Genomic DNA, 128,904 nt, shown 5'->3' with positions numbered 1-128,904 from the left:
CTGCAGTCATATTTAAAGCCAAAGTCCCTTTGCTTAACACATTAGATAAGGGGTGTTGTGAACCGGCAAACATGAAAATCTATATGACCACCTTGTTCAAATAAAACTATGGAAAGAGCAGGATATTTACCATAAATTCTGCACACATAAAGTGTATGTTGAAATAGCCTACATTATGAATTCTTCAAGCAGCCCAGAAAAGTCCAATACATATGCTGCAAGAACAGCTGAAATTACTATTCCATGCTGTTATTATCCATCGCCAGGACTGTTTATGAGTATGAAAGGATGTCATTTTTTTTCTCAGTCAAATGTATTGAAACACTGGTGTGAATTTAAAGGAAGTTGCGCCATCTAGTGGTCTTTTTTCTGCTCTGACATTTTTTAGACAAGCATGAACGGTAAACAATATTCGTATCGGATCTCGAATAAGATACAATAACATAAGGACAAAGTAGAATAAACACATTGGACCTAAAAATATATACAGTGGGGCAAAAAAGTATTTAGTCAGCCACCAATTGTGCAAGTTCTCCCACTTAAAAAGATGAGAGGCCTGTAATTTTCATCATAGGTACACTGCAACTATGTGAAACTGAGGGAAAAAAATCCAGAGAAGCCCATTGTCTGATTTTTAAAGACTTTATTTGCAAATTATGGTGGGAAATAAGTATTTGGTCAATAACAAAAGTTCATCTCAATACTTTGTTGGCGATGACAGAGGTCAAACGTTTTCTGTAAGTCTCCACAAGGTTTTTACACGCTGTTGCTGGTAGTTTGGCCCATGTTTTGGGGCTCTCGCTGGGCAACACAGATTTTCAACTCCCTCCAAAGATTTTCTATGGGGTTGAGATCTGAAGACTGGCTAGGCCACTCCAGGACCTTGAAATGCTTCTTACGAAGCCACTCCTTCATTGCCCGGGCGGTGTGTTTGGGATCATTGTCATGCTGAAAGACCCAGCCACGTTTCATCTTCAATGCCCTTGCTGATGGAAGGAGGTTTTTACTCAATCTCACGATACATGGCCCCATTCATTTTTTCCTTTACACGGATCAGTCGTCCTGGTCCCTTTGCAGAAAAGCCCCAAAGCATGATGTTTCCATCCCCATGCTTCACAGTGTGTTCTTTGGATGCAACTCAGCATTCTATCTCCTCCAAATACAACAAGTTGAGTTTTTACCAAAAAGTTCTATTTTGGTTTCATCTGACCATATGACATTCTCCCAATCCTCTTCTGGATCATCCAAATGCTCTCTAGCAAACTTCAGACAGGCCCGGACATGTACTGGCTTAAGCAGGGGGACACGTCTGGCACTGCAGGATTTGAGACCCTGATGGTAGCCTTTGTAACTTTGGTCCCAGCTCTCTGCAGGTCATTCACTAGCTCCCCCCGTGTGGTTCTGGGATTTTCGCTCACCGTTCTTGTGATCATTTTGACCCCACGGGGTGAGATCTTGCGTGGAGCCCCAGATCGAGGGAGATTATCAGTGGTATTGAATGTCTTCCATTTTCTAATAATTGCTCCCACAGTTGATTTCTTCGCACCAAGCTGCTTACCTATTGCAGATTCAGTCTTCCCAGCCTGGTGCAGGTCTACAATTTTGTTTCTGGTGTCCTTTGACAGCTCTTTGGTCTTGGCCTTAGTGGAGTTTGGAGTCTGACTGTTTGAGGTTGTGGACAGGTGTCTTTTATACTGATAACGAGTTCAAACAGGTGCCATTAATACAGGTAACGAGTGGAGGATAGAGGAGCCTCTTAAAGAAGAAGTTACGGGTCTGTGAGAGCCAGAAATCTTGCTTTTTTTGTAGGTGACCAAATAATTATTTTCTACCATAATTTGCAAATAAATCCTTTAAAAATCAGACAATGTGATTTTCTGGATTTTTTTTTTCTCATTCTGTCTCTCATAGTTGAAGTGTACCTATGATGAAAATTACAGGCCTCTCTCATCTTTTTAAGAGGGAGAACTTGCACAACTGGTGGCCGACTAAATACTTTTTTGCCCCACTGTAGCCTATAAGAAAAGCACAGTATTTAAGTTAAAACGCATCTAACTCTCATAAAGCACTTACTTTTATTATTATTATTATTTTTGTCTCTGAATTAAAAAAAATAGTGTACAATATAATAAGGTTGGCAACATATTCAAGAGATAAATTATCAAAAAAAATTATAATAAAAACTAAATTGACAACAATTCTGCTGTCTGACATATAGTCAAATAGTCATTTGTTTCGGGTTTACTTTCTGAAAAATGATATCATTTGTGTTTTTGTCCTTAATAATTATTAATCATAACAAAAGTATCATAAAAAAGAAATACAATCTATCACAAACTATTTCAAATGTTTTATTGAAGGATATTTTCTGAAGTGGAAACAAATCTTTTGCAAACATTTTAGAAGTGAGTTTGAATTTAAAGCCTTGTGAATGTGCTATATAAAAACATTTAAATGATTAACCCTTTAAACAGTGAATTTTGAACATTTTGAAACATAACTGTAAAGGAATAATTCAGGTAACTGCTAGAAGCTAGTGACTTTTATTTTGGCGCTACAGGAAGTGATTAACGGCTCCTCTATACGCGTAGTTCATTGGTCTTTCAGCAGACGCTGCGTTTGACACAGTAGTGTTGCGTGCGCTGATTGGCTAGTTGTGTATGTACGTGTCAGTGGAAATGTAAACTTGAGTTGCATGAGCATCTCATCGGTTTGATTTATAAACATGGAGTCGTTTTAGTTATTCTTTTAGCAAAATAACGACAGTCACGGTTGCAATGGAGGTAAAAAGAAGAAAATTCTCTGGTTAAAATTGAGTCTCACAGTTTTTTCTTTGTATATTGTACTCCTTGTGTAAAGAATAGTCCACATGCTTGTAGACACTGGCAAGCTGTCAAAATCATTTTAAACAATATTATTGTGTATCATTGCATAGTTCTGTTCATTTGTTAATATAAAGACTGCATTATTTACTTGCCTTACACCTGTATTTTTCTTAGTTTTTCCAGTAAGATTATAAGATCATAATAACGTGCAAAAAGTTGATGTGACTCTTATTGCAATGTGTATCATTTACCTTTGTTATTAAAATCCATTTTAGCAGAACATCCAGAATCTCCCTATTGACATCCAAACCAATAAACTCTTGGGTAAGCCATACTTGCATTTTATGCATACTTACACGTTCTTATGCATATGGTCTGTAGTAATATTTCTTGTATTTACAAATGCACAGTAGTTTAGACTTTGCACAAAGATGTATTTAATATTTTGCCTTTGTCTCCATCGTTCAGACTGGTTGGTGGATCGGAGGCACTGCACGCTGAAATGGCAAAGTGCGGTTATGACCATTAGAGAGAAAATCAATGCTGCCATTCAGGATATGCCAGAAAATGAAGAGATCAAACAACTGCTCTCCGGCTCATGTAAAACTTAATAATAATACAATCATATTTCATGGTGTTTGTATGACTGTTATCTGTCTTTTATTTATTTTTGGATATGTTCATACTCATTTATTGTTGCTTTTGCAGATATTCACTATTTCCATTGCTTACAAATAATTGAAATATTGAAAGGAACAGAAGCGTCCACCAAAAATATTTTTGGCAGATATTCATCACAAAGGATGAAGGTGATGATGCATCTCTCCGCTGTTTGGTTTATTTTAATGTGCTGTTTATCTCTCTTAATATTGTATAAAATAATTATAAAAAATAATATAGCAGTTATTTTAATTTAAAAATAGTTTTATTCATATTTTGAATTAGTTTTTAGCTTTAGTATTTAATATTAATAATATAGAATTAACTTTTTAGTTTTTATGCTAATTTTAGTCAAAATTGTAGTTATTTTGCTATGTGCTTTTGTCATTTTATCAGTATTTTTGTTTTAAATATTGCTATTCTGGTTCAATTTATATAAATACGCACACGTGTATTTATAACATTATATTTAAGTAAAATGTGTTATATTTTTATAAAAAAAAAATATTTTAAAAAATGTATTAAATATATACATACGTGTGTGTGTGTGTGTGTGTGTGTTTATATATACATAATAATTATACACAGTATACACACATATTATGTAAACACACATTTTTATGTTGGATGCGATTAATTTTTCCCCAGCACTATATATATATATATATATATATAAAAAAAAATTTTTTTACATCAACAGGACTGGCAAGAGATAGTGTCCATGTATGAAAAAGACAATGTCTATTTAGGTAAGAAATCATCACAATTATTTAAGACAAAATGTATCAATTGTTTTATTTTTAAGTTACACAGACATTGCCGTGATTGTGTGCATGTGTGTTTTTAACCCCAGCTGAAGTGGCCAGTATATTGATTCGTAGTGTAAGTTATGAAGGTCCTGCTCTAAGGAAGCAGGTGTCTAAAGCTCAGCAGCTGCAGCAGGAACTGAGCCGAAGAGAACTGGAGTGTCAGAGTGGTGCCGCTGACATGAGGGAACGCTATTATGCTGCCTGTAAACAGTATGGGATAAGGGTGGGTCAACAATTAATTCTATTTTAATTTATTCCAACATGGTTCAATAGTATTTACACATACTAACACGTCATATTTCACAGGGGGAAAATGTGGCAAGGGAGATACAATCACTGGTTAAAGATCTGCCTGTAGTTTTAGAAGAAACTGGTAAAAAAGCATCCTGTCTGAAGGATACTATAGAGTTTTACGCAGTCTTCACAAGCTTTGTCAGTGACTGGTGAGTGTCACTTCCTGTCATTTCTAACATTGAATAAGTAAAGGCCCATTCACACCAAGGACAATAAATATAATGATAAAGATATAGTTCTAAAAATCCACACCATAACTATAAGGATAACGGCACAGAAAAGGGATATAGTTGGAATCACTTCCAGGACGATTTTTTTCCAACTGATGAATGATAAAAACATTGACAGCCAATCATAATCCATCCTGCTTTAAAGAGAATATAGGATGTTATTATGCGTTGTTGTGGATGCTAATATAGTTATCTTTATAGTTGTTGTTCTTGGTGCGTGTGAATGGGCATTCGTATATGAATATACGTGCATTCATGCTTTTGATAGAAGTGAGCTTGTAATATTTTACTTCTTTTTTCAGGTCTGAGGTTGTACTGCCCATGCTGACGTTTGTCCAGAACAAAGGAAACACAACTTTATATGAGTGGAAGACAGGAAATGTGCCCACAGTTGTAGAGAGACCTGAAATGGAGGAAGCCCCACCTGATGTTGTCACTGAGGAGACAGTAAGTCTGACAACATGACTCAAAGTTTGGGTTTTACAGTCGGCATGAAACAAAAGTTGCGATAGTCTTTTCCTCCCAATTGTGATGTACTATATCCGAGTGAAGCTTCTCAAACAGGAAAAAATCTAGGGCAAGACTTGATTTTGTCCACTGGGAAATGGTTGCATCTTTGTATGTTTGTGGTTTGCTACAAATGTGATGTGAGTGACAGGTTGTTCCGCCCTCAGAGAAGAGAGGTTTTTGCAAGAGGGAGGGGAAGTTATTTTGATTAAAGATTTCGAGTGCACATTAATTAAAATAATAATAATAATTTAATAAATACTGCAATATTCCTTAAAAAATAGAATTGTCAGTTTTGATTTCATGGTGACTAAGTGTTTGTAGGATTCCTGTAAATTAAAGCAAATAAGGGATAAATGTTTTAACAAAACATCTCTCCCTAAAATGTATCTGTCATTCTTGCTCTGCGCAGATTGACTGGGGTGACCTAGGTGGCGATGCTGTTACCGAGGAGGTTAATTTTGGGATCTCTGTTGAGGATGGTGTGGACTGGGGTATTAGTCTCGATTCTGGCACCAAGGTAAGTATTTAGTACATATATTATAACATTTTCAAACCTCTCATGATATAGAATTAAAACATTCTACCAATCAACTTTAGGAAACCGTTGCGGGTGATATTGATTGGGGAGAAGTTGAATCTGCTCCTGTGGAAATTGAAGTTGTGGATGTGGGCACAGACTGTAAGTGTGTTGGGATTCACTGAAATTAACTATTGAATTTGATGTGTCTACATGAACATTTTTATGAGAATTTATGTTATAAATTTACACCACTGTTCAAAAGTTTGGGGTCAGAAGGATTTTAAATATAAAGAAAAGAAATTAATACTTTTACTAAGCAAAGATTACATTAATGAATCAAGTAAAATGTCAGTAAAGACATTTATAATATTATGATTTCTATTTAAATTAAATGCTGTTTCTTTGAACTTTCTATTCATCAAAGACATTTTTAAGGTTTCCACAAAAATATTTAGCTTCACAACTGTTTTCAACATAGATAATAATGATAATAATATGAAATGTTGCTTGAGCAGCAAATCAGCATATTAGAGTGATTTCTTTTAGATCATGTGACACTGAAGGCTGGCGTAATGGCTGTTGAAAATTACATTTTACAATATGTTGAAATAGAGAACAGTTGTTTTAAATAGCAATATTTCACAATTTGCACTATTTTTAAACAAATAATTGCTTGCTTGGCAAACAAGACTTAAAAAAAAAAATCATAATAATAATATTGACCCCGAATGTTAGAATGGTAGTGTAAATTAGAATAATTTTGACATCTTTATATTATATTATATTATATTATAAACAGCTTTATATTAAAAAAAAAAACATCACAAAGAGCTAATTATTTGAATGTGAGATCTGCATTTGGGTAAAATGAGAGAGTCCGTTAAAAGCAGGCGCGGTGAAACATATTCATTACTTGTGCAGAATACAACATTCCAAGGTCTGCAGATTTGATCTGGGTCTGGTTATAGGTCTCAGTACTTTTACTTTTTGCAGGCCCTGACGGTGTTGCCAGAGGTGAAGATGCTCTTTCTCTTCTGGAAAACTCAGAAACACGTGGCCAGTTCATAAATGAGCTGATGGAGGTACAGTTTCTCACTCTAACAAGTATTAGACATAATGTTTACTTTTTACCAAACTGATTTTTTTGTTCGTTTCTATGGGTTAGTTGGAAATGTTCCTGTGTCAGCGGCTAAGTGAGATGCACGATGAAGGTGATTTAGTGGCCATGAGTCAGTTCCAGCTCGCTCCCTCAGTGATCCAGGCCCAGACTCCTGAGCGTGTGCAGGGCATGCTGGCAGAGGTGCGTGACCTGCTGAATGGGCTCACCTCAGTACGAATGCAGCATCTCTTCATGATCCAAGCGTCTCCACGGTAATTACACCCTCTCAATCCTTTCACATGCAGAAATGCACTTCATATCTGTCCTCGCCAATATTACCAGTCAGGTTTAAAGGTGTCAAGAGCTGGCTTTTTTAAAATATGTATACTGTTGTCTGAGGTCAACTTATGACGTTTGCGTGGTTTTTACATTCAAAAACATCATACAACATCAGGCTATTTTCTACCCTGGTTTTGAGGCTCTCTCCTGCACGCTCGGATTTTAGGGGCGTGCCGCACTGAAGACTTGGAAGTAAATGCCCACGGCTAGGATTGCATAAGATTTGCATATTTAATGAGCTTTGGCTCCGTTACCCCTTTCCCACCAAGGCAGTGCTGGTGCTAGTTCGGAGCCAGAGCCTAGTTTCCAATCGGTTCTTTGTCTTTCCATACCCAAAGCACCAGCTCCGAACCAGGAAAAGTGGTTCTTAAGTAGCACCAAAACATTGCAGGTCTAGAAGTAAGAACCGCTTGCATCAGGGGCTGGGGGCGGGGTTACCGTGACCAACAAGACGAACACAAACTTGAGATCCGCCATTTTTGAAATAGCAGCTAATGGAGCTAATAGCTGCTGCTTGTTTGTAATCTCCGTCTATACAAATAAACGCAAGCTGCACGAATGTGTTGGATTCGCTGTGTTTTGATGCCGATGTAGGATCGTAAAGCCATGTGCATCAATAATAACGCAACGTTCGCCATTGTTGTTGAAGCGAGGCTTGTTCGAGATACATCAGTGCTGTGCAGACCGATCGCCGTATGACAACGAGTACAACGAGAGCAGACCACTCCTTATGCTTTTGAATCGCTCATGCTGTGTTTTGATATCATACGCTGATCGTCTGCGCAGCGCCGAAGCATCTCGAACAAGCCTGGTGTGTTTGTGTTTTCCACTGCCTCGCTAGCATTGCTGAGAAAGATTAGACATATACAGTGACGTAAGACCTGGCTTTGTGGTGGCTCTCTAGCATGTGGAAAGGCAAACTGGTTCTTAGAAGGCACGTCAGTCGAACCAACTAAGAACTGGCACTAGCTCTGAACTAGCACCCGGTTCATTCTGGTGGAAAAGGGGTACGTGAGGGATTGTTTTGAAGCATGTGGGAAAAGGGCAACCGGAATAATTCGTCCCACAGGGCTCGCAAAACGTCTTTATCAAACAAACACAATGATTTATCTCTCATCCACCCGTGATTGATTGGAATGGGGTTTTTTTTTTTATTACTTGGCCCGCCCGATCCGTGAATATAAGCGCAAACCGTGCATCACACGCGCGCCAAGTACGTTGCAGACTGCATGATCAAAACTTCCGCGATTGTATTTTTCCTTCAAATATAAAGTCATGAGAGTGAACAACCCGCATCAAGAACCACAAATAAAGGATTCTTCAGCCTTTGACAGCGTGCTAAGGTATGTTAGACACGTACACAATCAATAGATCTATATCAAACAATCTGTAATAATGCAATACTATCAAATATAAAAAACATGTTGTACTCACATTGGTGTGTTGCTTCATTCATTCATGTAATCTCATCCTGTCTGCAAATCCAGTCTCTTGTTTACAAACAAATCCGTGATCAGAAATGAAGGAACAAACGCAACTCTTCCCCACGTGAGCTGGATATTCATTAAAAATAAAGTTCATTCATGCATTCATAATATTTGAATCTGAATTAAGCTTATGTGGTATGTTTTGAAATTCGATGCGGTTTAGCTCCATGTGGGCTTGTGTCATGTTAGTGGCACGAGTCGGTGGGCGGGGCTACAGAATCAGGCGTTGTTCTTCTTCTGTTGAGGCAGTGTTTCACTACACTCTAATGTCATAGCCTGGCACATACTGAGATCGATCATTTGCTGGGCCGGGTGTCTATAAAAGCTTTTCTTTGACTAACAAGGAAGTTTTCAGCTCTGAAACTTATTATTATTACCATGGCCTTTTATATATCAAAATCTCAAGGGAAAGTTGATTTCTCAATTCATCACTCCTTTCAAAAAAAAAAAAATACTAAATGTAGCTGAAATCTTGTAGGCAGATAATGATAAATCTGGTATTGTGTGTGTTTGTGTCTCAGCTACGTGGAGCGTGTATCTGAGTTACTGCGGCAGAAACTCAAGCAGTCTGATATCTTGGTGTTAAAGCGTGGCACGCTGGCTGAAAAGAGACAGGAGGCTCTGGAAGAACAGGCCAAGCTGGAGCCACGCATTGATCTGCTGGCTGCGCGCACCAAGGAGCTCCAGAAACTGGTACAGTAACTTGTTATAATGATGTGTGTGGATTTGTTTCAGTACAGGTTTATCATAATACATTTGTTGTATTACAGAAGCATGCAGTATGATCCTGCTACTTCCTCTTTTACTTTAATATCTCTGCAAAAGTGAAAATAGCACCTCACATGTTTACACTCCTTCCTACTATGTAAAAGGAGCCGATGCTTGACAAATGTTATTAAATAAATGTTGAATGCAAAGAGAAATGAGGTTAATAGAGCACAAAAGCGTCATGGTGGACATAACATTTACTGAAGACGAATTCCTGGACTGGCTAAGAATACAAAGAAAGCCTCTTCTTTGTCTGTCTCTCTCTCACACACAGATTGAAGCTGATATCTCAAAAAGATACAACAACCGGCCTGTCAACCTCATGGGAGTTCATGTGTGACCAAAAGGAGTATTTACATGCTGCACAGATGTATCATTTCATAAATAAATTTCTCTTTTAAATCAGGTGGGTAATTGTTTTGTGGCGATTCCTTTTATGGTGGAATAAAATTGTTGCAATCACCGCGCCTTGAATATTCAAAGGCGGCTGTAAATAACTTGCGCTTGCACAGCTGGCCTCATTTGTTTGAAGTGCTGATTTCAGTAAATGAACTGTCTTGAGAAGCCAACATTTAAATATATAATTGCAAACCCTATATTTTGTAAAGAACAAACACACAGCGCCTTCCATGAATAGGGTACGGAAGGTCATCAAATCTCAAATGTTTTTTTTTTATACAAAAATAATTGCAAATGAACAATACCGTGATAAACGTTATTTAAAGGGGTGCTTCAGCGCTGGGAAGATGTATGTGTATTTAAACTGGGTCATTTATGTAGTAGAAATGTAACATTATTTTTGAATTTGGTGTCTTCTAGACTGAGAAAAGACAGAACATTTATTTTTGTCTCATGTAGGTGAAAGACAACAACTCCCAGAATGCACTTGCTTCGCTGCCCAACGAGGCCACTCCCAAAGCCACGGCCACTGGTTAGCACTGGTTTCTTGCCCACCCTGACACCGCCCCCACCGTCTTTTTGATTTTCATAATAATAAAATAATTTCATTCAGTTAGAGCATTGGTTCTCAAACTTTTTATACCAAGTACCACCTCAGAAAATATTTGGCTCTCCAAGTACCACCATAATGACCAACATTAAAATACAGTAGCGTAGTCGGCCTAACTATTCAGCTACATCTCTGCACAGTTCAAAAACAAGGCAGTTTATTCCTAATAGGAATATTTATTGTTGTCAGCCACTTTAACATTGTAAATACACAGTTTGTACATTAACACCAAAATATAAAATAATTAAATAATGATTAAATTAAAATGTGTTGTAAAGTTAAATTAAAACTGTGCTGTACTTAAATATAAAAAAACTTTGCTCAAATAAAGATGAAATTAAAATGTATTGTTTTAACATTAATTTAAATTTAAAGTCCCTGTAAAGTTAAAATTAAATATTTGTTCTGAGTTTGTCACACCACAGAAAAATGTGTTATTAAATGTGTGCCAAATTTAAATGATAAAAAAAAGCACTGAAACCATGCCCACTAGCGGGAAAGCTGCAGTAAGCACACAAAACAACTGGGCAGTGGCACGTACCGCAACAATGGCACCAGATGTTGGCGGGATGGGCAGATGAAGTCCTGTGTCGGTTCGGCCCCATTCGGCAGTGGATTACTGTGAATCCCAGTTGTCTCCGATGAACGTTTGTAAAACTATCCGGTGTGAAACGATCACTGGCGGAAGGCAGGTGTTGGTGGTGATCAGGGTAGCTGTTCACAAAATTAATCCACCTCTTCTTGATATCGGCGATTTTGTTTTATAAGCTTTTTATATGTTTTACAATTAGGGAATATGCATTTACGTGATGAAGGCATAAATAGCAAGCTAACTGTAGGCTGTAGTAACTATTGGTAGTGACAGCAACGTGGGACCTGATGCGAATGACGTTAGTAGTTATAATGTTAGGGGAGGGGCCAGGCTCAGTGGCTCCAGTGCGTCATCAAGCTACTGTTTTAGTATAACACAGTTCACAGTCTTTGTAACGTGTTTCAGCAATACATTTCTAACATTTATAATGTGTTTAGAATAGAAACAAATTTTAGAATCGCGTTTACAGCGACTTTAATTTAGTGATTCCTCTGCGTACCACTAGAGGGAGCCTGAGTACCACTAGTGGTACGCGTACCACACTTTGAGAACCACTGCGTTAGAGAACAGACATTACAATTAAAAACTGAACGCGTCTTTTCAAAAAAGTGTGACCGAGCCGAACGAAAGTCACGGCACAAATGCAGCTGGAGTCCGATTTCATTCATCACGAAAGCGCAGAGCGGTTCCAGTCTGCCACGTTTTCAGTTCATGCCTATGGAAGCTTATCTTTCATAGGAATTAATTGAAAAGTTGAAACACTCACTTTGCTCCGCACCACTCCGTTATTAATGCCCGAGCCGAGTGGCAGCGGCCGTGCGCATTTATATTCTGTGAGTGAGATCCCACCCCTATGGGCGGGTTGATAACATGCGGAACTAGCTCCTTCTACTATCTGTAGTCTCTAGCCTCTGGCCAAAAAAATGACGCAAAATCATGATATTTGCGTCATCTGAGGATTTTTTTTCAGAAATAAAATGCATAATTCTCTCATCTCAGGGTGACATGAGGGGGGAAAGTACGATAATTTGAATATAATACTGGGTTTCTACTGATACAAAGCTTAATGCTAATCGCTGAAGTAACCCTTTAAATGGATAATTGAAATATTAAATTGCTGCATTTAACAGGAGAGTTGTAAACAGGACAGGAGTCCAAATTTAGCTGTCACTCAAGCAGGGGTGACTTAAAAGTTTGAAAAAAATACTGGTTTGTAAATGCTGATTAACATATTTACCTTGAAATGTGCTAGATCATTTTCAAACAGTAACTCGTGTTACAAGGTTGAGCTTGATAAAAGCAGTTTATATTTGTAAAACCTGTAGAAAACATGTTTTGACTATCTGGTGGAATTCAGTAAAAGGGTTGCATGCAAAATATGGGGCACATCTAAAAATTTTATTCGATTTTTTAAAAGATTGTTTATTACAATAAACAATGTCATGTAAACAGATGATGATTAACCTATGATGATTTTATTCAAGATATATATCTATATGGTCAAACCTCAGAATAGGAATAGGCCAAAATCACTATTTTAAGGGGGAGATGCAGACAGCTGATACAGTTTACCCTTATTTGTGGTGTTATTTTAAGCAAGCATACCATTTAAAAGTTTGGGATCAGTAAGATTTATTTTAAAGAAATAAATACTTTTCACATTACATGTATAAAAGGTGTTCTTTTGAATGTTCTATTCATTAAATAAATCTAACCTTTTCCACAAAAAATATTAACAGCACAACCGTTTTCAGCACTGATAAGAAGAAATCTGGAGCACCAAATCATATTAGAATTATTTCTGAAGGATCATGTGACAATGAAGTTACGAGTAATGGATGCTGGAATAAATCGCATCATCCTTGGTAAGCATAATAGACTTCTTTCAAAAACATAACCAAGAATGTTTTGAAGGAATTTGAAAGAATTCCATTTGTAGTATTCTTCTAACAGAAATATAGTGAAATATTACAGCATATAGGAATTGCACCACAACTCATACATTTCTCCCGATGCTTTATCACCATATTGTCTGTTTTGCCCTGGGGCAACTGGTTAAATCACATGGCAAAAACACATTATGCTCACACGATTGAGGACCTAATGGACATCTTTGCACACCCCCTACATCTAAGGCAAGGAACAGTGAAGCATTGCAGCTCAATTTCAGACAAGTTTTAAAACACATTGGTATTGTAGACTTTGCGTCATTGATCATGGCGACATTTAACCAAGATAATATCTGTGGCACATTCTCACTTCAGTGGTTTGCAAAACGCACATGCTTTCATTCTTTTGTCTGTCTCCGCCTATCTCCTCCACCGTCTCTGATGAAGCTATGATAAGTAGAGGGTGGCGCTCGGCCCGATCATTGCCTGTGCTATCAATCAGGCCAGACAGACCCCTGTTTACTGACACAGAAGCTTCAAAGAGCAGCCATTACAAAACACTTTGTTTTCCGCCCAGTCGACGAGAGCAGAATAACAAGACAAAGGTCTGAGCATTTATCAAAAATTCCACCGAAACGTCATACTGATGATGAAACGAAGACTAAAACTGTTACCGGGTGACAGACCTAATCTCTTTTTTTTGGGGCCCTAAAAGCTTTTTGCCTTTCATTTATTTGTCAAAAAGTCCCCTCTTCCCTGCAGCGGCCAGATGCTCAGAGGCGATGGCCAGGGTGAGACCCAGACTGCTGTGGCCCAGAAGACTGAGGTTGCCAAGACAACTGGCCCAGCACCCCTGCTGTTGTCACTCTGCCTGTGTCGCTCAGTCATTGATTCTCTCCATCTCACCAGCTCTCCACATGCAGCTTGTATTGTTCTCAATGGCCCTCATTGAGAAGGCATTGTACACGATAATACACCTACCAATTCTCCCACGTCCATTTCATAGTGTCACACATTACTCACCAAAAACCATATTGAGCAAAACCTCTTTTTTAAAACAAAAAACTGTGAAAAGCTAGTATGAATAATCATACCTCACCCGTTTGCGTTTTTGCCATTTAATAACAAAAAACTACATACATAAAGCGGTTGCCGTATAGACAAAAAGGACATCATCAAATAAGAAATACATTGAAAATACAATGTAAATAATGGTCACACTCTATGACTCTCCTTGCACACTGGTACATCCTGAAATCCTACATCTGTTAAATACAAAGTATTAAAAAAAAACAGACGTTCACAGAGACACATCATTAATATCTAAACATCTCGATATCGAAGCGTCAACTGTGCTCGTAGCAGCCAGAGGCCTTTGTGAATGCAACATTTGGATTTATCTGGAATCTCTGATTTGCATTTTCACATCAGTAACGACACAACCACCAGCAGCCGAACGAAGATCATTGTGACTTTCTTTAGAAGACTATTGTCAATGCACATCAATTTCACTGGAGTGCAGGACTTTTAATAGTAAGTAACACCGAATAAGGCTAATTTAATGGAGAACACACAACTGATATCCACTAACTGTATGCTTCAATTCTGCTCGATCATATCTAAGTGGGACTTGGGGCTCGGTAGATTGAGACATCTAGACTCGTATTGGCCTGAGAGCGAAGGTTTCTTCCTCAACCGCTTGGCTTCGTTTTGCAGTTTCTGTCGGATGTAGCCCTTGATCTCTGCGTCGGTCTTAAGAGGAAAGAAATACTGAACAGTTCCTATAAGAGAATTATTTAAGGGAATTAGGTATAATACATTCATATAAGTTAACATTTGAACACCGATCAAAATGACAGAAGAGCATCTTACTCAGGATTGCCTGGACCTCTTCGGTGGGAAGAGCAGGCTTTGGTTGGCCCTTTTTGTTGTAGATGACTCCAGATATGGAGTGAGAAGCCAGGCAATCTCTCTCATAGAGTCCACGGAGCAGGTCGTTGGTCAGTTTTTGGGCAGTGGTGATTGTGTTACACCTCTCCAAAAGATCAGGAGTGATAAACTGAGATGAACATAAAAACAACAACAACTCTATTTTCTGTTCAAATACGGTTGCTGTGCATGTAAACAAAGTAAATTATATTATATTATATATGTACACATACATGCATATTATATATATATATATATATATGATAAAACATGAAAAACACTTATAGTGTGCCTTAATGAACTAAATTATATTAAAGATCAAATCAACTTCAGTATACACACCTTATTGATGATGCATACTATATAGAGGCAAGCAGATGAGCCCAGAATTTGAATACAAACATGCTAAATGTTTAAGCGTTTTCTGTATAATTGTTTTCTATGGAAAAAAAAACATAATGAGAAACCGAGTTGTTAGAAACTGTGTATTCTGGGTTCATCTGCTAGCCTGTACATCATCAATAAGGTGCTTATTGAATTTGGTCTTTTAATATCACTGTCTTAATACATTAGAAAAAAAAAAAAAAAAAATTTACGGACTGCAGCTTTAATGCAAACCTGGTAAAAATAACTGATGGGCAATGGAGGAAATGGAAGTCTCAATGTGTGTGTATGTGTATTTTTATATATATAATATAATTATATATATATATATATATTATATATATATATATATATATATATATATATATATATATATATATATATATATAATATAATATATATATATATATATATATATATATATATATATAAAAAAATAATATATATATATATAAATACACACACCAAATTAAATGGTTGTTTACTGTTAATGTTTATTTGTTGCCCAACACGATCTGACTAACTCATATAGCCTACCTCTGTGAAGAGTCCATCCCTCGGAGCATGATTCTGAGTGGTCTCATGAGGTTTCTGTGGTCCTGGGCCCTGATTCAGCCATTGTCCATTCACAACAGCTGGAGGAGACCGCACATCTGGTATCACGGCATCCGCCTCGACAGGTTCCTCCACCGTGCCTTGAGAAACTGGGGTCCCGAGAGAGGTCCCGTTGTTCCCGTTTGACCACATCTGGGTCTTCTCGATCAGCGTTTCCAGGTTTCTTGCTAGTTTTCCACATGCTGTAGTGAGTAAATTGAATGTAAATATTTGATTTGTGCAATTCAATACATCAAAATACCTAAAAGAAAAACAATATTGACCTGTAAGGCACCTAATTTGCTCCTTCAAGTCCTCCATTTCCCTCTGCATGCATAAGACCATGGCAATGAGCTCCTTCTTCGAATAGGACTGTAAATAATGAGCCTCCTGCCGTCATAAAAGTACACAAGCTCAGGTCTAGAAGCAAAGGTCTCGCAAGCAAACAAGCAAATGTCTTGAATACTGAACACAAGTGACTCTCATCCTACCTCAGACACAGAAGCAGGAGGACTGTCAGTGTAGAGGTCTGCGGAAGAACAATCCAGCTCATTAACCTGTCATGACAAGAAAGAGTCCTAATATTTTCTATTTACTCAGTCAGTTGTCGTTGATAATTATACAACGGTTCATTTCAGTCCTCAAATCTGATTGCATTTGACAACAAGGAACAGGTTTTAAATGTCAGTGTGGATGTTCTCTCATTCCATGACAATTTAGACTGAAGTTACTCTCACACTTCCACTCTAAACAATCCCAGCCCAGCTTTCATACTGTGTTGCGTTGAACTATCAAGTATTAGAACCATTTATGTTGCCGATTGGCGAAGCAGAAATATACAAACTGGCTAATTTTCCGAACGTCAGTTACTGAGGAATCAGTTCACAAGTTCATGCTGATATTTCAGAACAAAAGCAGCTTTAATATTCCTTACCTATTCACGGGCATGGTTAATATCTTGTTACCCTTACAAAAATGTACCATGGTAAGCAGTTTCCACTTAAATGTGAGTCAACGTTATAAATAAAACTGTGGTGACCTACCTGTTGAAAAAACACATCCTAACCTGGTTCAGCTGACCTCCAAGCCGGACTAGCTGAAAAGCGCCCAAAACTCCACTAAAACCATCAAGCCGCCCCACATGGGAGACTAAAGGACCAGCAAACAAAAACTTGGGCTGATTTAAGGCTGTCAGCAAAGTTAGTCACTATTGTATAAAAAATTAAAACAAAGACATTAAAGCTTATATTATTCAAATGAGAAACCATTGTGGTTTCACAACAGACAAGGCTGGAGCAAAGTACCATGGTAAATTTGTTTAAGGGTACCAATAAAATAATTTGAAAAGAAGATGGTTTTAAACTTTGTAAAGTTTCACATTTCAAAACTTTTAACTAGCTGACGTTGTACTTGTAAAATTAAACGGAGTACAGGGCTTCAGTTGTGCAGAGCGCCTGATGAGGTTTCGATCAAATGGTGTATTGTACCATGCTTTACCCCATTGTTCTTCATTAGCGGCCAGGCATGGCCGCCTGCCCTGCCTCACACCACTGCTGCAGGATAGGAAAGCGTTCAATCTATCGCTTTACGGTGCGAAAAGTACAGCAGTAAACCAACAACAGCAAATTATGGGTTGTATTGCGTATAACGCTTTTAACAGCCGACGTGGAGCAACTGTGAGAATCATAAGAGAAATGTTTTGCTGTCCGTCTCCTCAGTCAAAATGCATCAAAAACAACGATTAAACACTAATAATGACGAAAAAGCCCAAACCTTAATGTCTAACTTCTGAAGCCCGGCGTCGGATGAGCTATTTTCTTCTGCTTTCTCTTTGGAGGGATACATTTTTCTTCGTTTCTGTGAACCGTTCTGTAGGACAGTCGGGTTGACATACTAATTATTCTTTTGGGATCAAACATATGCCATTAACAGTTGCAAACAAACAATGAGCCATTAAACACTTAAAACACGTTTCCATCGATCATCTTACACTGAAGCAGTCCGGTTTTTGTTCCTCTTCCTCATCCTCTTCGTTTTCGTAGTCAAGAATTCGCTGCGCTTTTGTTTTCCTTCTCATTTCTCTCCCATTATTTTATTTGCGAGCGAGAAAAAGAGGCTCCACTCTGCATAATGCAGTTGCGCTGGATTAGACTAAAACAACACTATCGCTCTTTCTGAGATTTAGACGCTGCAGGTCTACTACAGATACCGACAACTATGTTCCTAGCGATTATTCTACTTCAGCTCAAATACTTGAGTGAACCCGTGGAAGGACAGCACTTTACCGAGAAATGACAGGGAACACATTTGAGGCAAACGCACCGTAGCGTAACGTGGCACGAGCTTGAGTCCCGTTTAGATTCAATCTAACGGCAGATCCTCACAACAACAGGAAATCCCTTGCATTTTTTTTTTACCATGGTAACCCTAGTTTCCGCCAAAATACCATAGTTACTGCGCTAAAATCGTAATAAATAAACGAGATTCTCTTTCAAACTGTTCAAGAAGCTTTCAACTCTTCATTTATTTTATTAATGAGACTGGTGCCAAACATTAAGTTTGTTACCACAGTGTTATTGTAGTAACAGTAATTATGTTGGCGGAAACTATGGTAACCAAGGTAAATATTTATAAGCGGTGCTCTTATAATAACTCATGTTTCCCCTCGATAATTTACAATATTGTGCGCGGCGCCTATAAACAAAGGGTATTTCCATCGACGGTCTTCTTTACACGTTTACAGAGTATTTAGCCTGATAATTGAGAAAGCTAGATTCGTCATGCAGTTTTAAGAAGTGTTTCCCGAGGCGTCAACAAAATAATTAGTAGGCTACAAAAAGTCTTTGACGTGAGGAAGATCAGTTAGACTTTTTGTGAGAGAGACATTGTAGCTTTAAATAAAAAATATACTAAAAATACCATAATTATAAAGATGTGGTAGTCACACTTTCTTATCATAAATAAAATACATTAAACATGACTAAGGTTCTTGCTCTGTTTAAAGGATGTTGCTTGTTTATGTCTTTCAGTGCCGACACTCTCAGTCGTTTCAGTCAGCTGTGGGAAAGGAATGAACTCAGACAATATTAAGTTCAAGCTTCTTCAAAATGTATGTCCAAGCACGAAAATAGCATGCATTGTAGCTGGCTAATAATCGTCCAATGAGAATAAACATTGCCTCATATAGAGATAAATATGAGAACAACTTTTGAAAATGTTCAATCTTACACACACAGGCTACATATGGTGATTTACTGAATAACTAAAATAAAATAAAAAAACATAAGAGAATAAGGGAGGGAGGATTCCCACACTAGCTCATCCTGTACAATCTTGAAATTCCTTCATGAGAGCCTTTTTTTTTTTTTTTTTTTTTTTACAGAGATCCTGTATTCATTTATGATGTATTTATTTCAGGAAGGAGCTTGTTTCTTGTTTCTGAACATGATTTTAAAGTCCCCTTTGTTCATTTAGAGCTTTATGTATTTTGTAATTATTATAGCCTATATACATTCACATTTCTTAAAGGGATGGTTCACCAAATTTTTTTAATTCTGACATGTCATCCTTTACATTTCTTTGTTCTGCTGTACACAAAGGAAGATATTTGGAAGAATGTGTGTAACCAAGCAGATCTCGTTGACTACCATAGTAGGGGGGAAATACTCAGTGACTGCCGAGATCTGCTTGGTTACAAACATTATTCCAAATATCTTCCTTTGGCTTCAGCAGAACAAATACATTTATACAGGTTTGGAACAACTTGAGTGAATGATGACAGAATTTTCATTTTTTTTGGGTGAACTATCCCTTTAAAATGAGTTTTCAAAGTCGCAAAGAGTCTTAGGCCCGAAATAAACATACATAGATTGATAAGGTGTTGGAAGAACTGCAGTCACACAAACTAATTTCCAAGTATCAGTGTTTCCTATAACAAAGACATCTTTGAAATGTTGTCTGGCTGATCCAGATAACCAAATGAGAGCTTGACGTCTGTCTCCAAATGACATGTCTATTTCCAAGATTTTTCTTCAGTAATCAATTGTAATACTTTCCGCTTTTTCATCAGCAACTCCTGACTATGCAGCATAGCAATATGATGTTTATGAACAACAGTTTTGTTATAAGGCAATGAGCTATGGACAAACTTAAGTTAATTAACCCTCTACGGCAGGCAACAGAAAGTTTTCTTAAGCCCCATGTTCAGTATATGTTTCTTTAAATGATTGGAACCAATTAGAATGGTCAAAAAAGTATCAAAGAAATGTCACTATCAAGCACCATTTGAAGGTGGGACATCCTTTTGTGACGCATGGTCACAGGAGCACATGGTGTGAAAAGAAGGAAAGATTATTTGCTTTAGTAATCCTATTTAAAATGGCATGAACTTTACATAAAAATATGTGTGTGTGTGAAGTTGTAGAAGCCTTTGAAGGTATATTTTGCATGTTCAGAAATTCATTTTGGTTGCCCTGTGCGATAAGGGGTACTTTTCAAGGATGTTTTTGCTGTCAGTTTGTTTGGATGTTATCACATATTATCACATATTAGTGCACAATATAAGCTCTAAATATAGTTGTATTTTTTTATTTTTTTGACACTTTTGTAAAAGATTTGTGATTTTGTATTGCTCTCTGACCCTTGTCTTATGATATGTGAATTAATAATTTTCTCTATGATTTTGTACCATTGTTGCAAAAAAAAAATCACTTTTATCAGTGATAAAAGAGAAAAACTGGAGGCAATTCAATTCTCTTTCCAACAGCCTCTCTCAAGGCTGACTGACGCAAGCATTTGACACATAGAAGCATGTTTTATAGATATCTATTGAAGAACACTTAAGGGTCAAAATAGCTGTATTTCAAAACCCTTCAAGCAAAAAAAAAAAAAAAAAAAAGACAGAGAGAGAGAGAGAGAGAGAGAGAGAGAGAGAGAGAGAGATAGAGAGAGAGAGATAGAGAGAGAGAGAGAGAGAGAGAGAGAGAGAGAGAGAGAGAGAGAGAGAGAATGTTGCGATATTGAGTTGTCTGCCCTATATGGCCTGTCAAACAAATTCAATGAGCGCCATCCAGTGGCTAAAAGTAAATAAATTTTTTTATAGTAAATTACCTAATTAAGTCAAGTTGTTTAAAGTTTTATCATTTAATGAACAATAAATAACACTATTTATTACACTGTCATTTTTTTATGGTTGCTGATTTGTGTGCTTAATAATAGTTGTAATGTTGAAATGTTGATGAAAAGCCTATAATATATTTATATAATTGCAGGTGCCATTAACATTTATATAGTCACTAGTGCACAGAGTGTATAGAGAGTCAACGATGTCAATAATTGTCAATGCCGTAGCCAGGCTATATAGCCTACACACAGAGAAAAAGTGTGTAAAAAAGATGTCATACTGCCCCAGCAACATAAGACATAAGTTACAATTTTGACACCCTTTTTCTCTGTGCATTGTTTTTTTTCTAAACATCGGCAGAAATGTTTAAAAGCTTTGTAGCCAAGACTTTTAAGGTATGTGCCCATAAAGAAATAAACTTTCAAAGATAAGCATACACTGATTCAATGGTGTAAAACGTGACAACTACGTGATAATACTTTTTTGGTATAAAACATGAACCATTCATTATTTTCAACATCATATTTTGTGGGGGCCAGTGTTTTAGTGATTGTCAATAATTTTGTTGTTTTGGGAAGGGAGCCACTTTAGAACATTGCAAATATTACAAAATTAGCATTCCCACGCCACGTTCTGAGCTGATCAAAACAATGGTGGAAAAAACAAAGTGAGGCTAAATAATAGAAGTTAAATAGCCAGCTACACCTCTTAAATTATGTTAGAAAAAAATATATGTGTGCTGTCTTGTTTATTATAGGTTTTGAATACAACGGGGAATTTTGATGAATGATCTCATCCCGTATGTGCACTAGAATATTCTACGCGTGCGCAGTGGCAGCATGTTTCAGCGCCTCAGTTTCAGCCAAGTTGTCGGCAAGAGGAAATTCTGCAAGTCATGGTGGGCCATTCAAAGCGAGAGGGGAGTGACAACCATAGAGACATCTGAGGGAATAAGTGCGTAGTTAGTTAGAAGTGATTAATGACAGTGGCTGTTTATGCATGTGGAGACGTTTTGAGTCATTTGTCAGTAAACTCTTTCTGAGTAAGTATGAAAAAATGACTATTTTGATGCTATGCTAGCGGGCTAAGTTAGCTATAGCTTTCGAAATTGCGAATGTGGGGGTGTGTGTCAGCGTGGCTGCTGCAAATGCACAAGACAGCTTTGCATGACCGAAGGAACTATTTCGAATGGTTAAGTTTAACCATTAGACAGAACTGGGTATTTAATAAAAGTTGTTATTAGTAATTCAATGTCCCGGTAGAACCCCGCCAGGGCCCGCCTCCTTATTGGCTGTTGCTTGGAGAGAAAATGAGTGACAGGCATCTTAGCCAATCAGAGGCTGTTGCGCCACTTGTTGCTAACGTTCTACTGGGCTCTGATAGCGGAAGTGTAAGAGGTCAATACTTCACAGTGCCTGGACAACATTATTTTTAGATGAGGATTTAGAATGGTTAGATGAAAGTAGACAGTGAATACCATTTGGCCGAAGCTCAGTTACCGATCTGCAATTTATTGTTGACAATCATGGGGGATCTCTTTGCGTACTTCTTGTTATTTGAGGTGTTACAGGGATGGATGGATGGATTGATGTAAATGTGGGTGTGATTTTGAGGTGGGTGTATTTGGTGGGAGGTCATGAATGCATTTATGTTTTATGATAAGTTTCATTGTAAGACTGTTAACTGTCACTGTCAAATTGTATTTAGGTTGTGTTTAAAGCAATTCGTTGTGATATTAGATGAGCTTTTGTCAATCCTGATGTGTGTTAACATTAAAATAAAAGTTCATTTACATATCAAGCTAGGCTATGATGCAAGCCTTTCATTGTGATGTTAGATGTTCTTTTAAATTTAATTAAGCTGTAAATGTAATTTTGAAAAGCATCTTTTGTTAATAATTTTAATTGTAAAATAAAATGCTGGAATGATTTTGTATAATTTTTTCTTCTCTTTCTATGCAGGCTGGTCAAACGCTCGAAAATACATGCTTCTAGATATATAAGCTGGATATCATTTGGGAGAAAAAACTTACATCAACGGCAAAAAAGAAGAGGATTTTCTATCGAATACAAGGCTGATCATAACCTAATTGGGTTTGACATTTCTTTGTGTGTGTCATTTTTTTGTTTTTGCTTTTTAGTTCCTTTTTGAGTTTTTTTCTTTTTTGTTCCTTTGCAAAGAAATGCTTTACTTGAAAAAGTACTTCACAGAGGGTCTTATTCAGTTCACTATCCTCCTGAGTCTAATTGGGGTACGGGTGGACTTAGACACTTATTTTAACAGTCAGCTCCCCCCACTCCGTGAGATCATCCTGGGCCCCAGCTCGGCCTACACCCAGACGCAGTTCCACAATCTCCGTAACACCCTGGACGGCTATGGCATCCATCCTAAAAGTGTGGACCTGGACCATTTTTTTGCTACTCGTCGGCTACTGAACCAGGTGCGCTCCCTGGATCATCTGCGTGTGCCCAGCACCGAGCTGAGTGCCTGGCTGGTGCATCGTGACCCTGAGACTGTGGTTTCGGCAACCAGTCAGTCCGGCCCCAGCATTGCCCTGGACAATGGGGGCAGCCTGGAGGACGTGAACAACTCAGAAGCCTCGGCCATGAGAGGGTCTGGCGGTGCTTCTGAGAACACTTACAGCCTCAGCGGAGAGGACAGCCTGGGAGCCGTGGCCCCTGAGGACAGTCAGGAGCAAGGGGAGAGAGAGACCAGCGACGACCTCTCCAAAGAGGTACAGTAGCTGTGTTTTTAGCTTAGCATACTGTAATTAGATTGACATTGGTTTGTATTTGATTTCTTCAAAAAGAGATCAGTGTTATGCTATTAGCTCTAGCTATTAGATTAAGTGCATTGTATAGTGGCTATTATGAGTGTTATATGTGAGCTAGAAGTATTCTTACTCTACATTATGAGTCGTACAATAGTGGCTGGACAGGGTGTGGTCTCATCGGTAGGGCTGTCTATCTCGTAAAGCTGTTTATGTTTTTAGGCTATTAGTAATGTTAACACTACGTGTTCTAGTGATATCACTGCTTTGACATGTCAAACAAACAGTGGACTGAATTAAAAATAGAGATTAGTAGTAGTGTTTTCAGTAGACTCACCCTTTAAATAGAGGTCATCTACTCTTGTGGTTGTCAGGATCTTACAGGATATGTAGCATTTGATTTTTTTGAGAGAGAGAGAAGAGGTTCCTTTGTTATAATTTAATGGACAATTAGACAAAATAATTAGAATAATAGCTGATGTAATCTGCATCATGTCCCTCATTAAATGTAATGATCTGATTATGTTCTGTAATCTTAGCCCTTTAATGACCCTCCCCTTCAATGAATATATTTCTAGGACATTGACCTCATAGACATCCTTTGGAGGCAGGATATTGACCTTGGTGCTGGCCGAGAAGTATTTAACTATAGCAGTCGGCAGAAGGAGAGTGAGGCTGATAAACCTAATGAAGAGAACGAGGAGGCAGGTGGAAGAGAGGAAAGCTGGAGAAATGGACTTAATCTCCAGGCAGTGCAGAGCCAAGCTCATGTTGATGGAGAGACAGGAGAGAGCATACCTGAAGAGGTATGTGCTGGAATATGCTAGGATTACAGGAAGGTGTGAGGAGCACAGCAAGGTTTTGGTTATTAATGCTTGTAGATTATTCAAAAAGGCTAGTAAAGTCAGCTGTAGATGCAAGTGAATTCCTGTCAGCCTTGTAATTACATACATTTTTCTTCGTATTTTCTAGCTTACCAGTCTCGGTGCTCAGACTTCATTATCCCTGCAGGAATGCCTGAGGCTTCTGGAGGCCACCTTTCCATTTGGAGAAGATTCAGAGGTAGTTAAAATTTGCATATTAAAACATGGCATTTTTTTATGTGATTGTCATTTTACATTTCTAAAGTTTAACCATTAGACAGAACTGGGTATTTAATAAAAGTTGTTATTAGTAATTCAATGTCCCGGTAGAACCCCGCCAGGGCCCGCCTCCTTAATGGCTGTTGCGTGGAGAGAAAATGAGTGACAGGCATCTTAGCCAATCAGAGGCTGTTGCGCCACTTGTTGCTAACGTTCTACTGGGCTCTGATAGCGGAAGTGTAAGAGGTCAATACTTCACAGTGCCTGGACAACATTATTTTTAGATGAGGATTTAGAATGGTTAGATGAAAGTAGACAGTGAATAAGGGAGTAGACAGTGATTGTCATTTTACATTTCTACTCTTTTTAGTTCCAGGCCACAGGATCCACCTCACAGCTGAGAGCTCCAACTGAGGAAGCTCCTTCAACATCACAAGGAGTTCCCCTACAAAGCTCTCTGTCGCAGTCTGATACACCACTAGACCTGGAGCAGCAGTGGCAGGACATAATGTCCATTATGGAACTGCAGGTTTGTACATTTATTGCAAGTCGATAGAGGGAATATAAAGTCTTAATTTATGTGTCAGAGACAATGATTACAAGGAGTTTCTATGGTAAAGTTTTTTTAAAAGAAAAAAATCATTTCAATAAAATGAAATTGAGTAAAAATTATTAATGTTTTTCTTAGGTCTTGAATATGTGTACATATCATGAATTATAAATTCACAAATGTCTATCTTTTAAGCTTTTGGGGCATCACATTACACTTTTAAACCTGAATTAACCGTACCTTGTTATAGACAAGTTTAAATGTCTTTTTACTTTTTTTTTTTTTTACTTTGACACAGTGTTATGAGGGTCTGTAGGGTCCTACATGATATGATATAATTTCCTGTTTAATGTTGTTTTTACACATGTTGGTCTTACTGCATGACTTTGTTTTGGCGGTTTTTAAATGTTAATAAGCAGTAACTAAAAATTAATAATACAATATGATGCCTAATCACTAAATAAAGTTGTTTTTCCAGGTATTCCATTTTTTAAATCAGGCATTTTTGTATACTTTTTAGTAAATTAACAGATAGGACAACAACAACAATGAGCAAACCGCATCTAACATTTATTACTTCTTTTTTAGGACATGGAGGTGAACAATACTGCAGTAAACGTCACCATTAATAATGACCCCAATAACAACAATGCCAGCACCACAGAATCGGTCACAATAGAAAGTTTTGGACTCCCACGGTCCACTCTCATTAACCAGGATGTTAGTCTCCACCAGGCTTCGCTTCCCAGCTGCAGCCAGGACTTTCCCACACTCTTCAACCCCGAGTTGGATTCCACTGGTGGACAGCGGCCTACCTTAGTCAGGCTCTCTTCCAGCAACTCCTCCAACATCAATTCAACATTTGGAGCTACTAATTTGACCGGACTCTTTCTTCCACCACCTCTAAACAGTACAACCAACCTAACCACCACTCCAGTACTGCCAGATCCGTTTGCCAGCCTGCTGGAAGAATCTATGCTGGATGAAATTAGCCTGCTAGACCTTGCGATGGAAGAGGGCTTCAGCCAAGCCCAGGCTTCTCAGCTCGAGGATGAGCTCGATTCAGACTCGGGTCTTTCACTGGACTCCAGCCATAGCCCGGCCTCTCCTAGCAACTCCGAGACATCCTGCTCGTCAGCTGCATCATCTTCATCCACCTCTGCTACATTCTCAGAGGAAGGGGCTGTGGGCTATAGTACCGATTCGGAGGCAGCCGCAGCAGAAGCGGAGGAAGGAGCCGTCGGAGGCTACCAACCAGAGTATAGCAAGCTGTGCCGCATGAGCTACCAAGATCCATCACAATTCCATGGCATACCGCAGTTGGAAAGTGTCAATCACAACCACACCTACAATCTACCACTGGCATCACCCTACTCTGAGCGCTCTCAGCTGTCCGCATCCTCCAGCAAGAAAGGCAGAGACAAGCAAATTCAGCAGACGAAGCTCCAGCCACCACAAGACTATATTGACAGGCAGTCGAGCCGTGATGAACGTAGGGCAAGGGCCATGGACATCCCATTCTCCAATGAAAAGATCATCAACCTCCCCGTTGAGGAGTTCAACGAGCTTCTGGCCAAGCACCATCTCAACGAGGACCAGCTCTCCCTCATTCGCGACATCCGCCGCCGCGGAAAGAACAAAATGGCAGCGCAGAACTGCCGCAAACGCAAGCTAGACACCATCCTCAACCTCGAGCAGGGTGTGCAAGACCTGCAACGTGAAAAGGCTCAGCTGCTGAAGGAGAAGATGGAGTACGATAAGTGCATCAGACAGACGAAGCAGAAGGTTCAGAGCCTATCCCGGGAATTGTTTGCACAGCTGCGGGACGAGGAAGGCAGACCCTACTCGGCCAGCGAGTACTGTCTGCAGTACGGCCCAGATGGTGTTCTCCTCATGCATCGTAACATGACCACAGAACAAAGCACCAAGCCTGAAAAAAAGCAGAAGGACAAAAAGAAGTGAGGAGCTCGAACTGCTGCCCTTTTATTTTTTCGCAAAGGCACTACCATACAAAGTATTTTGAAAGGCTAAGGAAGCCTTTTTCTTTGAAACGATTCTATGGAGGCGAAGAAAATTGCATCATTGATTACTCTTCCTGCATTGGGTTTTCTTTGTTCCTTTTCGGTTCAGAAGTTTTCTCTTGAAAGCAGCATTAAAGCAGACGTGCTTTATGTAGTACTGATATCTCATTGATTTACGGAAAGATATGAGCGAAGGGATACTTTCAGATGCCAACTGAAGGAACTGTCAAGGAACGTGAAGTCATGGAGGACACCAACAAGATGTTCTTAATTGAAAGAACTGTTCGGTAATGCTCCCAAAAATGTAGTCGATGACAAAAATACACCATATTAAGATGATGTTGACTGTGAGGATGCAAAAGTTGTTACATTTTCAGCATTAGCCCATGCTGTATTTGTGAAATTGTGATTTCATTGGTCATGGTGGGTGAGGAAGAACCCCTTGATCCTGAGAGATGGTTAAAAAAGAGTCTACTGAATGCTAGAAGTGAAGCCAAAAGAAACTCCAGGCATGCCAATACTAACCAAAGGTTGTGTTGTGCAGTTCTCTTGTTCCCATTACGAATCATACAGGTCACTCCGTGGATCTAAATTCCCGTTTTCACCTGAAAGAACAAAATAAGTCTGTCTTATTGGACAACAAACTCACCTGAAATTTATCTGGAGGGTCAATGCCATTTGCCAAGGAACTTGGACAGCGAAACAAATAGTGCTAAAGAGTGAGTATGAATTTAGCTTTGGCTTTAGGAAAAGCATTGGAGGTACAGATAGAGGATGGATTCACACTGCATTACTAATAAATCCGCTTCTGTACCCCTTTCAGCACTGTAAATCAACACTGTAGTTTGCCTATAAGCTTTTTTCCTCTTCTGCTGGGGAAAGGGTCGCCCAGGCCCTCTTGTCAGCTTTTAATGTTACTCTCTCCCATGTGCATAAACTTTTTAATAAGCCATCAGACATGGACATCGGTGCAGTTTGAATCATGTGTTAGGTCTGGTGTGTGTATACAGGATTAATTGAAACGAACGGATTCATTTGCTTTTAAAGTTCTTGTTTAGCCTTTGTTGCAAGTCATATGCTCTGTTGCTATTGCAACTCATGCCAGTGATTTTTTTTTCCTGTTGTAGTGGAGGAACGTAATGAGGTGATTTTGTTTCAGTTCTACTGTCACCTAAAAAAGGAACAAAATACACAAATAGTAGCAGGCACAGGTCATTCTTACATTCAAACAACAAATTGTAATTTGCTGGGTCAGCTTTAATGTGACGTGAACCTGATTTTTCTTTATTTTACCCAATACACTACTTTTAGTTAAAGTACCTTCTACGAATGGTCTCCTGGCAAATTGAAAAGGTTAAGCTTGTGCCAATAACCAAATGGATCGTGCTTTACTTCAGCCTGAGGACACAGCTGACCTTATACACTGACATATCAGTGAATGGGTAGGAAAAAATACAACTGCTCCAATTTATTGCAAATTTATTCGCCTGACAAAGACCTGTTGGTCGAAACGTTGTAATAAAATGGAGCAGTTATATCAGTGTGCGGACATCACATTGGTTTTTGCTTTAGTTATTTCTTTTGTCCTGCACCTTAGCCCTGTTTGGGTTTGACGATGTGCACACCTTCTTTGTATTTTTGACTTTTAGGAAAAAATACAGTAATTCTGATGTGAATGTCTAATTTATATAATGTTCAACTTCATTCTATTCTGTCAGTCTCTGTCGTTTCCATCTACACTGTTCATAAGGCACCATGAGACACGGTCAGTGTCCGTTTTGGTGCGACATGAATAAATATGCAAGAAAAAGTCATTTTTTTGTCTCGGAAATGGAAAAGAGACTATCTTTATGTTACTGTTACAAATACTTAGCATAGTTCGGGTAGAGACAGTGAAAAAAGATGTGACTCGTTCAATTAGATCAGTGTGTTCTCAAACCTACCCTGTGGACCACAAACACTGCGCATTTTGGATGTCTTCCCTCATCGGACATACCCATTTCAAGTCTAGAAGTCTCTACTAATGAGCTGGTGAGTTAAATCAGGTGTGTTAGATGAGGGAGACATCCTAAATGTGCAGTGGTGGGCATCCCGAGGACAGGTTTTAGAAGTGCTGACTTGAGAATCCCTGTTACAATGTCATAACTACTTGCCATTAAGCACTGTTGTTTTTGTTCGTCTTGTTCGGTTTGTAAATATTTTTGTGTTCTGTATGTCTCGCGTCCTAATTGCTTGGTTTAGCCAGGCCTTTTTGCACTTTCTTTGAATTTGCCTGTTGAGTATTCCTATATGATTTATGTTGAGAGATTTGCTGGCAATCTGGAATTGTTCTTTTATTAATTATAATAAACCTTTGTTTCATTTCCTTGGTTTTCCTTTAAAAAAAAGGCAGAGGATTTGTGATTATAAATGAATGGCAAAAAATAAAATAAAATGGCTAGATTTGGTAATCCCGCAAAAACTCTCATGATAGCTATATAAAAAGTCATTTTGTCTTTTTTGCTGGTGAAGCTAAATTTTACCTTATATCGCTTCTAAGGTTAATACATTTTTTTAAAAATGTAAAATCACAGTTCTTACAGCAATCAATAATCTTGGTTAATATAAATAAATATACTATTATGTAATATAATTATACCATGGTCTGTCTGAATACTCAATTCTGATAGGCACAGGTAGTTCCTGAGCCATTGAAAAACAGTAGTTCCAAGTCAGTTTAATCACTGTTCTATATTAATGTGCTGCTTTCATTGAAGTGCACAGTCACGTCACTCGTACACAGAGATTGGAGATCGCACTGCACACACAGAAACAAGAGCTCAGAAACTTCTTGTCAATGCTGCCAATAAATACATGAATAATTATTTTATAAACAAGAAAATGATTGACAATGTAAAAAACAAACAAACATGTACATACTTTCAGACATGTCCAGATGTAAGAACATTTCTGACTTTAATTTGTCCACTGGCCGACTCTTATTTTGTGGCAGGCTGCTACATATTTTGCTGCTGTTGTGATCAAGCTGGAGTTTTCAAAGTCAAAAAAATTTGGTGCTATTTGTTGAACTTTTGTGAAGTAGGCAGATCGAATGTTGTGATAGTGAATGCAGCAGGAAGTGTTTTTCTGTCAACACCTATCTCTGAGAGCACATTGAACACAGTCTCTCTCTCTCTCTCTCTCTCTCTCTCTCTCTCTCTCTCTCTCTCTCTCTCTCTGTCTCTCTCTCTGTCGATAGGCAAATTCATTCAAATAAATGTTATAAATCAACCATATACATGGAATCTCACCACACTACTTTATCTCTGTGTCTGATTTAAAGTGGATATTGCATACAGCTTTAGCTGACACTTTGGGGAAACGCCTTTCTCCTAGATATGTGAAGCCTGATCCGTAATGGCTCAAGCGGGTGAAATAGGGGCAGGAATGCAACCTAAATAGGACATTCCTCAGAATCTTTCTTCTTCAAAAAAAACCTCAAGCAAGAAACCTCTCCTTCGCCATTGAGTCTTCGCTAAAAGTGGATTACATCTACCCTAATCTTAAGCGTTCCGGCGAGAACAAGAGCATGGCTTTCAAGTTCTGTAACAAGTCTGCGTGGGGCCTGTAGAACTCCCCGATGACCACGACAGGTGCATCTTCTGCCAGGGATGTGCCCACGCTGAAGTTGCCATTGAATCCGTCTCGAATTCCTCGCTGAGAGCTTCATCGAGACACAAAAAAAATGGTAGAAGGCCATACAGCACTTTCATGCCTAAGCGCAATGGTACTCACGCTCATTATCTGCCTAGCACTCCACCTTTGGAGTGAGGCTGGTGCCTATTTCAAAGCCTGGAATCCAGCCAGAGATTTCGGTAAAGCCCAAGGACCCTTGGTCTTAATGTCATTTGCTCCTGAGGAATCCGGGACCCGCCCATCAGACACACCGGCTCAAGTCATTGCTGCTTTCCTGACTGGCCCAGAAGGAAGAGGAGTCTACAGCTCGACACCAGCGACAGTCTGTCAGGAAAGTCTGCCCGCTCAGAGATTGCTTCATCTGTTTTTGCTCGTTCCCCAGCCAGTTGTGGACGACAAGAACAGAAAATGTTGGTGGATTGTTCCACGCTCGCACTCATGACACACGCAGCTTCCTGGCCTTCAGCAGCGAGCTGTCAGATCAAGCCACGCTGAGAACTCCCGCGCAATTCGCAGATGCATGGTGAGCGCTTCCGTGTGCATCAGCATCATGATAAGCGGTTACATGCTTCAGTTTTCCCGAAAACCACCCTGTTCCAATGGCGTGGCGACGTCTGAAGTTCAAGCTCATAACGCCCCAGATTTGAGGGCAGAGATTCACTCACAACCTCCTCGCCAAAGGTGCCGTGGAGGTAGTGTCTCCAGAGGGCCGCAAGACTTGGTTTTACTGCCGCTATTTTCTGGTCCCCAAGAAAGACAGCGGACTTCGCCCTATTCTAGACCTACATCAGCTAAACGCACACTTGAAAAGAGGGCAACGCTGAAACAGATCCTCTCGCTCATTCGACCGAGAGACTGGATCATATCTGTGGATCTAATGAATGCCTATTTCCACATCCAGATAGCCCCTCGACACAGGCACTTTCTGAGATTTGCCTTCGAAGGCATGGGTTACCAGTTTATGGTTGTCCCCTTCAGTCTGTCCTTAGCTCTGTGCACATTCACCAAGTGCATGAACATCTCTTCCCTCTTCTTTCTGGAATACGCGTTGAGATTTATTTGGACAATTGGTTGCTTGTAGCTCCTTCAGCGAACAAGCTTTGCAGCCACAGAGATTTGCCAATCCACCACCTTCAGTTTTGGTGATTACAGTCAATTTACAGAGAAGCCGGCTCCAGCCCACGCTGTGTATTCCATTCCTGGGCGTGAGTCTAGTCTCTCTCTTCATGCGAGGCCACCGGCTACCAACTTTATGAACTCACTCGCAATGTTCAAGGATGGGAGATCACTTCTCCTGAAGAACCTTTTTTTTAAAAAAGCTCTTGGTTGATGGCAGCTGCCTTCGCGGGATGTCGCTTGGGACTGCTTCACAAGCAGCCACTTCAGCTCTGGATGAAAACACACATTCTTACACGCACTTAGTGACTCGCACCTGATCGGGGTGCTCTGATGGGACAGGTGCTAAGACATAAAATAGTCACGACGGACTCATCGGGCACAGGATGGGGAGCCAGTTGCTATGGTTGTTTGGCCTTTGGTGTCTGGACAGACACAGAGAGAATGTGGCACATAAACTGTCTGGAGCTCAGAGCAGTTCACCTGTCTCTTGAGTGTTTTTACGCTCAAGTCTATCACAAGCATGTTCTCGTTCGCATGGAAACCATGGCAGTGGTGGCGTACATAATTGCCTAGGCGGCATCCGCTCTCGCTCTCTCCTCAGGCTCGTGATGAGCCTGTTGATGTGGGCGAATTAACATCTCCAATCTATTCGAGCTGTCCATGTCCCCAGCCATCTGAACTGGGGGGCGGACATGCTGCTGAGACACGGGGAAGCCCAGGGAGAATGGCTACACCCTCAGACTGTGAATGTGATTTCTGAAACAGGAGCCTTGTCTCCTAGGCGCCTCTACGCTCATAAATGGAACGTTTTTGCAAACTTGTGCAGCTCAAAAGATGAGTTGCCCGATTCCAGTCGTTTGTCCTTTTTGCTTGTATAACGGCAGTACTTTCTGCACTCAAATTGTATGCAGCTGCTGTATCAGACTTTCATTATCAGATTGATAAAAAGTCAGTGGGAAAAATAATCTTTTGATTAGATTTCTATGGAGTGCGAGATGGTTATACTCTACTCTACAATCCCCACTTGGGATTTGGCTTTAGTTTGAAAGTCATGGCATGCTCTCCTTTTGAGCCGCTTCAATCAGCTACCTTAAAAGTGCTCTCTTTCCAGACAGCGTTTTTACTCGCATTCGCTTCTGTTAAACAAGTCAGCGACATGCATGCTTTCTCAGTCAGCAAGTCCTGCATGGACTTTGGCCTAGCGACTGTAAAGTTGTGCTTAACAGGTGCTCTCAATGCTGTTCAGAGCCCAGGTGAGAACCCTCTCAGCCTTCACCCCGAGCGAGCCAGCGGCCGGGGAAAACGCCCTGCCTTGTACACGCTTTGCGTATTTATGTCGAACGTACCAGAGAGTTTAGGCTTTCTGAACAGCTCTTCGTGTTTTGGTGATCGCACTAAAGGCCTACCAGCATCGAAACAAAGACTATCCTATTGGATTGTGGGTGCTATAAAATTGGCTTAAGTTTTCACAAAATGTGACTTGCCCCATAGGTGTGCAAGCCCACTCTACAAGGAGTATGGCTTCCTCATAGCCATAGGCGAGGGTGTCTATCGAGGACATCTGCTCAGCAGCAGGATGGGCTTCACAGAACACTTTTGCCTGGTTCTATAACTTGGATGCTTCTTCGCTAGCTTGTCGGGTCCTGTCAGTGCAAGAAAGCTGCTTAAGGTAAGCCCGTTTTCAGGTTTAATGTTAATTTAGAATTATTATACACTACCTTTCAAATGTTTGGGGTTGATAAGAATCGTTTTTTGAAAGTCTCAACATAATATGCAGTATTATTCTAATTTTAAATAGCTTCTATTTTAATATAACATTATAAAATGTAACATTTATTGTCAATGTTGAAAATGGTTGTGCTGCTTAATATTAAGAAATCTTTTGTACCAAATGTCTTTACTGTCACTTTTGACAAATGTAATGTATCCTAGCTGAATAAAAGTATACATTTTTCTAATATTCTAATATTTAAATTATAAAAATGCACAATAAAAAATAAATAATTAAAAAAACAAAACACTAACAAAGTTTAATATTGTATTTCTTTACCTGCCATGTCATGTAACTGTTAAACCACATCAGGACCATAACATGCAAATGTTTTATTAAATTATTACCTTCAAATCTTAGTGGGTACTAAAGAAAATATTTTGTCCGAGGGGTTTGGCTGGCAAAAAAAAAAGGAAATGCCTGTATATGTAGAAAATATGAACCAAGATTAAAAGTATTGACCATTGTTATTTCATAAAACTAATGCTATTAAATTGATTTTATTGAGAGAGTATAAGCATAAGTATGACCAGTTTTGACAGAATTACAACAAAGATTTTTATTTCTGAAAATGGAAATTCAATGGTAAATGCTCTGATAATATGCAATAATAACATGGTTAAACAAAACAACATAAAAACGTACTTTAACTGTCTTCAGGAGAACAAAAGTTACAGTCCTTCTACTTTGCTGTGTAACAGTAATAAGACAAGAGTACCAAAGTAAAAAAACTAACTTCAGCTGACTGTACACAGTGATACTAATGTGCTAGGAAATGGTATATTTACAAACACAAATGTCAAGAAAGACTGTTAATAACCAATGGGGCTGACTCACAAATAGCACCTATGGTAAGACCAGACATGTAATAGTTAATGGGCAAATAAACACTGAAGAGTAACAGCTGCTGGCATGTCTTTATAAAACCAATCATATCAAAGCCAGTTCCGAACGTTTAATAAGGCCTATATCCTAAACCTCTTTCCATGGGCCTAGATCCAGTCATGTATTCAATGACCCCCTGCATTGACAGATGTATAAAATTGACATTTTCTTAATAATCTGTTAAGGCAGTAATATTTTAACATTAGTTATATATACATAAAATTAAGGATCATGGAATACATCAGGACGATTTTAGAGACAGCTACAGCATCAAATGGAACCGACCCAGTATGATAGACTAAACACTGTAATCTACACAGGGTAGGGGCATTTAAAAAAATAATAATTCACATGTATGAATATCAAACTGTGATGCTCTTTCAATATGTTGTATGAATTTAACTCCGAACATGATTTGAATGCTTTTGTCAATAGAAAGCATGAAGAGTACATTAAAAAAGTCACCTTTCTACTAGTGTTCTATTCACTTCATCTATGGCAATGGTGCCAAAACTAAAATACCTATGTAGATTACAGTTTATACTGTTAACAAATTTGTTTCTGACAATTTTCCTTTGCCATCTTTTAAAAAAACAACAACAAAAAAAAGCATTTCAATGGCCACGACTGATATCGACTGTCCTTTTACATCTAGTTTTTTTTTTGTCGTCTAATTTTTGTCATCCTTCTTCTCTTCCTCTTCAGTGGGGTATGAATGCCAGGTGAGGCGTTCCTCGTAAAAGGAGATGACCACTTGTGGACACTTTACATTCGCCTCCTTGGCTGGTACTAGATCAGCTTCATCAGAGTTTTTCCTGTAGTATAAAAATACAGAAGACATTAACAACAACGGCTCAGCTATTTCTCATCCGAGATGGATTTTTAAGTAGAGGAAACCGAGGGCAATTGTAATAATTACATTTTCCTTCAACTCACAGGCAACTCAAAATATACCAGCCATCTTTTGGTATATGAAGTGTATTTGTGCCAAAATATATTGTAAAGGACTACATCATACCAGAAGTCAACAACATTACAATTGTCCCCGTTATGGAGGTGATTGCAAAGGTATGACTGCTTTTTGAGCATGCAAAATTTATTTGCAATGAAGTTCGGCAAAAAGATGGGATGTCATATGTTTTTAATAATAAAAAAATGTTCAAATATCCCATCTACTTCACTTTCTGCAAATCATACCACACGTTTGGGCTCTTTGTATTGAGCCGAGAGGCCAATTTTGTGATATTAACATACTCTATTGGTCAAATGTGAAGATCAGAGTTCACTAAACTTGAACTTTAGCAAGAGGAAGATGAAGCTTGCATTTCACGTTCACATGCATATAAATGGAGTGGACTCAAAAATTAAGATTTTGTTATTTACAAAATGACTTTCTTTTTTGGCGGAACAAAATAGATATTTTGAATTTTTTCCCCATACAATGAAAATCAATGGGGTTCAATATTGTTTTGTGTTCCACAGAAGAAAAAAAGTCACAGGTTTGGAATAACATGATGGTGAGTATGTGATGACAGAATGTACAGTTTTGGGCGAACTACCCCTTTAACAGTGGTTGGGGGAAACTGTAACACAAATAAACCTTATAACTGCAATCCTCAAGCTTAGAGCATAGCACTAGCAAAGGTTGTTAAGTTCATGCCTTTGATTTCCAAGCAATGCATGAACAAACTAAAACAGATACATCTCAAATACGCTGTATTCACTTTTTTCAGATAAGTGTCCAGAAAAAATATTTGCCCCTTCATGACTTCCTTGCATGAGTGAATGGTTCCAGACATTCATACAAAATGAAATAAGACACTGAGAACCAAAGTAAACACCAAATTTCTTTTTTAAATGATGAATACATTTAAATAAATTTGTACTGCATTAAAAAATGTTAATTAAAAACACTAGGTGCCAATGCTTCAATTCTTAAGGAATGATATGTGTTTTAAGCTATTTTATTTTATAAATTGCAATTAATTTATTTTACTAAAATATACATTGATCAGCTAATAAGTCGATCTTCAATTTATCTTCAACTAGATACAACACCACTGTTCAAAAGTTTGGGCTCTGTGAGTATTTTTTATGTTTTTGAAAGTCTTTTATGCACACCAAGGCTGCATTTACTGTGAAATATTTTTACATGTGTATATATACATGATATATTTAGGGCTGTCAAACCATTAATCGCATCCAAAATAAAAGTTTGTGTTTACATAATATATGTGTGTGTACTGTGTATATTTGAATACACACACATACATGTATATATTTAAAGGAACACTCCACCGTTTTTAGAAATAGGGCTTATTCAACATCTTTCCTACATTTAGATGTGGGCAAATGCATTTTTGTCTCAGTGCATGCATTGTTTTAGTTTGGCAGGGTCGCCGCTAGCTTAGCTTAGCATAAATAATGGAATCCTATGTTGCCAGCTAGCATGTCCCGAGTAAAAGTGATCCAAAAAACCCCCACCTAATTATTTCTTGTGACCTGCATATTCACAACAAGTACAAATAGCGATGCAGATTAAGACTAGGTGATTTCCTAGGCAGATATTAACTTGGGACTATATTAGGGTCAAGCACAGGCGAAGCACTGCTACTTGGGCGCAGAGATATCACGCAACACATGAAAACCCCAAACTTTGATTTCATGTGTTGCGTGATATCCCTGCGCCCAAGTAGCAGTGTGCTTCCCCATAATATAGTTCCAAGTCAATATCTGCCAAGGAAATCATCTAGTCTTAATCTGCATCGCTACTTGTACTCGTTGTGAATATGCAGGCCACAAGAAGTAATTAGGTGGGGGGGTTTTTTGGATCACTTTTACTCAGGACATGCTAGCTGGCAACATAGGATTCCATTCATTATGATAAGCTAAGCTAGCGGCGACCCTGCCAAACTAAAACAATGCATGCACTGAGACAATAATGCATTTGCCCACATATCTAAATGTAGGAAAGAAGTTGAATAAGCCCTATTTCTAAAAATGGTGGAGTGTTCCTTTAAGAAATATTTGCATGTATTTGCTTTTGTGTGTATATATATATATATATATATATATATATATATATATATATATATATATATATATATATATATATATATATATATATATAAAATATACACACACACACACATTTATATAATTTATAATATATATAAATATTTTAAATATAAATATATATATATATATACATATAAACTTTTTCTTAAATATATACATGCGTGTGTATTTAAATATACATAATAATTATACACAGTACACACACATATATATTGTAAACACAAACTTTTATTTTGGATGCGATTAATCGTTCGACAGGCCTAAATATCTATATCTATCGAGAGGGAGAGAGAGAGATTGTTACTTGTGACACTGAAGACATTAGTCCAGTTTTCAGTGTCACATGATCCTTCTAATATGCTGATTTGGTGCTAATCAATGTTGAAAACGGTTGTGCTGCTTAATATATTTGTGGAATTGAATGAATATAAAGTTCAAAACAACACGATTTTTCTGAAATATAAATCTTTTGTAACATAGTCTTTACTGTAGTTTTTGATAAATTTAAAACATCCTTGCTGAATAAGTTTTTTTTAAACCATACAGAGCCAAACTTTTGAACGATAGTGTGCTTAAAATTAAGTTTATTACACATTTTAAAGACTCAATTTTGCAGTCTAGCATTACAATTACCCCCGACCTCACAGCTACGACAGAATGTTGCATGGTAGCTGCCATCTGTCCTTCCCGTTAACCTCAAGTTAAAATATATACAAGTTATAATTTGAAGGCATCAAAACTTAACTTAAGATGGAAAAAGAAAATAAATCTCACAAAGTGATACAATCCCCAATATGCTAAATAGGTGTGATTGAAGAAATTTAGTGTGTTACAATTGCCCCCGTTCTCTCCTAATGCTGCTCAGGAACTGTCCCTCTAATCCAATACTTGTTTGTACCTTATGGGTAACAATTTCCATACAAACCATTTCATGAGGAACATGAGTTCTCCACTTGAGTCTGTAGCACCAATAATCCTCTCAGGATCCAAACCACGTGCAAAACCTCTGAGTTTCTCAGGCTAAATTAAGAGAGATGGCATGTAAGACACTGTTTAGCCCATTCAATCTCTTTTGGTTTTCTAATGTTTTAAAGACACTTCCTGACCAGCTTATAGACATGGAATGATGTAGACATCTCAGATCCTCAGATCTTCTTGGCTCTTACCTCATCCTTGCGCTTTTTGGTCTCCTTTCCATCTCCGTCAGACTCGGCCCGCCTCTTGCCTCCAGATTCAGCCGTTTTCTGCGACTGAAGGAATTCTGCTATGAGGTCAGGACAGTCAAGGTTGTCCTCTGGTTCCCAGGTGTTGTCCTCACTGAGCAAAAATAAAATAAACAAGCACTAGGATTTACACACAAAATCAAGCTGAAATCTATGGACGCTTGTTTCCGCCACGGAATAATTTTCTGTGGCAAAAACAAGCTTCCATAAAAAATCTAACAGCAGCTACTTACTCAGAAAAACCTTTCCACTTGAGGAGATACTCCACTCTTCCCTTAACCACACGCCGATCCAGGACCTTCTCCACAACATACTCCTCTTCTTCTTCTTCCACCACTTCTTCCACTTTCTTTTTGTTCTGTTTCTTCCCTGCTGTTGATTGCTTGGTTTCAGATTGAGAAACAGGAGCTGGATACAAGAACGGCGGGTAAATAAATAAGCGTTCAAGTTAACCCACAGTTTATGCCAAAATACCACAGTTACTACAGTTGTTGTTTTGGCAACAAAATAGTGCAACTGCTGCCATCAAATTTTTTTTAAAGGGACAGTTCACTCAACAAAAAAAAATCATCCATTATACGCAAAATTAAATGATAGAATGTTAGAGGCAGACAGCCTTTCCACGTTATTCACTTTCATTTAATATTTTTCCCATACAAAGAAAGATATTGTCTTTCTCCATAACTCCACAGATGAATGTAAGCCTATGGGTTTGAAGATATCAATTTACAATAAGGTCCCATTAGTTAACGTTAGTTAATGCATTAACTAACAATGAGTAAAATATTTGTTACAGAATGTATTCATCTTTGTTGATGTTGGGAAAATAAAATGTAACTGCTCGTTTTTATTTAATGTAAGCTCAGGTCCATTAAATAACATTACGAGATACTTTTGATTTTAATAATTGTACAAACCAAGGTTTAGAAGTATTTTTCACTGTTAGTTCTGTTTAGCTAATGTAGTAAAAACTGATAAGAATGGAACCTTATTGAAAATATTTTATCGATCTCAAACAACATGACGGTGAATAAATAATGGGTGTACTATCCCTTTAAACAAAATTATTATGAACGCTTCTTACGTGAACGAATGAGGTGTCTTATTAAATTATAATTGTTTTATAGCAATAATAACTGTAACTATGGTATTTTGACGGATTTTGTTGGTCCATTGCAAACAAAAAAAAACAAAAAAAATCCAAACCTTCAGTCACAGCAGCATCGGCTGAAGGCTCTGACGTTTGGCTCATATTTCCAAGGGCTCTTAACAGCTGGAAATATATAAAGATCCTTATAAATATGGATAAAACAAATAAAAAATATTATCAATTAGATGTATAGATCAGAAATATTTCGTAAACACACTACACTCATCATTTAATTTGAACGTGTGTTGGTTTACCTAAGGGATGCAGCTGTACGACACATCTGCATGCATAATATGGCAAACACTAGGACTGTTATGCATTAGTGACTGCAGGCCAGCGCGCGCGACAAAACCCATTCTGAATAAATGCATTGCATGCTTTACGCGCTGTGCTCGATGGGATGAATATTGCAGAACGCCACTCTTTTACTGAATTGTGTTCCACCATGATGTTTTAGAGTGACAAGCACGCTATTCAATGTCTGCTGTGGTCAAAACATCTTGCATCCTTGCCGCAGCACATTTGATCGCTGCAAATTTTACCACAACAAACACTATGTGCACGAGCCTGCATTTCCTCGGCACGCAGAAATAAACGCACTTACTTGTATCTCGCTGAGATAAAGAGGAAATAAAGCTGTTCTGCATATATTTAAGTCCGAAATGAATAGGTTGCAGTGATTAATTACAGGACGTCTACTGTGATGTGATGCTGCTGAATGTGGTCGTTATTCACGCCCACTTCCGTATTAGAAATGAGACAAAAACGGTGACTTCCGGTGTAATTGTCTCTATGGTTACTTTCATCATAAAACTGGGTTTTCTTTATGAGATGTTTTGGAGGATCAAATTATGACTGCTCTCGAGCAATACTTGTCTTACAGCATAATATCTACCAGTTAGACCATTGAAATGCCTATGTTCTCCAATCCATGTTGTTTGATGTATGAGGCACCTTTACAAAGCCATGATGCAGCAATTGGTGCCGGCGTTGCAGTGCAAAGTTGTTGGTAGATATTCAAGCTTCCTTTCATGCATATCAGACGAGAATGTGAGAAAATGTAGGATTCGCACATGAACACAGCAGTACCTTGATTGGTATTACGTTTCTTTCTTTACTCATCTGAGTAAAGGGGTCCTTTAACTTTAGTTAGTGTGTGATGTTGCTGTTTGAGCATAAAAAACATCTGCAAAGTTACGCTTAAAGTTCAATACAAAGGGAGATTTTTTAAAAAGGACTACAACAATCAGCTGGTAGGGACTACAACGAGCTTCTTCCTGGGTTGGTGACATCACAAACCCTAAAGTTCAGTAGCCCCGCCCACTGATTCGAGCACAACAAGTAGTAGTAGGTAAATAAGTGATATACATGCCTTTAAAGAGTGCAAAATGTTGTGTAATGGTCAACTTCACATTGTTTTTCTTAGTAGGATGAAAATAATCTGTTATTTAAACTGTGATTAAATTATATAGCGCTCAAAGAACACACTCTTTACAATACGTGGAGCTGTCAATCAAATAGCGTGAGTGTTCTGGACTCCTACCAAAACTCCAATTATGATCAAAGAATCTTTTATTTACATTGTGTTTGCACTGTTAGTTATGATGAAAGCATTGAGCCCAAAAGTATACTTCGTTTTTTTACGCGTACGTGAATGTATGTGCACAGTCGAACAGCTTTGCAAAGTATACTTCTTTTGACTCGTACGCATACACAGGCTTCCGACGCATGCGCAGTTTTGACCAAACTCTCGCCACTATGGTCGAGCTAGGCAGGCGTGGTTTCCGCAACCAGGCACCTCAGCTCCACCAACGTCCGGCCTCTTTGCCCATTTTCAGTTATCCGGGACTGCGAGATGGCGACGGCCACTTTAGGCCTAAAAAATGCTCTTCAGAAACCTACAGTTGACGTCACGGACACTACGTCTATATATTTTTTTACAGTCTATGGTTACAACCAATGTAAACACTGCAACAATATTAAATGTGCATGTGCAACCAAAGTACGAGTGCGTTCAGTACACACATACTCTTCTGATGACGAAATTCACGTCACGCGGACTGGACGCTGACCCTCACGTACGTGTAAAAATTTACTTTAATTAGGCCTTTACAATGACGAGATCACTGTATACATGCACTCAACATGGATGCATGCCTTTTATTTCTAAATTATTTCTAAAAATCATACTAACATTATAAATGCACCCCAGGAAACATTATAAAATAATGCAATTAATGACCCCTTTAAGTCTTCTGAGATCACTCTGTGCCGCCTCCAAGTTCTGTATACAGACACAATGCTGTATAAGCCATGCTAAAATATGCAGCTCTGAACCTATTATCAAATGCGTCTCTGATGCTGCTTTGGAATTTTTTGGAATTGTATTATTTGTGTAAATGCATCTGTGCCACATGAACTGTAAATGCACCTTTTTGTGGTATTGGCCTATTTGGCTTCAGAGGCAGTTTCTGTGCAGTCTTTGTAGATTTAAAGGAACACTCCACTATTTTTGAAAATAGGCTAATTTTCCAACTCCCCTAGAGTTAAACAGTTGAGTTTTACCGTTTTCGAATCCATTCAGCCGATCTCCGGGTCTGGCGGTAGCACTTTTAGCATAGCTTAGCATAGATCATTGAATCTGATTAGACCGTAAGCAAATGACCAAAGAGTTTAGATATTTTTCCAATTTAAAACTTGACTCTTCTGTAGTTACATTGTAAGACCATTGTACTAAGACCGACGGCAAAATGAAAAGTTGCGATTTTCTAGGCCCATATGGCTCGGAACTATTCTCTCATTCCTGCATAAAAATCAAGGAACTTTGCTGCTGTACCATGGGTGCAACGGGCGCAATGATATTACCCATGGTACGGCAGCAAAGTTCCTTGATTATTATGCAGGAATGAGAGAATAGTTCCGAGCCATATGGGCCTAGAAAATCGCAACTTTTAATTTTCCCGTCGGTCTTAGTACACAATGTAAGTATAGAAATGTGAAAAGGGTCAAAAGAGCTGTTTAGCTTGTCCAAGCTGTTTAGCTAAGTCCAAAACTTAACATTTTAAATGTGTAAGTTCCCATGGAAAGTGTTTTATAGCCTAATGTGGTAGTATTCAGCTAGTCATGTGATCTCCCCATGAGGTGACCCACTCCATGTAAAATAAAACGCTTCGGTTACTAACGTAACCTCGGTTCCCTGAGAAGAGGGAACGAGTATTGCGTTTAGCTAAACGCTAGGTGGAATTTCCTTTCCTCGAGATTTTGAAGCAAATTTTTATCCTAAAAATACCATGTAAAACGCAGTGCAGCTCCACAGCTCTCAGCAGGAAGCAGCAGCGTGCTGATTGGCTGTGCCGCTGCAACTGCAGGAACCTATGGCGAGTCCGCTGGGCGGGAAGGACCAATCAGGTCCCTCTAATATTCCCGCCACAAGGGGCAGCAAAATTTGCATAGCCAAGGGTATAAAGGACCCTGTCTCGCCAGGTTCATCAGGTTAATCGACTGAAGCGACTTCTTTAGCAAGCGAAGCACGGCAAGCAAATGCAATACTCGTTCCCTCTTCTCAGGGAACCGAGGTTACGTTAGTAACCGAAGCGTTCCCATTCGAGAGTACTCTCGTATTGCGTTTAGCTAAACGCTAGGGGACCCAATGCAAAACGGCGTGCTCGCTTAACGGCTCTGAAAGTCTGGAGACACCATACCCAGACCGACCTAAGTGGGCCCGTAAATATGATATTCATAGAAGTCCCCAATATGAGCCAGACCTGAGTCGGGCCATTTAATGAGAATAACACCCAAGATACGTGTATTATATATATATGTGTGTGTATAGACCAGACATAGTCGGGCCAAAGAATATTGAATGACCAGATAATTTGAGTCATGTAAAGAATGTGCTTATGACTTATACAAATACTTAACCCAGACCAGACTGTCGGGCCTTAAGGGGTTAATATGTATTACAAAGCGAGAAGCTGTGCTCTGAACGGAGTTGAAAGCACTTTAGGTACATGTCTTGGTTTGAGGACGACTTTAGAGTCGTTTGGCCCAAATTCCAGACAAGAGGCGCTCACTGAGAGCGCGTGCAGATCACCCACTCGCTTAACTGATGCGATCGCTAGCAGAAAAGCGGTCTTGAGTGATAGGAGCTTTAAGCTCACCGAATGCAGAGGCTCGAATGTTGAGCCTTTCATAGCATCCAGGACCATGGACAGGTCCCATATAAGGACTGAAGGGGGGCGAGGTGGGTGAAGGAATTGTTTCCTTATCACGATAAGATCGTTCTTCCCCAGTGACAGTCCATTCGCTTGAATGTGATACACTGCTATAGCAGCCACATAAACTTTGAGCGTGGAGGGGGAACGACCCGCGTCCAGTAGCTCTTGTAAAAAAGTGAGCACTTCTGACACTTCACAATTATGTGGGGTCAAGCTTCGTGCTTTGCACCAGTCCGAAAAGACCATTTGCCTGAATAGAGCCGCCTGGTCGCGGGGGCTCTAGCTTCAGAAATAGTGTTTAATACACTTTCAGAGAGGTTCTCATGTACCCATTGATGGGCCAGACATGAAGCGCCCATAGATCGGGACGGGGATGCCAGATCTGCCATTTCGCCTGCATGAGGAGGTCTCTCCTCAGCGGTATTGGCCACGGGGCTGTATCTGACATCCGACTTAGCAGTGAGAACCATGGTTGATTTCTCCAAAGCGGGGCTATTAAAAGCACAGCGCATTTGCTCTCCCTGATCCTCTCTATGACCTGAGGTAACATTGAGATTGGGGGAAAAACATAAAGAGGAAGGTTGGGCCATTCGTGGGCCAAGGCGTCCTTGTACTTGGAGAAATATATTAGGCATTGAGCATTGTCTTGCGAGGCGAAAAGATCCACTTTTGCCTCTCCAAACATGCCCCAAATTGTCTGAATCGTTTGTGGGTGATGAGACCACTCTGCTGGGAACACTTTGCCCCTGGACAGCATGTCCGGACCCAAATTCAGAATGCCTGGCACACGAGTCCCTCTCAGCGAGCTCAGATTGTGCTCTGCCCATATTAGGACTTTTTCCGCCATTGTGTGTAGACCAATAGATCTTAGACCACCCTGGCGATTTATATAGGCTACCATTGACCTGCTGTCCGTTCGGATCAGGACATGGTGGTGCTTTATGTACAGAAGGAAAGCTCTTAGCGATAGTGTGACCGCTTTCATCTCTAGACAGTTTATGTGAAGGCTCTTTTCCGAGTCTGACCAGAGAACGGAGACTGGCCTGCCCTCGTGAAGGGCTCCTCAACCTAGGTTGGATGCATCTGTCGAGATAACTTTCCACTTCGTAACAGTGCCCAAACTCACACCCGTCTGATACCAGACAGGATTTTTCCAAGGAGCCAGAGCCAACACACAGCTGTGGTCTACCTTGATTTTTAATCGGCCCGAGAGCCATGCGTGAGCTGGAATGCGGCGATTCAGCCAGTGCTGTAGGGGGCGCATGTGTAACAGACCTAGTCTGAGGACTGGCGCCGCTGAGGCCATGTGACCCAACCAGTGTTGGGCACGTTACTTTAAAAAAGTAATTAGTTATAGTTACTAGTTACTTCTTACAAATAGTAACTGAGTTAGTAACTGAGTTACATCATTATAAAAGTAACTAATTACCAGGGAAAGTAATTACTGCGTTACTTTTTTTTTTCTCAAATGTTCAAATATGTCAAATAACTTGGATGCCCCAATATTAGATATGTTACATGAATGAATTGGACACTAAATAGAATAAATTATTATTATAAAACATTGTACATTAATGTACACTATTGTAATGTTGCTGTGGGACAATGTGAGAGACACTCAAATTCAATGCATTATTGTAAATATTATCAGTAGGCCTACTATAGTGTAAATATTGTGTAAATATTATCAGTAGACCTACTATAGTGTAAATATTGTGTAAATATTATCAGTAGGCCTACTATAGTGTAAATATTGTGTAAATATTATCAGTACTATACTTTCCTTTGGTAGTGGAGCTCACGTTATCACCTGTTTTTTTAGCCACTATTTTTGTGGCATATGATGATGTGAGGCGCTTCAGAATCACTTGCCACCGGCGTGGAGAGACTCTTTCTTCCAGGGCATAAGTTGCACGTTACATAAATATTCTTAACTTTCACCTCAACGAGGGAAAAGTAGCGCTTATACTTCCAGTTTGCGAAAGCTACCTCTGAAGTCGTTGGACCATCGCTGAATGTGCATATGCGTGTGCGTCATAGGTGTGTGTGTGTGTGTGTGTGTGTGTGTGAACCATAGACCGTGAAAAAAATAGGTGTGAACTCAACCTATCAACTTCAACCTTGTCTCCCACCCACCAATCATCATCAGTTATGTGTACCACCGCACCCACCCCCAACACGCATGGCTGGTGTGCGCGCACACGCACACACACACACACACACACACACACACACACACACGTTGCAGGTCCGACTGACAGAGAGCCTGTTCGGATGAAAAGCGATTCAGTGAGCTCAATTATAGTAACGCGACTAACGCCGCATTTTTTTCCTCAGTAACGCTAACGGCGTTGTAACGGGAGAAACAGTAATTCGTTTGATTACTCGTTACTGAAAAAAATAATTCCGTTAGTAACGCCGTTTATCTGTAACGCCGTTATTCCCATCACTGGACCCAACATCATCTGAAAGTGTTTGAGAGGAGTGTATGCACCAGACCTGAGGGAAACCGCTCGGTTCCGAACAGAGAGCGCGCGCTGTGACGTCAGTCGAACGTTCATCTGTAGTGAGTCTAACACTGTTCCCAGAAACGAAACGTTCTGTGTGGGAGACAATGAGCTCTTTGCCACATTGATTCTGAGGCCCAAGCATTTCAAATGGTTGAGAAGCCAAGATCTGTGGTTCAATAACTGTATCTCTGACTGAGCTATTATGAGCCAGTCGTCGAGATAGTTGAGAATTCTCATTCATCGAAGCCTCAGCGGGGTTAGCGCTGCTTCCATGCACTTCGTAAACGTAGACCAAAAGGGAAGCACCCTGTATTGGTTAACTTTCCCCTCGAAGGCGAATCTCAAGAATGGCCTGTGATGAGGGGCTATTTGTATGTGGAAATAGGCATCCTCTAGATCTACAGTGAAAAACCAATCTCCCGGGCGAATGTGCATGAGGATTTGTTTCATTTTCAACATTTTGAACGGGCGCTTCATAAGGGCCTTGTTCAGATGTCTGAGATCTAGAATGGGCCTGAGACCACCGTCCTTTTTTGGTACAAGGAAGTAACGACTGTAAAAGCCTGACTCGCTCTGTGAGGGGTGTACGGCTTCCATCGCCCCTTTCATTAACAATTTTGATATTTCGGTTCGAAGCACGTGACTTGTGTCGCTTCAAACCGTTGTCTCTACCACGGCGTGAAAGCGCGGTGGTCTGCGAGCAAACTGTAGCGAGTAACCTTGTTCTATTGTGTTCAACACCCATTTTGAAATGCCGGGAATGGCCCGCCAGGCCTCGCCCTTCGAAGCCAGGGGCTGAATTAACATGTGGGGCGAGTCGCTGGGTAACAGGGACTTGGTGGCCCGATAATGTTGTGTTAAAGTGGCTTTCACCAGAGCGCGTTTGTTCACGGGCTCTCTGACTGGGAGGGAATTGTTTCCCGCTGCCTGAGTGCAGGGAATAGAATATTGGTGCTTGTGTACAGGCAAGCACGTTTGAATACGGGCTCGTTGACTGTGAGGATAATGTTACCAACCACCTGAGTGCAGGGGGCTGGGGAACATGGGGGAGTGATTGAGTGTAGGGGTACATGCTTTAATGCTGGCACACTGCCTACAGGGAAATAACCCTTTTTGTGATTCATATGGGTCGCCGTGAAAACTGAGTTTGTGTACAGGCGAGCGCACTTATTTGCGGGCTCGTTGGCTGTGTATGTAATGTGCCTAGCCGCCTGGTTGAAGGGAGCTGGGGAACGTTTTGGAAGAGAGCGAGGTGGTAAACCGGCCGAAGCTTCGGCGGCTCAGGTTTCGACACATTGCTGGGTCGGGGACCTCGACGCTCCGGCGGTCTGCTGCGGCTCGTAGAGTGGGAACGCTGTCCGGGCTTAGAAGCCGTGCGAGGCTTGTGAGCTGGTGGCGCCGCCTTGGTGGGCTGGGCTGGTCCAGCCTTAGCGTGGCGGCTAGCAGAGGAGCTGGAACGCTTGGGCAGGAAATGTCTCATTGCCTGTGAGGCCTTTTGAGCCTCGGTGAAGCGTTCTGTGAACAGAACCACAGAGGGACCGAATAATCCTGAAGGCGACATGGGCGCGTCCAGAAAAGCGGTCATCTCGGTTAGTTTAGGCCACAAATGGCGCTCCAACACCGTCAAGTTGGCCATGCATCTGCCGATAGCCTGAGCGTTGGCCTTGGTCGCACGCAGGGCCAAGTCAGTGGCGCCGCGCAGGTCCTTCAGGGCCTCAGTGTCAGGGACAGACTCATCCAGAGAACGGAGGAGTTTGGCCTGGAAGACCTGAAGCACCGCCATAGAGTGTAGCGCTGAGGCCGCCTGGCCGGCGGAGGCGTACGCTCGACCGGCGAGGCTGGAAGTAGTGCGGCAGGCTTTAGATGGGTGTACAGCCTTTGACTGCCATCCCCTGGCGGAGGGCAGACAAAGGTGTGCAGCGACAGCTTCCTCGAGGGGAGGAAGAGCGTGATATCCCTTTTCCTGAGCGCCATCTACCACCGAGAGCGCGGGAGAAAAAGCGGATTTGGCGCGAGATGAAAATGGCACCTTCCACGACTTGGATAATTCCTCGTGGACTTCTGGGAAGAAGGCAGCGGGTTTTTGAGTGGTCGGGTGGCGGCGGTTCTCAAAAAAACACTCGTCCAGTCTGCTTCTCATGGGCTCCTGGGGTTGAGACCAGTCAATACCGAGGTCGTCCACGGCCTTAGTGAGCAGGCGCATAAGCTCAGCGTCAACTGAGGTTTTGCCGCCCATGGCAGTCCGCTTCGAAGTAACGTGCTCCGAGACGGTGTCCGACCACCCGCTTTCAGATGCAGCAAGCAAAAGGCTGTCATCCTCCTCCTCTTCCGTTCCGCCGAAGGAAACAGTAGCAGCCGCCAGACGAGGGGAGATGTGCTGTTCCTCGGCTAACAAATCCAGAGCTCAGCGAGGTGAGTCGCTGAAGAAGAATTAATCTGACTAACCTGGCGACAGGGTCTTTTATACCCTTGGCTATGCAAATTCTGCTGCCCCTTGTGGCGGGAATATTAGAGGGACCCGATTGGTCCTTCCTGCCCAGCGGGCTCGCCATAGGTTCCTGCAGTTGCAGCGGCACAGCCAATCAGCACGCTGCTGCTTCCTGCTGAGAGCTGCACTGCGTTTCACATGGTATTTTTAGGACAAAAATGTGCTTCAAAATCTCGTGGAAAGGAAATTCCCCTAGCTTTTAGCTAAACGCAATACGAGAGTACTCTCGAAAGGGAACAGCCTTTATTAGGCTATTGATATGTGTGATTTTTCTACACATATTTTTCAAAATGACAGTATCTTTTCATATGTAAAACATATGTTTTTTTTATTATATATGTTGCCATATAAACCTTTTGTAAAAACAGAGGGGAAAAAACGTTTAGTAAATAGTTATTTTGCTGTTACCCGCTCCGTCCTTTAGGTGGCAGTGATAAATACCGAGTGTATATCAGCTGTCATTTACAAAGCACTGAAGGCAGAGAAGTGGGTGTCGACGTTGGTGTTGACATTGACCAGGAGCACTATACAAGTTCTCAACAGTGAAATGGCAGTATTGTCAACCGCTTCAAATACACGATTTCAGCCGGACAGTTGAAAACACAGAGCCGTCAGATGACTGTGCACTTCGGTTGAATTTGTGAAAGTGGTTGTGAGTAAAGTTACACTGTTTTTCTGGGTTGGGACAAGACAGCATACGAGGTCAATGATCGCAACAGCTCGTTTCTCAGAACAGTTAGACTGTTTGTTTTACTCAATTATTGCTGCTGTTTTTCCACATGTATGGGTAAATAATTAGGGAAATGATTTTTACAATTTACTTTTTGATGCATGAATTACTAAATCACTACAGAAGTGGCTGTTTTTTTGTTGTTGTTGTTGCTTCAAAACAAGAATATAATGATATACCATTCATTTTGGGTTGTAATGTAAACCAATATTAACCAGTGGCAACTAGTAAGAAAGCATGTCCGTTATAACAATTAACTTGCAACGTTTATTATGAACATGTAAAATATCATGCTATAATAAATTATAATTGATTCTGAATATTGCAGATTGTATCAGTATCATTCTGAACCTTCCTATCACCACACATGCACTTGCACACGTCGTTCTAGTTTACGTGTTGTTTACAGCATGTCCATATTACTTTATTTCCACAAAATATAGGTACTTTCTTAGAATTATGCATGCAATATCGTTAACCAAAATGTTCTTGTGAATTTTTTTTTATGTTTTTAAAGATGTTTTGAACATTATAAATGTATAAATACTGTAAAAAAAACATTTAAATACCAATACTACTACTATTAATAATAATTATTATTATTATTGCTTTTTAAATAATGATTTTAATAACCATAGTAGAGCTTAATGGAAACTCCCATAGAAAGGTCCAATGAACATATAAAGCCTTTAATGCTGAGAAAATCAGTTATGGAAGGTAAACTACAGCAAATTAAAAATGTGCTTCACTTTTGTTGACGTTAAAAATGAACAGTGATATAGAAATATGGGAAAGATTTCAGGTAAACAATTGTGGTGGTTTGGATGGAATATCACACCTTGAATTGTCAAAAATGGCTTTTAAATATCTGTACATTGTAGTGGACGTCGTGCATCATAAGGTGTAACGTGATGGCCCAGGCATGACTGACTGATTTCTAGTACACAAGAAGCAAACATGCGTATCTTCTCATCACTCAAAGTTAATGAATGCGTCTGTTTTAGGTTATCAGTATGACTCGTGATATCATTCTTGGAGATGAGCTGCCCGACTGGGTTGGGGCAAAGGAGTTTTATCAGAAGTATGATCCCAAAGAGGTGATTGGCAGGTGAGTATTTGTATTATTCAGCAAGTGTTTTGTCATTTATTGAGATGTATTGTTGTGTGCAATTAAAATGTCCCGTATGCAGAGGTGTGAGCAGTGTGGTGCGCAGATGTGTCCACAAACACACGGGGCAGGAGTTTGCAGTGAAGATCATTGAGATCACTGCAGAGAAAATGACAGAACAGCAGTTAGAGGAGGTGAAGAGCTCCACACTGAAGGAGATCCATGTGCTTACTGTGGTGAAGGGCCACCCGTCCATCAGTGAGTCTGAATGTTGCTGCTTGTGTTTGAAAGGATGTGTTCAGCCCTTTCTGAGTTCTAATCTTATTTGTGCTCTTTTTCAGTCACACTTATCGATTCTTACGAGTCAACAACCTTCATATTTTTGGTATTCGACCTGTAAGTATATTATATTATATAACATACAAAATGATGGGGGTCATCATTTAAAAGAAATTAATACTTCAATCCAGCAAGGGTGCATTAAATTGATCAAAAGTGAATGGTAGCATATATGTTGGAAAATAAAAAAACATGCACTATTTTTTGTACAGCATGAGGAGAGGAGAACTATTTGATTATTTGACTGAAAAGGTCACTCTCAGCGAAAAGGAAACCAGGTGAGTTTTTTTTTTCTCAAATCTTGCTTTTAAAGGGTTAGTTCACCCAAAAATGAAAATTCTGTAATTAATTACTCACCCTCATGTCGTTCGACACCCGTCAGACCTCCGTTCATATTCAGAACACAAATGAAGATATTTTTGTTGAAAGCTGATGGCTGAGAAAGGCTTCAGATAGGCCTCCATTGGCATTCAGTACATTGACACTTCCAAGATCCATGAAAGGCACTTAAAACGTCGTTACAAAGTCCATCTCACCACAGTGGCTCTACAATAATTTTACGATGCGACGACAATAGTTTTTGTGCGCAAAAAAAATCAAAATAACACCTTTATCCAACTTGTTCTTGTCTTCCGTGTGTGCCTCCACGACGCATGCGCGAGAATATGACGCAGATCCGGCGTTCGGACATATGACCCAGAAGCGATTTGTTTACAAGGAGAGGAAGACGCGCGTATCTCAGCTGTTGAATTCTACATTGATCGTGCTTTAGATCTCGGCGTAGTGCTCAAAATGGGGCTTAAGTGTGCATTTCATGGATTCCCGAACGCCGCCGCTACGTCATATTCTCGCGCATGCGTCGTGGAGGCACACACGGAAGGCAATAACAAGTTGGATAAAGGTGTTATTTTGATTTTTTTTTTGCGCACAAAAACTATTGTCGTCGCATCGTAAAATTATTGTAGAGCCACTGTGGTGAGATGGACTTTGTAACGACGTTTTAAGTGCCTTTCATGAATCTTGGAAGTGTCAATGTACTGAATGCCAATGGAGGCCTATCTGAAGCCTTTCTCAGCCATCAGCTTTCAACAAAAATATCTTCATTTGTGTTCCGAATATGAACGGAGGTCTGACGGGTGTCGAACGACATGAGGGTGAGTAATTAATGACAGAATTTTCATTTTTGGGTGAACTAACCCTTTAAGTTTCTATGGTAGCAAATTTTTCGTCTCACACCATATTTTGGTTGCAAATGTTCTTGCTTTTAGGAGTATGATGCGTGCTCTCCTGGAGGCTGTCCAGTATCTACATTCTCTAAATATTGTACATCGTGACCTCAAACCTGAAAATGTGTTGCTAGACAACCAGGGACACATCAAACTTTCTGACTTTGGCTTTTCAGTCCAGCTGGGGCCTGGTGAAAGACTGAGAGGTGAGAAAATCAACACTGTTCTTGCACAGTGGCAAATCAAATACCCAAAACCCATACATTGTTTGAACACTTTGGCAATTTCCCTTGTTAGAGTTGTGTGGAACACCAGGATATCTGGCACCAGAGATTCTGAAGTGTTCCATGGATGAGACTCATGAGGGATATGGAAAAGAGGTTGACCTGTGAGTAAATACTCATATTTCTTAATATGAAACCTCTCTTTGGGTCACAAAGCATTGTGGATGGTTCATCGTCTGTTCCATGTTTTCCCACAGGTGGGCTTGTGGTGTGATCCTGTTCACACTTCTTGCTGGGTCTCCACCATTCTGGCATCGCAAACAGCTGCTGATGCTGAGAATGATCATGGAGGGCCGGTACAAGTTTAGTTCTCCAGAGTGGGATGACCGGTCTGACACCGTCAAAGACTTGGTGAGATGCTTAGCAGTGTCTTAAACGGATAGTTCACCCAAAAATGAAAATTATCCTATAATTTACTCACCCTCAAGCCATCCTAGGTGTATATGACAGACGAATACAATCCGAGTTACCGCCTTCCGTATTTAATTTACGAAGAAAGTGTAACGCCTCCCACGGTTCAAAATGCTTGTGCTACGTCCGACGTCATCGTCCCACCATTTACGCTTTTTTTGTAAGTTAAATATGGATTTTTCTTACACAAACCCATCGATTCGCTTCAGAAGGCCTTTATTAACACCCCCCCCCCACGCCGTGTGGATTACTTTTATAATGGATGGATGCATTTTTTTGGTCTTCATATTATGGGCTGCAATTCACTGCCATTATAATGCTTGGATTAGCCCGGACATTTATTAATACAACTCCGATTGTATTCGTCTGAAAGAAGAATGTCATATACACCTAGGATGGCTTGAGGGTGAGTAAATCATGGGGTAATTTTCATTTTTGGGTGAACTATCCCTTTAAGGCCCGTTCACACCAAGGACAATAAATATAACGACAAAGATATAGTTCTAAAGTACATTCTAAATATAAAAGAATAGTAGAGTCCACGCTAAAACTATAATGATAATGACACGGTGAAACAATATCGTTCAGAATGAAAAAAACATTGACAGCCAATCAGAATCCATCCTGCTTTAAAGAGCTTGAGCATTTAAAGCAGCAGTCAACAAAACTCATTGTGAATTAACTGAATGATGTTGTCCGTTGGTGTGGACACTAATAAAGTCTTCTTATTGTTATCATTCTTGGTGTGAACAGGCTTTTAGCCTGGAGCATACAAGCTAACTGCCAATATTGAGAAATGTACCCAAATGTGCTTTACACTCTTTTCCCTTAGATTTCAAGGCTTTTAGTGGTGGAACCCACACTTCGCCTCACAGCCGAGCAAGCTTTAGCTCATCCTTTTTTCCGTCAGTACCAAAAGGAGGATGTGCGGCTCTTTAGTCCGAGGAAGACCTTTAAGGTGTGTGTTTTTCTTTTTTCATTTATATACACACTACCATTCTAAAGTTTGGTGTTGCTGCATTTATTGAATTACAAATACAGTAAAAAGAGTAATATTGTAAATTATTATTATTACAATTTAAAATAACCTCTTTTTTTCCCCATTTTTTACCTTATTAAAGTGTAACTTATTTCTATGATGGCAAAGCTGAATTTCCAGCATCATTACTCCAGTCTTCAGTATCACATGATCCTTCAGAACTCATTATAATTTGCAGCTCAAGAAACATTTCTTATTGTTATCAATGTTGAAAACAGTAATGCTGCTTAACATTTTTGTGGAAGCTGTGATACATTTTGGGATTCTTTGATAAATTCAAAGTTCAAAAAAATATTTATTTGAAATAGAAATCATTTGGAACATGTAAATGTCTTTACTACCACTTCATTGTATCAATTTCACAAAGATCATACTGACCCCAAGCTTTAAAACAGTAGTGTATGTTTATTTATTTATTTTTGGTAGTAAGGATTACAAATTGGAGCATGCAGTCTGGCATATATATTGTATGTAATTGCGGTTTTGAAAATCGTTTTCAAAGGTCTTTTCAGGTTTTTCTAAATAAATTAGTTTTACAGTATAATTCCAACTGTAATTCAAAACTGTTCTTTGCATTTTCAGGCCCTGATCTTGACCGTGTTAGCTTGTATACGGATACAATGCCACTACTATAGAGCTAGACCATTAACAAAAGAGCTCCTAGCAAGAGACCCTTATTCCATCCGCGGTGTGCGCAAGCTGATCGACGGCTGTGCTTTCCGCATATATGGACACTGGGTCAAGAAAGGGGAGCAACAGAATCGAGCTGCTCTGTTCCAGAACACTGCTAAAGTCCTTCTACTGGGCCTTGATGACCTTGAAAACTAAAGGTCATGGTTTTTGTTTCTAAAGATATCCCTCATCTGTCCATTTACAGTTTTAATTGTTTTTGTCTTTTTTTTTGTGTGTGGTTAGGGACTATAGCCCACCTGTCCAGAAGGGGCAAAAAACACAGCTATTTATAGATGATTTTTTTTTTGTCTTCAAAGAGTGATGGTGCTTTTTGATTTTAACAGCATGCCATGTGACCTAATTTTAACCACTCACTGTGCTTTTTTTATTTTAATGTATGGTTTTATCACCGCTGGCGACGGTATCTTCTGATATTGCTTATTATATGGACCAGCTTTATATAGAAAAAAATAACTAGGATTTACAATTAGATTGGACTGATCTTGTTTCCTAGTCAAGCTCTTTAGCATTTGTCTGTTTTTGACACAAAGCAGATTGCATTTGAATTTATTATTACCGTTATGCTTCGAAAACAATTCCTGGTTGTTGAAGCCTAAACCATAGATGGACAGGGAACATTTTAACAGGATTTTAAGCCTTTTAATACAAAGGATAACATACTTGAAACAGAATTACTACTGAGAGTTGTTTTAAAATCCTTACAACATTGTGTGTACAGGTTTTATTCCTTTTTATTCTCAACATATGTTTTACCACTTGTTGCTTTTTATCACAGTTGAATATCCATTCATCATCAAGGTACTGTAGTAATTCTAATCAGGTATACATATATGAATAATATAATTACTGTATTTTGTGTGTTTTTACTTTTTTGAAATGTGATTTTCAAAACTAAACTAAAGATGTGCAACATATTGGCTTACTTCTTAACTTGAATCTTGGCCTCCAGTTTACTAATGGTATCATTAATCTGATCAGCACTGTCCTGCAGACGTTGTTGTAGCTGAGCAGTCAAGCGCATCACTTCATCCCTCACTTCTTTTTGAACTATGGACTTGAGCTTGGATTTTGAAGAAGACCCTTATGGGGGAAAAAAGCATTCATAAATACATATGAGTGTGTTTTATTTGTTATATGGAGTGAGTATTACATATTAGAGCATGCGGTCTGCCATAAAGATGTAAACTCTATTTAAAACAAATTAAATATATATATATATATATATATATATATATATATATATATATATATATATATATATATATATATATATATATATATATATATATAATACACCGATCAGGCATAACATGACCACCTTCCTAATATTGTGTTGGCATGGACTCCACTAGACCCCTGAAGGTGTGCTGTGGTATCTGGCACCAAGATGTTAGCAGCAGATCCTTTAATTCCTGTAAGTTGCGAGGTGGGGCCTCCATGGACTTGTTTGTTCAGCACATCCCACAGATGCTCGATTGGATTGAGATCTGGAGGCCAAGTCAACACCTTGTGCTCCTCAAACCATTCCTGAACAATTTTTGCTTTGTGGCAGGGTGCATTATCCTGCAGAAAAGAGGGCACAGCCACCAGGGAATACCGCTTCCATGAAAGGAATTGCAGAGAATGGTCTGCAACAATGCTTAGGTAGGTGGTACGTGTCAAAGTAACATCCACATGGATGGCAGGACCCAAGGTTTCCCAGCAGAACATTGCCCAAAGCATCACACTGCCTCCGCCGGCTCACCTTCTTCCCATAGTGCATCCTGGTGCCATGTGTTCTCCAGGTAAGTGATGCACACACACCTGGCCATTCATGTGATGTAAAAGAAAATGTGATTCATCAGACCAGGCCACCTTCTTCCATTTCTCCGTGGTCCAGTTCTGATTCAGCGGTGGACAGGGGTCTGCATTACTGACACTAGGCACTACTGACTGGTCTGCAGCTATGCTGCCCCATACACAAAAAATTGCGATGCACGGTGCATTCTTACACCTTTCTATCAGAACCAGCATTAACTTCTTGAGCAATTTGAGCTACAGTAGCTTGTCTGTTTGATCGAATCACACCAACCTTCGTTCTCCACGTGCATCACTGAGCCACCCATGTAGCAAACAAGAGTTCTGATGCTCTGACCCAGCTGTCTAGCTATCACAATTTGGCCCTTGTCAAACTTGCTCAAATCCTTACGCTTGCCCATTTTTCCTGCTTCTAACACATCAACTTTGAGGACAAAATGTTCACTTCCCACCCACTAATAGGTGCCGTGATGAAGTGTTATTCACTTCACCTTTCAGAGTTCATAATGTTATGACTGATCGGTGTGTATGTATGTATGTATGTATGTATATATTATATTATATATATATATATATATATATATATATATATATATATATATATATAACAAAAAATATAAATATTACATGTAACACTTTACAATAAGATCTTGCCAGTTAATATTAGTTCATGCATTTTGCTATCATTAACTAACAATGAACAGTAGTATTTTTATTGTAAAGATTAATGAATACTGTAATACATGTATTGTTCATTGTTGGTTTACTAATGGAACCTTATTGTAACCTTAACCTTATTAAGTGACTATTACCATCTTAATAAAAAAATACTGTTCAACTGTTCATTGTTGGTCCATGTAAGCTCAAATCCATTAAATAATACTAACAGATAAAACGTTTGTTTTTAATCATGTATTAGTATCCGTTAGTACTGTAATTTATTACTACCTTGGTTGGAACTGTCTGTGTCTGTGGTCTTCATTTCTGGTAGTGCGGCACTTTGTTGAACTTCTCCATCCATGTCTGTCTCTCTCTCAGTTTCTCTTTCTCCTTCTGCAGCACTTTCTGTAAACAACAAATGACAGTATACTTTCAAAACACAGGTGTGTGTGTGTGTGGATAGGTAGATAGATAGGTTATTTTATTGTGAGTGTGTGTGTGTGTGGGTGGGGACAGGTAGATAGATATCAGGTGTGTATTAGTATACCAGATTGGGCAATCTCCTCTATATCTGTGACCTCCTCGGGTATTCCAATATATGACAAGGATATATCCAGCTGTACCTTACCATGCAAGAGGAAGAGATCATAAAGTGAATTGCTCTGTTAACATACATTAGAAGCTAATACTAATAATACTACACATTATTTGGCCTGACAAATTCACAACTTCAAACATACCTCTGGAGTAAAAATGTATTTGTATAAAAAATAATGTCTCATATATGTGTTGATGAAATAGTATAAAATTTGTGTCACTTGCTCCGAGCTGAAAAGGTCGATGCTGAAAGGAGGCCTCTGTGTTCAATAGGGGAAAGAACAAAAGAGGTTTGAGCACAAAAACGTTATAGCTTTCTAACAGTTATTTTTCTAAGCAGATATGATCTACTACTCTACTGTTCAAAATTTGAGGTTGGTAAGATTTTTGAATATTTTTGGAAGATGTATGTTATGCTCACCAAGGCTGCATTTATTTGATTAAAATACACTACAAAATTAAATAACTGTTTTCTCTCTTAATATGTTTTAAAATGTAATTGATTCCTGTGATGGCAAAGCCATTACTTCAGTCTTCAGTGTCATTATCTTTCAGAAATCAGTCTAAAATGCTGATTTGCTGCTCAAAACATTTCTTTTCATTATCAGTGATGAAAATGGTTGTGCTTCTTAATATTTTTGTGGAAATGCATTGATGCATTTTCAATCTTTGATGAATTTATAGTTCAAAGGAACAGCTTTTATTTGAAACAAATGTTTGTAACAAATGTTTTTACGGTCACTTTTGATCAATTTGATGATCAAATTAAATTTGACTGAATTAAATTATTAAATTATCTTTTTCCAAAAAATAAAACCCCACACTTTTGAATGGTATATTGTATCTACATACCCTGACTGAATGGCAAAGCAGAAGTTCACAGCAGTAGGTCAAACATTGATCTGTGTTATTGAGGGGTGTTTCTGAAAATTTGACAAAAATGTTTTAATATTATGTAAGTATAAGAATATTATCTTGACTGTTAATTCTACAATAACGTGGCTGCATCACCTGTGCTGAACTGATGCACATTTTTTATAATGGAGATGAGAACAGATGTTTGTTCCCTGTTGAAGTTTTTCTCTCTGCAGAACACAACTAGATTTGTATACAACTCAAGAAGTACTCTCTGTTTTGGCTGAGGCACATCAGAGACCAATGCACGCCACAAAATCCTAGAAGGGAAGAAAACGATGTGCATTCATGTAAGATCAAGCAATGTCCTAAACATCACACATTAATTATTATTAAAGTCATTCCTGTTATGCAACACTTTCTGTAATTCATGTAGGTCAGGGAAGCATTTCTATAAAAAGGGTATAAAAGATTTGCAGACATTTAAACTAATTAATTAATTATAACTACTAGGTTACACAAAGGCAGGAAAATTAGCAGGTTGCCAAACAAGATAAAAGAAGTAAAGTTAGCCACTGTTCAGGGATGGATTTATTTTTGCCTACAAGAGGATGTCAACTTTACGTTGATTTGATATATTAAATCGAAACAAGAAGTTACAATGAAATGTTTATAACGAAATAATGTTGTAGACCTTATTCATGCGCCATCTTTGATCGACATAGTCGACCATCTCTTCAGTGGGTTGTACTCTGTTTTTATTATTTATTTATATAAATAAATAACTGTTATGTTTTGGAATATCTTTCCAATAGATTTCCGTAGACAATTCTAGGAGCTTATGCAGCTTTTTACAGCGGATGCCATTGAAAACACGACAAGTTTATCCCTCACAGCCTCGCTTTCATACCTATCATGGCGCTGCTCTGAATAAGGTCTATATACAATTAACCCAATATACATGTTAAGCAATATTTATAATATGTAAACCTTTCAATCTCTGGAATGGAATTGACCTTATCAATCTCTTCCACATCACAGTGTTTCAGATCTGCCCTGAAAATGCAGTCAACAACAATAATGATTTAGGATGTGTGTCTAACGTAAATATGCTAAAATTGCATAGTTTGTTGTTGTTGTTTTGAGACCTACCATAACAGCACCCGTGCTCTAGGATGCTGCTGGGGCACCTACAGAAGATTACAATTAATGTACAAAACTGTATCATATTTTGGAGAAATCACAAGTTATTCATGATCTCTAGATTCCATGAAAAAGTATAGTTTTTACCTTAATGTTCACAAAAGGCTTCATTTCTCCCTACTGCCAGCCTCTAAAAACAGCTAAAATCATTAATCTAATCCTGTATGTGTATCATCGTATCCTAGCAACTCTTTTTTTTCCTTCTGTAAAAAGCCCCCACCAAGCACTGTTCAGTAGCGCCAAATTAAAAGCCACGAAATCTTCACATGAGGATGCACGTTATTAATTATTTTTAATATAAGATTGAAACGATTAAAAAATAGTTAATTCATTACACGTGTTTTAAACAAATCAATGAATAAACTAATATTAAGAACAAAGCTTTAAAGCTTTTATTTTCACCCCTGCGATTTGGGGGAAGTGACGTAAAGTATCAGACTAGGACGAAAGAGTCCACAACCATACGTTGTTCAAAACGCTCACTTCGAGCAAATACGTCTGTGATTACAACAAATGTCCAAAAAGGTATGAGTGCTACAAAAAAAGTGTTTTACACATATGTGAGGGCCTGTCTATACCCGCTCACTTTTATTTTGATAGACAATATTTTGTCCTGTAGTGTCAGTGTTCACATATCTACTGTTCTTCCTGTTTTCCGGTCGGAGCGGAGGTTTGTTTCTGGTTGCAAAAAAGTCACCAACGCAAATATATTTTAATACATATTTGTAACAGTGAAGTGCTTAAAACGTTGTCGTATGATGTACGACATATAGTTCTAACATTATGCAATATATAATGTAAAAAAGGCCCATGTTTTTGACGATTGTAGCTCGCTTGCTAGGCTTCAGTTAGCATCGAAGCTAAACTCACTCAAAACGCCACTGTTGTCTAAAAATAATTGGGGAAAAAATGTTTTACTGCCAAAATATGTGCTCTGCTTAATATGACTATCATAGCTTCTTTATGGTTCGTTATATTATGAAATAATCAAATATAAAACAATTAGATCGAAGACATCCGTCGAGTTAACCAGCATTTGACAGAAAATCTCAAAACACTGAATTACATCACAAGTGTTTCAGTTTAAACCTTATTATTGTTGTTATCGTTAAATAATATATTTTTTTAAAAATAGGCCAAATATATATTATCTATGCGAAATCTCTTAAAAGTGGTCGTTGTTTGATAATGTCAGTACTGATGGCTGTCTTGTAATTATACAGTGTAATATTATTTAGTTAAAGTGATAAGTTCTCCCAGAACTAAAAAGTCAATCACTTCCTCGCCATTATGTTCAAAGCTGTATGATTTTCTAATATGCTTTAGAACACAAAAGGAGATGTGCATAATATTTAGGAGTGACAGCCATCATTCACTTTTAATTGCATCTTTTTACCCCCTACAATAAAAGTGAATGATAACTGAGGTTGTCATTCTGCCTAACACCTTTTTTTTGTTAAAAAAAAAATTTATTCATACAGCTTTGGAACAATATGAGGGTGAGTAAATAATGACAGTTTGGTTGAACCTTTAATAAATCTGCCTGTGCTTTTAACGAAATTGATGCTTACACTTTAAATTTGCCTCTGTTGTAGTTCTTAATAATATAATAGTAATCTGTCTTAACACTGTGAATTTTGTAGGGAAGCATGTCTGGCACAGGGGCTGGGAAGCGCCCCTCAGGGGGGGATAGTCCCCCTGGCGCTCCTGAAAAAAAGCTGAAGAAAGAGGAGAAGACTACCACCACTCTCATTGAGCCTATCCGCATTGGAGGAGTTTCTTCTACGGTTTGTTTCATGTTGCTACGACAACAAAATGCATTGTAGCTGTTGCGTGCAGTCATGCAATTGTAATTTTGCCCCAAATTGTTTTGTGCAGGAAGAGATGGACATGAAGGTCATTCAATTCAAGAACAAGAAGCTCTGCGAACGCCTTGAACAGAGGCAGGCTTTGGAGGATGAGTTGAGGGAGAAGATTGAGAAATTGGAGAAGAGGCAGGCCACTGATGACACCACCCTTCTTATCGTCAACCGCTGTTGGACTCAGGTTCACCACTCTTCTTTTCTTCCAATGCTATACTCATTTGCTGTACTCATTTTTGAACAATACCTGCTTTAGCACAGTGGTTCTCAAACCTGTCCTGGGGACCCCTCACCACTCCACATTTTGTATGTCTCCCTCATCAGACACTCCCAGTTCAAGTCTTGCAGTCTCTACTAATGAGCTAATGAGTTGAATCAGGTGTGTTAGATGAGGCAGACATGCAAAATGTGCACTGGTGGGGGTTCCCCAGGACAGGTTTGAGAACCACTGCTTTAGCACATAAAAATGAGTAGCAAAACATGAGCATCAAAATATACACTCCTTATATGACATCTTTTATAACTGATAATAGTCATATTAATTGTAAGGACTTATTTGAACTCTTTTTTTTCACAGCTTGAGGAAAATATCCATGAACTGCTGCAGCATGTGGAGCCCAAGGATGCCCGGGCACCTGTCCAGACCCCTGCCACCCCTCCTGTTCCAGCAGACATCCCTGTTCCTGCTACAGCTCCATCACCTGCTCCTGAACCTTCTGCTCCTTTGCCGGCTCCAATGGAAGGGGAGGATGGCCTACCCCAGCCTCCAGTGGTAGAAGAACCACAACAACCAGTGCAAGAAAAGGAACAGACACAGGAGCAAGAGAAACCACAGCAGCCACCTGACTCTGAGGGGAAGCTGACTGATGAACCAGTGGAGCATGGAATTCCCGGTAAATAGACTCCGATACCCTTTGCACAATATGTACAATAAATAATTTATTCATAGTTTATACTAGAGATGTAGTACTCAAGACCAGTCTTGGTCTCAAGACTAATTTTACTTGGTCTTGTCTCTGTCTCAGACTAAGAGGACTGATCAGGGCCACAACTGTGGGGATATCAGTAACTTATTTCTATTTTTATTTATTTTGTTACTGTTGTGCCGGGTCAGAAATCAATGAGGGATTAGGATTATGCCAAACATGTCACCAAAATAAATACAAATGCCCACAAAATTCAAGATAGGGTTGCAAAAAAAGTACACAGCTGATTCCGTGACTCATTACGTGATTTGCCGCCACCTACTGGCAGTTTTAGTTTCATATTCAACAGTATATTTGTAGTTTTCCATCATATTTCTAGATTCAAAATGTATTATTTATGCAGTTGTGATAGTACCAATGCAGATGCAACGTCTGTTTATTGTTATTGTATGAATTGAATAACTAAAGACATTTATCAGGCAGTACATGTGGATCTTTTAGATGAAATTGAGGAGCTCTGGTCTGGTCTTGGTGTTTACTCGGTCTCGCCCTGTCTTGGTCTTAGTTTTGGTCTTGACTTGATTTATGTGGTCTTGACTGCACTAGTTTATACGTTTATCCTATTAATCCTATACGCTTGGGCTGAAAGCAAGTAAAAACGGCACAATTTGCAATGGATGCAGACAAAATGATAAAACAAGCTTTTTTTGTATTTTCTTCCTGCTTACACGTTCGTGGATCATATCTGATCTGTGCTACATGGGAGGGGAAAAAATCGGAATTTGGTTACTTGAACCATGCAGTGTAAATGTGGCCATTGATTTACATTACAATCTGTCAGAATTTCAGCTTATATTTTTGGCCATAGAAATAACTACAACTGCATCTAATTGAATATATTTGCTCAGTTTGAGTGGAATTTAGATGTTTTTCCTCTTCGAGTGTGAGCTCTATATTCTCTTAATATAATACTTTATGAGCCATAAAAGCCTGATGTATCAAAGTGTATGAGGTACTCAAGATACAGACCACAAATGAAATGTAAAACAATAATGCATCTAGTGTCTATTAACTGTTAAGGCCACAGAGAACCTGTCTATAGAAGCTTTCACCATTCACATTCATATTGTATTTGATCTGTTTTGTAGCCCCTCCACCTCCACCACCTCTCAGCGAGAGCGCAAAGGCTTTCCTGGCCACTCTGGATAACAGCAGTGAGGAGGAGCTCACACTGCAGCTACAGGACAGGATGCAGTTCAGCAAGGGTGCTGTCGCCTGCATGGTCTGCATCTTTGACCGCCTGCATAGCAGCATTGACGAGCTGTGTATTAGAGTGGAGTCAGCTGGTAAAAAAAAGTTTTTTTTTTTTATTCCATAATTAAAGTATCCGAACATTTTAATTTGATCACTGTGTGAACAACAACAACTAAACTCTTGCACTTTATGTTCTTATCAGTTTGTGAAGATGACAGTCAGCGAGAGATTATTGCCACAAACCGCACACTTCTAGAGGAAAATAATCGACTGCAAGACCTTGCTTCCTCCCTTCAAGGGAAACACCACAAAATGTCATTAGAGGTATTTGTTAGCCTAGTTTAGTTTGACCCCATTAAGTTATACATTACCATTGAAACGTTTGTGGTTAAGATCTAAAGGGAAGAAAAGAAAGAAATGAACTTTTATTCAGCCAAGAAACAATAAATTGATCATATTGTTACAATAACATTTTCAAATAAATACTGTTTTTTCAAGAATCCTAAAAAAAATGTATCTTGGTTTCCACACAAAAATATGCAATACATAATTGATAATAATCAGCACCAGAACATTAGAAGGATTTCTTAAAGATCATTTGACACCATTAAGAATGGTTGCTGAAAATACAATGTCTTCTGAAAATTAAAGTAATAATATTACTGTTCTTACTGTACTGTTCAAATAAATGCAGCCTTGGTGAGCATAAGTGACTTTTTTCAAAAACATCTTACCAACCCCAAACTTTTGAACTCTAGTGTGATTGATACTGTATATGTGATGTGTGATATGTGAAATTTTAAAGATGTGCGTCTTGCACCCTTAGCTGTCCTTAAGACTAGTCTTTGCTTCCACAGTATAATGAACTGGTTGACAAAGTTACGAGTTCTGAGACTAAAGTGTCTGAAATGGAAACGGCTGTGGAAGACCTGCAGTGGGACATCGAAAAACTCCGTAAGAGAGAGCAGAAGCTGAATAAACACCTAGCAGAAGCTCTGGAGCAGGTCAGCTTTCCCTTCATCTCAGAAAATCACTGTTCCATCCTGTTTAATGCTGAGCAATTTATTTTATTTACTTCCCTGAATTTGAAATGCAAAATAAGTTTTCAGTTTTCATGCAATATATTTATTTGTCATTATTGATCCTTCATAGTAATCAATGTATTATGTGCTGTTTGCACCTCTATCAGTACTTCCTGTGAGAAAGGAAATCGTACTAATCTTGTTGAATCATTTACAGTAGACACAGTTTTGCATTAATACTACCAATACGATTATATGTTATTTATTAATTTCTTGAATGTTTGTGTTTTGTCAAAACACAAATTAGCTTAATTCCGGTTACCATGCCACTGGCAGTTCTGGTGGGTTACCAGGAGGTCAAATCACACTCAGTATACAAAAGGTAATTATTATTTATATACTACTGTAGTATTTATTAATACATCATAATGTATTGACATTTAGAATTTTAGCTTTTATCTTTTTCCAATTTTACAGTTTTAGTAACTGTGATTCTGTCATTTTATTGTTTTTTTTGTTATGTTTTTTTTATTTCAGCTTGTTTATTTCAGTTAGTTGGCAAGGCAACATTTCTAATTTTTCTTCTAATATTTATATTTTATTTTAATTTATATCTGCTTTATTTCAGTTATCTAAAACGATTTATGTTAGTTTTAGTGGTAGTTAACCATAACACACACTTATGGGAATATATCATAAAAATATTTGTTAATTAGAATGATGTAGACCAGATTCCAATCTGTGATTTGTACGTCAGTTTGTGTAATGAGTATTTCTCCCCTATCAGTTTGAATCTCTGAATGCAGAGTTAGAGCAGAACCAGGAACTTGCCAACAGCCGCATGGCAGAACTTGAGAAACTGCAGCAAGAGTTACAGGAAGCTGTTCGGGAGAGTGAGAAACTAAAGGTGGTAGAGTTCAATAAGAGTGAAAAAAATGTTTTTAAATTTTTTTTTTTATGACTGGTATCACTGACCTCTACATCCCTTTGTAGATGGATCTGAGGAATATACCAGAGGAAGTGTTGAAGGAGACGCCAGAGTACAAGTGCCTCCAATCTCAGTTCTCTCTGCTGTACAATGAGTCTCTGAGTGTGAAGACCCAGCTGGATGAAGCCAGAGCTCTGCTGCTCACAGCCAAAAACGCTCACCTGCGGCAGATAGAGCACATGGAGGTGAGAGGGATGATGGGAGAGAAATGATTGCCGGTAGTCATATCTGAGTATGTTTTTGTGACTGTTTAAATGTAACTTTCTCTCTTTGTAGAGTGATGAGTTGTCTCTTCAGAAGAAGTTACGCACTGAGGTCATCCAGCTAGAAGATACACTGGCCCAGGTGCGCAAGGAGTATGAAATGCTACGGATAGAGTTTGAACAGAATCTTGCAGCCAATGAGCAAGCAGGTAACTTCACTCATTCAAGTAATTTGATTTTATTATTTTCGGTTGTCATGCCCTGCGGGTGATATGGGATTCCTTATTGGTGGATTTCCCACGGGCCATTTGTTTAATAGTAACTATGGCTGCAGCAAGGAAGTCAGTGGGGGTGGTGTATCCTGTCATCACTTCTTGATTTTGGCTGGTGTTCACTTTTTATCTAAGCATCATAAACCGAGATGTCTGTTATTGTATTCGAATGACTATCAGCATTACCATCTCTCTCTCTCTCATTTTTGTGGTTTTCTTTTCTTTCTTTCAGGCCCGATTAACAGAGAAATGAGACACTTAATCAGCAGTCTGCAGAACCATAATCATCAGCTCAAAGGGGATGTGCAGAGATATAAGAGGAAACTACGCGAGACACAGATGGAAATAAACAAGGTATTGCTCAGGCTGGTCTTCGTTGACAGTTTTATGATTTCCTACAATAACAGAATTTTCAGTTGGAAACATTCACTTACAAATACTATTTTATACCACTAAATCACACACGCATATGTCATTTTTCAAGAAACCAGAGAAAGATGTCTGTACCTCCATTTAAAGTCCATTCCTGTCAAACTTAAAAGATCCCAAAAATATAATAAAAATTAAATAAAATAAAAAATTGGTCTTCTGAAGAGACATGATTGGCAGATTGGTCTACATATTACGATCTTTTTTATAATGTATAATTGTGTAAGAGCTACTAGATCGCGCCCAAAGGTGCGTGCCTCGCTTTGTGTGTGGCAAGCGGTAGAGCAGTTTTTTCACTGCAGTTAAAATGTTGTTTTTGAAAGTCTAAATGCCACCAAATATGGATTGAAGGAGAATATTTAGTTAGATAAAAACATGTCGTGAATTATTAAAATTATTAGATCTATCGATCTATCTTCAATACATTTTGACTTTTGGACTTTACAATGCTCTGGAGTTATTGGAAATGTTTGGATCGCACAAATCGGAAACAATCCTATGCAGCCACCAGCATCATCAATTTGACCGTTATGGCCATTCTAGGTAGAAATACTCAGAACTCTTTTGTAATATTAATAAAATAAAATGACAATTTTAGAACAAAACATACACACATTTAGGAAAAGTCAGGGTACTATATTGTCTGGCTATCACCAGACCAAGCTCAATTTAAGATTGAACATTGGTCTGGGGAGTCTACTCTGTATTTTCTACTGCACGAGGCGTGATAAACGAGCATAAATTAAATAACTGTACGCAATTGGGTAGTCCTTCAACCAATCAGACCACAAGAGGTGTGATCAACGGACAACGACCCATCGCTTCTCTATCCGTCATCGTGTTAAACCCGCCAGTAGCACGCCAGGTGGATAAGCCAGTCTGTGATTGGTTCCTGCAAAAGTATAACAGAAGCAGTAGAAATGAATGTACAGGTTTCCAGACTGAGTTGCAGGGCGAAATCAAAGCACCGTCAGATCAGGCTGGGTTTAGCCAGTCTAGGTACTATAGCTATATGGGTTTAATTTCAACATAGTTATTACGTTGCAAAATTTAAAAACGGTCAAAATTACCGCCTTGATAGTTCTATTGTTAAAGCGGCACTCCTCAAAGTGAAAGCACAAACATAATTTAAATCACCATATCACTAGGGTTGGGAACCGAGAACCGGTTCTTATGCAGAACCGAAACTGATTTTTGAAAAATCCCAGAACCGCGCGAAATTCCTAAGTTTCGGTTCCGAGAACGGTTCTGGTGCAATGTGTGTGCGACGCGCTGGAAGCGTATCCTTTAATAGCGAGTGACAGCCAGTGTTGCCAAGTCCGTGGTTTTCCCGCGGAATTTGGCTACTTAAACACTGTTGCCGCGGGCTGTGTTTCATGTCCGCGGGTTGAAGCGACCCCAATTATGTGATATTTAGCCCCGGAAATGCGAATTTTACCGGAGAAGCCCCCCGAAACGCGATTGGGCTTGTTTTGAGTAGCAATTGTGCGGGTTTTCTTGTGCAACCCTGGCTCACCTCATGAATATTAATTACGTTGCCTGCCGCTTCCAGGAGTGCAACGCAGTTCAGCACTGAAAGCCCTCGCGCTACACATTTACGGTTTTGCGTCAGATATTTTCTCGTTGACCACCAGCATGGCGAAGAGAATGTCACAAGTATGGATTCATTTCCAAAGAATGAATTATAATGAAGCAAAATGTAACGCATGTGAAAAGTTAATAACATGTAAAGGAGGCTGCACTAGCAATTTGACAAAACATTTGCTACAGCACAGAGTGCCACAGGGCTTATACGTATATATATATATATATATATATATATATATATATGTCAACCGTTGAGTCACCATGGTTTAGGTAAGCGTTTAGGCACAATTACCGTTGTAATGCTGAATTGCAATTTATTATTTACAAGTTCACTGAATAACTGAATTACTATTAAATTAATATACAACTAATTAATAAATATAACTAATAAATATAATTTATAACTTGGTTTTATTCAGAGACAGAGAGATAATGTAATAAGACAATTTCAGAGGTGTTCATTTGAAAAAAAATGTTGCAAGAATGGCTTAATTAATACTGTAATATATGTACAGTACAGGACTTTTTTGACATTGCCAACCTGTAAATTAATTTTAGAGCAAGTAATAAACACAAAATGGATTGTTTGAGTTGCGTATTGTGCCTTTTTTTCCTTTACCACTATTTGTTTAATAATTTTAATGGAATCGGAATCGGAACCGGAATCGTTAGGCAGAACCAGAACCAGAACCGGAAAATTTCTCACGATTCCCAACCCTACATATCACATTTAGTTTTAGTAGTATGATTATATATTAAGTGTTTTAGATGATTTATTCTTATATGTATAGCGCATTAATAGCAGAAGAGGTGGAACATAGCGAGCACCGGGAGAGTCGCGAGTAGGCTACTGCATGAGGAAATTTTTTTACATTTCAGTGACATTACTACATTAAACTTCTATATATAATGTATATTTGTGTGTCCTGATAATAATATAAAAACAATACTATTATTTAAATAATAATAAAAATATTCTTTATTTTGGCTTATATATATTAATTAATATACACCCACTGTAGTGTCAAAAATATAGATATTTCGATACTGACATATCTGAACCAATTCCAATACTCCTTTTCTGCAGTATCGATACACGAATACCAGCTGCGTGTTCTTGCTCGCTCTCCTCTTCAACAGCGAATTGCCCGTTTGACACACCCCCACATCCTCTCACTAACTCGTCTCATTCGTGACGTCTCAAATACACACAAAATTATGGCAAAATGCCCATCTTGGCAAGTATTCAGGTACACAGTCAGTTTTGAAATGTAAATAAAAAACGTATGTTGTGTAACAGTATATTGGATACGTGCATAAGCTCTTAAAGTTATAAGAAGTTATGGAAGTGATGGTTAATGGTATCGAATGTCAATATATTTCAAGGTATCATATCGAAGCTAGAAATTCCAGTATCGTGACAACACTAGTAGTGGCCAAAAGTGATGTTTTATTCAACATTTTTGTATGATAAATTACTTATTTTTGAAGATTTGTCAAACAAAAAGGAGGGAAAAGGCTTGATTTTATTTTGTAATATACCATTCAGTGTACACATGTTATTGTGTATGTGCGCTGTTACTTTCCAAAAGTCATTGACTTTGACTTTGTTGTTTTTCAGTTGAAGTGCCAGAGTGGAGATACAGGTGCACTGATGTTGGAAGAAAGCATGGGTGATGGAGGACTGGAGATTAAGAAAGAGGAAGATGAGGACCAGGAGGAGGAGGAAGAGAGGAGGAGAGAGCTTGAAAGGCAACGGGCGCGGGAGAGAGAGAGGGAAGCTGAGAGAGAGAGGGAGCGAGAAAGAGAACGAGAGAGACAGCGCAGTGATGAGCTGAAGAGGAAGGACTCTGATGCGCTGAAGATGCTGAGAGGAGAGCTCAAGTACATCTCATCTTTCAGCCTAAATTATGCTTCTCAGTGCTGCTTGACTAATAATATTACCTGCTTATTTCTCAATCATGCTGAATATAAATGGACAATCATAATTAATATGCAGTGGCCCCATGAAATATTTGGTCTCACTTAAAAATGCATTGCATTACATAACAAAATATCAAAGCAAGTGACATATACATGCACACATATACATAATGCATTTGGACACTTTGTTTTGTATGTTTAATGTGCTTTATTTTGGGCAACTATACTATCTTTTAAAAGCTATTATATTGCATTTAATGAACTTCAACTCACCCACACATCATTTGCATCATGCCAACAGAAAAGCTCAGGAGTCTCAGAAGGAAATGAAACTACTGCTAGACATGTACAAATCAGCCCCAAAGGAGCAGCGAGATAAAGTGCAACTTATGGCTGCAGAAAAGAAGTCCAAAGCAGAGGTACGAGAGCCCACTAAGCCTCGCTGTCTTTCTGTGAGGCAAAACCATTAACATGCAATTCACTTAGGGTGGTCCTTCTCTCAATGTTAATATCAACATTGTCTGGCAGGTGGAAGAGTTGAGGCAGCGAGTGCGGGAACTGGAGGAGAGGGAAAGGAAAGAAAGCAAGAAGTTGGCAGATGAAGATGCCCTCCGCAAGATCCGTGTGGCCGAGGAGACGATCGAACACTTGCAGAAAAAACTGGCTGCTACTAAACAGGTGGTGTGTCTAGTCGGTAACCCAAGTTATTTCAAACAATTGTTAGAATCTTTCTAGATCAACAACCTCTGTAGATTTGAGGCTAGCGCATCCAAGTAGATTATATGACAGTGCCCGCGTGGACCTTTCAGGAGGAAGAGGCTCTGCTGAGCGAGATGGATGTGACGGGTCAGGCGTTTGAAGACATGCAGGAGCAGAACAGCAGGCTCATGCAGCAGCTCCGAGAGAAAGATGATGCCAACTTTAAACTAATGAGTGAGAGAATCAAATCCAACCAGATTTACAAGCTTCTGCGGGAGGAAAAAGAGGAGCTGGCGGACCAAGTGCTCACTTTCAAAACCCAGGTGTGCAAGATAAAAAGCATTTCCTCATAATCACTAAGAATTTACACATACATGTTTTCATTATCTACTAGTTGGTGGGTTTTATGAAAAGCTAGTAATCCACACGGCTCCATGTGGTTAATAAAGGTCTTCTAAAACGATGGGTTTTTGTTAGGAAAATATCCATATTTATAACTTTATAAACTATAATCACTGGCTTCCGGTTTATGATGGATGGATGTGCTTTTTTGGCCTTCAATAAAAGGTACCATTCACTCCCATTATAAAGCTTGGATATTTTTTATATAACACCAATTGTGTTTGGCTGAAAGAAGAAAGTCATATATGCCTAGAATGGCTGGAGGGTGAGTAAATTATGGGATAATTTTCATTTTTGGGTGAACTAACCCTAGTGGAAGCTAGCTAAAAGTCTTGTTTAATCCTTTTTAAAGTACTGCCACTAAAAATAAAGCAAAAATCTACATAAACTAATTTACTAGTTGGTTGATAGATAACTAGTCGGCCCATCCCTGCTAGAATGAAAGCTAAAATTGATGGGCCTTTCCATTTTTGGGGCAGGAAATCTGCATGTAATGTTTTTACAATAATGATGTAGTTGAATCATCTGCTCTTTTTACTTCCCTTCCCAGGTGGACGCTCAGCTGCTGGTAGTGCAGAAACTAGAAGAGAAGGAGGGTGTCCTGCAGAGCACACTAGCCGCTCTGGAGAAAGAGCTGGCGCTGCGCACTCAAGCACTGGAGCTCAACAAGCGCAAGGTAAAACCGGAAAGATCACAGACGCCCACCTCTGTTCTGATGTCTATGACAACCATGCCTCGGCTTAGCCAACTATTAGCATGTATTTCCAGATGTGTGTTTAATGCTGCTCTTTCTGCACGATGGCTCAGGCAGTGGAGGCGGCCCAGTTGGCCGAGGACCTTAAAGTGCAGCTGGAGCACACTCAGACCAAGTTGAGGGAAATCCAAGCCTCAGTACTAGACAACCGCACTGCCCGTGAAAGGGAGAGTGCCAACCTCAAGAGAGCACAGGTACATGGGCACGTGTGTCGAAGATATGTTGGGATGCAAATGAGTGGGAACAGTGTGTGAAACTCTTCTACTTTTTTTTTCTTTTCAGGAGGACTTGTCCAGGCTGCGGCGTAAGCTGGAGAAACAGAAGAAAGTTGAGGTGTACACAGATGCTGATGAGATTCTGCAAGAAGAAATTAATCAGTATAAGGTGAAGATTGGCTTTTCAAAGATTCTTTTTATGTAGACAACCAGTCAAAATGTTATAGATACTGGGGTCAGTAGGATTCACTTTTATTCAGCAAGGATGCCTTAAATTGATTTTTAAAAAAGTGACAGAAAAAATATTTATGATGTTACAGAAGATTTCTATTTCAAATAAATGCTGACCTTTCTGTTCCGCTAAGAATTCTGGAAAAAGATATCACAGTTTCCACAAGAATATTCAGCAACATTGATAAAAAACAAATTCTTGAGCACCAAATCAGCATATTAGAATGATTTCTGAAGGATCATGGGACACTAAAGAGTGACGTAATGGCTGCTAGAAACACAGGAATAAATAACATTAAAAAAATAATTAAAATATAAAAGTTATTCAAATTTGTGATAATATTTCACAATATTACTGTTTTTTACTATATTTTTGAACAAATAAATGCATCCTTGGGAGCATAAGAGACTTTCCAAAACACAATTTTTTTTTTGCAATCCCAAACTTTCAACAGTAGTGTATATAATATTTAATATAAGAGAGAAAATGTAATTGTATCTTTTTTTTCTTATTTTTATAATCAATTATGAAAATACAAATGAAAGTCATATCATTTTAGCTTCTTCAAAGTATGCACACATTGTGAAGATTACACAATGGCCATTCTTTCAACCATTCTTTCATCTTGAGGTATCCAACTGGGATGTTGTTTTTTTTACTATTTAGTCCAACTTGTCCTTTTTAACAAAACAAAAAAAGGGTTTATGTAGAATTTACATAAGCAGAATTTGTGGCAATGTAATAATTTTCAAACATTTGAACTTTTTGACTGGTAGAGTAGCTTTATAAGTGTATTATTTGTGCCTGACCTGACTGTTGTCTCCCTTCTAGGCTAAATTGCGTTGTCCCTGTTGTAATACGCGAGATAAGGAGACCGTCCTCACCAAGTGTTTCCACGTCTTCTGCTATGAATGCTTGAAGACTCGCTATGACACTCGCCAGAGGAAGTGCCCCAAATGCAATGCTGCATTCGGAGCGAATGACTTCCATCGCATCTACATCACCTAATTTAGAGTGGACTTCTTGATGGACTGAAAACAGTAGATGAGAAAAGAAGGGCGGAGAGTGGTCTTGAAGCACAGGATTACCATGCTGTGGTATTTTAAAATGCTCTAAAGGGCCACTTTCACCCATCTGTGATAGGTGGTGCAAGTGACCAAACAGACAGTGACCGAATGGAAACAGTTGTGAAGTAGACATGGTCTATAGCACACAAGCAGTGCTCCTTCATCGCAGAGGAATCCATTTAGTTTTTTTTCTTTTTTTTCTGTTTTATACTTGCATTTTTGAATCCCCATGAAAAAAAAAAGACACTATCTGCTCAGATTTCTAATTATCACAACTGTCATAGCCCCACAGAATATGACAGCCCTTTAAAGTTTACAGAAACTGTTTTGTTTTGACAATTATGGCCTTATCCGTTTGAGTCACACAGTAACTCTATCCAGTAATGTAGTTAGTCAGTCAGTTACTATGGTGACACTCAATGTTATTGAACCCCTTAAAGTAAGTAATGAACAGATGTGAAGGGTACTGGGTAGACAGAGGAGAGCTGCAGAATTAGAAACATAGATGGTGTTGCAGTGACTTTAAAAAGACAAAACCGAGACCAACTCGGATACTGAGAAATATTCATGCAAAACCCAAACACTCATACCAGATATATCACCAACACATCAATAACTATTGCACAATTTCCTTAAATAAAAACTGGATACAAGTATTTGTGAGCTCTTTGCTTTGCTGTCAACCTATACAAATCAGTTAGTCATTACCCAACGTGTTTAAGCAATTGTTTTCTCTTAGCATTTAAAGCTATTGTAAAGTTTTTTTGTTGTTGTTGTTGTGAAGATTGATTGGCTAGATGAAACTGTGTTTTCATTTTAACATTTGGGTTTTTTATTTTATTTTGATGTAAACTGGACTTTCCAAGTGTAAACCATGACATTTTACAGTCCATGCTTTCTGCCAATACAATCCTATTTCCATAATGCATGTGTCTTTTGTAACTTCAGATGGGTTTAGATATGCATAGTTGCACACTATTAGGCATTAGAAGAGGATCACAGGAGAAGCAGTGCTGGGAAGAGAAAACATACCGTGTGTGTTTTTTGTTTTTTCTTATTGCAAATTTTTGCCCGGAATATGTATGGAAATGTTTTCCATTATATTGCGCAATTGACCTTATGTTATTCCCCACACCCATGTCTTGCTGTTCTGATCGTATTAATTGTCTTACTGCTTTTCCTCTCAGTTGTGTGAGTCTGCCAAACACTGAACTGTTGTTTGCTCCTTTGGACCAGAGACAGTGAATTACGTAGTTGGGTGGGGTGACTTTAATGTGTTTAGTTTGCCCAAACATACTTTTTACGGGGAGACTGGGGTCTCTCGTGTGTGCTTTCACAGAAAGTAGCCTACTTATTTTACACATGCTGTCTTCGTTTAAACGGCAATTCCTTTTAAGTTGTTTTTTCCTGATAGGTCTGACATCAAATATTCACGTCAGTAAGATCACCAATATTATAATGGCGGCTTCCTATTGATAGAGAAGTGGTTACTCTTTCACGTAAATGTACGTTTTGAAAGTAAAAACGAAACTCTTCGCAGAGAACATGCTGTGTTGTGCGTCTCTAGTCTCTACCATCATTGACGGTTTCCTACTCGCAGTGATGCGAGTCGATCCAGTGGCCGTGTTTCAAAACCTAGCAAGCTGCCTATCCAGCAAACAAAAAATATACAACGTTTTGCTAATAGTATCTATAGGTTCAAATCGTCCAGTTAAAAAAAAAAAACTTTTTTTTCTTGGTTATGCTAAACATTCGATTTTTTTTTTTTTAAATCATTTTGGATGAATGTCCAACTTGTACTGAGGATGTTTTAGTGCTAACGTTTTGAGAATATAGATAACTTTGAACGTTAATGTTTGTTCATAACTTAAATTGACGGTTACATTATTCATGAACAATTCGTTTAGTACTTGTGTAATGTTTATGTTACTAAAGTTAACATTGTATTCACTCTGATTAATTCAGTAACAATTACGAATGATTCATAAACGTTTTCGATTCACTAAAGAGAGCCGAATTATTTGCGGGGAAAGACTTGGGTTGCGCTGTTTTTGATTCATTAAAAAGAATCGACTCGGCGTCATTCATTTGGGAATCCGACGCACTGACTCATGGTCAAGCAAGCGTGCTCCTAAAAGAACAGGCTCTCTTTATAGGCTCAAAAATGTCGTGAACCGGCTGTAGGTCGTAACTCTGAATATTTCGCGTGGTATGTAAACAGTAGGCTTATAAGAACTAATGACAAACCGAAAGTCATGATCATATCAAATATTTTCTCAATAATTATTCTCTAACATTCTTGGTAAACGTTGTCGGTTCTCAACCCTAATTTTAATTCACACGGATTCCCTAAACGGTGTCTACATAGACAGCCCACAGGATTCTGGAGACACAGCCACAGAATCTCAGTACAGTACATAGGAAATGACTCATAGAGGAGTTGAACCCAACGCGTGGGCGTGGGCGCTATTAAACAAGACTGAAAGTTTGGGGTGGTTCATTCTCACGAGCTGCTTTTGCTATGCTAGAAACCCATTTGTGGCTTTTAATCTTTTGAAATCGCTGTGGGATTTCAATATATATAAAGCTCAATGGATTCCTGTGCTGTGCTGCGTTGCATCTATTGGATTACTTTATTGGTCGCCACGCTTATTAATGGAATAAACGCCGATAAAAGTAAGCATATTCACATTTATTTGCCTAATAATACCTCAGTGTTATAACATATAGCATATGTATGACTTCTCTTATGGATTTTCTGTGGCTGAAGAAAGTTCCAAACGTTGACTCATTTGTCCTCTTGCTATGAACATGGAAAGACGTGGAGTCAGTGGAGTTAATGACGATGAACTGCTTCATTCGTAATAGCTTCCTTTACCAGTTACAGTTCCCACCGGTTCCGCATTCCAATGCTCTTATTTCACTCCCACCCACACCATGGGTTGTATTGTGCCCAGCTGAGAACAGTGCAACACAAGAGGCTTCAGCTTTCCATGAGGCTTGTAGTGTCTTTGTTACTTTGGCATGTGTATGTTACTGCTGGAACTGTTTTAATTGTAAAAACACTCGCAGGAAAGCGGGGAAAAAGTGCATTGTCTGCTATTAGGCAATGTCTTGGAAAGTGCCCATATGCCCTTGTTATATTCAGTGGCTTTAGTTAAGCAGTGATTTAATGCCGTCAGTAAACTGCTTCATGTCATGTTACAAAGTTTCATTATAACGAGGAAATTAGATTTAAAGTCTTATGGATTTAATCATGCACATGAAAACATGCTTAGATCATTAATATACTGTAGTTGTCTACTGGGACTGAGGCCCAATTGGACTTTTAAGGCGCCCTCAAGATATCTTCATAATTATTTAACAAATAAGATATGAATACATTGAGGAATTTACACACTGCTGAGCTCACCACCAGTATACAAACTTAGAAAACAAAACTGAATAATGTTTATTTCATCCCCTCCTCATCTCAGCAGAGGAATGAGAGGAAGAACCCTAGCCTGTGTAAGGGGGCCTTCAAATATTAACTTTGACAATGGGGGTCCTTGAATTTCAAAGGTTAAGAGCTGAAATTCAAGTTGCTTGTGTGTGCATGATAAAACATATTCTTCTATTTCTCAAGTGCGCATTTGTGATGTAGGACCGTGATTTCAGTATGCTTCAAGTTCCACGGCCTCTGTCTGTATATAATCAGCCCACATTCTCAACCTCAACCATCAGATAAGAATGCGCTGAAGTTCAATTCATTGTCCTGTACAGTTACACAGTTTTTTTAATCATGCAAATGAGTGTGCTTGAATGCATGACATAAAGACTTATCTGCCTACAACACTTGTTGAGTCATGCATCCTTAAAAGTCTCCTTCTGTCATTGTCAGATTATAAATCAGAGCAGTGCACATTGTTCTGTTGTGTCCCACGACATCTCAAGAAAAGATTTGACATTCAGTAGGCTAGGCAGTTTAGTTGCTCATGCCAAACATTTACATTTGATGGCAGTAATCAATAGGCTACACTTCACAAGGAATAGACATCAAGACATTCTCTGAAAGGTCTTCAATAGAATCTCAAAGTCACGTCACACAGCGCTGCGGCGGGTGATATAAGCTTGCAGATGTTTATCATCTATAGACCGCATGCAGCTGTAGGTTTTTCTTGAAAGACTGTGGTAGGCTACCTGTCTCACCGCATGTTCCCTATAAATGTACCTCCCCTGATTGCAAGCATGTGCGCAATACAAACTTAAACCCTGCAGATCGCACTGACGACACCCCAACCAATTAGTTCTCTTAAAGTCACTTTTCCATGTCCTCAGCTCTCGCAGTGGGACACTTTGCATAAACTCTCAGGGGCCACATCATATTCTGGCCGCCAGCTTAGACTTGCTTACGCACACAGAGCATGAGTAATACCGTTTCCCCGCGAGTGCACCACCACATCACTTGAACGGAATTTCCCATCTCATTTCATTTGAAAAAGAGGTTGAGCAAAGAAAGCTCTTGGCTCTTATTCAGTCGTAAAACATCATATTTTAACCATGTGCAAAACCCCGAAGCCACTCCTAGTTATCAGGAAACCTGTGCAGAGTTGTTTTTGTCAGTTTTACTGTAATGTGGTAGGCTACTACCGCTATCTGACACCTTTTTGTGTGCGCTTCTTTGTTCAATTTTGTCAGGTTCAGCCCTCTGTGCGAAATCTGAATTCTGGAATAGAGATGTTGCAGTATGTGTACCTTGTTCTACATGCAAACAGTACCCGAAAACTCCATCATGTGACACATGTGAGTATATATAATGGATCAAATTTAAGATTACAATTGGTCTGAGTAGTAGAGATAGTTTGTTTCCAAGTTGGTAATATGGTCCGATCTCTCCTTCGTTCATTTGGCTATTTAAAATATTATAATTTAAAGGATTAGTTCACTTTAAAATGAAAATTACCCACCCTCAAGCCTTCCACGGTGTATGACTTTCTTCTTTCTGATGAACACAATCAGAGCTATAAATATCCAGATTTGTCCAAGATTTATAACAAGTGTGCCACACGAGTCTTGAAAAGTGAAGCCAAAGCGCCTCAATCGTAGCCTGACAAGCCAGACCCACATCAAGATGTTGGGTCTGGGAACTCACCATTGGCAAGGCTCAATCCGAGGGGCGGGATAAACGATTGTCTTTCAAATTCCCTCTGCACGCAATAGGATAGCGCTACAACCAACCAGAGCAACGAAGAAGGTGAAGCGGAGCTAGTTGATAGATCAAACTTTCGCTGTATCCGGTCGACAAAACTCCGAACACATCTTCCTTTCTTAAGAATGACTTCAGCGCTGTTCGCCAGCTTCTTTGTTTACAAGTATCACGCAGAACCGCGGCAACTCTGCCGTCATTATGTTAAGCCCGCCCATCGACTCTATCCACAATGTGATTGGCCTGACCAGAGTTTGGTTTTTCCAGCTCGCACGCCAACAGAGAGTTGCTAGACTACCCTGGCTGCAAATTAGATTTGCTGCGCTAGGGCATGCCTAGATTTCTAGGCTACCTCGTAACCTCAATTGCCCTCAGGTGGAGACATGTAGTGCTCGCTGCAGAGCATCTGGAGCTCAAGGGTGGAGCTTAACCTGTTTAATTGGTGGAGAGATAGGGTTATGGTTAGCGTTAAGCTCCACCTTTGAGCTCCAGATGCTCTGCAGCAAGCACTACTTTCCCAGGTGGTTGGTCCCAGTATGGCTCATAAACCCCGCCCCTTCCATGTATTCTAATGGGACGCGAGACATAATCAAATTACACTTCAAATAAATTTTTCCTAAGATGGTTTCTGTCATTTTAGGTAGTTTTTAATTACGCTGATGTAAGTTCAAGTGTTTGTTTTTTTTTAAATAAGTTTGGTTTTAGTTAGCTATTTGATGCTAAAAAAACGGGAGTGTGAAGTCATCATCAACAGCTTCTCTGAGCAAAGTTGACATTGAGGCACCAACTGACTTTTTTAGGGAGGAGATTGGAGCTTTAGCTGTAATTTCTACATCTACAACCATAACTGTTTATTTCACACAGACAAAATGAGTTGCTCTGCAGTAAACTGTACACTCTAAAAAAAAAAGGTTCTCTTACGAGAGGTTCTCTCGTATTGCGTAAGTTCCTTACGCATCGGGAAAGTTTTCTTTCTTCGAGATTACTGAAAAACCCAAAATTATCCTTAATTTTGTAATATTGTCAACGCAGTGCGGCAGCCTGGCAGACCATAGCAGGCTATTCCAGCGTGCTATTGGCTGCTCTGCTGGCAACTGCAGCAGCCTATCGGTGAGCCCGCGTGACGTGGCGACCAATGAGCACCTGGCTTCATTTGCCTACAGGTGGGGCGTGGCCACGTGTATATAAGCGGGGCTCACGGGCTGCATATTCGATTTTCTGTTCTTCAGCGAAGCTCTTCGCATCGCTGGATCTGGGACCCGCCGCCGTTGACCGCGCAGCACAGCAAGCTTAGGACAGCACCTGAAGAAGCCGGCTGCATCTCGCCACCTTCAGCCTTCCGTGCCTGCTCTGCTATCCGGCAGCATTATATCCTTTCATTGCACGTGTTCTCGCCTCTGCGTCACACGTTTCATAAAAGAGCACGGGCGTTTTTATCAAAATGCCTCGTTCCACCTGCGGCTCGTGCCACGTGCAGCTCAGCACCAGAGACCGCCATGTGTCTGCGCTCTCTGTCTGGGCCGTGACCACGCCGCCGCCGCACTCCTCGCGGGCGAATGCCCCGAGTGCGAGGAACTCTCTATGTCGACCCTGCGGGCTCGACTCGAGCAGTTTTATGACGACATCACTCCGCTGTTCCCCCCCTCTGTTCAAGCCGCGCCACCGCGCCGCTTACAAGGGATGGTAGGAATGAACGGTCTCGGAGTGAGCCTCCTCCCCCTCTGTTCAAGACGCGCCACCGCGCAGCTTACAAGGGATGGTAGGAATGAACGGTCTCGGAGCGAGCCTCCTCCCCCTCTGTTCAAGCCGCGCCGCTTACAAGGGATGGTAGAAATGAACGGTCTCGGAGCGAGCCTCCTCCCCCTCTGTTCATGCCGCGCCACCGCGCCGCTTACAAGGGATGGTAGGAATGAACGGTCTCGGAGTGAGCCTCCTCCCCCCTCTGTTCATGCCGCGCTAATGCGCCGCTTACAAGGGATGGCAGAAACGGACGGTCCTGCAGCTCTCTTTACGTTACAAGAGAGCTGTTCCACCCTCGCGCACATTTCTCAGTCCCCTCATGAGTTCAGGCGACTGGAATTGTTCATATTGCTGTACACGAGCCTGTTAAGACACGCACGCCAGCAAACAAACGCCGTCATGAGACATGACGCTGACATATGCTCTCCAACAAACCCGCACTTCCCCCTGTTGGACCGCGCAGATTGCGGCGTTCACAAGGAATGAGAGTGCGCACGGTCACGAGCACGTTCAGCGCGCGCGCGCGCGCCGCACTCACCGGGAAATTAACAGAGGGTGTTTTCGTCCCGCTGTGGCCGGACGAACCGCCATTCTCTAACATTTCTCAGCCCCCTCTCCAGTTCAGGCGGCTGGGAATATTACTATTGCAGTAACGAGCCTGTCTTTTATGCACACACGACTGCCAACAAGCACGAGGACGTACTGCCGTATGCTCGCGCTAACTTAACGCTAATGTGTCCCTCCCGGTAGCACAGTGGCAAAATCAGCGGCTGAAACGCCGGAGACCTGAGTTCGAGCCCAGCTCTCACGGCAGATAAAAATGTTTTACTGTCCGCTTCCCCGGGCTCGCGGCCAGCTTTTCTTACATACAGAAAGCTAACTCGCACCACGTGGTGCTCGAGTATTTTTGGGCGTCTATACATAAGGAGAGAAAAGACGGTTAAGTCCCGCTGCGGCCGGACCACCGTTAAAACTCTGTTTTCCTGTCAGTCCCCACTCCTGTGGCTACTACAGATGTTTTCCACGCAGCCAACGAGCTGGCGAATTCGCCCGCTCGCCTGTTTCCAACTGAAGCCCCTCCAAAGTCCTCCTAGCAGAGGGGGGAAGCGACGGTTAAGTCCCGCCGTGGCCGGACCACCGTCAAAACTCTTCTTCCTGTCAGCCCCCACTCCTGTGGCTGCTGCAGATGGCTCTCACGCAGCCAACGAGCCGGCAAAACTGCCCTCTCGCCTGTCTACAAACGCCGTTTTTACGGCGAACCAGAGAATTCACAAAGTTGCATTTTTCCTGGTTGCACGGCTCACGCCGTATGTGTTTCAAATGCAGTAAACGTGCCCACTTGTCTGTGTTCACCCCTGCACCCAAGCACCACAAATCCCGTGTCTCTCACTCACATAAAGCGGCCACTGGCCGCTCGAGTGCCAAAGTTAGGTCACGTGTCCGCTTATTTGCGCCCACGCCTAATCACCACACGCGCTGTCACACAGCCACCCTTAACCGGTCATGTTCCACGCGTAGGAGTTGTGCCCGCTCAAACGCGCTCACACATTTTCGCAAACATTTCTGCCCCCGGCGCCGCGCCACACACCATTTGTTCTCCGCCCAAGGTGGCCGAAACGACGAGTGTAGGGCCGCACACAAGCCACTCCCCGCTCGAAGCGGTAGAGTTACAGTGTGTAGGGCGGCCAGCCATCGCGAGCGATCGGCTGGCCCACAGCACAGAGAGCGCGCGCACTGCGCCCGCCCCTCCTATACAGGCCATCGAACCCGCGAAGCGCGGCGTTCCGAGCCCGGAGGCCGTTCTATCCCGTGTGGCACACGCGAGAGCGTGGGAAGCCATTCCAGGTGTATCAGAATGGGTGCTGAGAACAGTGAAGCACGGCTATACTCTGCAGTTCGCTCGCCACCCTCCGCGCTTCTGTGCGCGTACGGAGACGAGAGTGAGCGAGGAAGTAGCACATCTACTTCGAGCAGAGATAGCCACACTGCTGTGCAAAGGGGCTATAGAACCGGTTCCCCATTCTATGAGCGAGTCAGGCTTTTACAGCCGATACTTTCTCGTTCCGAAAAGGGATGGGTCGCTCAGACCGATTCTGGATCTGAGGCGTCTGAACAAAGCTCTTATGAAAAGATCGTTCAAGATGCTCACGACCAAGCAGATCCTCGCGCATATTCGCCCGAGAGACTGGCTAATTTCCCTAGACTTGAAAGACGCATACTTTCAAATCAGGATAACGCCGCGTCACAGGCCATTCTTACGATTAGCCTTCGACGGCCAGGCTTATCAATACACCGTCCTGCCATTCGGCCTGTCACTAGCACCCCGTATATTTACGAAGTGCATGGACGCGGCCCTCGCTCCCCTGAGAAGACAGGGTATGCGAGTTTTGAATCATCTGGACGATTGGCTCATCCTGGCACAGTCAGAGGCCGAGCTCCTCGCCCACAGGGCAGTGCTGCTCAGCCATTTGGACAGCCTGGGGCTCACGGTCAATTGGACCAAGAGCTCATTGGTGCCCACGCAATCAACCTCATTTCTGGGCTTGAATCTGGACACCGTGGCAATGTCAGCCTGCCTGTCACCCCAACGCGCGCGTCGAGTCCGACGCATGGCTGCGTACTTCCAGCCGGGCAAAATCGCACCTCTCAAAGTTTTTCAGAGGATGCTGGGACGCATGGCCTCAGCTGCAGCAGTGCTCCAGCTGGGCCTAATGTGCATGCGCCCGCTACAACGCTGGTTAAACGCTCGAGTGCCTCACAGAGCCTGGGCTTCCGGATCAGAGTGACTCAGAGCTGTGTTTCAGCTCTGGAGCCCTGGTTAGTAGCCGACTGGTACCGGCAGGGAGTGACGATGGGAGCCATCTCACACCGCAAGGTTATCTCGACGGACGCCTCCACCTCGGGTTGGGGCGCCGTTTTCGAGGGCAAATCGGCTTTCGGCCTCTGGTCGAGTCGGGAAAAACTCCTACACATAAACTGTTTGGAGATGATAGCGGTAGAGAACGCGCTCAAGCAGTTTCTCCCTCTTATACGAGGCCACCACGTATTGGTCCGGTCGGACAATACCACGGTGGTATCCTACGTGAACCGGCAGAGCGGTGTCAGATCCAGTTGTCTGGGAAATCTGACAGAGCGCCTGCTCACGTGGGCACACAGCTCGCTGCGCTCGCTAAGGGCCGCGCACGTACCGGGCCAACTCAACGTGGGCCCGGACAAGCTGTCCAGGGGCCTCATTCTCCCAGGCGAATGGTCCTTGCACAACCAGACAGTCCAGCTGGTATGGCGCCTATTCGGCAGAGCGGAGCTCGACCTCTTTGCAACGAGAGAAAACGTCCGCTGCCCGAAGTTTCTATCCAAAAGCGAGGATGCGCTGTCCCAGCCTTGGCCCAGCCTCCCGCTGTATGCTTTCCCGCCGATTTCCCTATTGCCCCAGGTTATAGCGAAAATCAGGGAGACGCGCCGCCCGGTGCTCCTTGTAGCGCCGCGCTGGGAGAACCAGATTTGGTACCCAGAGCTGGTGAAGCTGTCGCACTCACCCCCGTGGCCAGTTCCGCTGAGAGCAGACCTCCTCTCTCAAGCCGGAGGGTCAGTTTGGCATCCCCATCCAGAGCGATGGTCTCTGCATGTATGGGTGACCAACGGATATCCGTTGACCTGCCCGAAGGGGTTATGAACACGATCTCACACTCTAGAGCCCCCTCGACGAGGCGGTTATATAGTTCTAAGTGGTCGGTGTTTACTGAGTGGTGTGTTTCCAAGGGTTTGGATCCACAGCAATGTGGGGTCCAGCGGGTGCTCTCCTTCCTCCAGGAGCTTTTGGAACTGGGCTGGGCCCCTTCCACGCTCAAAGTGTATGTAGCGGCTATAGCAGCGCTCGCTCAGACGATGCTGGGCAGCACGCTAGGAAGGAACGAGCTCATCATCCGTTTCCTCAGAGGAGCCAGACGGATGAATCCCCCGCGGCCCCCATCGGTTCCTATATGGGATCTGGCCTTGGTCCTAGAGGCCTTGAAGGCTCATCCCTTCGAACCGCTTGAAACCGTGGAACCGAGGTTCCTTTCGCTCAAAACCGCGTTCCTGATAGCTCTGGCTTCAGTAAAACGCGTGGGGGATCTACACGCGCTCTCAGTGAGCCCGACGTGTATGGAGTTCGGTCCTAATGACTCCAAGGTCATTCTCAGACCGAGGCATGGTTATGTCCCCAAAGCGATCGGCACTCCCTTCAGGGCGCAGATTATCTCCCTCTCGGCTCTGCCAGCATCCGACGAGGGGGACGGTGGCAATGTCCTCTGCCCTGTCAGGGCATTGAGGGTTTATGTCACACGCTCTGCCGCCTTCAGGCGTTCTGAGCAGCTATTTGTTTCGTTTGGTGGGCGCATTAAAGGTCTCGCCTCCTCGAAACAGACCCTGTCCAGGTGGATAGTGGACACGATTGCAACAGCATACGCTTCCAAACACCTGCAGTGCCCGCTAGGTGTCAGAGCACACTCCACTAGAGGCATGGCCTCTTCGTGGGCTTGGGCCAGAGGGATTTCCATCCACGATATCTGTATGGCGGCAGGCTGGGCCTCCCCGTCTACGTTCGTGAGATTTTACAATCTGGAAGTTCCTGCCTTACAGGCGAAAGTGTTATCAGTTCAATAGGGCTGTTGGTTCTGCCCAGTGATTCTGCGCAGACATAGCTCACATACTGGTAGTAAGTTCGGTACTAGGCTTATGTGAGTTTGAAGGTGACCGGCGGTGCCGTTACCTCACTCATATAACAAGATATTGTGAATTTGAAGGCGACCGGCGTTGCCGTTCCCTCATTCATGAGACAAGGTGTGGTGAATTTGAAGGAGGCCGGCAGGTGCTGTTCCCTCATTCATGGGACAGGGTGTTGTAACCACCCGTCGTAACCACCCGTCAGTTCAGTTCAAATGAATTATCTGTATATACGGTGGCCCGTTTCCTTACCGGCCACCCTGCCCGAGCAGTGTTTTTTCCCCGGTTCCCCGGGAAACATGTGCGGTATGCGAGGCGCGCACGGCGTTGATAATATGTTCCCGATGCGTAAGGAACTTACGCAATACGAGAGAACCTCTCGTAAGAGAACGATACTCGGTTACTTAACGTAACCTCGGTTCTCTCTAGAGAGGGAACGAGTATTGCGTTCCTTGCCGTGCGCCCCGCGGGCTTTTACGCTTCAGAACTACGAAAACCGAATATGCAGCCCGTGAGCACCGCTTATATACACGTGGCCACGCCCCATCTGTAGGCAAATGAAGCCAGGTGGGCGCGAAGCGCCCTCATTGGTCGCCACGTCACGCGGGCTCACCGATAGGCTGCTGCAGTTGCCAGCAGAGCAGCCAATAGCACGCTGGAATAGCCTGCTATGGTCTGCCAGGCTGCCGCACTGCGTTGACAATATTACAAAATTAAGGATAATTTTGGGTTTTTCAGTAATCTCGAAGAAAGAAAACTTTCCCGATGCGTAAGGAACTTACGCAATACTCGTTCCCTCTCTAGAGAGAACCGAGGTTACGTTAAGTAACCGAGTATCGTTCTATATGGCACAAAAAATGGTTATTCATCGTAATCATAGAGGAACCACTTTTGGTGCTATATATAGCACCTTAGTTAGCGATGCTATATAGTACCTTAGTCAAAGAACCGGTGAAGAACCTCTGAAGAACCACTGAAGCACCAAAATTGGTGCTATATAGCACTTAAAAAGGTTCCCCTATAATTACGAGCCAAGAACCATTTTTGGTGCCATATAGGACCTTTTTTTTTTAGAGTGTAGGCTACTAACCATTTATAATGGCAGTGAAGACGGCTCACGAGTTTGAAGAACTCAAAAAAGTGCATCCATCCATCATAAACGTATTCCACACGACTCCGGGGGAATAATGAAGGCCTTCTGAAGCAAATTGATGGGTTTCTGAAAGAAAAATATACATATTTAAAACTTTTTTTCACCAGACCACCTTCCGTATTCAACTTACGAAGAAAGTGTAAAGCCTCTCATAATTATGTCCGTTATGTTTGTTTTTGTAAGTTTAATACTGAAGGTGGTCTGATGTAATAAAGTCATATACACCTAGGATGGCTCGAGGGTGAGTAAATCATGGGGTAAATTTAATTTTAAAGTGAACTAATCCTTTAACTACACTCAAATAAATGAAATAACTTGAATAGAGATGAATTAATTGTGCTGAACAAGACTCAAAGATCCAAATCAGTTAACTGGTTCATCCTTCCATACTAAATAAGCTTGAACACTCGTGAGAATGCATTGTAAGTACATTGTTTTGCAATAGGTCAGAGCTAACATACAGAGAAGGAGTGGTCAGATTCTTTCTGTATGATCTGAAGAGCTGGAGGACTTCCAGTAACATTGTCCTGTGTTTTTAAGGCCCACCCATAGAGCCTTCAGATTCCTGGAGAGTGGCAGCAATTACCAGTTTGTCTGTCCTGGCAACCGTAGTTGTTTTTGGAGCCTTGCTCATAGGCGTTATAGTACATAAATGCAGGTCCAGGAGGACCTTACGTGGTGAGATGTTAACATTACATCTTTCTTTTAACAACATAAACGCTCTTTCAGAGCAGGACTCAGAACTAACCCAACTTTTTCTGTTCACAGAGCCGATTGAAGAGACAACAGGACCCCTTTATCAATTATAGGTTCTCCAAGAGGTGAGAGTTGAAAATGCAATGCATTTTAGTATGCTTTGAAAAGCATTAAGAAAATTAATTTTGTTAATATTCAATCTTCTAAATGTTTGCAGCTCAAGGAACTGACACCATATGAAAATGGACTGTTACTCCAGTGAATTAATACTCCAGTTGGTGAAACACTGGCTGGTACCTCAACCACAGAGTGTTCTATGAGTAGCATCTGATTTGTCTAATTTATTACATTAGTAGGCTATGTCATGCATAGCGAATGGTTATGCACAAATGCTGCACTGAGACGTTGTCGTTCACTGTGCAGAATGGTTTTGCAAACCTTAGGTGCTAAGTGACATCCTATGGACAGCATATTTTATATTCCTTTGTTGGAACCCTTAAAATGCTTCAGCAACAGGTCTTGTTACACTGTTTTCGCAGGCCATTAATGTTGCACTTATGGTGCATTGTAGATGCATTCCCACTTGAATATCCATTGTTATATAGATTTGTGAACACGATAAACACAAACAACCTTAACCTGTTTAATGTAGTAGAATTAGTCAAATAGGATCCTTTTTACACAATTATGCCTCCTAAACAGGTTTAGTATGGCACATAGCCATTTGAATGTATTTGTAATCATCGTTTGTACAGTTTATCTATTTTTATAGTTTTGGAATACTACGCACTGTATAGATGTAGCCCTTTGTACAACAATGTTGGCACCGACTGGCTCAGCACAGCCGCCTGTCTATGGCATTGATGAACATTCTGGAGATGTGGGGACACTGAAGACCAGCAAAGACTCAGCAGCCGATTGCCTGAAAGAGACGAGTCGCCAGCTGACATTAACAGATTTCCTACCAGCCTTTACGCGCATAAGAGATTAGATAGTTTAGAGCGATATTTACACTTGTATCTCAATTCATTTCATATCTAGTGTCTAATCAATTAATCTTAGTAAAACGTTACTAAAGGATAAAATCACCAAGTTTAGGTGAATAGCTAGCAATGGGCATTGAAATGTATAGAAATGTATATATTTATATACAGCAGATGCTAAGGAGAAAGTAACTTGTTTGGATGACTTCAAGCACATTTAGCAAGAGTAAAGGGGTGAATCTCACCAACTCTGATAAGAACATGAATATTTTGCTTAAAGAAATAGTTTTTTATTTGCATTATTACATTGTTTCCAGGAAAACTAAGCACATTTTTCAGTCCCAATTCCCAAGAAGACTACGTACCTCATTGCGAATCACTGCCATGTTTGTCAGAAATCTGGTATCACAGACAGAGCTTAGATTATGCCTTAGTTTAAGACATTTAAGTAGCTTTTATAAACATGCCTTAGAAAAAAGCATTACTGGTGTGCATCTTGAGACAAAACAATGGCACTGACATATTTTAAGATGTCAGTGCAAGTTGCTTTCAGTTAAAACAGTCCAAACATACGTTTTAGTATAGGACTGGTCTACGCTTAAGCCTTGTCTGTGAAAACGAGGGCAAGAAACTAGTCCAGAATCTTGATAAACATAAACCTGTGAAGCATGCACGGAGCTGTCACAGTCTTGAGTAAAGTTGGTTGTGTATACGTGCCTTTACTCATTCACAATTACACCACAGACTGCAGAACCTATGCAATAAAGATAACTAATGTATTGTATTAAAGTGTTGCCATTTTTCTTTTCCCTGAATGTGTCCTTAAAAGTATCTAATTTCAGTCTTCACACTTTAAGTGACAATATGAAAGCAGAACAGCTTATTGACTCGTTTGCATATTCTAAAATAATCATGTAATGCAACTGCAAGGGATTCAAGATCATAAAGATGAAGTGAAGGCACAAAACACGCTGTTATATTGTTTTTATTCAGTTCAAGAAAGTGAGGGCATGAACACCTACAAATAAACATCTGCTTATTAAGGTCCCTACTTGAGAAAGAGAAACATTGATCATGTGAACAAAAATAAATAATTTCTATTTAAGATATATGCATCTGATTACAAGAAGTCTCAATTGTCATCTTACGTTTTTTTTTTTCAAATCTAACAAAGCCATTAATACATGAAGGTTTGCAACTCCTACTCTTAAATAATCAGTAAGCACTGATCTATAGGCTTAAAAGGAAACCATCTTACAAATAATTTTGATCCAAGTAGGGTGGTGATATGAAATGGCACAATGAAATTCAATCTGGCATTGAAGACAGACATAGAAGCCTTGATGCCAGAAGCATCAAGCTAAATGCATTTTCTTACATTGCGTCTAGTAAGTTGCGAGACCTGAGCATTTAAAAAAAAGTAGCAAAATGTTTAGTCTGTGAATTCCTGCCCTAATAGAGCCCGACCGATCATACATTTTTTGGGTTTATTCATTTTTTTGTGCTCCAAAATCTTGTGAAGTTCCACTTCATAAAACATTTACTAGAAAAGTATGCTGCGCTAAGAAAACTGAAATATGCTGTTCTTTCAAATACGCTGTTGTGAATGCTTTTAAAGAGGTAAAGAGGTATTTGAAGTGTTTACAACCATTATCTAAAATACCTACGTACTCAACCAATCTAGCATTTATCACATTTAATACCATGCATAATGTGTACCACATTTAACAGTAATAAAGACAAGAAATATGCTTACGGTATAAATAGTTATTTTTAAATAAATAAATATCTTTGAGATTTTCTACAGGACAGGCCTTAAGGTTAGGTTGCTATTGAACAGCTTTACCAGTGTCATTCATTATGAAACATCATGTGTACGTTGGTCTTAATGAGACGACGAAGTGATAACAGCACATCTACCATGAGTAGTACGATAACCTGAAAAAAACGGAAGCACTTAATACAAACATTACAAGAAGGATAGCATGTATCCTTTTATATCCCCATAATAACCTTTTTTTAATTAAAAAAAACCAAAGACCTTATTCCTTCCCCCATCCGATTATGCCAAATAATCGGTCGGACTCTTGAAGGCAGCACTGTGTAAGAGTTTGGACAGAAATACACATCCAAGCTCTCAGTCTGAGATCTATCATAGTACCATACAATTTGTGCACTGTGTGGGAACACAAAACAAATGAAATAAAAATCTAAAATGGTCTCTGACAGGCACTGTCACTTATTCTAAAATGTCTACAGTATTACTGTCCCTACCAGAGGTAGTATCTTATCAATGCCAGTCTTAAATGTCCTTTAAAGAACAATATTTAAAAACACAACAGTAAAGGAGGCAAGCCTCGTCGAGATTAGCATCTGTATGCGACACCATCTGGACAAGCACAGCAGGAAACCTGATGTTGTACGATTATTGGCATTAGGCCTTGGGTGGAGAGTCTCTCTCTTGCAATAGAATATTGTTTTGAAATCTTCCCTTGGGAGTGGCAAGGCTGAAGTGTGGCCTCAGAGGAAAGGATCCACGCCCAGTCCCATTAATGCATTATCATCCATATTGAAGGAGGGCTCGAAGGTCTGTTGGGTATTCTGATGCATCTTCTGATGGTGCCGGAGGTTGGACTTGCTAGAGAAACGCTTGTCACAAAGGAGGCAAGAGAAGGGCTTCTCTTTGGTGTGGATGCGCCTGTGGCAGATAAGCTGGGTGGAGACCCGGAAGGCCTTGCCACACTCCAGGCACTGATAACGTTTGGGTTCTGTGTGAATGCGCCTGTGATTCTTCAGTGCCATGAGATTGGTAAACTCCTTTTGGCAGACAGAGCAGAAGAAGGAGCCGGTCTTGTGGCTGTTCTTGTGATTGAGCAGCGAACCAGCGTGGCGATAAGTGCGCCCACAGTGCTCACACACATGACTCTTCTCCTCCCTGCCGTAGTCCTCGCTGCTTTCCTGCTGCTCTTGCGGCTCAGGGAATCCGTGTACTCGGCTGAAAGCGGAGTCGATCTTAGGAAGGCTCTGAATTCCTATCTGCTGGTCCAGTGTTGAGTCCCAGCCTAAATCCTGCTGCATCTGCATACCTTGCTCATGGTGTGACTGCCCCTGTAGGCTGCCATGGAGCTCCTGGTGCTGCTGAAAACTTTCCAGGTTTGGGAAGTTCTGTTGACATATGTTGCAGTAATAGGGGAGTCCCTTACTATGCACCTCCATGTGGCTCTGCATGTGTGAAAACTCACAGAAGGTTTTCCCGCAATCTGGGCAGCAGTGGCGAGCCATTTGAGAGTGACTCTTTAAATCCAGAGGATCTGTGAATGTTTTGAGGCAGAGAGTGCAGTGCAGGAGGTCAGCAGAGTGAGTCTTCTTGTGGTTGAGAAGGGAGCCGGCGTGTCTATAAGAGCGTCCGCATTGATCACATCTGTAACAAAGGACAATACTGGCATCAGATACAATGACATTATGAAGGATAGAAAACAATAGGTGTTCAAATAAAAACAGGACTCACGTATAGCATTTGTCCACACCATCTTGATTTACAGTAGAGTTCGGATTTCCGTTACGGTAACAGCGATGTCTCTTTAGCCCAGACTTTCCCTGGAATCTTTTGCCACAGGTTTGGCAGCTGTAATGAGTTACTCCCCGTGCATGGATCTTTTGATGGTTGTACAGGATACTGGAGAGACGGAACGCTTTGCCACAAGTAGGACAGACATACTTTTTCTTCTGCGTGTGAATGCGCGTGTGGTTTCGTAAAGCCATGGGATTGGAAAAGGGCTTGGCACAGAAGGAGCAGGTGAAATGGCCTGTTTTGTGTGTGTTCTTATGGTTTAACAAGCTACCGGCGTGACGGTAACTTCGACTGCAAATGTTACACTTGAACGGTCGTTCCTCTTTTTCTCGTGCCGTACGGTCATTGTCACCATCTACATTTCCTGGTGGGACAGAATAAGGGACAGCCTCTTTGCAACAGGTGTGTCCTTCAAGTAGTTCAATATCTGGAAACACAAGACGGCAATTCTTGCATTTTAAAGCCTTTTCTTTTTTGTGGCCCTTGACCTTTCCTCTTGCTGTTGCATTCCTTTTAGTGGTCGAACATGTGTGATTGAGTAACTGTTTGTTTCCTCTGAAGGCCTTTCCACATTCTTGGCAGCGGTATCTTTTGACGGCAAAGTGTATTCTTAAATGGTTCTTCATTGCTAGCTGGTTGGAGTAGGTGTTGTTGCACAAAGCACAGTAATATTCACCTGTCTTGTGGGAGTTTTTGTGGTTGACCAAGCTTCCTGCATGCCGATAGCTTCGGCCACATTGATCACAGACAAAAGGCCGAGGGTCCCTGGGATCTCCTATCTGGCCCTCCTTTTCTTGGCTAGACTGATCACTGTTAGAGGTCTGCCGTTGCTTATGGCGTCTGCTCATTCTCTTTCTGCTGAAATTAAGTGCCTGCATTCCACTCCCTGAGGCATTTCCACTCATCTGCATGAGTGTCTGAATTTGTTTGTTGAGCTCTTCAATCTTAGCCTTGTTTTCCTGATGTACCCTCTGGTGGTTCAATAGTTGTTTATAGATTTTGAATGCTTTCCCACATTCTGAGCAACTATGCCTGGTAAAGAAAGAGGGTGGGGGGTCAGATAAATAAGAACTTGGCTATAAAACAATACAGATTAAATTAGGGATGAAACGGTACGGAAATTTCACCCAAATTATCACGGTTTTCTTCAAATGAGATGAAAGTGTTCAAAAAGAACAGATGCACACGCTTAAACATTTCAACTTGTTTTATATTTGAAAATCAACAAACAACAAAAATCAAGCAGCTCAAAGCACTTTTTTTAAGCTAGATTCTATTCTGTGGGATTTCCTTCCTTATAATGGCCGTCGTCAATAGCAACGCATAAATAATAATTTGGTGTAAATATAATCTCAAATATTATCATCTCTGTAAATATATTCTCAAGCAATATTCTCATCACTGTTCTATCAGCTATGACGGATTTAAATCTAGCTTATTTTGTGTACGAGCCCAAACAGTATCCTAGTGAAATAATGCATCCATATTTTCATATGATTTGACAGTTTATTTTATTAAATATCAAAAATCCAAAAGGTGTCCATCATACCTGACACCTAGATGAACACTTTACAGCTGGTTTTATGACGGTAAGCCATTCTCTTCAAAAGCTATTGAAGTTTGAAACGTGTACCAATATTGTATGTAACTTAAGAGACGGTCCCTAAATTTGCGAATCTCGAACGTAAAGCCGACTTTATGCCAGTCATATCAGATGCACTGTGGTTCTGCTGTGTTTGTTTGAAACTATTTACGCTGCTGAAATAGAACACAAACAGTCAACCACTGTATCATATGATGAATGAATCTCCTGCATACATCGCACGTTTTGAGTGCAGATTTCAGCGAGTGAGAGCGCGCTCTGAACAAAACTCCGGCTAATCTGAATGCCTCTGATTATTAGACACACGTGTGGTTGGTTATAATGCGCAACGCGATTATAACAGATGGCTTTTGAGAAGACTATAATAAGTTCAAACGAAGTGCGAGTGGTAGTAATACCAGACGTAGTTTTGGTATTGAGGTCAAAGTCCACTTGCCTTGCGTTCGCAGATTTGACGCGTTTCCCCCTATTACAGCGACTTTCTTCTGGCATGTTCTGCAGACAGGGTGACCGTCTTCGATTAAGTTTCCCTCAGGACTTTTGTAAAAGCCAAAATATGACCACACCTCAGATTTGGTCCTTTTAGAAGGCTGAATAATCCCCCGAGTGTTGTCACTGCCTTCTGCCATTTATTCTCATTCAAAAAACAGCGTTGCTCGCTGCGCCTGCACCAGACTGACGCTGACTAGACAGGATTTAGCTCGCGAGGTTTCAAAATCATGATAATCACGCACGGTTTTGATGATAATTAATTTTTAAACTATATTACTAACCGTCAGTACATTTTATCGTGAAACCGGTAATCGTTCCATCCCTAGATGAAATATGATGAAGCAATCAAATTCTGAAATTTGAACAATTTTAATTACTTACTTTTTAACGTCGAAGTGTGTCCTCTGGTGATTCTTGAGGGCCAACAAATTATAAAAACGCTTTTGGCAAACAAAGCAGCGAAACACCCCAGTTTTGTGAGACTTCTTATGATTGAGCAAAGATCCAGCATGTCTGTATGAACGACCGCATTGGTCACACCTGTACTGTCGTTCTCCATCATGTGGACCCTCCTGTAAAAGTTCTTGTTGAAATGCATTTCTAAGAAGCGGTTTCTCCGCACATTTCTCCTCCACTTGTCCATCTTGTTGTCCCGTGCAGTTGTGGTTATTGAGGTGATAAAGATCGCTGCAGCTTACGCCACATTTCCCACAAATAATACCTTCCATTTCCACTTTTGGTTTGAGCTCATTCTGGTGGTCTGGTACAAATTGTTCTGGCGGATTGCCTTCTATATTGCTATGCAAGAGCTGGTGGGCTTGTAGGTCCTGTTTCTTTGTGAAGCTCTCTCCACAAGTGCTGCAGATAATCAAACTGCATTCACTCTGCTGATTTTCACTCTGTTCATCTCTCTTGACCTCCAGAGAAGACACAGATGATGGGCCAGATGCTGAAGGTGCGGCATGAGCTTGAGTGTGACTTGTGAGATGGCTTCGCAGTGCACTCATGCTAGTATAGTGATTCCCACAAACGGAGCACTGATACATCTCTCCATCATCCTCCTCTTCTTCACCGTCTTCACACTCCGCTTGATCTTCGCCCTCACTCATTTGACCATGAATGTTGTCATGAAAGGTCTGCTGTCTAAAATAGCCCTCAGCTGCACTGCCATTGTGTCCCTCAAAACCAATATCCTCGCCCGACTCCCCTAAGAAATGTTGATGCTTTGTGTTGTGAAAGTCCATGTGACCGGATGAGTCGTTCGTCATGGTCTGATACTGCTGATTCAGGAGGGGACACATGTGTGACTTGATTCCTGCAATATCAGTAAATGTCTTGCCACAGTCTGCACACATGTGCCTCTCCATGAGCTGTTCGTCCTGAGGTAGGTGCTCATCTGGGAAGGAATTGTCAAACTGCTCATGAAAGTCCGTAGCATTTGTCTCGTTCACGTACTCCTCGTCAGATTTATGCTGCACAGAGTCTACCAGGTCCTGAGGAAGGTCTAATATTTCACTTACATCGCTCTCATGTGATGAAAAGCAGCCCTGTTGGTTCTCATGTGTTAAAGGCTCTGAGGAAAGCCAGTCACCCTCAGAACTGGCAGGCAAAGATGTGGGTCTTCCCTTATGAATCCGAAGGTGGCTTCTCAGAGCTGCCAAATGTGGGTAGCTCTTGCGGCAGATGGAACACTGAAAGATCCCGGTCTGATGGGATCGTTTGTGATTTATAAGACTGCCTGCGTGCCTGTAACTTTTGCCACAGACGTTGCACTTGAAGCGGCGATCAGAACTGTCATCATCTTCTACTTTGATGTTATCAGGACATTGTGTTGAATGATCAAGATTGAGGTCATCTGATGGTAGGGCCATTGGCTGTCCCTGAGCATGTAGAGTTAACGAATTATCATCCAAAGGGTTGGGTAGATACACATCACCATTTTCCATTAGCCCATCTGATTGGTCATAATCAACAACTTTATTGAGTAACGGAGGCAATGGTGGAGTGTCACTAGTGGGGGGATAAGGATTAGACTCTGGGGAATGAGTAACACTATCACTGTACGAGAAATTATGCTCCTCTGACAAATTGGTAGGGAGCTCAAATGAAACAGAAGAGGAGTTGTGCAACAGAATATGATTTTGAAACTCATCGTCATTAGCAAAAGTAACCTGACAAAGGTGACAAAAATGTATATTAGCATCCCCATTCTGTGGGATAACATGAGGGGCAAGTTCTTGCTTGCATTCTGTGAGGGCAGCTTTAGAGTTCTGTGCACTGAGACGACCTCGGGTTTTACTATGGGTTCGCTGGTGACTATTAAGGGCAGCGAGATTGTTGAACTGTTTAAAACAGATTGGACACTCAAATACTCCCATTTGGTGAGTTTTCTTATGATTTATGAGGCTGCCATGATGTCTGTATGTCTTGTCACACAAGTCACATTTAAACGGCCTGTCTCCAGCATCATCTTCAGCTGCTGTATCACTTTCTGGGTTGGAGTTTGAAATGTGTTCAGACACTGCATCATTACAAAGGCTGCTCATTGGAGCAATATTCAGCTTCATGTCTGGCTGCAAATCTGGCATAATGTCAAAATCCACATCATCTAGATGCAGCAACTCTTCCTCTTTAAAACCACTTTCAATTTGACTTTTTGCAACATTGTTCGTCCCGACATGAGACTCTTTATTGCGATGGACCTTTTGATGGGTGACCAGCTGAGTTGCCAGACGAAAAGCCTTTCCACATTCTGTGCAGGAATATTTCTTTCTAGATGTGTGGATGCGCAGGTGGCTTTTGAGAGCTAATGCGTTGGAGAGCTTCCTGGAGCATATATGACACTGAAAAGAGCCAACCTTGTGTGTTTTTCTGTGGTTAGCCAAGCTGCCAGCATGCCTGTATCCTCGTCCACATTCCTCACATTTGAACTTGCGTTCCTCTTCAGACTGATGAAAAGTGTCTGTATGCTCCAAAAGACTGGGCATGCCTGGCTCTTGCATAGCCATAATGTTATGGTATAATGATAAGAAATGTCAATAAGAGCCAGTTTGAATAAGTGTGAGGGACACGCCTGTCCTCACTATTATCAAAATGGCTTGTTCGGTGAGGCCTGAACGTGAAGGCAACATTTAAAAAAGTAGCTGGGAATGCATTCTGTTCCATTCCATTGGAAAAATGTCATTGGGAGGATGATGCAAGTGCAGGCACTGGATGAAATCTGTAACAGGAAAACCCATATATTATTTACCATTTAGTTCACACAAGGCAGTTGCGTAACAAAACAAAAAAAAATCAATGATAACAAGCAAACATTACCATTGCTCTCTCTATAATGTGACAAAAGCTTACAAAGAGTTTACAAAACCAATGAGTCATTATATATAAAAAAGTAGTAATTAAACAAAATTAAGCATTTTAACATTACTGTACAATAAAACACTGCACAGGTTTATAGGGAAAATTCATGCAAAAATAAATTATTTACACTGTTTCAAAACCCATATGATTTACTTTCTTTACATGCGACATTCTCCGTCAACATTCACTTTTATTGTAAGGACTAAAAATGAAATAAAAAGTAATTGTTGACTGAAGCTGTCATGCTGCCTGACCTTTTTTTGATGCTGTTAGGAGAAAGTCTTTCTTACAGGTTTGGAATGTCATGAGGGTGAGTAAATAGGACCCTAAGATTTCCGTCATGCGTAAAACACGGATGAAATTGTGTAATGTCAAGCACCTTGGCAAATGAATTAATAAAACAAAAGTATGACAGTAGAATCAATTAAAAGTCAAACCATGTAGTGACTATGACTAGTGCAGGGCTCATAAACGCCGGTCTTGGAGGGCCCCAATCCACAGTCCTACAGAGTTTAGGTACCCAACCGCTAACAAACTCACCTTCCTGTAACTTTCTAGTAATCCTGAAGACCTTGATTAGCGAGATGTGCTTAATTAGGGTTAGAGCTAAACTCTGCAGGACCTTGGCCTTCCAGGACACAGGTTGAAGAGCCCTTGAGGTGTCTGTGATGATTAAACCGCAAATAAAATCCTGTTTAAATATGAAGTGTGAATGAGATGCACAACTTCATCTACACATACTCAAACAAAAGAAATTCTGACAGAATTTGATTTCCAGAGTTTTTGATACATTTGAATTAAATAAAGAACAGAATCGAGAAGAAATAACATAAAATGTTTTTTTTTTGTTTTTTTAAATAAAACTGATTTCATATGGGCCCCATTATAGTTTAACTTTTGAATTATTAAATTGTTAAAGTTTTAAATGGAAAACAGTTAAACCACAGAATTTGGGACACAATAAATTTGACTCCATATGCGCTAAGTAAATAATGACTTTTCATTTAAAAATAATGTTTAATTGATAAGTGTCCATCAATTATAAAACACAGGCAAAAACACCTGATTTTTTTAATACAAGCAACAATTAAACCAACTTGGGGTGTTATATAAACTCAAAGTACATGCAAAGGTTTCTATATCAATTAAAACCTATTTAACATCCATCATGGATCCGTTAGTTAGTCAGAGTTCTAGTTTCTATTCTAATATGATGTCTAATTTAAAAATATTACATTATTCCACAAAATAACGCGGGATCCGTCAGCATGAAGGATCAACTAACGGGCTCCAGCAGTTAGTTAGATGACAGGCTGCCTCACACAATGGAGCTCTATTGACACAGTAAACACTTCTCCAGCACATTAGCTTAACAGCTAGCTACACAAGCACAATCTTGACAGTGTATTAATCAATCGTTGTAATAGTCATCTAGTAGTGGTCTGATTTAATATAGCAGACAAAACGCGGAGAATAGCGGAATAAAATATATTTTAGGGAGAGGCGGTAGCATCCCATACCATTGCGAGCTTGTTAGCAATTGGCGGCTAGAAACTGCGGCTAAATCTAGCAAACTGATACTGCAAAAAATAACGTTATGAGTATACATACTGATTGTTGAGGTCTCCCTGTGTGGTGTTGGTGCGTGTAATGTTGGCACTCCGTCCACTTTATTTTAGTTTCAGGACGGGCGTGTTCGTCCCCCCTTTTCTAACAATTGTCTCTCCCCATCCCACACGACTCACTTCCTGCTTTTGTTGCTAGGGAACAGGAAATGTGCATCAGTGAAAAAAGTCCGTATGTTTTCCTCTCAAGTGCTGTTGTGTTTTATTTTCGTTTTTTAAATAGTAAATCACCGTTTATATATATATATATATATATATATATATATATATATATATATATATATATATATATATATATATATATATATATATATATATATATATATATATATCTTCCGCCATTTCGTATTGAAATTGTTCATTTCTTAATAGCATGAACTAAAATCACGTTTAGTCACAAAACTTTAGCTTACTTATGATCATACCAATGACTAAGAAATTAAGAATGCGTTTTTGTACTTATATAAATAAATAAATAAATAAATGAAACTTTATGTATATAATGAAATATTAAAGATATACATCAGCTTTAATTTTCTCTACCCTTAACATTAACCGTTTCCTTTCGTCTGTTCATTATTTAATGTTGCCATTAAATGTTAATGACAGCTTGCATTATTAAAAATGTCAACTGTATTTGGCAACTCTTACAATAAAGTTATTTAAAAAATGTTTAACAAGTATAACCAGTTACACGTTATTAGAACCACAGTTAATTCGCATTTTTGTTATGTAACTTTATGCACAAAACAACTGAACATCCAAAGTGAGCATGCATAATTTCCCCTCCCACAGGTTTTATCCCCACCCCATTCTATCCCGCTTACCATGCACTGTAGTCCGCAGAAACTCTTCAGTAAGAATACCAAAAGAGCAGATAGATGAATGCGTTTTAATAAAAATAAAAAAATCAGTTAATGTTGTAGACATTCCCCAGGTGGAGAGTGAGGAAGTCATGAATGCTCACATCTCCGCGTTCGCAGGATAATATCGTCGTCGTGGTCCTAAAGCCGCCGACCTTCTTCTTCTGAGATTGAACGATTTTCAATTCATTGTCAAAGATACAACCGTCTCTCCTGCTAGCAGAAAAGGTACGTTACATAATCCATATTTTGTAGGAATAGTGATGAAATACAAACGATTACATATTGTTAAAAATGCAGCGATTATGATGAAGTGACAGAAATGTACGACTGCAAATTGCTTCGCATCTTCAGCGGTCCTAAAGCCAGCCATTTTGTGTTATAGTGCATGCTGAAATAGTAGTTGTATACGTTAAATACATTATTATTAGCTCTTTGAATTGCCACTGAATTGCTTTTGCATTGCTTCGATTTCGTCATGGCCGTTATGTTTCATTTCTGTTAACATCAAAATGTAATTTAGTTTTGTACATAAGCAGCCCAGATGGCAACTTCCTTTGAGAACAAGAGCGTCTTTCCTAATTGTCCCTGAGGTCCTAATGCCGGCCATTTTGTGTTGCCTTCCCCATCCTTTATGAAATATTATAGTTTCTGCCAAAAGTCTACATAGTAGTTATACTATGCTTTTGTTATATTAGTATATTAAATACTACATGCTAGTTAATTGTTCTTACAATAAATGTGTTAAAGGCACAGTAAGATTTTTGGATTGAAATATCCACAAAAAAAAAAACAATAGCAAAAAAACACTAGAGTGTTATATATTTTGTTGACCTGTGTATTATTATCCCAAATGTTTCCAAGAATGTTTAAATCCAAAGAAGTCATTTTAACCAGTACACGGACCGTGTCCGAGCGTCGCCTATCAATGACATCATACCCGCTTTACCCTAGATTTCTGGTTTTATTTTGTAGAAACCATGGAAACTCCAAAGAGGCTTTAATATATTATGTGTTTTATAAAACTAGAAAACTAATCATCGTTATAGCTCAACACAGTTATTCTTATTGTTTAAATCTCGTTTTATTGATTTTCAGCGAGTACCATGTTTTACCACACCTAATATCAATCTAGCTTACTGCAGTGTGCAACAAGTGTCTCATAGTAGCCACAGAGCGAACGCACAGTATTATAATATAACGTTCAACACACTCAAATGTATCTAATATGATAAAACAGTGCTGCGATACCCCACATATGCATGAGCGGAAGAAGCGGTGGTCTGCGGCATTTTATTATGAGCTCCACTGCTCTCGAGTCGTGTGTCATGCTTGTCTCTCATTAGCAATCGCTCCAGCGACCACCCTGCTTCACACTACAGTAACGTTAATAAATCTTTAATACATTAGCTCATCCATGAATATGATTTCTGGCGGAGTCCCGTCGGATTCATCCACCGGCTGTAGAGGTGAAGACAACCGCTCCTATGATTCTGCGAATGATCAAGCTTGACCTCTAGCGGCATAATAAATAGTTATGAAAAAATCGAAGGGGATAATGCATTTTAACACAAAATTAGTGTGGAGTAGTGACCATGGTATTTTGATAGAAACTGATTTCCATGGTAAAATTATGTAATAGATTACTTACCTGGCTGCAAATACAAATCACTTTTCACACTCAAGTTGAAAAAAAAGAACAGCATATTATTATTATTATTATTATTTATTTATTTATTTTCTCTATATATTCCTTTTGCATATTGTTTGTTATTGTTTATAGAAGTATGATGTCCTGGCCTAATGTTAAAACACAATTTTATTTGATGTATGTTGCAAATTTGAACTCTAAAATTAAAATATAAATTCAAGGCACTCATTGTGTAGTTTGTTGTTCTCCCCAGCATCATCAGGATGGCTTCACCCCAACCAGGTAGCCCACCAACTGCAGAGCAGTACACACCACCTCCTTCTGAGACAGAGCCCAACAAAGAACAAGACAAATCAGAACAGTCTACGAGAAGAAGAGGCAAAGGGAGACTGCCAAAAACTCTGCACAATTTTAAATGCTCGACCTGTCAGGAGGTCTTTACCAGTCCTTCAGCTCTACAGAGCCACAAGCTGTCAGTACACGGTAAAGACAAACAGCAGCAGTACACCTGCGGTAAGTGCACTAAGACGTTCTCCAGCCGAGCGCAGCTTTCCAAGCATCAGCGTTCCCACTCTGTTCAGCGTCCGTTCCAGTGCCCACAGTGCCATAAGGCTTATAAGACTCATACGGAGTTACGCAACCACAGCCGCTCACACACAGGGGAGAAACCGTTTGTTTGTTTTGACTGTGGCAAGGCATTTATGCAGGCCATTTGCCTGCGTATCCACATGACGCAACACAGCGGCGAGAGGCCCCACTCCTGCCCTCATTGCTCTAAGAGTTATCCCACATTATCCAAACTCAAAGTGCACCAACGATCACACACTGGGGAGAAACCTTACTTTTGTTCCGAGTGTGGGAAGAGTTTTGCCGACCCTTCAGTGTACCGCAAGCATCGGCGTAATCACCAAGGCCACCGGCCGTATATTTGCGGCGAGTGTGGTAAATCGTACACCGAGCTGAAGGACTTGAAGAACCATCAGCGCTCACACACGGGCGAGAAGCCTTACCTGTGCTCCGACTGCGGCAAAGCCTTCTCCCGGTCGTCCTCTTTGGCGTGCCACTTGCGAATCCACTCCAAGAGCAAGCCGTACCAGTGCGAGCAGTGCGGCAAAGGTTTTACTCAGCTGTCTTCGTACCAGTCCCACCTTCGTACCCACTCTGGCGAAAAACCCTTCTTGTGTCCACAGTGCGGCAAGATGTTCTCAGACCCCTCTAGTTTCCGCCGACACCAACGGGCGCATCAAGGATTCAAGCCGTACCCTTGTGATAAGTGCACCAAGAGGTTTCGGCAGCCCGCGGACCTTGCGGTGCATCAGCGGGTGCACTCGGGTCAGCGGCCCTACAAATGCCAACGTTGCGATAAAGCTTTCGTCGCTTCTTGGGACCTGCGGCGCCACATGCTAGTACACTCCGGTCTGCGGCCTTTTTCTTGCACCGAGTGTGGCAAGTCGTTTACGGAGCGCTCCAGTCTGAACAAACACAGAAGGGTGCATTCAGGGGAGCGTCCTTACAAATGCCAGCTGTGCTTCAAGTCGTTTGTTGTGTCATCAAGTTTGCGCAAGCATGAGAGGACTCACTTATCCGAGAGGCCGTTACAGGTCCAGGCCGACCCTGAATCGGCTCAAATGTTTCCCACCACCCTTCCCCAGTTCTCCTGCTCTCACTGTGATATGATATTCGGGACGTGGGAGGAAGTGCAGGCCCATACCAGCCTTCACACTATCTCTCCGCCATCTGATTCTACGGTTTCGGCTTTACCTATCAGCCCGTATGTTTGTGTGACCTGCCAGGCAGAGTTTGTTCAGCTGGCTGATATGCAGGCACACGAGAAACTGCACCCCAAGCCCCGACCCCATGTTTGTGACCAGTGCGGTAAAGGTTTTCTGAATAAAGCCGGGCTTCGCAAACACCAGCGCATCCACTCAACCAGTCGGCCACATTGCTGCGCTGTTTGCGGAAAGGCTTTTCTTTTTGCCGCTTACCTACGCAAACACTTGCGCACGCACCGTGACACAGATACATCATCTTCCCTGCCTCAGGCGGACATAGCGCACAGCCAACCCCTGCCATCCCCACCAAGTGCTGAATCACCGTCGGGATCCGATCCCACCGCTATTTCCCTGACTGTTCCAGTGACTGTACCGGTGTCTGCATTTCAGACAATGCCAGCCCATGTATATATAGACAAGGAAGAGGGGCTCTGAACTCATTGCTGACTGTGTCGGCTGCTTTGAACACCTGAACAATGCTCACATTTTTGGTACTGCTGTTTTACAGTTACACAACAATGAGAATCTTGCAAAAAGCCTGAACACCAATTTAATCTAATTTTTTTTAAATGGGATTAAATGCATCCGTGCATTAATAGTAAAAAAAAGCCTTTAATTTGCCCTTGATATTGTAAGAAAATGTATTTATCTTTAGATTTGTGCCAAGATTGCGGAAAGTATTTTTATTTTTAAGGTATGTCTGAAGCAAAGTGTGAGTCATGTTGCTCTTCGGTATCATAATCGCAGATTTAATTGGATGTCATGTTTATACACTTGAAATCAGTGTAATATTTGAATGCTGATTTTAATCACAACACCAATGACTTATTTAAATCAATAAAATGTTCTCCATAAACGGACTACTAAAGTTTATATTGTATTTTATTTTTCTTGCGTTTAAACAGCTTGTGTTGTTTTGATGTTTTTTTGTTTTGTTTTTAAAGCAAAATGCCAGTGAATATGGTGGTAAATATAAGTGATTACTTTTTGGACATACTATAGTATGATGCTTATGCTATACAGTTAAACAATATTGCTTTATCTGTATCCCCAATGTCCTAAGCTAAATTATACTTTGTGGTTTTTTGGCAGATTGGTGTGTTGTGATATTTATGATATTAAAAAATGGTTTCGTTTACAATAACAGTCACAAGTTTGGACACCCTTGACTTAAAGGATTAGTTCACTTTTAAATAAACTTTTGCTGATAATTTACTCACCCACATGTCATCCAAGATGTCCATGTCTTTCTTTCTTCAGTCGAAAAGAAATTAAGTTTTTGGATGAAAACATTCCAGGGGTTTCCTCCATATAATGGACTTCAATGGGCCCCAAACGGTTCAAGGTCCAAATGACAGTTTCGGTACAGCTTCAGAGGGCTTTAAACGATACCAGACGATGAATAAGGGTCTTATCTAGCGAAACGATCAGTTTCTGCGAGAAACCGAACAGTATTTATGCTATTATTTTACCTCTTTTCAGATGAGCGTGATCATCTCTGAGCTTAGCCATAACTTCCGCCAAGTGAGGTCAAATACGAGCGTGGTCAGAGATGTATACGTAGATGCCTCATTAGCGCCTGCACGGATCACTAGAATGAGGCATCTACGATCGATATATCTATGACCACGATCGTATTTGACCTCACTTGCCGGAAATTATGGCAGATCTCAGAGATGATCACGCTCATCTGATAAGAGGTAAAATAATAGCATAAATACTGCTCGGTAAGATAAGACCCTTATTCATCGTCTGGTATCATTTGGTATTGTTTAAAGCCCTTTTGAAGCTGTACTGAAACTGTCATTTGGACCTTGAACCGTTTGGAGCCCATTGAAGTCCATTATATGGAGAAAATCCTGGAATGTTTTCATCCAAAACCTTAATTTCTTTTTGACATCTTGGATGACATGGGGGTGAGTAAATTATCAGCAAAAGTTTATTTAAAAGTGAACTAATCCTTTAAGTTTTGAATCCTGATGGTAAAAATGTTTAACCCCTTAACTGTCTGTCAACCCCCTTTTTGAGAATAGACGTGAAAATGCAGTGCATCCAAACTTAAATGGTTGTAATTCAATAATGCTTTGGATTAGAGACCGAAATCTTGTTTTAAAGAAGACACTCAAAAAAGTGTGAAAAAAATAAGTTTAAATTTACTATATAAAAATCAAATGTACTGTACTATATATTTTTTATTTAATACAAAATATATATTTTACAAAATATTTTTTACTTTAAAATTACTATAAAATCAAAGCCATATGTCTAACCAAGTTGTGTTCCAAATTTGAAGTTGATATAACAAAAATTGAAGTTCCCATGAGATTTTGTTTAGGCGCTGTACCAAAAATAGCCACTGGGTATCACTCACATTCCATTGAATTTTTTTAATGCTTCTTCCTGTAACAAATATACATTTCTATCCAAATTTAACTTCTATAACAAAACAGTCACCAAAAATGGAACCTTGACACTCAGACCTTTCTGACGATATGTCAAGATTTTTGATTATAAAGTAGTTAAAATATATGTTATAATATGAAAACTGACACCGCTCACTAGGGGAGGATCCCACTAAAATAATTTCAAAATGGTTTTCACAGGATGAATTTGGAGTTCATAAGCTTTCGATATCTAATTTATCATTTTGTTGACATATAAGTAGTACCACCTTGTCTTTCGGTAACACTTTACAATAAGGTTCATTACACTGTAAAAAAAATTCCGGTCTCAAATTGAAAGTTTTCTAGTGACCGATCACATCTAAATTTTTCAGTTGGCCAAATTGAATTTCTGTGAATTGATGCAATTTAATTAACAGAAATTCAATTTGGCCAACTAAAAAATTTCGATGTGATCAGTCACTAGAATTTTTTTTTCTACAGTTCAGTTAACATTAGTTAACTACATTATTTAACATGAACTAATAATGAACTGCACTTATAAAGCGTTTATTTATCTTTGTTAATTTCAACATTTACTAATGCATTATTAAAATCTTGTTAACATTAGTTAATGCACTGTGAACTAACCATGAACGTTAACAAAGAATAACTAATGCTGATTGTTCATGGTTAGTTCATGTTAACTAATGCATTAACTAATGTTAACTAATACAACCTTATTGTAAAGTGTTAACAGTCTTTCTATACAATTTTTTAATTGTAATAATTTTTTATTATTAAATAAATGGAGGCATTGACATGTGGATAATGAAAGAAAGGAGCCAACAAGTTCCAATTTGATTGCTTTGATAATACTGTTTAGCCTGGCATTGTCATACTCAATTCTAGTCAGAATATGAACATCCCGACCTCAAATGTTGTGGGCGGGGCTAAGTTCGGCTGGCATCCAGGCTAAATACTGTTTACAGTTATTAAATTAGTATAATAAAAAGATTAATGTCAAAATATGTTATCCAGTGGGAGTGAATGCCCTTGTATTCAAAATTTGTATTAAAATTGTAACATTTAAAGTGTGTTAAAGACAAAAACTTGCATTTGAGATCTTAGGCCCTAAGTAAAGAAAGCGGTTAAGAAGAGAACTGTGGATAAATGTGTGCGAAACCATTTTTGATGACACGTACAGTTTAGCAGGCTACATATTTAGTGAAGCTCAAAATGACAACAACTTCAGCATTGGACAAACATCAGATTCCCTCTAAAAAACTAAAGGTATGTTTGGTTTATGTTCTTTCACACTGCTTTTTTGAAATCATGTTAATGTTGCATCACACAATGTACCAAATATGTTCCTGTGTTGTGTGCAGATACATTCTTATTTGCATAAAGAAGACAAATCCACCCTAGAGGGCGATGGCAGCGATAGTCACCGGGCTCATCCCAATCCTCCGCACTGCGGTGGAGTCCACCACCTCCTATAAAGGTCGCACCATGTGGTTCGGCCTGCTCTGCATCCGACTAGTGACCATCTTTCTGGCTCAGTTACCATGGAAAAGCCTAAATGAGGATTTCCACTGTAACATCACCAATGTGTTCTGCATCAAAGCTTGCTTTAATATACACTTTGACAGTTCTATAGTGATGGCGTGGCATTTCCTCTTCATCCTTCTTGTGCTCTCGGTCCTTCTCATGGAGCTTTTTTCTTCCCATCTTCGGAATTCATTCCAGAAGAAGAAAGACAGAGAAATGCCGTCTCAAAGCGAGCAGGGAGGTGTCGGAGGTGATCCCACCTCGACTGTTGGTGGGAGGATGGTGATAGACCTCCACAAGAGCAAAATCAGCGTGGTGGTGTACCTGTTCACCGTGATGCTGCGGATTGCCGTGGAGGTTTTCTTCGTATGTGTCTTGCTCTTCTGGGTTCTGCCTAAATTGAATCAGCAGTTCTATGTTTGCAATGCACAAAGTTTTTCTGGATGTTCTGTACAGCAGTGTGTGGTCCGAGGAGCAGCAGAAAAGAAAATGTCGGTCTATGCACTGCTGTTTATATCTGCCCTGGTTATTATCACAAGCAGTGTGTTTTGTCTCTACTCAATAGGCCACTATCTCTGTAATGGTTAACAAAAAGGTCTTGGTGAACACAAGCATATTAAGTAGCGTTAATGCAACTATTTATAAATGATGTCCTTCTTTTTTTCCTGAAATGCTTCATTGTAGCTTACTGCGCACGATATTGTATAATTAATATGATTGTATTTTTAGTCCCACTTTATATTAGGTTCTTCACTGTGTACATTTCAATTCATCATTTGAGACAAGACACTTATGTGTACAGATAGTCAAACCAATAATTATTGAGACCAGATATATATATTTTTTACTAGTGGGTGCATGACACTATAGTTCATTTATGCAAGGATAGCAACATAAAGTAAACTGTGACAGACTACCAGTAAAATTGATAAACATTTGGGAGCAAAACCATGGACCTGACCATGTTTTGCTTAAGAGTTTTTTTTCTTGAATTGCTAATACGACCTTTTACACCACAGACTGAACAAAATAAAGCATTGCTTGGTCATTGGTTGACCTAAATTGGCATTATCTAATTGTGTACTTAAATTTAACATCTGATTGGTTGACTGTAATCCATTACACACCTTTCTATCAAAGTTATCTGACATTATCTAGATGAATTTGTTCTGACAGTTTAACTCGGAGTTATTGTCATATTTTATTGACATTTTCTAAACTATAGCGAATAAACTGTGATAATGTGAGAAAATGTTGAAGGTGTCTAAATAAATTTGATTTGACTGTATTTGACTGACCTTACCTGTATCCCACCTCAATAGCAGCAAATGTGTTTTCCAGATATCTAAACATGCTTAAAGCAAGATACATTCACGTGAGAAGCAAAATTACTGAAGAAGTATTGTTTTCTGAAATGAAATAAATTAAGTTTTAATTTCAAACAAGCAAAAACATAATTCCCTAATTCAAAGGCAAAACAAAATAGTGAACCCATTGACTGATATTTGGTCTTGTTTTTAGCATAAAATCAAAAGTAAAAGAAAACAAAAAAACACGACTTTATATGTCAATTTGCTTAACTAAATAATTATATGATCAATAAGTTTTGACATTGCTTTAACTCAACAAAATAAGTTAAGCAATTTTCAACTTTTTTATATACAATATTCAGTCAGTTTAATGTAATTTAAGTTGAAATGACTTAAACATCCAAGTTAATTGTACTTAAAAATGTAAGGCTGCAGCGTTTTTTACTGTGTATCCTGATTTAAGAATGTTTCGATATTTTACTGAAAAACAAGACATACTGAGTAAGAATTTTTTTTTTTTTGCAGTGCTAGAACAAAAGTGTGTTAAGAAAATGCTTTTTGGCTTTGCATGGTGTTTCTGTGTCTGCAGTTTTGTGTTGTTTGGGCTAGGTGAGAAGTCATCTTTGTGTGATATTCTTGTGTGGATGCTGACTGACTGAGCTGTTTTGTTCAACTTTTTTTTGAAGATTTTGAAGATAAAATGTTCCATAAAACACAAGGAGTCTTTTTTTTATTTGCCGGCCAGAATTTATTTCTTTATAATATATCTACTGACATTTATAAAGGCCATTAATAACTATGTTAGCTGTATGTTTTGAGGTAATCTATAAATAGAGCAGATCAGTTGCATAAGTCTGTTCTGCAGCAGTGTCTCTCCACCTCAGGAGGCAAAACACCATCACACTCCTTAGCTCTGGCACATCTGCGCACCTCACCGTCTACAAAAAGAAATACACACAACAGCTTTCACAAAAGGCTATTGCATGGGTTGAAGAATGATACTGTCATTATCATTATGATGCCCTTGTATTTTGGGTTTATTTATTACGTTTATTCTCCAATACTTAAGGCACATCCTGTTTTAGCATCTGAGGAAATTAATATGGTTAACTCACAGGCTGGACTTTTCATTTTGATCCTAATGCAGGTATCCAAACCACTGCTGCATTCTTTCCCCTCTATTTCACTCGCATAACAGTTGGGATGTTCTCTGTCGATCCTCTTGCAGTAGTTACACCTCAGTGCCTGTGCAACTAATGAGATCACTTGAAATGTATCTTTGTTATCATTGTGATGGGAAAATTCATATATATATATATATATATATATATATATATATATATATATATATATGGCAAAATATTTAGTGGTCTTTTAATGGTCTTAACCGTTTTAATCACAAATCACTGGTCAGGGAATTTGCAAGAAAACTAGATAATATAATTTTTTACAGCTTTTTACAGGAAGAGTCAGTGTTGTTCCACTCAATGTTAATGACTTGAAAAATTAAAATATGTCTCCGTTTGAGTTTAATGTGAGACCAAATATTAACTGTAGGTTTTAAATCTGGACTCTGGCCAGGCCGAAACAAAATGAGCCTGATGGACTTGTTCTCAAGCTCTTGGTTGTCTTTGCAGTGTGGGCAGGAGCATTTTCTTCTGATCATTCCTCTTTAGATAACTTTTTATTTTTATTTTTTTTTAAGGGGAAGCAAGCCATCACGCAATATTCTCCTCAACTCCAAAATGAATGACTTTTCACAGTGAAGTAGCTCAACAATACCAGCAGCTAACAGGCTCTCCCACACAATGACACCTCTTCTTCCATGCTTCACTGTGGTAGAGATGCATTTACTACCACATTTCTAACTACATTTTCAAAGACTCTGCTCTGGAGCATCACCATGCAACTCGTTTCATTGTGATTCATCACGCCACACACAACTTCCCATATGCCAAAAACTTAATTCTTTATTTGATGTTTTTCTGAGACCACAATAGCTTTTTAAGTAGTGCATTTGCTTAAATTTTGCTCATATCCTGACCAATAATTTGTGGTTAAGACAATTAAAAGCTTATGTTTAGCCCCCATACATGCAAGAAAAAGTATGTGAACCATGCAAAATCTGTGAAAATGTGAACAATTTTAACTAAATAAAAGAGATCATAAAAAATGCATGTTATAATGCTCTTAATGCATCATGTTTCCTTCAGGAGCATCAGTGAATGTTTCAACCTTTTTTAGTAGATGTGTTTGAGTCCCTCAGATTTTTCTGAAGAACATTGGGCAGTTTAACTGCTCAAAACAAACAAGGGACTCATGAACAACCATCACAAAACAAAAAAACAGCCGTGGATCATCCAGGTAACAGCACTATTGAGAATTAATGGTTCATAAACTTTTGAACGGGGTTATTTTAATCAATTCAGCTATTATTATTTTTTTTTTGTCTTGTGGACTATATGTAAACATTTTTTATGTAAAATATCTTGTATTTTTATGTAACATACTTATATGTATAAAAGTAAAATAACATTTTATATGATCTCTTTTATTTAGTTAAAATTATTCACATTTTCACAGATTCTGCAAGTGGTTCACATACTTTTTCTTGCCACTGTAAATTATGTCCATCATATATGAAGAGTTCAGATCCAAAAGCCTCTAAAAGCCACATCGGTCAAAAATAGAGTGAATGCTCTCCGCATATAGCAAAATACTTTCACTTCAAACCGACTAAATCCCAGCCTCAGTCCATTCAGAAGTACCGGTACTTATGTAGAAACCTATACATAGAAGCCTGACAAAAATGCTTATTTTAAAGAAAAACGTCAGACGGACTTAGAGGTTTTTGCATCTGAAGTCTTCATATATATATATATATATATATATATATATATATATATATATATATATATATATATATATATATATATATATATATATATATATATATATATATATATATATGTGTGTGTGTGTGTGTGTGTGTGTGTGTGTGTGTGTGTGTGTGTGTGTGTGTGTGTGTGTGTGTGTGTGTGTGTGTGTGTGTGTGTGTAAATGTAAATTATGTATTATGTAAATTATGTACATTTAAAATTTAATATATACATACATAACATACATATTTTAATATTAACTATTACCTAATATGATAAAAAGCACATCCAGTTTACTGTAATTGTATTACATAGAAATCCGGAGAACAATGATCTGAAAACAGTCAACATTGTCTTCCACTCACCACAGAGGGCACCTAGAATCATGATCAGAACCAATGTGCGGGATCCCATCTTTCTTTCTTTATCATAGTGACAGAAATTAATTATAATGAATGATTAAATATGAAAAAAGTAAAATCAACATATTTATTAATACGAAATACTATAAAAAAAATCTGAAATAATATCTTTCTTACCTTCTTAGTATGTAGTGTTGTCCAAGAATTAATCAGGGAGATGACTACAGCATGTATATATATATATATGACACCTGATAACAAGTGTCCTCCTCCCTGCCCTAACAATAACTTGCTATGGGGTATTACATATCCTGTGAACCATTTTTCTGTACCACTTTAGATCCTTAGTCTAAATAAATGCAGTCTTATGGCTTAAAATCAACGCTTCAATATAATTGAATGTTTTATCTCTTTTACCAACAGCAGTTTTATTATTTACCCTGTTTTTCAAGTGTATTTGGATACTTAATGTACTTACATTTAAATATAGGCAACTACATTTTTTAAAAGATTGCTAATATGTAATACTTGCTGTCATCTTAAATAAAAAAAACAACATATAATTAAAGACGACTTGAGTTTTAATATTTTAGATACAAAACATTTTATTATGAGAACAGTAGACTATCTCACACATTGCCACAGTATTGAGGTCATTTGCTTTGTGTGCACAACAATGGTGAAATATTACACTGTCACACCCTAATGTTCCCTGAACTGAACAAAAGAAACAAATTCTTAATCACATGCGCAAATTCTGAGAATCAAGACATTAAAGTTTATATCATTTCAAAACTATATAAACAGGTTCAAATTAATTTTTACTTTTCATAAACAATTACACACATCTGAATAACAAGGAAAATCAACAAGTGATTATTATCTGTATAAAACAATCAAATACCGTACAGAAAAATAATATTCTCATTTAAAAAGACATCAAAAACAGATCAAATTTTTCCCCTCACTGATCCTGGTCCTCTTATTTGAGAATTGTGTTGTAATCCACAGAACCCTGTTTATACAGACACATCGAAAGGATCATACCACATATCTGCAAAAAAGAAAGAAAGATATTTTCATGGTTCAATCTTTCAGTTAACCATTAATCATTTAGGCCTATAATATCTAACTATGGCAATGCCCTCAATTAACGATTTCGGTCAATGGTTGGATGAATCTTCACACCACACACTATAGGCTACTATTATCACAGAACAAACAACATCTACCTTGCCAGTATTCCACAGTGAAATCTCTGTGAGGGAAGATACAATTAAAAGTAACCACTGAGACCAATGTACAATCATATTCTGTTACTCTGAGCTCACAAAACGAACAGTCACACAATAAGAAAAACGTATGAAAATTTAAAAAAGCTAAAGAAACAATACTGTTAATTAGTCGCTATGTCATTTCCACACCAAGTAGTGTCATGCATTTTCTATAATAAAACGTATTACACAGCACTCTAGAATACTCGATTCTGATCAATCGCAGCATTAAGTGGTAAGAAATGTCCTAATATTCATCAACTTCCATAGCAACACTTCTGTCAGCTCATCCGGGTAACTCGTATTAAGGTGCGGTCGCATTTCCTGTTGTTTGGCGAATTTTTTCATATTGCGCCAGAACGCCCACCACACACCAGCTGATTGGTGGAGAGGAGAGTGATGAAGCCAATCAGTTTATGGGGATGATTAGGAGGCCATGATGGACAGGGGCCAATGGGCAAATTTAAAATCTGGGATTTTTAATGACCACAGAGAGTCAGAACCTCGGTTTAACGTTTCATCCGAAGGACGATGCTTGTTACAGTATAGTGTCCCCATCACTATACAGGGGCATTAGGACCCACACAGAACAGTGCTGGCCTCACTAACACCTCTACCAGCAGCAACCTAGTTTTCCCAGTTGGTCTCCCATCCAGGTACTGACCAGGCTCAGCCCTGCTTAGCTTCAGTGGGACGTAGTGTCTTTAAAGGATGTTCTTGTCTGGCTATCACCAGACCAAGCTCAATTTAGATTAAACATTGGTCTGGGGAGTCTGCTATGTATTTTCTACTGCACAAGAGGCATGATAAACGAGCATAATTCAAATGACTGTACGCAATTGGATAGTCCTTCAACCAATCAGACCACAAGAGGCGTGATAAACGGGCAACGACCCATCGCTTTTCTATCCGTCATCGTGTTAAACCCACCAATAGCGCGCCAGGTGGATAAGCCAGTCTGTGATTGGCTCCCACAAAAGTGTAACAGAAGCAGTAGAAATGAATGAGTTGCAGGGCGAAATCAAATCGCCAGCAGATCAGGCTGGGTTTACCCAGTCTAAGGATGTTCACTTTAAGATGGAAATTACTCCATGATTTACTCACCCTCAAGCCACCCTAGGTGTATTTTTTTGATGGACACAATCAGAGTTAAATTAATATATATCCTGATGTTTCCAAACTTCATGGCAGTGAACAGTGCTAATGAGTTTGAAGCTCAAAAAAGCACATCCATCCATGATAAACATACTCAAAACGGCTCCAGGGGGTTAATAAAGGCCTTCTGAAGCAAATCGATGGGGTTTTGATTAAAAAATATCCATATTTAAAACTTTATAGCGCAAAATATCTAGCTTCCGCCAGATCGCCTTCCGTATTCAATTTACGAAAAAAGCGCCAGAGAGCATTTTGAACTGCGAGAGTTTTACACTTTCTTTGTAAGTTGAATACGGTAGGCGGTCTGACTAGATATTTTACTCGTGAGCCTTGTTCACAGACATTAAAAATTTTGGAAACATCAGGATATTTATTACAGTTTTTTTTATTCGCTTTGGTACTATTTTCACTAGTAAGGTGTACATTTTCAAAACTCTTAGTACAAAAATCTAAACTGATCACACTTGTAACACAGTTCGTCATTCTTTCAAAACCTGATGTAATGCTTTCATTCAGTTGCACATATCTTCAGTCCACATAATCATTGTTTCAAACACAAGATTATTGTAATATGTAATGAGAACATTTGGTTTAATCACTGAAACACAACAGTGTGATCTTCTTTCAGTTCAGTACTTTTAACAATCAGTTCATCCAACAGCAAACAATCCAAGATACATGTTTCAAATCTCCCTCATTGCTGAATTATCTACAGTAACACAGACTATATATGCCTCATAAGAAAATACACTTACATTACCTAATTTATGTAATTTAATCTATAATGTTTGTAATAGTATCTATCTATTCAGTGTGTTATCAAAAGGTGTGATGAAGTTACGACACAGCCATGAGGTTCTGGGCTATAGAACAGAGTTTGCTGCCAATACAGTAAATGCTCTCACTGTACCATATGACTGAATCTACTGTAGTTGAGCTTTATAAGGGTGAGTTACAGTAATGTGGCAGTCTCTAACATGGTAATCTGTTTTCAGTATCAAATGCATACATACTGTAATGTAAAATGCTGTATCTGGTGCCATCTGCCATCTCCCTTCTTCTGAAGCATTTCTGATCAGTCTGATGTTACATTGTCATTGACTATTTCCTTTCCCTTATACTCTACTCTGCTCTGCTCTGTTCTCACACACACACACACACACACACACACACACACACACACACACACACACACACACACACACACACACACACACACACACACACACACACACACACACACACACACACACACACACACACACACACACACACACACACACACACACACACACACACACACACACACACACACACACGTCTGGTTCACTATCTTTCTGGGTATAAGCAGGCATAATGGTTACAAACTGTATATTCTCTCCCCTTACACTAACCCTACCCATAAACCTATCAATCACACAAAACTTTCTACATTTTTACTTTACAGTAAACAAAAAAAAAAGTCCGCGCAAGGACAAGGAATTAGGATACTGCCATCATTATAGGGACATTTTGTCCCCCATAATGTATAGTTTACCAGGCCACACACGCGCACGCACTTTGAACATAGTAGTTATAATCTAAGATAAATCGCTTATAATGTAAAAATAATTAATTACATATGGTTATCCATATCGGAAATTGCAAACAAAGTAGAATCTATGTATATCAATATCTAAAAGAAATCTATAGGTGAACCAAATGATTGATTGATTAACCATTTAAGATCAGTTGGATTAAATAATAGACAAATGTATTATACTGAATGAGAAGAGATGCAAATCAAAAGTTTGATAGTAAGAGCTTTATGAAAGGCAGTTACTGGGAATGAAACATTTATATAGATGAAACAGTTATTTTTTGTGGTGAAAAAGATACTTTGTAGTTTTGTGTATTGTACTAACACAATTGAAAATATGCTGAAATGTTTGAAAAAAGTGCACTTTTGATGATCTGTTGTGATATTAGCAATATGAGTTTTGAAAATGCACACCTTGCTTGTGAAAATAGTACCAAAGCGAATAAAAAAAACTGTAATATAACTCTGATTGTGTTCATTAGAAAGAAGTATGTCATTTACACCTAGGATGGCTTGAGGGTGAGTAAATCATGGGGTAATTTTCATTTTAAAGTGAACTAATCCTTTAATGGAAGATTTAAGACAGGTACAAACTAATTTCTAATCAATATTTCATGTTCACACATTTATATTTGCGAGTGGCTGTGTAATAAGTGTTTTAACGTTCACTCAGTATTTCGTTGCAAAATAACCCCTTAAGGCTGGAACACAGTTTGTTGTGTTCAGAACGACTTGAAAGTTTGGTAGTCTGGTAATCTGTGTTTGTGTGATGCTCAGTCCTTTAGTGCATGAAGTCCAATTTTTCTCAGTAAAGTTTGCAGGTGATGCCTATGTTTTCAAATGTATGTGTATTCCAGCCTTTATGGGTGATAGTGCAGACTGTACATTATTCCTCCATGCAAAAAATGAAGCACTTAACCACACCACACGGGTCACAAACAGAGACCTGGACAGCTGAACATGGCTGCCATGTGACTTTCTAGGGCAGCAGCGGTGTGTGCGATTAAGACAACAGAAAGATACGAGGCAAATCCACTGAAGACACTATGAGACAAATGGCCAGAGGTGGTATATAAAACACTCAGCAATACCATTAATTCCTCCCATTAAACTTTCCCATTAACTCTAAATTTGGACAGTGAAGGCATGTACATGTTGGCATAATCTGAATTGGGTTTAATGTGTTTGGTAACAGCTTGCTTACCTCCACCACAGAAATGGCCAAAATAACCACAGAAATTGAGAGAAGATTTTCTTTCAGCCAGTTTTGTATATAGTTTCCGCAACCCTTTGAGAGAGAGAAAAGAGGCACAACTCAATTTATGTTGGAACACAATTTACAAAATGATTACAGGGCGGAACTGAAACTGTACCTGCGTATGAATCATGCATGTGTGATTTGAAATGGAACCAGTTGAGGAACATGCGTGACATGACTGTGGAGCTTGGGTTTCATTTGTCGCTTTGGCAATGGTATTGGTTTTGTTCAAGCAGGAACAAGGTATAGAGTCCCCCCAGTCTTTTGCACCGTCCCAACCACAGCATTTGCTCTGCAAAGATATAATGGAGGTGATATTTTGTTTCTTCCCAATGTAGCTAATTTTAAAATTTTGCTTACAAGTTCTACTGATATCATGGCATATACCAGGGGACACCTCTGGCATGTAGCATGTATTATGCATTATGTACATGTGTGTAAGAATATAAAGAACCAGGCCAGATTGTCTGCATGAGTAACTTTCAGAAAGACTGTCTGAAAATTAATTAAAGACATTAACATCTGAATCCACTCATACAATTATCACTCTCATCTGAGACAACGTCCCACTGAGTGAATAAACTGAGAATGGCTACATTTGCATGTATTTACCTTGTCCCAAACTTCCCCCAAACTCCTGATCCCCTCTCCTGGGAGATCACAAAATCCAATGGATTTTGGGTATATTTCAATGTCGATTCTCACTATACAATATTTATATGTGTTTGGTATCGTTTGAAATGTCTCAGTGCGAATGGTACAAAAATCTCATAAGCACAGAAATATACAAGAAGTTAATAAGAGTTTTTAGAGCTTTTTGTAAATAAAGTGGTAATTCTTTTTCTTTTTTTTACTTGTATGTCTTTACTATCTTTCTGGGCCTTGAAAGTGGTGGTTTCAGTGGCTGTCAATGCATGGAGGGACAGAAATATAATTCACATCATTTGTAGTCCGAAGATGAATGAATGTTGTACGGTGGGAAAGACATGAGGGTGAGTAATTATTGACAGAATTTTCATTTTTGGGCGAACTAACCCTTTAACCGAAACTGCGTGGGTGGATATTTAGTTCCCGGGATGCTTTGTCTAGGACTGACTTGGGAGAGTGTTGAAATTAAGCGTTATTTTATGGATTTTTGAGTAAAGGCAAAGAGTGTTTAATGTTCCTGTAATGTTTAAAGGAGTTTCAGAAGTTTTCTGTTTGTTGTGTACTGCTGTACTGTTTCTCTCACCTCCTTCTGAATGTAATCTAGAGTCTGTTCAAAACCCTGGAGACTGGAATCATTCCGTTGAACTGATGACTTTATTAGTTTAAGAGAATGGTCCTTTAGTGAATCGACCAACTGATTAAGAGTGAGAGGGGGAAAAAAACAGATGTTTTGGTGATGATTTTGTATTGGCTTCAGACATATAACATTTCAAAAATTGAAATCAATCAAACTGATTAAAAGCTTGACACCAAAGAGGATGAATTAAGTCATGCGCTAGATCTGTATAAAAAGCCCAACGCCTGGGTGGGACTGCAGATCTGCATGCTTGAGTTACCTCAGTCTTCTGGGTGTAGAAAAGAACCCCACCCACTATCTGAGCCGCGAGAAGAACCGTGAGCACGATGAAATACTGCAGATAAATGAAGCTCATTTTAATACTGTCTCAGCTCAGTGGAGCAGATCAACTTACTGCTGCATTACAAACACCAGTACCAAGAACATGCTCAATTCTCAAGAGGTTGGTGACTAATAGACTCAGAACATTTTAGGAGGTGTCCTAACAAATAACCTATATTTTTAAGGTTCAAGTGTATGCAAATCTCAAATCAGAATGGCATTTGAATCCCATCAAGTTTTGTTTCTCTGAAAACTCACAATTGCCAGCAGGCATTTGACGGTCTTCAGAGAACCCAGACATCCTAGGAAGCCTAATGACATGGTCACAGAGCCACTGCCGATCAGCAAGTAGGAGAAGAGAAAGATGGAAATGTAGGGATGAGAGGGCACTGTAAAAAAAACATGGAGCAAATGCTTTAATAGTTCGCAATATACTATCTTTAACAGACAAATATAGCACTGTCTGTGATTCCACACACAAATAAATATAAAACTTACTGAAAATTTTGGTCTCTGTAAATAGTACCCATAGTCCCAAAGATAAGAGGAGTGATCCCAAGAGCTAAATGAGAAAACTACAGTCAAGAGCAATCTGACATGTTGTATACAATGTAAAAGTTTTGCCTTTTTGATATACAATATTATATACTTTATTTCATTTCAGGTCAGTTAAACGTGTCTATTTGCAACTTACAAAGAATATCAAGTTGAAGAGAAATAGGAAGTATTTGGTGAGACTGAGGCAGCACTCAGACGCCATATCTGTAAGCACAAAATAAATATTGAAATCATCTTTTGAGAACCATTGAAAACAATATATATGAGAAGCAGAACATATGCAGCACTGTTCCACTTTTATTGTTCACAGAACTAAGAATCAAGTTGGTTTCATTCAATTTAGTGCTTTAAGAACAGCATGTGTGTTAAATTTGTTTTCGTATTTGTTTGTATGGATTTGCTGCTCGGAAAGATACAACCCCCCCCGCTTCTTTCTTCAAGCACAAAAACAGAAAAGGGTAGCCTACAGGAAGTACTCTCGTATTTCCTTGCCTATGGTAACGAAACCAAAGCTATCGTTTTACACAGGCATGCATTAACTATTCAAGCACTAGCTAGCACATGGGACAAAAGTGCTTTGTTTTGCTGTAATGAAAATTTGAGAGTATATCCTTCAGGGGTTTACGTAAATTCAGGTTTTTTAGGACTACGTCATGTTTGACGGTAAAAACGGGCAGTGCTTTTTTTGTTATTTCTCCCTTTTTATAATGTTATTGTAACCAGAAACAATTAAAAAAAACATTTATGCAATAAATTCTGTTTTTTTTTTTTCAGGAAATGTTATCTCAGATAAGCAGCATTGACATAATCAGCATCTAACTGGCATTTATCAAAACATTTTAAGGATTTGACTGATGTCTTATAATGCTTTCTAGAATCAATTGTTTCACCAAAGAAATAAAGATGTAAAACTTACCTTAAACAAACTGGGCAAAGTCGGTAAGATTACTCGGTGGGTAAATGAAAAGTATCAGCCTCGCATGAGATCATGTAAAAATTAAATTTTGCATAAATAAAATATTTAATTCTGATTCGCTGTATTGCTTGTGAGTTCATGCCTGTAAGCAAAGCATCGCTGACTATACTTCAGTAGAAAGGAGGTGTACAGAACACCCACCATAAATAAAATATCAGCCCTAGTCACAGACACTTAAACCTTTTAGATCCACATATCCCCACTTGCGTTTCTGTATTAGCAGCATTTAATTTGAAATATGTAAACTATGACATTTTGTGATATGTTCATGTTTTACACAGGCTGCAAGATTTAGAAAATGTAATTGATTTGACATTTATAAAAAAGCAACACTAAAAAGGGTTTAATTTGTTTTCATCTAACTATTCCCATATCTGCATTGTGATTTCACTTGGTGCCTAAGACCTCTGGATATCAATTTCTGAGAGAGGACAAAAGAAATTACCTCAGATATAAGAGCATACCTGCTCATAACAGCATGAGTGCATGAAAATGAAACACAGGGGCAGAGATCGAGTTTAATTCATCTGAGGTCACATTATGCCTCCTACGGGAGCCTGAAATTTCAGCTCTCATTCCCTGTTTCAACAAGCTTCCTGATCAGCCTGTTCCCCCCACCCTCACCCCAAATACAGCTTTAGCACAATTAGTGGTAGATAATTAGGTGGAATGTTTTAGGGCTTCCCTGTTAATGGATAGAAAGTGGTAGTAGGAGCTGTAATTATATCTAGGGCAAATTGATGTTATTAAATGGAAGAAAGCATCATGGATTGAAATGGATTTCAATATTGCCTCATGTGATCAGAGACACAAGTTTAAGAGTGACCAATACATCTGATAGATAGATTTAATCTTAGATAGATAGATAGATAGATAGATAGATAGATAGATAGATAGATAGATAGATAGATAGATAGATAGATAGATAGATAGATAGATAGATAGATAGATAGATAGATAGATAGATAGATAGATAGATAGATAGATAGATAGATAGATAGATAGATAGATAGATAGATAGATAGATAGATAGATAGATAGATAGGTAGATAGGTAGATAGATAGATAGAAATATTATGGATGGATGGATGATGGATGGATGGACAGAGAGACAGACAAACATACATACAGATAGATAGATAGATAGATAGATAGATAGATAGATAGATAGATAGATAGATAGATAGATAGATAGATAGATAGATAGATAGATAGATAGATAGATAGATAGATAGATAGATAGATAGATAGATAGATAGATAGATAGATAGATAGATAGATAGAAATAATTATGGATGGATGGATGGATGGATGGATGATGGATGGATGGACGGAGAGACAGACAAACATACATACAGATAGATAGATAGATAGATAGATAGATAGATAGATAGATAGATAGATAGATAGATAGATAGATAGATGATAGATAGATAGATAGATAGATAGATAGATAGATAGATAGATAGATAGATAGATAGATAGATAGATAGATAGATAGATAGATAGATAGATAGATAGATAGATAGATAGATAGATAGATAGATAGATAGATAGAATTATGGATGGATGGATGGATGGATGGATGGATGATGGATGGATGGACGGAGAGACAGACAAACATTCATACAGATAGATAGATAGATAGATAGATAGATAGATAGATAGATAGATAGATAGATAGATAGATAGATAGATAGATAGATGGATGGATGGATAGATAGATAGATAGATAGATAGATAGATAGATAGATAGATAGATAGATAGATAGATAGATAGATAGATAGATAGATAGATAGATAGATAGATAGATAGATAGATAGATAGATAGATAGATAGATAGATAGATAGATAGATAGATAGATAGATAGATAGATAGATAGATAGATAGATAGATAGATAGATAGATAGATTGATAGATAGATAGATAGAATTATGGATGGATGGATGGATGATGGATGGATGGATGGATAGATAGATAGATAGATAGATAGATAGATAGATAGATAGATAGATAGATAGATAGATAGATAGATAGATAGATAGATAGATAGATAGATAGATAGATAGATAGATAGATAGATAGATAGATAGATAGATAGATAGATAGAATTATGGATGGATGGATGGATGATGGATGGATGGACGGAGAGACAGACAAACATACATACAGATAGATAGATAGATAGATAGATAGATAGATAGATAGATGGATGGATGGATGGATGGATGGATGGATGGATGGATGGATGGATGGATGGATGGATGGATGGATGGATGGATGGATGGATAGATAGATAGATAGATAGATAGATAGATAGATAGATAGATAGATAGATAGATAGATAGATAGATAGATAGATAGATAGATAGATAGATAGATAGATAGATAGATAGATAGATAGATAGATAGATAGATAGATAGATAGATAGATCGATCTACACTATTGGATTGACTGTTTTATGGCACTATTCCTTCTCTCTCCTCCTGTACTCTATAACCTTGCTAAAAGTCTGATTAATTCTGTCTCATCATTCTCTGACCTTCGTCCCTCTCCCGTCTCTGTAAACAGCACCAGTAATTATGAGAAATGAACAAATGAACATCATACTAATAGAGTTTCATTATGTTAATATGGCGTATGCTGCTGGGTGTATAAAAGACAGACTGTCCCTCATTCAGACACACACCTGCAGCAACCCTGTTATTTGAAGGTCTCTTTTTTTCTGGAATTCGGGTTTTTATTAATACTTACAAACAGCAACTGTTCTCTTAGAAGGTAAGTATTTTTGTTGTGTTTGTTTATGCTTTAACTGCACTGTACTATTTTTAGGATTGTGTCTTAATCCTAACCCCTAAATTTAGGAATCCTAAATCCCCCCCCGAAATAACATTGCTGTGAAAAATGCTTGGATGTACATGCACTGTTTTTTTTTTTTCAACAGATGCAGACAAATTGCGCTCTACTCTGCATCTCACTCTGTGTCTTTACTGCACATCTCTCAAGGATCCATGGCATGACCCTCACGGTACATCTTCTATAGCCTCTTCTTTAGCTTAATAAAAAAAAGTTTTTGATAGTTTTTTTTCACTCTATTATGGGTCTCTCTGTTAATCCCACAGAATCCAGAGAAAAAAGGCTGGACTCTACACAGTGCTGGGTATCTACTAGGACCTTGTAAGTGCATTGCATTCAAACAATTAGACAGAGTTTTGTTCAAATGTGTATTTTACCTATAATATTGGTTTTATTGCTATAATGTTGAGGTTCTCCTTTTGCAGATGCTCACAGAACTCTTAGACACAGAGCTACGGGCAAAAGAGACATATTGAATGAGAGCTCAAGCGTACCAACATCTTCATACAGTCAGTCCTTAATGCATTTATTACCGGAATATTCCATTCTTTCACATTCTTAAATATTCTTCTTCTTTGTTAAATACATCTTTGTTAGTGTTTTTTTTAAAAGTTTTCCTATTCCATAGATGATTCCTATTTTCTCTCACTGCTGGGTCATCTTGCATATCTGCGATTAAAAGGTGAATTACATAATAGTATGAATGATTGATTTGTTTCCTTTTATTTCTAACTGAAAAAATAAATAAATAAATGATTCTATGCAAGTAAAAGTACTATTTTTCTCTTTCAGAAATGGGAATGACTGAAGATTTTAGTGGCTCTTTAATTAATGACCATATGAAGCAATAACAGAAATGTCCCTGTTTCAACAGTTGCTCTCTAATAATGTTTTGTGTTTCATCATTTATATCATTATTTATTATGTATTAACACAATTGGTAAAATGCATTGGATTAAAATCTGATTTGGCTCATCTCTCAATTTTAAACAGAACATTGTTGGTGCATAATTTCCTGCTTTCAGAGTTCAAATAAAGCACTTCATGACAAATGTTTTAAAAATCCCTTTATGTTTATTCCATATAAAAAGCAAATTTAGGTAGGATAAACTGGGAGAAGCAATGAGTTGGTGAATCAGAGTTGAAAAACCTGTTGATTTCACTATTGACATTTACAAATACACATTTTAAACACATAGCAAACTAATATCTTGTTGATTCCCATAAAAAAAATTATATGACTAACGTAGTGAAAGAATAATTAAAAAAATGTGTCCAAAAAAAATGAAACTGTCAAAGGCTAGTGGGAGTTTATATTTCTATGAAGTGTAATAAGTGATCTTGGGTCAAGATTCATTTCAGACCAAGACTTCTTGAATACTAATGCGTCCAATGTGTGTTTGGCTGCCGTTCTCTTCAATGTCAAATGTAGCATAATAATGGAGATCAAAGATTTAACACTTTGCGCCATCTTGTGGCAGTAAAAGGAAATTACATCGTTGTATGGATGCTTCAAGGGTTAACCCAAAAATGAAAATTATTTCATTAATTACTCACCCTCATGTCGTTCCAAAACCGCACGACCTTCACCTTCGGAACACAAATGAAGATATTTTGATGAAATCCGTGAGCTTTCTGACCCCTTGACAGCAATTTAATTACCATCTTCAAAATTGTCCATATGACTACAGTGGTTCAAATTTAATTTTATGAAGCGACGAGAATACTTTTTGAACGCACAAAACAAACAAAAATAACGACTTTATTCAACAATTTCTTCACGTCTGTGCCAGTCTCCTACACTGTTGTTGTAGTAAATACAGCACTTCTGGGTTAAGTCAGAGCTTGGCCAGCACGCCGGCTTACCATTGGCTAATGCTGTTCATGTAAGCACCACTGTCTATGGAGGGGTCAGAGAGCTCTCAGATTACATCAAAAATATCTTAATTTGTGTTCCGAAGATGAACGAAGGTCTTACGGGTTTGGACCGACATGAGGGTGAGTAGGGTGAATTCAGGTTGATTGGGACACATTTTGCCATTGAGTTGGCTGGGAAAAAGTGTCCCAATCAACCTGAATTCACCCCTAATCAATGACAGAATTTAAATTTTTAGGTGAACTAACCATTTAAAGGGATTGGGGAAATTAAAATTCTGTCATCATTTACTCACCCTCAAGTTGTTTCAAACCTGTATGAATGTCTCTGTTATGTGGAACATCAAAGAAGCTAGTTTGAAGAATGTTTGTAACCAAACAGTTGTGGAGCACCATTGACTTCCATAGTATTTTTTTTCCAACTCACTCTATAATTCCTGGTAAAATTCACAATTTATTACAAAAAATGTAAGTAACCTATTGAATTAAACATGCATTTTTGACTGAAACTTTTTTTTAATCAAGATATATCATCTATATTCATTTAAATAGTACACAGTAGTGTGGTTTAAATTCTCAAATGAGGTCAAACCTCATGCTTAATAATATAATAATACATAAAAATAAAGGCTAGCTGTAGATGGAGTATAACACTGAATCAGTCACACTGTGTGTATATGCAACTAAAGTGAAAAACAACAGTAAAATGTTTCACAGATTGTAATGTATATTATAAAGATTAAATCAGCTTCAGCCATCTCTGAAGTTGTTGTAAGCTAGAGACATCAGAAGAAAGCTGGGGGCAGAATGAGGCAGATGGGAAGGGGAGATTTGGGGCTTGGGGGGCAGATGGGGTCCTTGGAAAGATGGCTGCCCACTTCCACATGATTATAACAACATCTGAGCTTTTCCAAGAACTATTTTAAACATTATGCCTCTACTAAATATGTCCCGTCCTATCAATTCAATGCTAAAGCACTTAATAACAAATGTTTTAAAAATCCCTTTATGTTATTCCATATAAAAAGCAAATTGAGGTAGGATAATCTGGGAGAAGCAATGTGTTGGTGAATCAGAGTTGAAAACTACTAATGAAACCTGTTGATTGCACTATTGACATATATACAAATACACATTTTTAAACAAATAGCAAACTAATAGCTTGTTGATTCCAAGCCATTTATGACTAAAACAGCGAAAGAATCATTTAAAAAATGTGACAAAAAAAATCCTATCAATCCAATGCTAAAGCTTTTACCATGGATTTTTCTAAAATAGCATCCTGTATTACTCATTCATATTTTATGTATGTGCTCAAAGAAATAATCGCTTTGACGGTTGGTTTGTTTCCTTTTATTAAGACAACGGGAATTCACAAGATAATGAGATTTCAATCAGTCGTCTTCCTGGAAGATGGGCTGACATTTTTCATCTTCATGATAGAAAGGCCAACCAACTGTGGATGGTAACGTGTAATGATTCTGTAATGATTTCTGTGGAAAAGGTTGACTGACAATCACTGTGTTTGTCACATAAATGCCATAAATGGCACACAAAAAAACCCAAGAATAAGGTGAGAACATGAAAGAAAGTAAGTGAGTAGTAAATCACTCTGGGTAAATTCCAGACATCACAATAATCCATTAACCAGAGGTCATGCCACGATTTAAAAGCGCAGGTATTAATTAGGCCGTGCTTATATGACAGACAGCCTGTCATCTATGAGCCAGAATACTGATAAGAAGGTCCAGGGTAAATGAGAACGTTTAACTGCTCTGCAGGACTAGGGTCATTTTAATGCCACTGCTACCAAGCATATGAAAGAGTCTGCAGCTGTGGGGGAAAAAAAAAAATTCAGACGGCTTATTTTGACGTATCCCATTATGCTTTGAAAGATCCAGAGAGCCGTATGACTCAATTAGGCACGTCATTAAGCGACCAGGCACAAACTGAAATAGTACAACTGGAAATCAAAAAAGTCGATGACTGTGGCAGACACACACACATAATCTATCCTCAAAGAGAAGGATCCTTCCTCAAAGCTTCCTTAGATGGAACCTACTCAAGTTAATTACATTTTCTCAAGATCAATTGACCCTTCTTTACAGTAGAATAGGTATTAGTATAAACCGATGAACACCTTTATTTTCCATCATGCATGTGGTTTTGTGAAATTTAAATCAAGTTTTGCATGCTGTAGTGTTGATCGATCCTCATAGGATGCATACATTGCTTACACATGCAAGTGCAGTGTGTAGTAGTGTGTTGTTTCTAAATGTCTGAACATGAAAGACTGTAAGAAATGCTACAGACAAGATACTTGTGTATTGGATATCATCTCCGTTTCTTTGCGTTTTCTTACTTTGCTTAATTAGTTCTCAGAAAGCTGCACAGGCAATCATGCAGTTTAATCTTGTAAGGGATGAATCACTCCTGGTATTTTTCCTCTTGTCAGTTTGAGGCAGGAGACATTTCAGACATTATCTATGGAAGAAGATCACCAAATAATCTCTTATGTCAAAATATTTTGCTGATCAAAATTATGCTGTTGATCTTTTGCCCATTATTTTTACACTGTAAAAAATTATATGATTAATAAGTTATGACAACATATGTTTTTACATTGATTTAGCTAACTCGTCAAAATAAGTTTAGCAGTTTCCAAAGTTATACAAGATCCAACTAATGTTTTTAAGTCAGTTTAAAGGTGCCCTAGAATGAAACATTTAATTAACCATGGCATAGTTGACTAACAAGAGTTCAGTACATGAAACACCATTGCTTCCTCCTTCATATGTAAATCTCGTTTGTGAAAAACACCACGAAAAAATAGGCGAATCTCATCATAACATTGACTGTTGCGCAACAGTCGGGATCATTAATATGTACGCCCCCAACAATTGCAAATGCCAGCACATGTTCAAGGCCAGGCGGTTCTGCAGGTATTGTGAATAAACAAGCGTCAAGCGAGGATAGCGAAAATGGCATTTCATGGAACAAAATGTTATGTTCCAGGCTGTGCAGGGGACGTGAGGATTTTTCATACCCTTCCCACAGAACAAAACTGTGTTTATCTTTTTTTATGTTGATCTATAACCGGATACTGCGACAATTTAATTCAAAGTTGTTCGTTTGCTCAGCCCATTTCACCACGGAAAGCTTTTCTAACCTGGGACAATATCAAACAGGCTTCGCTCAGCGTCTGATACTGGAGAAGCGGCAATTCAAACTACACTCACCTAAAGGATTATTAGGAACACCTGTTCAATTTCTCATTAATGCAATTATCTAATCAACCAATCACATGGCAGTTGCTTCAATGCATTTAGGGGTGTGGTCCTGGTCAAGACAATCTCCTGAACTCCAAACTGAATGTCAGAATGGGAAGAAAGGTGATTTAAGCAATTTTGAGCGTGGCATGGTTGTTGTTGCCAGACGGGCCGGTCTGAGTATTTCACAATCTGCTCAGTTACTGGGAATTTCACGCACAACCATTTCTAGGGTTTA

At 39.4% G+C, this 128,904-nt stretch overlaps 13 protein-coding genes across 25 annotated transcripts; 8 read left to right on the top strand and 5 right to left on the bottom strand.

Moving 5' to 3' along the window:
- Positions 1–2,652: 2,652 nt before the first annotated feature.
- On the top strand, positions 2,653–10,555 carry cdk5rap3 (CDK5 regulatory subunit associated protein 3). The gene is made up of 15 exons (XM_079801058.1): positions 2,653–2,783; positions 3,101–3,149; positions 3,294–3,425; positions 3,534–3,634; positions 4,186–4,234; positions 4,339–4,517; positions 4,601–4,737; positions 5,121–5,265; positions 5,738–5,845; positions 5,926–6,007; positions 6,842–6,930; positions 7,014–7,219; positions 9,295–9,466; positions 9,816–9,947; positions 10,400–10,555. Exons 1-14 carry the CDS (start codon positions 2,778–2,780, stop codon positions 9,879–9,881), a joined length of 1,521 nt encoding a protein of 506 aa, XP_079657184.1. The 5' UTR covers positions 2,653–2,777; the 3' UTR covers positions 9,882–9,947; positions 10,400–10,555.
- A 2,041-nt stretch (positions 10,556–12,596) lies between these two features.
- LOC307116720 (BEN domain-containing protein 6) lies at positions 12,597–18,684 on the bottom strand. Of its 2 annotated transcripts, none has more exons than XM_079801055.1 (7): positions 17,929–18,684; positions 17,712–17,807; positions 16,430–16,495; positions 16,223–16,328; positions 15,882–16,141; positions 14,904–15,090; positions 12,597–14,812 (listed from the first exon to the last, which is right to left on the bottom strand). In XM_079801055.1, exons 1-7 carry the CDS (start codon positions 18,013–18,015, stop codon positions 14,631–14,633), a joined length of 984 nt encoding a protein of 327 aa, XP_079657181.1. In that variant the 5' UTR covers positions 18,016–18,684; the 3' UTR covers positions 12,597–14,630. The 2 variants fall into 2 exon arrangements, with proteins under 2 accessions (XP_079657181.1, XP_079657182.1); XM_079801056.1 differs by having other exon boundaries at positions 12,761–14,812; positions 17,712–17,840; positions 17,929–18,328.
- Positions 18,685–21,909: 3,225 nt separating this feature from the next.
- nfe2l1b (nfe2 like bZIP transcription factor 1b) lies at positions 21,910–29,848 on the top strand. Of its 6 annotated transcripts, none has more exons than XM_079845661.1 (6): positions 21,910–22,102; positions 23,022–23,794; positions 24,409–24,636; positions 24,803–24,892; positions 25,283–25,441; positions 26,051–29,848. In XM_079845661.1, the coding sequence occupies exons 2-6, from the start codon at positions 23,243–23,245 to the stop codon at positions 27,422–27,424; spliced, it is 2,403 nt and encodes an 800-aa protein (XP_079701787.1). In that variant the 5' UTR covers positions 21,910–22,102; positions 23,022–23,242; the 3' UTR covers positions 27,425–29,848. The 6 variants fall into 6 exon arrangements, with proteins under 6 accessions (XP_079701787.1, XP_079701790.1, XP_079701789.1 ...); XM_079845663.1 differs by having other exon boundaries at positions 21,915–22,014; XM_079845662.1 differs by lacking the exon at positions 21,910–22,102 and adding an exon at positions 22,455–22,673.
- A 4,674-nt stretch (positions 29,849–34,522) lies between these two features.
- Positions 34,523–41,139, bottom strand: cbx1b (chromobox homolog 1b (HP1 beta homolog Drosophila)). 5 transcript variants are annotated; one of them, XM_079845657.1, is made up of 6 exons: positions 40,989–41,139; positions 40,441–40,507; positions 39,468–39,642; positions 39,178–39,328; positions 38,937–39,031; positions 34,523–35,748 (listed from the first exon to the last, which is right to left on the bottom strand). In XM_079845657.1, the coding sequence occupies exons 2-6, from the start codon at positions 40,484–40,486 to the stop codon at positions 35,604–35,606; spliced, it is 612 nt and encodes a 203-aa protein (XP_079701783.1). In that variant the 5' UTR covers positions 40,487–40,507; positions 40,989–41,139; the 3' UTR covers positions 34,523–35,603. The 5 variants fall into 5 exon arrangements, with proteins under 5 accessions (XP_079701783.1, XP_079701786.1, XP_079701784.1 ...); XM_079845658.1 differs by having other exon boundaries at positions 34,534–35,748; positions 40,441–40,526; positions 40,989–41,134; XM_079845659.1 differs by having other exon boundaries at positions 34,534–35,748; positions 40,639–41,131.
- An 8,920-nt stretch (positions 41,140–50,059) lies between these two features.
- On the top strand, positions 50,060–56,357 carry phkg2 (phosphorylase kinase, gamma 2 (testis)). The gene is made up of 10 exons (XM_079801596.1): positions 50,060–50,251; positions 51,334–51,437; positions 51,520–51,695; positions 51,779–51,833; positions 51,989–52,054; positions 53,045–53,208; positions 53,300–53,390; positions 53,484–53,637; positions 54,530–54,655; positions 55,319–56,357. Exons 2-10 carry the CDS (start codon positions 51,343–51,345, stop codon positions 55,562–55,564), a joined length of 1,173 nt encoding a protein of 390 aa, XP_079657722.1. The 5' UTR covers positions 50,060–50,251; positions 51,334–51,342; the 3' UTR covers positions 55,565–56,357.
- On the bottom strand, positions 56,051–60,748 carry cfap119 (cilia and flagella associated protein 119). Its single transcript, XM_079801597.1, has 9 exons — positions 60,629–60,748; positions 60,491–60,528; positions 60,329–60,394; positions 59,495–59,658; positions 59,336–59,406; positions 58,627–58,743; positions 58,434–58,509; positions 58,175–58,291; positions 56,051–56,509 (listed from the first exon to the last, which is right to left on the bottom strand). Exons 1-9 carry the CDS (start codon positions 60,650–60,652, stop codon positions 56,349–56,351), a joined length of 834 nt encoding a protein of 277 aa, XP_079657723.1. The 5' UTR covers positions 60,653–60,748; the 3' UTR covers positions 56,051–56,348.
- A 228-nt stretch (positions 60,749–60,976) lies between these two features.
- Positions 60,977–76,089, top strand: rnf40 (ring finger protein 40). 3 transcript variants are annotated; one of them, XM_079801444.1, is made up of 20 exons: positions 60,977–61,066; positions 62,185–62,328; positions 62,420–62,587; positions 62,981–63,296; positions 64,478–64,675; positions 64,786–64,907; positions 65,441–65,587; positions 65,913–65,987; positions 66,393–66,512; positions 66,599–66,778; positions 66,870–67,005; positions 67,301–67,422; positions 70,706–70,968; positions 71,309–71,426; positions 71,536–71,685; positions 71,817–72,029; positions 72,659–72,784; positions 72,916–73,056; positions 73,145–73,246; positions 74,141–76,089. In XM_079801444.1, the coding sequence occupies exons 1-20, from the start codon at positions 61,055–61,057 to the stop codon at positions 74,315–74,317; spliced, it is 3,030 nt and encodes a 1,009-aa protein (XP_079657570.1). In that variant the 5' UTR covers positions 60,977–61,054; the 3' UTR covers positions 74,318–76,089. The 3 variants fall into 3 exon arrangements, with proteins under 3 accessions (XP_079657570.1, XP_079657572.1, XP_079657571.1); XM_079801446.1 differs by lacking the exon at positions 60,977–61,066 and adding an exon at positions 61,171–61,211; XM_079801445.1 differs by lacking the exon at positions 60,977–61,066 and adding an exon at positions 61,179–61,211 and having other exon boundaries at positions 71,536–71,688.
- Positions 76,090–76,916: 827 nt separating this feature from the next.
- On the top strand, positions 76,917–89,620 carry LOC307116775 (uncharacterized protein). Its single transcript, XM_079801141.1, has 5 exons — positions 76,917–77,052; positions 79,054–79,158; positions 87,699–87,836; positions 87,927–87,979; positions 88,072–89,620. The coding sequence occupies exons 1-4, from the start codon at positions 76,968–76,970 to the stop codon at positions 87,965–87,967; spliced, it is 369 nt and encodes a 122-aa protein (XP_079657267.1). The 5' UTR covers positions 76,917–76,967; the 3' UTR covers positions 87,968–87,979; positions 88,072–89,620.
- Positions 89,621–89,804: 184 nt separating this feature from the next.
- On the bottom strand, positions 89,805–99,611 carry znf646 (zinc finger protein 646). Its single transcript, XM_079801139.1, has 4 exons — positions 99,475–99,611; positions 94,885–97,723; positions 92,346–93,440; positions 89,805–92,258 (listed from the first exon to the last, which is right to left on the bottom strand). The coding sequence occupies exons 2-4, from the start codon at positions 97,509–97,511 to the stop codon at positions 91,358–91,360; spliced, it is 4,623 nt and encodes a 1,540-aa protein (XP_079657265.1). The 5' UTR covers positions 97,512–97,723; positions 99,475–99,611; the 3' UTR covers positions 89,805–91,357.
- A 683-nt stretch (positions 99,612–100,294) lies between these two features.
- On the top strand, positions 100,295–104,913 carry znf668 (zinc finger protein 668). Its single transcript, XM_079801140.1, has 2 exons — positions 100,295–100,579; positions 102,256–104,913. The coding sequence occupies exon 2, from the start codon at positions 102,266–102,268 to the stop codon at positions 104,207–104,209; it is 1,944 nt and encodes a 647-aa protein (XP_079657266.1). The 5' UTR covers positions 100,295–100,579; positions 102,256–102,265; the 3' UTR covers positions 104,210–104,913.
- A 2,676-nt stretch (positions 104,914–107,589) lies between these two features.
- Positions 107,590–108,389, top strand: gjz1 (gap junction protein zeta 1; the record flags this gene model as incomplete). Its single annotated transcript, XM_079801771.1, has 1 exon — positions 107,590–108,389. One exon carries the CDS (start codon positions 107,590–107,592, stop codon positions 108,292–108,294), a length of 705 nt encoding a protein of 234 aa, XP_079657897.1. The 3' UTR covers positions 108,295–108,389.
- A 4,430-nt stretch (positions 108,390–112,819) lies between these two features.
- Positions 112,820–120,654, bottom strand: cd37 (CD37 molecule). The gene is made up of 9 exons (XM_079801766.1): positions 120,604–120,654; positions 119,824–119,891; positions 119,628–119,691; positions 119,388–119,518; positions 119,068–119,142; positions 118,755–118,865; positions 117,639–117,815; positions 117,470–117,553; positions 112,820–113,311 (listed from the first exon to the last, which is right to left on the bottom strand). Exons 2-9 carry the CDS (start codon positions 119,887–119,889, stop codon positions 113,240–113,242), a joined length of 780 nt encoding a protein of 259 aa, XP_079657892.1. The 5' UTR covers positions 119,890–119,891; positions 120,604–120,654; the 3' UTR covers positions 112,820–113,239.
- Positions 120,655–123,610: 2,956 nt separating this feature from the next.
- On the top strand, positions 123,611–124,373 carry gall (galanin-like; the record flags this gene model as incomplete). The annotated part of the gene is made up of 5 exons (XM_079845570.1): positions 123,611–123,694; positions 123,789–123,843; positions 123,948–124,031; positions 124,151–124,204; positions 124,315–124,373. The coding sequence occupies 5 exons, from the start codon at positions 123,611–123,613 to the stop codon at positions 124,371–124,373; spliced, it is 336 nt and encodes a 111-aa protein (XP_079701696.1).
- Positions 124,374–128,904: the final 4,531 nt, after the last annotated feature.

The sequence above is a fragment of the Gobio gobio genome (assembly GCF_949357685.1).
Source record: "Gobio gobio genome assembly, chromosome: 20".
NCBI lineage: Eukaryota > Metazoa > Chordata > Actinopteri > Cypriniformes > Gobionidae > Gobio > Gobio gobio.
This window is presented reverse-complemented; position numbering and strand designations above follow the sequence as displayed.

Bases quoted from the DNA above. Each gene is read 5' to 3' on its own strand.
- cdk5rap3 (XM_079801058.1), top strand. The intron at 3,426-3,533 runs GTAAAACTTAAT...TTGCTTTTGCAG, and splicing joins ACAACTGCTCTCCGGCTCAT to ATATTCACTATTTCCATTGC. The intron at 6,008-6,841 runs GTAAGTGTGTTG...TACTTTTTGCAG, and splicing joins TGTGGATGTGGGCACAGACT to GCCCTGACGGTGTTGCCAGA.
- LOC307116720 (XM_079801055.1), bottom strand. From the start codon at position 18,015: ATGAGAAGGAAAACAAAAGCGCAGCGAATTCTTGACTACGAAAACGAA. The intron at 17,808-17,928 runs GTAAGATGATCG...ACTGTCCTACAG, and splicing joins AAAAACCGGACTGCTTCAGT to AACGGTTCACAGAAACGAAG. The intron at 16,142-16,222 runs GTCAATATTGTT...TACTCACTACAG, and splicing joins GCAAATTAGGTGCCTTACAG to CATGTGGAAAACTAGCAAGA.
- nfe2l1b (XM_079845661.1), top strand. From the start codon at position 23,243: ATGCTTTACTTGAAAAAGTACTTCACAGAGGGTCTTATTCAGTTCACT. The intron at 24,637-24,802 runs GTATGTGCTGGA...CGTATTTTCTAG, and splicing joins GAGAGAGCATACCTGAAGAG to CTTACCAGTCTCGGTGCTCA. The intron at 24,893-25,282 runs GTAGTTAAAATT...TACTCTTTTTAG, and splicing joins CATTTGGAGAAGATTCAGAG to TTCCAGGCCACAGGATCCAC.
- cbx1b (XM_079845656.1), bottom strand. From the start codon at position 40,670: ATGCAGATGTGTCGTACAGCTGCATCCCTTAG. The intron at 40,527-40,638 runs GTAAACCAACAC...CATATTTATAAG, and splicing joins CGTACAGCTGCATCCCTTAG to GATCTTTATATATTTCCAGC. The intron at 35,749-38,936 runs GTTTGTATGGAA...TTTATACTACAG, and splicing joins CTCATGTTCCTCATGAAATG to GAAAAACTCTGATGAAGCTG.
- phkg2 (XM_079801596.1), top strand. From the start codon at position 51,343: ATGACTCGTGATATCATTCTTGGAGATGAGCTGCCCGACTGGGTTGGG. The intron at 51,438-51,519 runs GTGAGTATTTGT...TCCCGTATGCAG, and splicing joins CCCAAAGAGGTGATTGGCAG to AGGTGTGAGCAGTGTGGTGC. The intron at 51,834-51,988 runs GTAAGTATATTA...TTTTTTGTACAG, and splicing joins ATATTTTTGGTATTCGACCT to CATGAGGAGAGGAGAACTAT.
- cfap119 (XM_079801597.1), bottom strand. From the start codon at position 60,652: ATGAAGCCTTTTGTGAACATTAAG. The intron at 60,529-60,628 runs GTAAAAACTATA...AATCTTCTGTAG, and splicing joins AGCCTTTTGTGAACATTAAG to GTGCCCCAGCAGCATCCTAG. The intron at 59,659-60,328 runs GTTTACATATTA...CTTCCCTTCTAG, and splicing joins TCCATTCCAGAGATTGAAAG to GATTTTGTGGCGTGCATTGG.
- rnf40 (XM_079801444.1), top strand. The intron at 62,329-62,419 runs GTTTGTTTCATG...TGTTTTGTGCAG, and splicing joins TTGGAGGAGTTTCTTCTACG to GAAGAGATGGACATGAAGGT. The intron at 67,423-70,705 runs GTATTGCTCAGG...GTTGTTTTTCAG, and splicing joins CACAGATGGAAATAAACAAG to TTGAAGTGCCAGAGTGGAGA.
- LOC307116775 (XM_079801141.1), top strand. From the start codon at position 76,968: ATGGATTCCTGTGCTGTGCTGCGTTGCATCTATTGGATTACTTTATTG. The intron at 77,053-79,053 runs GTAAGCATATTC...CAATTTTGTCAG, and splicing joins TGGAATAAACGCCGATAAAA to GTTCAGCCCTCTGTGCGAAA. The intron at 87,837-87,926 runs GTGAGATGTTAA...TTCTGTTCACAG, and splicing joins GTCCAGGAGGACCTTACGTG to AGCCGATTGAAGAGACAACA.
- znf646 (XM_079801139.1), bottom strand. From the start codon at position 97,511: ATGGCTATGCAAGAGCCAGGCATGCCCAGTCTTTTGGAGCATACAGAC. The intron at 93,441-94,884 runs GTAAGTAATTAA...TTTCTTTACCAG, and splicing joins ACACACTTCGACGTTAAAAA to GCATAGTTGCTCAGAATGTG. The intron at 92,259-92,345 runs GTGAGTCCTGTT...CCTTTGTTACAG, and splicing joins GGTGTGGACAAATGCTATAC to ATGTGATCAATGCGGACGCT.
- znf668 (XM_079801140.1), top strand. From the start codon at position 102,266: ATGGCTTCACCCCAACCAGGTAGCCCACCAACTGCAGAGCAGTACACA.
- cd37 (XM_079801766.1), bottom strand. From the start codon at position 119,889: ATGGCGTCTGAGTGCTGCCTCAGTCTCACCAAATACTTCCTATTTCTC. The intron at 119,143-119,387 runs GTGAGTTTTCAG...ATTTATCTGCAG, and splicing joins TCAAATGCCTGCTGGCAATT to TATTTCATCGTGCTCACGGT. The intron at 117,816-118,754 runs GTGAGAGAAACA...ATATCTTTGCAG, and splicing joins TAGATTACATTCAGAAGGAG to AGCAAATGCTGTGGTTGGGA.